Source organism: Ictalurus punctatus, chromosome 3 (genome assembly GCF_001660625.3).
Source record: "Ictalurus punctatus breed USDA103 chromosome 3, Coco_2.0, whole genome shotgun sequence".
In the NCBI taxonomy this organism is placed as follows: Eukaryota; Metazoa; Chordata; class Actinopteri; order Siluriformes; family Ictaluridae; genus Ictalurus; species Ictalurus punctatus.
The window spans coordinates 18,257,450-18,401,628 of NC_030418.2; the positions used below are offsets into that span (position 1 = coordinate 18,257,450).

General features: G+C 38.5%; 7 protein-coding genes across 19 annotated transcripts in view; 2 read left to right on the top strand and 5 right to left on the bottom strand.

Annotated features, from left to right (window-relative positions):
* The window catches only part of dkk1a (dickkopf WNT signaling pathway inhibitor 1a), a 2,425-nt gene extending 1,321 nt beyond the window's left edge, over positions 1–1,104 (bottom strand). Inside the window, exons 1-4 of the mRNA XM_017463192.3 lie at positions 683–1,104; positions 414–549; positions 124–306; positions 1–29 (exon numbers count right to left, since the gene is read on the bottom strand). The exon at positions 1–29 is cut by the window's left edge and continues 1,321 nt beyond it. Coding sequence (XP_017318681.1) covers positions 1–29; positions 124–306; positions 414–549; positions 683–874 — 540 coding nt within the window. The 5' untranslated portion in view covers positions 875–1,104. The remainder of the gene's footprint in view (positions 30–123; positions 307–413; positions 550–682) is intronic.
* Positions 1,105–3,367: 2,263 nt separating this feature from the next.
* Positions 3,368–91,469, bottom strand: prkg1a (protein kinase cGMP-dependent 1a). Of its 6 annotated transcripts, none has more exons than XM_017465002.2 (18): positions 90,764–91,469; positions 77,192–77,358; positions 63,101–63,214; positions 45,852–45,957; positions 40,023–40,086; positions 29,748–29,825; positions 29,537–29,631; positions 25,260–25,325; positions 22,808–22,882; positions 16,610–16,706; positions 16,186–16,325; positions 14,329–14,418; positions 14,006–14,147; positions 9,192–9,355; positions 8,954–9,076; positions 8,792–8,854; positions 7,981–8,047; positions 3,368–6,375 (listed from the first exon to the last, which is right to left on the bottom strand). In XM_017465002.2, the coding sequence occupies exons 1-18, from the start codon at positions 91,018–91,020 to the stop codon at positions 6,277–6,279; spliced, it is 2,007 nt and encodes a 668-aa protein (XP_017320491.1). In that variant the 5' UTR covers positions 91,021–91,469; the 3' UTR covers positions 3,368–6,276. The 6 variants fall into 6 exon arrangements, with proteins under 6 accessions (XP_017320491.1, XP_017320490.1, XP_017320494.1 ...); XM_017465001.3 differs by lacking the exon at positions 90,764–91,469 and adding an exon at positions 84,132–85,260; XM_017465005.3 differs by lacking the exon at positions 90,764–91,469 and adding an exon at positions 83,827–84,107.
* Positions 91,470–109,376: 17,907 nt separating this feature from the next.
* nkx1.2la (NK1 transcription factor related 2-like,a) lies at positions 109,377–112,577 on the bottom strand. Its single transcript, XM_017463230.3, has 2 exons — positions 111,770–112,577; positions 109,377–110,445 (listed from the first exon to the last, which is right to left on the bottom strand). The coding sequence occupies exons 1-2, from the start codon at positions 111,999–112,001 to the stop codon at positions 109,814–109,816; spliced, it is 864 nt and encodes a 287-aa protein (XP_017318719.3). The 5' UTR covers positions 112,002–112,577; the 3' UTR covers positions 109,377–109,813.
* Positions 112,578–124,695: 12,118 nt separating this feature from the next.
* Positions 124,696–130,152, top strand: morn4 (MORN repeat containing 4). 4 transcript variants are annotated; one of them, XM_053679715.1, is made up of 5 exons: positions 124,696–124,800; positions 125,321–125,403; positions 125,979–126,089; positions 126,254–126,390; positions 128,582–130,152. In XM_053679715.1, exons 2-5 carry the CDS (start codon positions 125,333–125,335, stop codon positions 128,728–128,730), a joined length of 468 nt encoding a protein of 155 aa, XP_053535690.1. In that variant the 5' UTR covers positions 124,696–124,800; positions 125,321–125,332; the 3' UTR covers positions 128,731–130,152. The 4 variants fall into 4 exon arrangements, with proteins under 4 accessions (XP_053535690.1, XP_053535689.1, XP_053535692.1 ...); XM_053679714.1 differs by having other exon boundaries at positions 124,703–124,918; XM_053679717.1 differs by having other exon boundaries at positions 124,706–124,918; positions 126,281–126,390.
* A 474-nt stretch (positions 130,153–130,626) lies between these two features.
* On the bottom strand, positions 130,627–135,429 carry ankrd2 (ankyrin repeat domain 2 (stretch responsive muscle)). Its single transcript, XM_047154168.2, has 8 exons — positions 135,087–135,429; positions 134,382–134,489; positions 133,438–133,542; positions 133,268–133,366; positions 133,084–133,182; positions 132,787–132,885; positions 132,579–132,677; positions 130,627–131,946 (listed from the first exon to the last, which is right to left on the bottom strand). The coding sequence occupies exons 1-8, from the start codon at positions 135,153–135,155 to the stop codon at positions 131,863–131,865; spliced, it is 762 nt and encodes a 253-aa protein (XP_047010124.1). The 5' UTR covers positions 135,156–135,429; the 3' UTR covers positions 130,627–131,862.
* A 949-nt stretch (positions 135,430–136,378) lies between these two features.
* On the top strand, positions 136,379–140,251 carry st3gal7 (ST3 beta-galactoside alpha-2,3-sialyltransferase 7). 2 transcript variants are annotated; one of them, XM_017464629.3, is made up of 7 exons: positions 136,379–136,534; positions 136,700–136,878; positions 136,985–137,108; positions 137,572–137,897; positions 138,644–138,830; positions 138,931–139,071; positions 139,284–140,251. In XM_017464629.3, exons 2-7 carry the CDS (start codon positions 136,748–136,750, stop codon positions 139,518–139,520), a joined length of 1,146 nt encoding a protein of 381 aa, XP_017320118.1. In that variant the 5' UTR covers positions 136,379–136,534; positions 136,700–136,747; the 3' UTR covers positions 139,521–140,251. The 2 variants fall into 2 exon arrangements, with proteins under 2 accessions (XP_017320118.1, XP_017320120.1); XM_017464631.3 differs by having other exon boundaries at positions 136,988–137,108.
* hps1 (HPS1 biogenesis of lysosomal organelles complex 3 subunit 1) overlaps positions 139,532–144,179 on the bottom strand; it is a 13,330-nt gene continuing 8,682 nt past the window's right edge. For 2 of the 4 annotated variants that reach the window (XM_053679719.1, XM_053679718.1), the window contains exons 15-18: positions 143,908–144,049; positions 143,641–143,754; positions 143,377–143,459; positions 139,532–141,779 (exon numbers count right to left, since the gene is read on the bottom strand). In XM_053679719.1, the coding sequence (XP_053535694.1) occupies positions 141,617–141,779; positions 143,377–143,459; positions 143,641–143,754; positions 143,908–144,049 (502 nt within the window). In that variant the 3' untranslated portion in view covers positions 139,532–141,616. Of the gene's footprint in view, positions 141,780–143,376; positions 143,460–143,640; positions 143,755–143,907 lie in introns of those variants that run through there. The other 2 variants (XM_053679720.1, XM_053679721.1) reach the window with 2 other exon arrangements.

Below are 144,179 nucleotides of genomic sequence, written 5' to 3' on the forward strand. Positions count from 1 at the left end.
GGACCTCAGACACGTCTGGCCTTCAACACCTACAAGACACGAGATAGAAATGATGTGCTTGTGAGATGAAAAGAACTTACGTGTCAATTCTTCAGCAGTATTCTAGAAAAGGGAAGTGGGTACCTTTCAGTGGTTCGGCCGGCCTCGGAGAAACGACAGTTGCATTTTTAGCCTGCTCTAGCACCGCTGTCTTGTTTTGGTCACCTAATGCACTTGTAGGATTGCCATGAACTTTGGTTGCTTGCTTAGTGCTAACTGTAGTGCTGACAGACTGAGTGGTGTTCACTTCACCTGCTTCACAATTACCTGCAAGAGAGGGCATGTCAGTTACCACCAACACTAACAGTTATTATTGTTATTTGTGTATTGGCATGTGTTAGGGATGCAGGGGCAGTTCGTAGGTCGATTCACACCATTAATGCAGCGGTTTCCCGCGCAGCACATGGCGTCTCGAGCGCATCTCTTCTTGCGTTTGCGGCACGGCTGACAAATCCCGCGAGAACAGAACTCAGCAACACCGCACTGAGAAACACCGGCGCAGCTCTGAGGCTGAAGGAGGGGAGAAATAAATACAAGTGCCTATTTACTCCCAGATCCCATCATGGTGATCAAATGACATTGATTTGAATATAATGTCAGATTTATGACAGAGTAAAGTTTGAGAGTGGAATTACTGACGTACCGTTGTGCGCTCTTTGGCTCCCGGCTCTGTCTTTGGCGCGTGCGGGCTCGCGCTCACCGGCTCGGTCGGACTTCCCGCTGCTCCAGGCTGCAGGTTCTTGATGGAGTTCCGGGAAGCAGATCCGGCGTCAGATATGCATACAGCAAGATACACAGCTACGACTGCAGACAACCAGAGCGGCCTCATGGTCATATCCTGAAGGCAGTTAAATCAATCCGCCGGTGTGTTCAAAGTAGCCGCGGGAAAAAAATCAAGGCGTGTGAGTGGATGATCAGTGTCCGGGAGGAGGATGCATCCGAGTGTCCGACAAAACGTGTGTGCAGAGCGGCACAGGGGCATGGGCTTTATACACGTGCACTTTTTGGACACCCGCCCCTCCTCACTGTGGAACTGTGTCTGGTAATGAGGGCAGAGAATTGACAATTCAAAAGATACGATCTCTCTCTCTCTCTCTCTCTCTCTCTCTCTCTCTCACACACACACACACACACACACTCGCGCGCGCGCGCGCTTTGTTCTGTCGCAATAACGCGCACCTCCCAAACAAACGCGCAGACTAGGATGCATTTCCTAAGCGGGGTTTAAAGGCTGTCATTAAACTCCACTTTACCTGCCCCGAAACAGCTACAAGGTATTAACTTGACAGCTTGTATGTCTGTGTACAGTGTGTTTTGGCGCTGATCTGGACATGCAGTACAGCAAGCCATGGGAAAAAAAAGTACTTTTGCAGAGTGTTGTCAATCTGCTTGAGCACCAATAGCAAGATTTTGTACAGTGATGCTTCCCACCATATTTACACAAAAGGTTATAAGAGGTATCTTTACTAACCATGTCTAGGTGGAGCAATGAATACCTGTGTGAAGAGGAAGCATACTTAAGTGCTTTAACAGTAGTAGTAGATTTAAAGTTCCGTAAAGAATGCTAAAAGTTTTTTTCAATTTTTTTGTTTGTGTGTGTGTGTGTGTGTGTGTGTGTGTGTGTGTGTGTGTGTGTGTGTATATATATATATATATATATATATATATATATATATATATATATATATATATATATACATATATAACATTTTAAGTAATACAGTGTCATTTCAAATTAAGTGTATTATATAAAAAGTATATTTTAAAGTAATACATTTCAAATTCTAATTTAGTATGCTGTAATGGAATACATTTTAATAAGTGTATTTCTAAACATATTAAAACATGCATAAAACATAAGTATACTAACTAAAATTAAAAAGTTTATTGTTTAAACAATACAGTTTTAGTCACATTTTAAAAAGCCCTTAATTCAAACTTTAGGTCACTACACAATCACAGTTACTTTCTTGTGCATTTCTTAATGCATTTTTTGTCTGCATTTTAATGCCTGCATTGTTAGAGTAAATTGTTTTGTTGAGTTGAGTCCCGACTGCAGAAGACCAACCAAGATCTGGTCACCTGTAAATTGACAGGAAGAACATATCTGGGAAATTATTTCAGATATAACATTGATACTGCGGCTTCCAGCAGACATGCTTAGTGAGTTGAATGTACAGTGATGCTTCCTTGGCTGAGAGCAGTGTCACTTCTAGAGAATATCAAGATCAGAAGATGATTAAACGTTCTGCATGCTATCAGCCAGCAATGGTTTCATGCTCTTCTCCTGGAGATCCCATAAAATGCAGGGACAAAAGAGCATCTGTAGATGAGAATCAGAAGAGGTGTTAATAAGTGATGGCTGCAAGAACGACTTTGTTAATGTTCACAGTAGTTCACCTTGACAAGGTAGTTCACCTTTTATATTACTTGACAAGTTACACTGGCTACCTTCAATTCTATCTGGTATTATTATAGCAATATATATTATTTTATTATATTAGTATCTATCTATCTATCTAACTATCTATCTATCTATCTATCTATCTATTCTATCTATATTTTATTCTGAAATCCAAATTTGCTTTTGCTCATCTCTAACCTGCACACACACTCACAATTAGACTGCATTGTGCAAAAAATAAATAATTACAATAAAATGCAGGGACAAAAGAGCATCTGTAGATGAGAATCACAAGAAGTGTTAATAAATGGTGGCTGCAAGAACGACTTTGTTAATGTTCACAGTAGTTCACCTTTTCCTGTATTACTGTTATTAATTTATTTTTATATTACTTGACAAGTTACACAAGTTGTATCTCTAACCTGCATAAACCAACAATTAGACTGCATTGTGCAAAAAAATAAAAATAAAAATAAAATAAAATAAAATGCAGGGACAAAAGGGCATCTGTAGATGAGAACCACAGACACCTTTTCAAGACAGTTTGAATCAGGACTATGGCATGGTGAGAAATTTTGCTGCATTTTTTTGCTTGGGTACAGGGAATGCAGGGAACTTTTGATTTCTAATTTACCAGAAGTTTTCATAATTCAAGTAATGTGTACTGCAAATTTTGTTTCCCCTGCTTTGAACACATTTGATCCAACACACCAGCTTATTAACAAGCTTTACAGCAATAATAATAATAATAATAATAATAATAATAATAATAATAATAATAATAATAATTCCACACTGTGCAGAACTGTGAAATTCCAAGAACAGGTAATGAAAGCACTAATTTTTAATAGTCTGGCTCCCTCTGTTGGTGTTAAATGAAAACCTACAGTAGATCAAAGAATGAGAGACTGGGCTACATAACACTTAAAAGTAATTGATCTTTATTTCAGCTTTATAAAGTTAATAACAGGCACTCTGCAGGTGACATTGCACAACAAGGACCTCAGAATACAGTCATATAAAATAAATATCTTGGCAAAAATCATGCCACTCAGGACAAAAATAAAATAAAATAAAATAAATGCAACGCAGACTTGGCGAGTAAAGGCAGAGTTAAGACAGTTAAGACGAGGTCTTATACTACTGTACATGAAGAAATGACATTTAATTATCTAAGGCATTATATATTAATGGTTTTCAGTAAAATTGTTAATGCCTGCTAGGGCTGAACAGCCTTATACAATTTACGTGATAAACATGTACAGTATTACAACAAATCTGTGTAGGCAATTCAAGAACTGTTCATTATCCTCATACAGGGTTAGATCATTTTCAAGTAGGTAGAAATCATACTGTTGGACAACAGATGAAACATGTCCTTGCCAAACACTGGCAGTTAAAGCAACCAAATGTAAAAAAAAAAAAAAGAAAAGAAAAAGAAAAAAAGAAAAGAAAAAAAAAAACACGAAAAAAGAGTGGTTATTTATAAATAATGCCCCAGATTTATATTGTGTCCATTGTGGGCTATATAGTAAGCATTAGATGCAAGTTACTGCAAATCATGGTTGCCTTCTCCTCTTTGTTTAGTTGCAGTGACTATGTCAGATCAATAAGTAGTTAAGGGAGGACTCAGCTGAGGAGGGCACCTCAATGCAGTTTAGTAAGACATATGCTATATGTTATAATATTCAGCATTGGGTACTGTAGCACAGTACAAATTCACAAATGAAACAGTCAGATAATGCAGTGCTATTTGTTTTCATCTATGCTGCAAGTCAAGCCACATAAAAATACAGAGGCAACATAATGCCTTAAGGACACATAGTTCCGTGTCTCTGTCAAATTTCACAGTGTCTAGCTGTGTGCAGATTTAGAAAAAAAAGGAAAGTGACTTTTCACTGTAGATTGTCTAAAACAGATTTGACCATGTTTGCAATACTAGAGGAAATGGATGTGTTGTGATGGTGAGCATTTAGGCTTTGGTGCAGCACAGAGATGATCAATAGAGAGGATTAGGATGCCATTAACTTAAGGCACTGTGTCTTTTCACGATCAGCTAATTTTTAATGTAATCTGTGAAATGTTGTATCTGTGAAACACCTGAATTCATCTATAGCTATTTGATCATATCTTATGAGGCTGTTACAACCTCAGTTCCTCAAGACTCACTTCATAGGCCTGTTAGAAACCTGACTGATCACAGTGGTTACTGGTTACAAACAATTATTTCTCATTCCAGCCTTGCTGTACAGCTATGTTCACATTACAAGCCTTATTACTCAATTCCATCAATTCCATTATTTTCCTTAGCTCAGGTCTGATCTGCTTTGATAGCTCACATTCATAAGTTAGTGACCCATATCTGCTATTAATGTGAATAAACTTGTGCCTTCCACATGAGCAATCCACATGCATACCATATTGTAAACTGATAATGATTCGCATGTGCCCTAAACATAAACAAATTCACCATATATTTTTGACAATCCATCATTGCTCAGGCAATAAAATCAGCACAAAGGTTATTTGCTCTAGAGGTCAGCAGGCAGCTTGTGGGCTGTTCATGATAAGTGTGAGGTGAAACAAGTCCTGCTGCATAGCCTTTGCTCTTTTTCTGGTTATTACTGAAACGTCTATGTGGAGAGGTGTGTGGGTGTGGGAGCAGAGCCAGCAGTGATATGTGCATGAATATGAACAAAGAAAAAAATAACTGACAGTTTTCGAAATGGTTGATTTAGGGTCACATATGAAAGTGATCTGTGTGAAGATTTCAGTGTTCACAAAGAATAAGAATAAGGTCTGTGCCACATTTAAATAAATAATAAAAAAAGGTCCAGCTTCAACCTTGTAATGTGAACGTAGCCTAATAGGCTGTATCTTACTATATAAAAAGCTGACTATTCTAAATTCAATGTGCTCATTGGGCATATAATATTAATAACGTTATGAATCTGAGGCACACCCGGAGCTGTGAGAAACCAAACAAACTCTGGGCTGGTCACATCCCAAGCCATATCAGCCAAATTCAGTTACACCCAACAATAATGTAATTATTAAATTATTATACAAATATCTGCATCGGGCACTTCTGAGACGTATTAACAGGCATTATTAGAAATCCAACACCAAATTGTGCTTTTTAATAATCGTCAGCTAAAGCATAACATTTTTTTGGGTAATATATTACTATGTACATGTTCTGTAATAACCTAATTAGCTATAATAGTAACATTAGGACATTAGTAGCCTGGACACCCAGAATCCTGGCTTTGATGTGTAGTGTTTGAGTCCAATTTTGTGTAGCACACTTTACTGAGTAGTCTGCACAAGAGTTAGAAAAGACTTTGCAGCCAATCATGGACAAAAGGTAATCAAGTGAGGTCACAACCTGCTACAACATATCCACAATATCCTGTGTTATGAAGGGCTTGTGGCAGGTATGCATATACACGCATACACACACACACACACACACACACACACACACACACACACACACACACACACACACACACGCATACATGCATACACATACGTACATACACACACACACAATATGAATATATTATTCCCCCCTTGTTATTAGGAGTGGTGTATAAGAAGTCCCGAGTATTGTAAGTCCACAAGGATTTTAATTCCTCTCTTGCAACAGTCGACACTAAACCAAAAAGAAGTGTTTTGTTTTTCTCTCCTTCGACCGGTCTGCGCTCTCTCTCTCTCTCTCTCTCCTCAAGCAGTTTTAAATGCAGCCTGTTCCAAAAGAAGCAGCTCTGTTCCAGGCAACAGTGGAACAGGTCTTTAGTTTGGTGTGTATACGCTTTTATTGTACAGATTTAGAAATCTATATCCCAGCCAGAGTTATCGTCAGGAGGAGGGTCCTCATTATCCTCAGGAAAGCTGTCAAAGTTGCTTGTGTCTGTTGCTGATGTGACCTGGGAGCATATCATAAAACAGGTCATGTAATCCCATCCTACCAAAATATACATACACTACAGAATGGTAATTTAATATCATCCAGCACCTTACTTTTAGTAGCATGCATGCTTTTTATAGAAACTTTACTTTAGTTTCCATCTATATATTGTAGCATCACTGCGTCTTAGTATAACATGTGCTCATGTGCGTACTTGTGAGTCTCCCCAGTTACATGTTATAATGTATGTCTTTCTTTAATAAAAACGTATACTGTTTCAAAGGAAATGTGTTTATGGGTTTATCCATGCCAGATCATGTAACACAGGCGCATTAGTATGCGACGTTTGTTTACTGTTCAACAGAAGCCCAGTGGGTTTTGTTACTACCTGCTGGTTTTCCCTCTTCGAGCAGTTCTGCGGCTAACCACCAAGTCTGTTGTTGTGCTGTAAATGTGTGTGTGTTAGGCAATAAAAACGCAAGTACACTGTGTTAATAATGCTTGCTGGTCCAGCTTCTTTCTCGCCGACGCTACAATATAGTTAAAGTTAAAGCTGTATAAAAAGCATGGTCAGCAGGCTAGCTGCTCATAATTTAAGCACTTTAGTCCCACTTTATATTAAGTGTCTGTAATAACTGTGTAGTTACACACAGTTATTATGGAACTATTACCCCTGTCTGTACTGTTACAGATGGTTTTCAGTAGCACATCTTATGTAAATATTAGCTTCAGTCTTGGCATATGTAAGAACTAAAGTGTATCTTCACATTTTAAATTCTAACTTTTGCATATTTCCTATAAAATATTTAAGTTACAACATGCTAACCCAGCAAAATCCAGTGGAGTAATAGAAAGCTGTAGTTATACAGTACCTCGTGCTAACTACACATTGACTACACAACCTCCTACCTATTTTAGTTTAACATCTATAAAAGTTTGCAGTTCACAGTTTCTATGGAGTTAGTATGCGGATATTTCCACGACCAAAAATAAAATGTTATTGAAAGCCAGCAGTTGATAGTGACGTCCTTTTTTAACCGTAAATCTACAGAAGATCCATCTGTAACAGTGCCACTATCCAGAGTAATCACTACACTGTTATTAGAGACATTTAATATAAAGTAGGACCACATTGAGAAAAATGTATTAAAGGTGGCATTTTAAGCATTCCACATCTATGGCTGCAACCGAATATCATATTACCCTACTACGAAGTAGGCGAAAGGCAGTAAGCCAAAAGGAGTAGTATATCCGAATTCTTAGTATTCATAAAACAGTAGGTGAGAAACACCCAGATGACCTACTGCTTCCACTGAGATTCTGCAGTAGGATACCAATGGACAATGTCCTGTCCCATAAGGCAACAGGACTGGTGCAGAAGAGTTGTCCGAACCAAAAATCGCGTAAGGCAGTGCGTCGGTTCTTTTTAAGTTGTAGATCACATAACAATGCCAGCATGGTGGATGTAATATGTCCGGATTGTATTCAAACTGCACACATATACTGATCATTACGTACTGCGTCAACAGCCGAGCAGTAGGTACTGAATCGAATGCAGTAGGTACTGTCACAGTACACAATTTCAGACACAGCCTATCTGTATGTACAGTAGCTGTGTACTTACACTAGGGATGATGGGAGGCGTCAGCGTTCCCTTCCGTAAGCCGTCCCAGTTAAAGCCTTCAAACCACCTGTACAAAGCACAGTAATGAGCACGGATGGGACTGGGACAAATGTAATGTTTAATTCAGAAGATGATCTGGTACAAAAAAAATCACTGTAAATTTTACAGTAATTTAATAACTATCAACAGGATTGTCAATAAGTACTGTAATTTTTTTTTTTTTTTTTTTACAATAAACAACTAAGCAGAAGGTTAAGGGTCTTGCTAAATGACCCTACCATAGCAGACTGACAGTGCAGGGATTTGAACACACACCCTTCTGCTCTGTAACTCAAAGCCTCAACTACTGAGCCACTGCAACTAGCTCAACTAGTTTGCATTAATTCAGCCTCTTCTACCACTGAATTAACTCACACTAAAATATTGCAGTTCAGAATCAATACAAACTGGTTGCACTCATTGCATTAAGACTTTGAGTTACAATACATACATTCAAATCTCAGCACTGCCAAACTGCTACAGTTGGGCCCTTGAGCAAAAGCCTCAACCTTCTGCTCAGATATATCCTGCAACAATTGTTGGAAATGGATTATGTGTTATTTTATACTATGTAAGCTATTACAGTACTTTACTGTAAATGTGTTTACAGTTGTTTATTGTAATTATTTGTACTTTGTTGCTAGTAAATTACTATAATATTTATTATTTTTTTTAATAATGTGAGTAAAGCTAATTATATAAGGTAACATAAATAATTAGCTATATACACACAGCAGTTAGCTATACAACACAAAACCATATACACACTCACTTGTGCTTTTGAATATCCTTGACGCCATTCTTCAAATTTCCTAATCTTTCAGAAGGAGTGTCTCTGGAACAAACAAACAAACAAAAAAACAAACAAAAAACACTGTCATTGAGTGCCATTTTAACAGCAGCAGGCGTTATTTGCATGTCAACTTGAACACACCTGCATAACTTTTTAATGAGATTGGCAGCATTTTTTGTAATCTTCTTTGGAAATTCAATCATGTCAATGCCTCTTAGAATAATGTTGTATGTCTTCATGGGGTCAGGGCCTGAAAAAGGAGGGCTAAAATATATTCGGGATTAGAGATTCAAACATTGTTTTTTTTTTTTCAGATATCTATAAATGTGACTACTAAATGTAGTGTTATTTATTTACTGTACACTACACTTTTTCTTACCTGCCTGTTAGTAGTTCATACATGAGGATGCCCAAGGACCAGTAGTCTGCTGAGATATCATGACCTTTGTTAAGAATGATCTCAGGGGCTACGTACTCTGGTGTACCACAGAATGTCCATGTCTTCTTCCCAAATCCAATCTTCTTAGCAAAGCCAAAGTCCACCTTCGAGAAGGTAAAAGAAGTATTTTACAGTTCCTGCTATTTTAACATACACTTCTGGGCAAAACTGGGCCAAGCCCAAAATGGCAAAATATTGAGCTTTTAATGGTCTTAACAACATCATGGTCAGGAAATTAGCAAAAATTAAAGATAAATTAACTTAGTATGGGATAGCTTTTGATTTATTTAAATGTTTAAGCCTTATGGCTCAACTTCCAGACAGCGTTTCATTTATTTATTTATTTATTTTTGTACACCTAGAGATGTGTTCTTTTGAATTTTACATCAAACATATTAATCATTATCATGATTATATTTTTGTAAAACTGTACAAACATTACATCACATTTATGGTATTTGGCAGATGCCCTTGTCCAGGGGAGCAACTGAGCTGAGCAGCTGAGCTATTGAGGGTTAAAGGACTTGCTAAAGGACCCAGCAGTGGCAGCTTGGAGGTGCTGGGATTTAAACTCACAACCTTTGGATCAGAAGTCCAACTCTTCCTTCCAAAAAGACTATATAATTTAATTTCCCTGTTTCTACCTTTTCCCCAAACAGCAAAAGTAAATGAGCAAATCGTGGCACAGGAGATCTCAGGAGTGCATTTGTTTAATTCTTGCTAATTTTCTGACCAGTGATTTGTTGTTAAGACCATTAAAAGCTTAATATTGTTGTAGTGTTAATTACAGTTGTTGAGTTACAGTTATTTTATATGTCTTAATAATGAGTCCGGTATTAGCCAATCAGATGTGGCTACGTCATTATACCGGAACTAGTTGACTATGTTATGTTTTCTAAGGCAGTATGCTCGTAGGCTCTGGTGCGGATGTTTGACAGATCCATCAGCACTGGGCAAGAGCATAACTCCGTTGTTGTAAGTTTGTGCTTAATAAGTAAGTGAAATTCCTGCAGCAGATTCTCTTCGTTGTGTGTTTCTCTTCACGCCTCCACGGACACTTATAAGCCAAGACGAAAGCACAACAAGTGGTGTGAGAAGGTGAGCTTGAAAGAAATTCATTGATTTGATTGATGTTATAATCACTGAAAAATGCGATGTGAAGCAGTATTAAAGACCGATGGGGCCACGTCTATTTATTTTTTTTGCGCTATCTGTAAATCCACGGCGAAAAAAGAGGCATGGGGTCTCCCTTCTCCCAGCGGACGGGATGGCGCAGGCAGTCTACCACGTTCCACAGCCATTACTACAAAGCCCTGTGATTCTATATTGAATCTCACAGTTCACCAAATGTATTTCGGTATCTAAAGACTACTAGAAGAAAAAGGACATTAATTAAATATATAAAATAAAATAAAAAGAAAATTCAAGAGGAAGAGAAGTTTCAAGTTAAATTTTAATACAACTTAGATATGAGTGAGCAAGAAGGCGAACTTGGAGCATCAGCCGCTCCAGACCCTCCACACTGGCTACAGGCTATGCTGTCACAACAAAATTAACAGCTCCAACATGCCATTTCACCTCTACTCCAAAGATTGGAAGCAACAGAGGCTAGTTTGCTTGCTCTCACACGGCAGCCCCTTGCCAGCACGGTAACACGTGGTCCCCATCCACATGAAGACACTACCACACTTTTAGCTGTCCCTGATAGAACCCACATGACAGATGGTGATGCTACAGGGCCTTCAGAGGCTGACCAGCTTTTGATAGACGTGTACAGAGCCCTGCTAGTCCAACTTCCTCCACACCTGGCCCGAATGTGAGACCCAGAAGCCGTGTGCAGGGACCCAGCCATTATAATGGCTCTTTCAATTTGGGTTCAAACACGCACATGACTTCAACTACTTCAGCATCCACCAATCACCTCACAGCCCCTCGTGGTAGAGCTCCAGATGGACCTAAAGCTAAACTTAACACGTATGATGCTAAAGATGACTGGGACTCCTTCACCATTCCTTTTGAACGAAGTGCTGTCATGTACAGATGGAGCACAGTGGAGAGAGTGGATAAGATCCATGAATGTCTACGGGGAGCTGCTGTCAGATATCTGTGTTCATTACCTGAACACATACGTGAAGATTACTTTCTGATGAAAGAACAACTGGCTTTCCTATTTGGCCAAAAAGAGCCTCCCACCACAGCACGGAGGAGACTGGGTGAACTGCGCCAGACTAAAGAAACTGTTTCTGAATTTGCTGAGGAGGTTCACAGACTGGTCATTTCAGCTTATCCTGGAGTTGATACTGAGCTCAGGGAGCAAATTGCTGCTGATGCTTTTCTCAAAGGGTTGCGCAACCAGAAAGTGGCATATGAGGTTATGAACCGTGACCCTGTATCACTGGATAAGGCACATCGGTTAGTTTCATCTTATGAACACAACTTCAAAGCCACACTCGGACGTGACTTTGATCAGAAGGGGAGGACACGTAGAGTATCCTGGGCTGATCAAAATATGGACTCTGATGAGGAGCCACAGGTCTTGCAATCACGTAAATTTTCATGAGCTCAGAACTCATCCCATCCTATATATCTGAAGGCAAGGGGCCAGACTATGCCATTTCAAGAGTGCTGTTAGAGAGTGATTTCACTGTGCCGCCAGAGTGTGAATGTCTAGTTTGGGGTGTGTTAGACGACCCAAAATCAGAATTCCCTGCTGTTCTAGAGCCTGTTATCCTGGGTGATGGATTGTCGTCAGGTAGCATCATGATTAATATGGAACAGAGAATCCCAGTTAGGCTATGCAACATCGCAGCTTCCAGTAGACCCTTATCATGGGGAGTCTGTTTAGGTGTAATCATCAAAGCATATCCTGATATTAAAAAGGACAGCGATGGTGCCTGTTCAGTTCCAGTTCACGCTCAGTTGTATGAAAAAGGGGGGGGGACTCAATGTTAAAAGATCCTGACAGTGAGTCTCAAGATAAGCACAACACAAGAAGGGTGTCGTCACAAAATTCTCTTGACCTTCCAGAGCATCCCAGGCAGTTGTTCACCTCTGCAAGTGAAACGCTCACTGAGGAGCAACAAGATGTGTTAGTAGCCCTGCTGAGTAAACATAAAGCAGTCCTCGCAACAACGGACGATCATCTTGGGACGTTCTCTGCTCTTGAGCACAGCACTGACACAGGAATGTCTAAGCCTGTTCGACAGCCAGTGCGACGCACCCCTTTAGGGTTTTGGAATGAGGAAGAAACGCATCTCAAGAAAATGCTCAATTCAGGCATCGTTGTCCCCTCAAGCTCAGAATGGGCATCTCCTATTGTCCTTGCAAGAAAGAAGGATGGGGGGGGGGTTTCGCTGGTGTGTAGACTATCGCCAGCTTAATGATATTACCATTAAGGACGCATACCCCCTACCAAAAATAGAGGGATGCCTTGATGTGCTGGGTGGTGCAAAGACATTCTCAACACTTGACCTTCAGTCAGTTTACTGACAGATCGAAATGAATAAAAAAGACAGATCCAAGACTGCTTTCGTGATGAGTTATGGACTATTCGAGTACACCAGAATGCAATTTGGTCTGTGCAATGCACCCAGCACATTCCAGAGAGCCATGGAGTTGGTTCTACGAGGATTGAAGTGGGACACTTTGCTGATATACCTGGACGACATAATAATCTTTGGGGAAGATGTGGAACAGTGTACACTCGGTACACTGCAGAGGTCTTTCTGAGGTTGCAGGAATATGGTCTAAAGTTAAAGGCCTCAAAATGCGAAGGGATTAAGACCAATCCAGCCCTCATTAATGACGTTAGGGACTGAAAGCCACCAACCAGCATCCAGGAACTGCAGTCTTTCCTGGGTCTTTGCAATTATTACAGGAGGTTCGTCGCTAAGTTTGCTGAAATCAATGCACTTTTGACAATGCTGCTCAAGAAAGGGACTCACTACATCTGGAAAGAGGAGCAACAAAGGGCCTACAAACATCTTAAATGGAGTCTCACGACCGCACCAATCTTGGTGTTCCCAATTACATCAGGACAGTTCGTCCTTGACACCAATGCGTCCAGCCTGAGTATTCGAGCGGTGCTCTCACAGTTACAGTTGGAAGAAGAGAAAGTCATCTCATTTGCCAGCTGTCTCCTCACACCAGCTCACCAGAGATACTGTGTCACACATAAGGAACTCCTAGCAGTTGTCAGATTTACTAGACAGTTTCGTCACTATTTGCTGGGGTCTAACTTCATACTGCAGACAGATCACAGCAGACTAACGTGGCTTTAAAGCCTAATATATATATATATATATATATATATATATATATATATATATATATATATATAAAGCGACCAGAAGATCAACTTGCTCGGTGGCTTTTTTACAGTTAATTACAGTTGTTGAGTTACAGTTATTTTATATGTCTTAATAATGAGTCTGGTATTAGCCAATCAGATGTGGCTACATCATTATACCGGAACTAGTTGACTGTGTTGTTATGTTTTCTAAGGCAGTAGGTTCGTAGGCTCCGGTGCGGATGGTTGTTGACAAATCCATCAGCACTAGGCAAGAGCATAACTCCGTTGCTGTAAGTTTGTACTTAATAAGTAAGTAAAGTTCCTGCAGCGGATTCTCTTTGTTGTGTGTTTCTCTTCACGTCTCCACGGACACTTATAAGCCAAGACGAAAGCACAACAATATTTTGCCATTTTTTTTGCCCAGGAGTGTAATACACATCTCAATCTGATAATATAACTTTACCAGTTTGGCGTAGCCCCGGTGGTCCAGTATAAGGTTCTCTGGTTTGAGGTCTCTGTAAATAATGCCTTTGGAATGCAGATAGGCGAAAGCCTCCACTACACATGCAGTGTAAAATCGTGTAGTAGAATCCTCAAACGAACCCCTGGATTAGACAAAAAACAAACAAACAAACAAACAACAACAACAACAACAACAAAACAAGTTACCATACTAGAGTAGTTACCGTAGAGTTCCCATACTAGAGTAGTTGCAATGGCAAATATAAGGTGGAAATGCAGAAATAAACAGTAATTAAGGAATTAATTAAATAAGTGTGTACAGACCTGTCTCTGAGGATAGTCCATAATTCTCCTCCCAGACACGCCTCCATCAGCATATACAGGTATTTACTGTCCTTAAAAGTCCTGTATAGCCTGAATAATAATAATAATAAAATATAACACTAACATTTAGGCTGTGGTATTACGATTTCACAGTGAGTCACAGTGTATCATCAGACGATGAACTCATTGTTCACGTTTTCAAAAAACTTTTTTTTAAAAATCACATTTATTACCATATACCTGTTCACTTTTTTTTAGCCAATCAAGTTTCTTACTGTAGGGTTCTCATATGTTTTTGTATTTGGCTGCAACACCTGAAACCCCTTTGACTGTTTGAAGGTGCAGTAGTTGAGTTTTTTTCCTACTAATAATGCAACTAAGTTGAAAAAACATGTACATGATAAAAAACAAGTAAGCTGGAAAAAAGGGGAAAAAAGTATTACATGTATGAAAAAACCCTTTTGGAAAACTGCATTATGGTCCAGAATGCATGTTTGTTTATACGTGGCCCTCCTGTCAATCATTTTATAGACACTCCCACACACCCCTTCACTCCACCCTCTTCTAATACAACAGTTAACAGCAACATGCTAATACAACAGCTTAGCACTCATAGCAGCTTATTATGAAGAAACAAAAAGGACAGCGACTGCACTCATGACCACTCTCATAAATCATTATAAGCTGGATTTGCATGTTTGTAGTGTTATGTATTGTGCTTGAAAGTGATTTAATGACAGTCCTTGCTAATGCTAACTCTAGTTATCATGCAAATGCTAGTTGAACCACTGTTTTGTGTTCATGGGTGGGAAAAGGGGGTGGGCTCAAATAGTAAAAAAATAATAATTCAAACCTTATTAAGCTCCAGCTACTTAACCGATAACAGAAAAGAAGAAAGAAGAACAATTAGAGGATCATTTTTGTTGTTGTTGTTATTTACACAAGGATGTGCAAAGATACTTTTGTATGTAATGAATCACCATATATGGTAAACAACTTCCCTTTGAAAGGCCAGATAGATCAAGGTACTGCTGTTGTGTACAACATATAGCATATTGGAAGGTCTAAGAAAGTGAACTACACCGACAGTTCAGTACAAACAGGGTACTGTTACGACTGATAAAATGTTACGACTAATAAAAATAAAAAACATGTTTATTAGACTGTATGGTTACAGTATATGTGTTTTGTTCGGCTCATAGTTAGTTAGAAAATATGAGATCTGTCTGCAATTTCTCGTTGAAATGTACCTGTGGTTTAAAAACTCTAGAATGGAGATAAACTAAAACTGCATTGGGATGACGAAATCGACTGATGAGCCACTCATCAATCTCAACAAAGACTTTCCTGTGCTCCTTAAAGACATTGTGCATTGCTGTGCGTGTCAATTCTTAAAGCAAGGCATCATCGTAATCAATCTTTACATGTGCCTTTTATATGATTTTACTGCACACTTCATGTGTCGCCTGTCTGCACCTTGTGTGCGCTGAAATCAGTAATCACTCTACCAGTTATGCTGATGATGCATATTGAGAGGGATGAGATATTCTCACAATGAGTTTATCTGCAGTTACACTTTTCTCTTATTAGGGGTTTCTACATACAGTGCCCTCCACAATATTGGCACCCTTGGTAAAAATGAGCAAAGAAGGCTGTGAAAAATTGTCTTTATTGTTCAACCTTTTGATCTTTTATTTTAAAAAGTCACAATTTTTTTTTCTCATGGATATCAAACATTTGCAAACAACACAGGATTATAAAAAAAAAAACTTTGTTAAATATAGGTGTTCAACAATTATTGGCAACCCTATGAATTAATGAGAAAAATATATTTGAGGTATATGCCACTTTGAGTACCTGACGATGAAGTCCGAGTGAGCTTCCTGCATTATGAGTTTCTCTGAGCGGATGTGCTCCTGTTGTCTGGTGTCTACAATGTGGCGCTTTTTCAGGATCTTCATAGCAAATGTCTTATACTCATCACTCTTCAGCTGTACCTGGGATTACAAATTAGGCAACAAAGATCAACGTAACCCCTTGTGCAATAAAAGCTTTTAGTTTAATCCAAATAGTAAAAGTTTACACTGGGTGCTACCTCAGATACACAGAATTCTAAATTCTTAGTTCATTGAGCACATCAGCCATGCTCCTTAACTTAAGCTCAAAGACACGAGCATTGTATACCATGCTTAATTTGCATCATCCACCCAAAAATACACAGTTAGATAGACATCCTTTCCTTTGAAAGTGTTTTGCAAGCAAGATCAAATGTTGTATTTACCAGCTCAACACGTCCAAATCCTCCAACTCCAAGGGTGTCTATGATGTTGAAGTCTGACAGGTGCAGGTTGAAGAAGAATGCATTCTCTGCCTCGTACCTGCATGACACCAAGCGGAGAAGTGGGAAGCGTTTAGAGGAATTTAGCCGAATGGGAAAGATAGCTGAAGTTGATGGGTGGAACATTTTCAATCCGCAAAGACCATGAACCAAACATTCATTTCGTCTCATTTCTGCACAAAGATTAATCGAGTTAAAATCTAGATAAAGTCTGAAGTCTGTTTTAATCAATTGAGCTAACACAGTTGTCTTCACTGACATTGTATCCATTTGGTCTGTGTATTTTTATTAAGACAACCCACTTGATGCTATAAAAAGTGTTCACACTACATGTTCTTTTAACATCGAACTTTCAGCAAGACAAAGTTTATACTGACGTGATATTGGTTACTTACTGATGATATTGGTATCAATTATTGAAAGGAAATTCTCTTATATCATGTATTTTCTTATATTATGAACTGCTGTCAAATACCTATGATGAATGTATTCATTTAATTACCTCTTTGAATAAGCTGATCAACTGCCATCCTTTATTATAGCTGACACATGTACTTTCTATATCTTGAAAAGACTTATTTCTGTAGTGTGCTGTGTCTTTTGTCTAAATCTGTCTAGCACCTGCACAAGTAGAAACCCGCCTACGCAATGCTGTTATCTATGTGTATAAATATTCCTGTTCTAGACAAAATAAACTGGATGTCTCTGTGAACAGCATGTTTGTCAGTGTGTGTGTTCATTTAGAATCCCCAGGCCTGAAACGCTCTGCGGTCAACCACACATAGCACAGAATTAAACGTTAAGAGAAATAAAAGGCTGAAAAAAGGCTGATGGAGGACTGAAGGACATAATCTGAGATTCCTTTGTCTTTAACAATTATCTTATCATAAGATGGCTGATCTGCTCTGACCAGCTTTTGTCGTTTCGATTTTTATGGGAAGGAATAGACTGAAAATAGTCTCAGAAGTCACCCTGAAACATCGCTCTTCCCGAGCCATAAGCATGTCTTTTAACCTTTTAGAAAGGATTAAGAAAATCTCAATACATTCCTTCGCATACAGGGAAAATGAGTACACACTGACAAAATGTATTCATTTAAAATCGTTTCAGAACATATGCAGGTCTTCCTAGAATACTGTTTCATTCTTTGTGTCTGATTACAGTCTTTGACTTATCGCTTTCAGCCAGTGAAGTTCTATAAGCAGAGAGTGAGAGAGAGAGAGACAGAGAGAGAGATGGCAGATCCTCCAGCTGGGTCTTTTTAAAACAACAGTCACGTGAGCATGTGGGTAATAACACATCCGTGCCTGTGTTTGGCTGCCTGATGTCAAACAGAGGTTATTATTTTCCACGTACCCTGCCAAGGACCCTGACACACACATGATAGTTATACTGCCCTTGTGAGGACCTTACATGCAGCTAATTAATACTCTGCCTACACCTAAATCTCACCCTGAGCTTATCTTCATTAACTACAATGAAAGATTTTGCTTCGTATAGTTTTCTTGTGAATGACTGTCAGATATTCCTATCTTTGTATGGATGTTTAGTCCTTACCAAGATAGAAAAACATGCACCCAGCGCAAGACACACACATATACAAAATGTCCTCTGGATAGATTTTAATCTTCTCCTCATAATAATTTCAATTATTAGTCTGACTAGATGCCTGTCTTGTAAAGGATTTCCCTGCATCAGACATAAATATAAGTTTTGACATACTGGAGGACGGCCTGAGCTCCAGGAATAGCACACGGCTCACAGCTCAGCCTGTAGATGGCAGACGGCACTCAGTGCAGTGAGAGAAAGGTAGTCTGGGAAAGTGCACAGTACACAGCCCATCCCAAGCACAGGGCTGTTGTTAATCCCAAGGATTAGTCACAACTCAGCTGGTGGAATATTGTCCCAAAACTCTGGAATTAGGAGTGTCAGCTCGAGATTAAAAGCATACTTGCTTAACTTGGCCTGTTCAAGTTTTTGGGTCTCTTTTCTTGTTAAAATGTACTTTTCATGATAGTCCTCCTCATGAATTTATACTTAATTCATTGGTGATTTACACTGATTCTTTTGTGTGCTTTATTAGATATACTTTTTAAAACATGTATTTAAAGCTCTTTTAGATTTTCTAAACGAAGAATGAAATTATATTTAAACAAAGCTTATTATTATTAGTACTATTATTATTACATGGTCCTCAAGACAGATAAAAGAGTTTGAAGAATCAAAAAATTCAGAACAAGATACAAAATTAATGACCTTATTACTTTTGCAATGAGCTGATGTGTTTGTGTAATGCAAACTTGCTGCTCTGTGCATATTCAGAGAGGTCAGCCACACGGGACATGTGAGCACGAGATATATCTATTCAATAATTGGCTGTGATTGGCACCATGACGACAAGGTGGGATAATGCTTATCATGCACAGATGTCGGGAACAGTACATAAATAGAGCATAAGATAGGGCTCTAAACCTCATAATCTCCATATTCATTGCAGTGTTCTGTGGCCTTTAGTGAGGAACACAATCCGTTTATTTAAATGTCTGAGAACAAATTTTTTCATAAAAAGAGTAAACAGATATTTTGAACTCAAATCCAGACACTATATATGGGGCAATGGTAGCTCAATGGTTAAGACATTGGACTACTGATCAGAAAATTGTGAGCTCAAATCCCAGCACTGCCAAGCTGTCACTGTTGGGCCCTCATGCAAGGCCCTTAACCCTCAACTGCTCAGATGTAGAAATAAGATAAATATAAGTCGCTCTGGATAAGGACATCTGCCAAATGGTATAAAATGTAAATATCTAAGACTTTTTCTTAGTAGTTGCTTTTTCTTAAAGTTGTAAAATTTTATTTCACCACATGGTGGAGACACTGAACTGACTATATGGTTTGATGTTTGAAAAGCACACTTTTACTCTAAATGACAATTTTGCACCAGAGACTTTCTTCGTTAAGCCATAGTAAGCCATTAATTATGTCTTTGTTGTTCTACCTCGTCCCATGAGAACATTACAGAACAAATTACCTACTGCTCGTGCTCATATGATAATTTGAGGTTTGTCTGGTTAGACTCCTCTGAGATTTTGCCAGCAGATGCTTCCAACTAGACTTGCAAAGGTTGTTTTGTCTGCTGCTATTCACTGTATTGAGTTCCCAAGCCTGCGTATTCATATGAAACTCTTTGGAAGAGTCTCTCAACAATTTACTTGGTATGGGTCATATAATTTCCATATTGTCTACATAGTATGTTGGCATGAGAAATAAAACAACCTGACAGGATTATAATACTATTATAATGCCAGCTACAGGTATAAAATAATTCTATATTTTCATATGTCACAATATCATGCTGTATTTCATTTTCTAGAAATCTTTAATTGTATGCCTACTTGATACATGATCTAGTGGAGAGCCAGCACAAGTGTAACACTCTTCAAACACACACATGTAACTGTGATTTCATTAGATCCATACAGAAGTTCATCACTTCTCTATGTACATTTGAACAAGAAAAACATTCTTCCACTGTTGCTGGAGATAATTCTAAAAAAATAAATAAATAAATAAATAAAAACCCACAAAAAAACACAAAACAACAACAAAAAAACTGGAAGTAATTTTTTTGTGTGCTCTCCTCCATTTATTCATAATGAATGAATGTAATGAATGTACAATAGTTTAATTAGATTGTTCCTGTACATGTAAGTTTATGGTAGTGTTCCAACTGACCTATGTGCTTTGCCGGTATAACTGTAACACATGACTCCATTTGGTTTCAGTGAAAATGTACAGAACTTGCTGATATGAGTAAACCTGCACTTGATTAAAGAATCAAACGTGCATGATGTTATGCAGAAAATATGAAGTTTGTAATTTAAACCGTCGCTGAATAATTTAACTCAACCCCCAAAATTATACAGTTGTGCCGGCTTTCCCTTACATTATAAAATGACTAATTTACGTATAAATGACATACACCTATAAACTGCATGTATACCATATTTATATATAATAAACAATACTGTATAAGTCTTAGGCACCATTTTTTAGTACAAACTTTGTTAGAGATTTTTTATTTTATGACTTCTACATTATTGAGTCAGTACAAAAACATTTTAGATTCCCAAACATTAGTTTTCCAGCACAAAATTAATTGTTGCAGAAAAATGTTTTTATGTTATTGAAGAAAGCAGCATATTAAGTGGTAAGAGACAGTCAAAGTCTCCAGAAGAACTGCACTAATTCTACCTGAGACTACTTTTCTTTTTTTTTTTTAAAGCAAAGGGTCGTCACACCAAATATTGCCTTTGTTTCATTTATTAATGTTTACTGATCTTTATAGTATTTTTTTAAATGGAGAAACGTTTAATTTAATTATTTCTGAAGGCAACTTTGTTCTACATCATTTCTTTACATGTGCCTAAGACTTTTGCACAGTACTGTATATACATTTGGATAAAAGCTGAGATCAAATTAACTTAATTAGCCTTAAATGATTAACAGTTGTACAGTTATTAATGTAGAATAATCGAAAAGAATGAGGGTTTAAATGAATGTATGCACGTTTCTAAGGAGATCTTATGAGATCATGGTGTATGATGTAATGCCTCTGGGTGTGTGTTTCCGGTAGATGAACTGTTAAGGAGTTTTGATCCCTCTCTCAGGACTGAGCGCTAGTATTATTGGCTGCTATATCTGAGTGCATGGCTGAAAGTGCTCCCTAATGTCCCAGGCTTTAGTCTTTCTGCTGTATCATAGCTGCCCAACTAGAGCTCTTTAGCCACTGGAGACCAGATCAGTGGTCTATCCGTGCAGCTGGTATGTCAGCTGTCGAATATAACTGCCTTTCAAAAAAGAAAAAGAAATACATTGCTCAGCTAATTAAGTATGTACACTCCAATGTAGCTGATACAATAATGCCCCATTTGGTTTTCAGAAAATTAAATCAAATTAAAATTTATTATGATAATAATTAATATATTATTTATGATATTCATGATATGCTTTCTGGAAGAATGATTGCTTTAGGGTTTAAAAAAAAAAGATTTTTATCTCTAGGATAGAAAAAATTGGCAGATTAGTGCAAAGGACCAATCACAAAATTAAACAAAAAAGACTGTTTGTGAATAATTCTCAAAGCCAGACTGAAAACTGAAACAGTGTTATAATCTTGATAAGAAAAATATGTCGGATGTAACAACACTTCATTAATGTATCAGCTCAGGTAATTTACAATGCAGATGAGAAAGAGAAAGTCAAAGGTTTCTACTGCTGCTGCTTTGATCTAAGAGAAGGAAGTTCTGCAGACAGCAAAGGAGCTGAGACTTTCTCACAGCATCATTTGCAAGCATTGACTGAGTAAGTAATGTAGGGACAATCATTTCTCTTTGTGTGTATGTGTGCTGGCTGATGATGTTTCTGAGAGTTCATATTACTCTCGCCTTTGCAGTTCTTTGGTTTCACATCACCTCAAACTGCCTGAGAGGTCACTGTCTCTAACTCTCCTCTCATGTTACTGTTCATTAAAAACAATGTGTCATTGGTAGTTGGCTGTAACACAGCTGTGAGGATGCTGACCTTTTGTCTCTCACTCTCTCAGACACAGCAGAATAGCTATGTGTATATAGCACATTCTATAAAAGAAAATATGATTGTATGAATAAGTAATTATCAAAGAAAGACACTGAGTAAGCACAGTTTAAAACATACAAATATTCACACAATTCCTGTAATGGCACTGGAAAGATATTACTTGAAGGAGACAACAACCCTACTGGAAAACAAAAACAACAACAACAAAAAAACCAATAGCAACCCTCATAGAATTTGTAATGGTTTTATTGGTTATAAAGGGGATTGTATTGGTTTTACTGGAAACTGTAATGTCCCTTTGGGTCTCTACAGGTAATTTGCCACCTTCTATTGGTGGCATGTTATGTCTAGTGGATACCATTAAGGACCAATAATGGCAATAGTTTTAATGGTTAGTTGATGGTTTGTAATGGTATTTTTAGTGGAAACCATTAGAAATTGTCTGATTGTTTCTATTGTTTTATTTTCAGCAGGGATTGGAAACCTATATTAATACTAATAACACTAATAATACTAATAAAATAAGAGGTAAGACAGTCTTACTTTGCTTTGGCCTCTGCATCTTCTGATCCTTTGCTGGACACATCCTCCAAACCTCCAATAAGGTGCTTATAAGATCTAACACACAATGATAAGGTTCAAATGTTTTTCAGAAAGTACTTCAACAGCCAAAATGACACACATTCCAAGCGTAAGTTACAATATAAGACTATAGTTTGTAGAATGAAAAATAAAAAAGGATCACTTATACTATGGAAAAACCTTTTAACAGGATTTTACTGATTGCAACTAAAAAGTAAATTCTCTTGTAAGGGGCAAAGAAGATATTAATTACATTTGAAAGACTAACCTAATTAAAATCAGTGTTTCCTGTTGCTCTGAGAAGAAGAATATTCAATTATGTATGACCTCTGCTGCTATGAATATTAGCGATAATGATGAAAGCCCCTCTGCAATTTCAGAAGTGTGATCAGAGAGAAGGAGGGAAAGGGAAAGTGTGTGTGTGTGTGTGTGTGTGTGTGTGTGTGTGCGTACATGTGTGTGTGTGCGCGCGTGCGTGCATGCGTGTGTGTGTGTGTGTCTGTCTGTCTCCTGGTGATAAATATCACAGGGAGAGATGGCAGTAATGCTGGGGATGAGCTTCTGTTGATGTGTTTATACCAAAAACGGCAGCTCTGGCACTGCAGTTTAATCAATCCATGTAAATATTTAAATTCCACCTCCCTCTACCACTACCCCTACACTTCTTCATCCCCAAAGAGGGACATGCTTAACAGGAATTACTTCTGAAATGTACTAAAAGAAGACAGTGGCATTATATCATTCTGAACTTGATTCAAGGGTGACCTTAAATTGCATTTTTATGGCTTTTCAACGTAATTCAATGTAATTTAATGCCTGTTTTTTCATGGATGATTTACCATATAGCAAAATTTTCTACAAAGGAGAAAAAAAATTAAAAAGGTCATTATGACTTTATATCTCAGAATTGAGACTTTATTCTGACATGTTTCTTACAGTTGAGAGTTCATAATCGCACAAATTTGACTCTATTTCTTACAATTACAAATTTAGATATCCACTTGACGCAGTACCTGAAATGTACCAAACCATGTCTACATGGACCTTACGCTCAAACAGGTTTGGGCCTCTATTCATATTTTTACATTTTAATGCCACAGCATATGATGATATTCTATATAATTGTGTGCTTCCAACTTTGTGGCAACAGTTTGGGGAAGAACCAGATATGGGTGTGGTGATCAGGTGTCCTCAAACGTTTAGATATATACTGTAGCTTGTATTATTGTGTGATTATTGAGTGATGTGGTCAAAACAGATTTGCGTACCAAGCATTAAAAAAAATAAAATAAAAACTAACAATAATCATGATAAAGTTGTTACGGATGATGAATGCATCATTTAAATGCCAATTTACAACAATATAGTTAAGTATTTACATATACATAAAGTCTTTGTTCATAAAATGTAATTTCAGACAAATTAGGATTTTTTAAAGTACCCACATTGGTTGTGTGCATTCAGATAATATGAAGAAATGTAACAACCCATCAGTATATACCGCCTCAGTGTAAAAGAACTGCACACAACAGTGTGCTGATGGATGAAGGCCTATTAAGTTATAACAGCCCATAAAGAGCAGAATGAGCGCATTGCCCAGGAGACAACCTGTCTACACTGATCAATGACACACACAGCACTCAAACTATTCAGCATGAGCTAGCTTTATTCAGACAAACACACCTCTGAATAGAGAAACTCACATAGGCACTGAATAAATAAGGCATTCAAACAAACTCAGAGTTAACAGGAAAAATGCGAGATAGGAAACTCCACAACAGCTTTATATGCAACAGTCAGCTAACTCAGATATATTGACCAAATGAATTTTGTTCAGAATTATTATTATTATTATTATTGTTATTATGTACACATTGTTTGTTTACAATAATAATAATAATATACAGCCAGTTCCAGAATTATTGGCAGCCTTTAAGTGAATAGGCAAATTTTGATTGTAAAAAAAACAAACATTACACAACACAATTCAAATATTCCAGTAAACCACTGGAGATACTACCTGAGTCTACTACAACTAAAACTCATAAACAAATATTTATATACATTTTTTAATAGTACTTTCTGTTCTGACAAAATAACACCCCTAAAGAATCATGTAGTGTATAAAAAATTCATACAAATTCAAAATATAATTAAGAACAGTAAAGTTTTAAAAGTCTAGAGCTGGAAAATTATTCAATAATCTTGGAAACGCTGATCATTCTGAAATCACATTTTCTAAATCACAAATAAAAAAAAAGAAATCACTTTACGTATAAGAACGGCTTTATGCTTAAGCTCAAATTATTACTCACTGCATGAGTTACTCTATTTTATTATTTTAGAAACCATGTGAATAATTCCTAGCTGTGTTTAACAAAGCATAATGCATGAGGTAATGAGTAATACTCACTCTCGGTCAATAACAAGGCAGGTAACAGTCTCTGCAGCAATGACACTGGCTGTCCTGATGTCCTCTCTGTGCAAAAAAAAAAAAAAAAAGATGTGAGTGAAAAATTATGTAACACAGAAACTGATCTGTGTCAGCTAAATCAAATTAGACTCAGGACAGAATGTTTAACAGCTGGTCCAGTATAGCTAGATGATCAGTTAAACAAGAAAATTTAAAAGAGATTAAAAGTGTCACCTTACAGAAACAATTTCAACCATGTTCTATATACAGTATACAATTTTAATAATTTATCATAGAAAAAAACAAACACAATCTGCAGAATTGTCTTATCCATCATTACTTGTTAGTTGTATTATAGAACTTGTAGAACTGAAATTTCAAATATGAAATTTGCTCCAAACTCAACAATGCAGTTACAAAAAAAAAAAAAAATCAGCCATTACTCAGAGCCTCTCTGTACGCCATCATTAACCTCCTTTGGCTCGTCGAATTCTGAGGAGTCATCACCCCAATCGCACGAGTCAGAATCCAAGAATAAATCCACTGAATCCATAATGCTCAGCAAGCACACGCGTTAACGTTTTTTACAAGGCTTTTTAGTTCTTATAATAGAAATAAACTACGAACATTTACTCCCAATTTTGCCCCACCAAACCACACTCCTAGCTCAGCAAGATACATCCAACCACACAGAAAGCACACACACACACACAAACCGCCTGATGCCTTGACTGAAAAGAAAGAAGAGTAGATGTTAATGTGTATATGCACACATGCTTCAATCCTAATCAAAGTCTCTTGTACTTGCACTGAGGTGAGAATTCTCCACTGCACAACTCTAAATCCCCCACAACACAAATACACAACACACTTGGAGAAGGTCACAGCTGCTCCACACAACAGCAGAGAAGAGACAGCAGAAAAACACAGGAGAGATTGTGTCACTATTTTAAAGTGCCATTATAGAGTGTGTGTGAGTACCAGGTTTGATGAGTGTAATTATGGCCTGAGTGCTCTCTATAAGAGAGCTCTCTATAAGAGCTTTATAAGAGACATTAAGTGGACCGCAATGCCATATCTGTAGTGCACAATAGCCCATCTCAAACGATGACACGTGCTCTGTGAAAAATGGCCTTCTCTGCCAAGCTCATGTTCCTGTTTCAAATAGTCACACACATAGTCTACACTGGCATACACACACGCCCATTAATCCAGGCAACAAGAGCTCCTTCATTTACAGTTCATGAGGACAATCTGGATACCTGGAGTCCACACACTGTATACTGTGCCAGACCAGAACCCTCTCAGATCAGATTGCTTACTGGAAGTTCAGCTCAGACATAAACAAGGCGATCTTTTTTAGAAATTGATTGCAAAAGTCCACAGTACAGCCAAGTACACACTGTAGCCTTTCTGCAATAGTATGTACAGAGTGTGTACACTAGAATGGAAGCTGTTTGTATAGATTAGGGTTTCATAGTTTTTTTATCCCCTTTTCGAGATCAGTACACATTTGTTACGTTCACAGAGCTAGTGTTCTTTTCGGTATTGAAAACTATGACGAAAAATGACCGTCTGCGACCGTTTTTTCCCATGACTAAGACAAGATGATAAGACGACAACCGTTGTCATTAAACACTAACTGTGACTAAATCAACATGCGATATTGTTGACGAAAAAAAATTAGACGTATGCATAATACATAGTTTACATAGTTTTTTCTAAATCAAAAAAATATTCCGTTCATTGTCTGGCATGAGCGTCAGTTTCCCTTCCTGTGCTGTGCTCAGAATATCAGGACTAACCAAGCACAGCGTTCAAGCTAACGTTCGTTAAATAATGACAGCAACAGTTGGACTTGGAAGAAAGAGAAAATCTGACATTAGGGCTTATTTTCTCTATAAGGAGGCTGAGAAAAAAAAACAAATGCCTTGTTATATTAGAAGTGAGGCAATGTGGAAACACAATATCTGGAAAGAATACAACAAACCTCAAGTGGCATCTGAAGGCTAACCACTAAGAAATTGAGGTAGATTAACGTCTTGGTGGTAGTGTTAGGTTGTTTTTTTTAAGCCATATTAAGACAAAAAAATGGAGCATGGTGGCTTAGTGGTTAGCATGTTGGTCTCGCACCTCCAGGGTTGGTGGTTCGATTCCTGCCTCCACCCTGTGTGTGCGGAGCTTGCGTGGTCTCCTCCAGGTACTCTAGTTTCCTCCCCCAGTAGGGTGATTGTCATCCCTAAAAATTGTTCGTAGTGTGTGTGTGTGTGTGTGTGATTGTGCCCTGCAATGGGTTGGCACACCATTCAGTCTATGCCCCGAGTTCCCTGGGATAGACTTCAGTCTCCCCATAACCCTGTGTAGGATAAGCGCGACAGAAAATGAATGGATGGATGGATAAAAATATCTACAGTTTTCAGTAACTAAAACTAGACTAAAATACTTATGATTTTCTTTGACTAAGATAAGACTAAAATACCCAGGCTTTTAGTCAATTAAAACCTGACTAAAAAACAGTGTAAGGTTGACTAAATATGATAAAAACTATCAAGGACATTTGACACAGGACACAGAGTACAGTCAGACTAAATAAAAAAAATAGCTGACAAAATGAACATTGTATAGAGCACAAGGAGACTGCAGAGGAATTTATTTTTATGAGCACTGCTTTTCTGCATTCCAGTCATTAGGAAGACATTAATATCAAACACCTTAACAAAGCCTTTCCCCCCCGAGAACAGCTTGAATTCTTCCTGGAATGCTGTCATACATGTTCTGAATGGTTTTTGGATGTTGGACCATTTTTCAAGTTATAATCTTCCAGTTATTTAATGGACAGAGAAGGTCGAGATCTATTTTGTAGTCTGTGCTCCAGGACTCCATAAAGGTTGATTGATGTTTAAATCTAGTAATTAGAGAGACCAAGGACGACACTTGAATTCATCATAGTGTTAATCGAATCACCCTTGAGGAATTTTAGCAGCATGCATAGGAGCATCAGGGAAGAGTGTTTGCACCTTAGGCTACGTCCACATTAATCGAGATAAACCCGAAAACACATCTTTTTCTCTATGATTTGACCTTCCGTCCACAGCGAGACAGCGTTTTTGCACTGTTTTGGAAAAAAAACGTTCCCAAGTGGATAAATTTAAAAACAATAATTTTTTTATCCAACGATGATAAAAAAAGATTCCCTATGTGTTTTTATGACGTGAGTAAACATTTTACATCATTAAAATCAGCTCACTTTGTATTAATAATCAGTTTGTTGTAGCATACTTCGTGGCTTCATATCCTCGCCAAGGGCTCGTCACGTGCAGTCATAGGTCACCAGACTAATTTGTCTAATCTTCACGGTACTTTAGACTGTGATGGAAATGCAGACAAGGTAGGTCCGTAGGAACCAAATGGTCTCTTGAAAAAGTTCCTGGGACTTTTTTTCCGGATAATTTCAGTGGAAACGTGGCTTATGCTGTAGTGTTCATCTATCCCTGTCAGGGAGCTTCAAATCTGTGACTGTTCCTCCTTGCTTATGCTGTTTGTTGATGTTTAAAATAATCTGCCATGACTTCTGAGACTGTTCCCTAATACTACATTAAATAACTTTCCATTTTTTATTTTTTATTATTATTATTATGTTTTGCCTCAGGCTGTTTTGAAATCCCGCATAACAAAGTGCTAGTTGACAGACCTCTTTTTTTGAATGTGATGCATGCTGTTAATTGACAGCCATCCTACTATAACACCTGTGTTACAGTCCATGTTCTAATTGTGATTGTTACTTCAAAGTAAATGTCCTTTTTCATGTGGTGGATTTGTTATTTTGTTCAAACCCTGTACTAATCTTACATGTCTTATATACAGAAACAGTCACAGAAAATTATATGGCCTGCTCCACGTCTAGAAAATATAAATATCATAATATCACACCATCTAATTGTTATTCATGCAATTTCAGGATAATCCACAAATTATGTATTCTTAATTAATTTATAATTATTGTGTCCTTGGTCTCAAATACAGACTAACCTTTATCTCTAATTTCCTTTGAAACAGTTTCCGTTATCTCCACTTAAATCTTGTGCTACTATGGTATATAGAGAAAAGTGTTAATGTGTAGACACCACTAGGTGGCACACTACTACAGCTCTTATTGTATATACAGGATTTAGGTCAAAGCAGCAGTTTATGATGGAGCTCAGTGTGCTACAGCTGCATGAGGTCAGCACTGATGCACTTGATGACTTATCTGATGGTTAAAATGAGGACAATCCTACCCTTGCAAGGCTTTTTCTCCGAACCAATCACCCTTCCCCAGAGAGCGCAGGTACATTGTATCCTGACTGGCAGAGTCCTCTCGGGTCACGGTTACCTAAAACACAGGGCCAGGTCACCAAATAATGCTGATAAAATAGCAAAATAGATAAGAGCTCTGAGGCATTTTAACATTTAAACATCATACCACTGTTGTGTGAAAAATTTACTTACCTTTCCTTTACTAATGATGAAAAAGGTGTCTCCCCTGGCTCCCTGCCTGATTATATAATCTCCATCCTCATAATGCGTCTGAAAACAGCATAGGATAGGATGAGAGTAAAGGACAAGAAAAAGAGGGGAGTTAGAGAATAAAAAAAACCCACAAAGCTACTAAAACTTTAAGTCTGTTGCTGCAAAAGGGACCTTTTGAGAACTATTAATGGCTATGTTTATATTACTACTGCAAGAGTGAATACCATTTGCATGTATAACACAACATAACTAATTTAAGCCTCTGTGTGAATATGTGAAGCATGATCAGTGTTGTTAGTTCTGGTTATTCAGTTTTGAATGGCCAATGCATCATTTGTACAGCCACCTATAGAATAAGTGTAGACAAAAAAAGCCACTGAAACACTACTCCTAATTCCCCCTACACCATATCACCGAGACTCTAAGCCCTGACATGCTGCCATAGGGAGGAAGCAGTTTTTTTGGACACATGCCATCCTGCTATTCTGTGTGCCGTTACTGTCCTCTAGACAGATGTAATGAGAGATGTAAAGGCGCACAGACAGCATAGACGAAACAGTACTCCCAATCTGACTGAAGCCAAAAATCTCCCTTTGTGACCTAGAACATGACCTTTAAGGCATCACAAAATTAAATTAAAATAAATTCATAAACCTGACAAAAGCACATTTAGCAAAACTAGTACAATATATGGTGATATATGTGTGTTGTGTTCTGCAAATTATACTGCAAAGTTTGCTTTTAATTAATATTTCTATTTCAACATCAAAAAAAAGTCTTTTGTTAATTGGGATAAATGAAAATTCAAAAAAGTCTAGATGCAGAATTTTGTGTTATCCACTTGGGCACCAAATTCTCATACCAATGCATTTTGAAGTATATATCTGTACTATCTGTACTCCCTCAGGTAAAAATAGTCTAAACTCGATTTTATCTTATAACTAAGTGTAGCTACAAACTACATGTCTGAATGACAATATGACAGTAATTCTTAGGGGGAAAATACTGATATTCTCCACAGGGCAGGGGTGAGGGTATCACAATCCACGATTCAAAGAAGACTTCAAGAGCAGAAATATAGAGGCCATACCACAAGATGCAAGCTACACCTCAGCAGTAAGAATCGGAAAGCCAGATTGGAATTCGCAAAGAAATACAGAGACGAGTCTCAGAAGTTCTGGAACCAAGATTAACCTCTACCAAAATGATCAAAATCCAAAGTGTAGATAAAGAAAGAATCTGTTCATGATCCAAAACATACAAGCTCATCTGTGAAACATGGTGGAGGTAGTTGGGCTTGCATGGCTGCTCCTGGAATAGGCTCACTAATCTTTATTTGATGATGTAACTCGTGATGGTAGCAGCAGAATGAATTCAGAAGTTTACAGAAACATTCTGTCTGCCAATTTACAAAGAAATGCTTCCAAATTAATCTGGAGGAACTTTATAATGCAGCAAGACAATAATCAAAAACACACTGCCAACTCAACAAGGACTTTATCAGGGGGAAAAAGTGGAAAGTTTTACACTTTCCAAGTCAATCACCAGACCTTAACGTAGTTGAGCATGCATTTCACCTCCTGAAGAGGAAAGTGATGGGAGAAACCACCCAAAACAAACGTCTGAGTTACGCATGTAACCCTGTTCCCTGAGAAGGGAACGAGATGTTGCGCTTAGCATAACACTATGGGAATGCCTCTCGCACGTGACTGACATCTGAAACTTGTGTAAAATCATGCCTATTTATAGGCCTGCCATGATCAGGTGATGTGGCAATTAAGCGCGTCGCGTGATATAAATATGGCACCTGTGAACCGCGCCATCAGCTTCTATTATCTGAAGCGAAGATGCAACTCACAGGCCTGCCCTGGTATGACAAAGCTATGAAAGTTCCCTTTCAAAGGGAACTTCGACGTTGCGTTTAGCATAACACTATGTGAATGAGAATACCCACTCCTTCATACCGAGGATACGGCCTGTTCAAAAAGACCCAAGCCCGAGGGTCACTGCAAGACACTCGAGCCCGGAATGGAATGAATATCCAGGCTGTAATAACGAATGAATGTGTGTGGCGCAGACCACCCTGCAGCAGCATACACATCCTGTAAGGATACCCCTTTGGACAAAGCCTTCGCAGAGGTGACCGCCCAATGGAATGAGCCCTTATGCCCAGAGGCGTAGTGAGATCGCGTGCCTCATAAGCAACATAGATTGCTTCTACTATCCAATTAGAGATGCGGTGCTTTGACATAGCATCACCTCTACTGTCGCCGCCAAAGCAGACCAGCAGATGCTTCAACTTACGCCACTGGCCGGAGCGGTGGATGTAAGTACAGAGAGCCCTTACTGGACACAGCAAGTGCATTCTCTCTTGTTCTGGTGTGGGGAATGGAGAAGGGCAGAAAGCCTGCAACACCACAGGGTGGACAGCCGATGTAGGCACCTTAGGAATATAACCCAGCATAGGATACAGGAAGGCCTTGGCTAATCCAGGGGCAAAGTCAAGGCAGGAAGGGGCAACAGAGCTTGTAGATCTTCTACTGGCTTGACAGATGTCAGGGCCTACAGAAGAGCTACCTTTAGAGTCAGAAGCTTCTCAGAGGCTGACTCTAAGGGCTCAAATGGGGTCCCTGACAGACCTTCCAGGACCACAGATAGGTCCCAGGAAGGTATGCGCAGCGTGCATATGGGCCTCAGCCACCTGACAGCATGCATGAACCTCGAAGTTAGAGGATGTTGCCCCACAGAGGCTCCATCAACAGGGGCATGGCTGGCCGAAATGGCGGCCACGTAAACCCTGATTGTAGAAGGAGCCCACCCCACAGAGAAACGTTGTTGTAAGAACTCCAGGACTGTAGCTATTGTGCAGTTCACTGGGTCTAGCTGACGTTCCTTTCACCACAAGACAAAAAGCTGCCACTTGAGTTCATACAATTTCCTTGTGGATGATGCTCTAGCATTTAACATGGTCTCTACACTCTCAGTTGTGAGACCAGAATCTATGAGCTGGTGCCCTTCAGGGGCCAGACCCACAGTTTCCATAGTTCTGGCCGAGAGTGATAAATCAGCCCTCCAGCTTGAGACAGCAGATCCACTCTAAGGGTTCAAATGGGGCACCTGACAGACCTTTCAGGACCACAGAAAGGTCCCAGGAAAGTATGCGCGGCCTGCAGATGGGCCTCAGCCACCTGACAACACGCATAAACCTCGAAGTTAGAGGATGTTGCCCCACAGAGGCTCCATCAACAGGGGCGTGGCTGGCTGAAATGGTGGCCATGTAAACCCTGATTGTAGAAGGAGCCCACCCTGCTGAGAAATGTTCTTGTAAGAACTCCAGGACTGTAACTATTGCGCAGTTCACTGGGTCTACAGTGGATCCCTGGGATGGGAATCTCCCAAGGAGTGCCATCTAGCAGGGATATTATCTCTGAGAACCATATTCCAGCTGGCCAATAAGGTGCTACTAGCAGCAGACATAGACTGTCTTGGGGAACTCTCGCTAGAACTTGTGGAAGCAGAGAGATGGGGGAACAGCGTACAGATGTGACCTCGGCCACATGTGCACCATGGCGTCCAGCTCTAATTGTGCAGGAGGAGTGAGGGGCGAACCACAGCAGGCCGTGTGTTGTCTCCTCGGCGGCGAACACATGCAGTTCCCCTTGGCCAAACCTCGCCATATGGACTCCACCACTTGTGGATGGAGCCACCAATTCATGGGCCTCAGACCCTGCCTCAACAGGATGTCTGACTCCATATACCCAGATTGTACATTGCACTCACTGACAAACTTTCCTTCTGCCCAGAGAAGAATTAGTTTCGCCTACCTGAACAGGGGGCACAGACATAATCCTCCCTGGTGGTCAAAATATGAGACCACCGGTGTGTTGTCTGTAAACACATGGTGACCTCTATTGAGGAAGAAGGAATTTCAGTGCTAGAAATATGGCCCACATTTCTAGGCAATTTATATGCCGCTCCAGATGAGGGCCGCACCAGAGACCGTGAGCTGGACAGCTGTCTAAGACCGTGCTCCAGCCCGTGAGGGAGGTGTCTGTCATTACCGTCTTGCGTTAAGGAGACACCCCTAGAGTCTGACCCAAGGCTAGAAACCGGGGACACTCAAATTCCCAGAGCACGTAGGCATCGCCGCGTGACAATGATTATTCTCAGAGGTTTCGTCCTTGGACACCTCTCACAAGGGGTTCCTTGGACGAAACCCCCAGCTTCTCAGCCACCACTGAACGGTCTCCTGTGCAATAGGCCCATAAGCGCCAATAGTCTCCCAAGATCCAGCTTTATCTTGCTCACTGCTGATAGGATTGACCCTACGCATGTTGGGGACAGAAACGCCGTAATCGTAGTAGAATGTTTATAAACCCTAGACAAGTTGTCCACTGGACTGGGGAAAGCATACTTTTCTGAGGTTCAACCTGAGCCACAAGCTCTTCATGTGGGCGAGAACAACATCTTGATGTTGAACTGCCAGTTCCCTGAATTGTGCTAGAATTAACCAGTCGTCCAGGTAGTTTAGTACACGGATGCCCTGGAGTCACAATGGAGCCAGAGTGACATCTATGCACTTTGTGAAGGTGCGAGGGGATAAAGCTTGTAATATTTCTACGTGGAAATATGCACCTTTTAGATCTATCATCACAAACCTGTCCTCAAACTGAATCTGTGGAACAATATGTTTGGGTGTCAGCATCTTGAACCTGTATGTCCGAAGAGTACAGTTCAGATGACCCAGATCTAAAATTGGCCGCATATTCCTATTTTTTGTGGACCAGGAAATAACAGCTGTAAAAACCTCCCTCCCTCAGGGAATGGGGTACATGGCCCCTTTGTCCAAGAGGGAGCTTACTTCCTGCGCTAACATCGGGCTCTGGTCTGTGCTGACAACTGTGGTGAGCACACCTTTGAACCTGGGGGGGGGGGGGGGGGGGGGGCTATAAACTGGACCCGATAACCCTTTTCTACGGTAGACATAACCCACGGAGACACATTTGGCAGCAGTTTCCACGCTGCCAGATGGTCTTTTAGTGACGATAACTATTCCACATTCTATTGGAGGGAATGCATCAGATTTTTGTTGCCCTGTGACAGCTTGCTGACCAGAGAATGCTAAAAACTTGGGACTGCCTTGGCCAGGGGAGGCCCTACAGTAGCACTGGGGGCTAACTGCCCTAACAACCTCATGTCCCCTGATTCGTCCCTCCACGGCCCCTCAGGACCGCTCTTCTTTGCCTGCTTGGCCTTTATGACCATTCTTAGATCAGGCCTAGTAGCAGGCCGCGACTATGGCTGCCTGGTTCCCCTGGCTGTCTGGGGGGTTGGCGGGCTGCCATACTCGCCTTCTGGGTCTCCCTCGCGCTAGTGCTGGCCCGGGCTCCACTCGTGGATGCTTGGGTGAGCTTGAAACAACAGGGAAGGAACTGGCTGAATGCCACCATATGTCGAGCTCACTCAGCAGGTCTGCTTGGTAGGCCTGCAACACTGTCATTGTCTGCAGTGACCCACAAGCAAGACTACTAACGCATAGGCCTTGCCCACCAATACCACGGTGGCCTTACATGGTGGCTTGGATGGCAAAAAATGGTAGCTCGCAAGCGCCTCCTCCACCTTCAGCATAGCTAAATAGCCATGCCGTTCATTCCCCACAATGGCCGAATAATCCAACATCGTGGGGTTATAAATACGGCTTATACATGGTTTTCCCCCAGAAGCCTGATATTTTGTCATGCACTTCTGGAAGAAAGGGGAGTTTCTGCAGTGTGAGGGATTTACTTTCACTGGGGGAAAAAAGGCTCATCCAGCCTTAGTAATCACTTCAAGCAGCTCTTTATATGCTGCTCTCAGTTTTTTGCACATCCTTCTGGCTCCTTGGAGTCAGAGAGGAATTATTACTATTATTTTTGTGCGTGTTTTTTCTCCCCCCTTTTTGGCTTTCCACAGCGGAAGGAGGAGTCGCGACGCAAGCTCCAAAATCCAGCGGAGAGCCCAACCCAGAAGACAGAGCAAGAGATAGAGCAGCGCTCGTCTCCGGCTCCTCTTCCGGATCCATAAGAGATCCCCTGAACCTGATACAGCTAGCTGCCTCGGGAGTGGCCGGCCTAAATCGGTGAGGCTCTGAAACCCAACTCGCTTCGGCTTCCGAGAAGAGCGCGAGTCGCGAGCCGAGCTGCTTAATGTAGGCATTACCATGCGCAGCCTCTCGAGGCTGCCATCGCATGCTACAGCCCTAGACACTTCACCCAGAAAGTGTGCACTATTCCCCGTGATTAAACGGGAGCAAGCCGTAACACACTTCCTGAATTTTCTCACTCATATTTTTCTCTCTCACTCATTCCTTTTTTTCTTCTCTTTTTTTTAAAGGGATAGAAAAGTTCTGAGATTTTGAGAAAAGATAGAGAGGAAATTAAGAGTCTTTTTCTTCTTTTCTGTTTCTTTACACAAACAACTGACATGCAGTCTTTCGCTGAAGATAATAAAGGCTTATGGCGCGGTTCACAGGTGCTATATTTATATCACGTGACATGCTTAATTGCCACCTGATCATGGCAGGCCTATAAATAGGCATGATTTTACACAAGCTTCAGATGCCGGTCACGCGCAAGAGGCGTTCCCATAGCGTTATGCTAAATGCAATGTCGAAGTTCCCTTTGAGAGGGAACAACAACTGAAAGAAGTTATTTGAATTTCCCCTATGGGGGATCAATAAAGGTATATCTTATCATATCTTATGTAAGCTACAGTACAAGCCTGGAAAGCACAACAAATGAAGAAACCAACAATTTCCTGATGTCAATGAGTCACAGGCTTAATGCAGTTATTGTAAGCAAGGGATATGCAATGAAATATTAAGTGTTATTTAATTTAATTTACTTCAAGTCTTTTGCTGTACTTTTGCTCTTGTGGTCTGATATAAAATGTTCTATGTTTTGTGTTGTTTAACACATGTAAATACCAGGAAAAAAAAGCTGAAATCCAAACTCTTGTCTGATATCCATCTTGGGATCTCAAACCCAAATGTGTTCAGTCTACAGCAAAAACAATTAATTGGCCTTGCCGTTCCAACAGGTTCAGAGGGGACTGTATATCTGTAATCCTATATACGATATTTTCCATGCATGTGACTAATATAAAATCTTTTCAAATATAAAATATTAACACCACAATGATAAAATGTAACAGCTTAAAAAACAACAACAACATGGTTGTAGTTTTACACTGGTTTTGCAAAATTCACTTAAACAATATAATAGTCACAATTTATAACTATAGGCATCTGGAAAAGAGTTTTAAAACAAACATACCGGTACTTGGAATTCTAAGAGGTAAATAGCTTGCTTTTGGTTCTTATTGTATGTGTTCTGACTGGTTGTGGAAGTGAAAATGTAACCTTCATGTAGGTCTGCTGTTACACAGATATGCTCTAAATCCAAAGCTTTATATTTGCTTATTGCCAACAATCGGGAGTGTATAATTAGGGTGGTTCCATGTTGGTCAACTAATGAACAATTCCAATCAGATTACACTATGTCATGACATACATAATAGGCAGAAAATGAAAAACAGGTGGAGATAGAGCAGAGAGATCAGTGTAAATGCTGAGGGGAAATTACTGCTATTCATTTCCTTTCATTCTTAAGTGGATTTCAATGAGCTGAGGTTGGTTTAACAGCCCCATTTTCACATGATTGCTGCTGGAGTCTGCCCTTTCTAATTCAGGGAAATTCAGCTCAATTGACTAAGATACATAGAATTTTTAAGTTTGTCTAATCTATATCAACAGTCAAGTTATGCACTGAATGACAGAAACAGATTGTGCCATGGGGAAATAAGGAGGAATGATTGTAAGAGGGGCATTTTCCCACTATTGCCAGAGCCTAGTTGCTCAAGGCAAAAATAACTTGTGCCTAAAGTTAAACTTTTTATTCAAGGTCAATTATTAACTGTATAGAATTTCATTCTTCACTACAGATTGAGTCATGTAATTAGTGGGAGAAGGAAAAAAAACTACAGGACATTTAGTACTGTTAGTTACTTGTGGAATGATTGAATCATTGCATCACATTCAGAAGGGGAGAATTTTTAATTGATATTTTGAGAATTTTCACATATACTATTTGACCCTTTTTGAAGGAACAGCTGTTAAACTGTGACTCTATGTTCATACCAGCACAAGTGGAATTTGCTGGTGAATGCCGGAATTTTGGTTGACTGCAAGCCAATATTTTTTTCAAATTTGCATGCTGTTGCTATTTTGGTGGTCATAAACTATCACAGTGCACTAATTTTGGGCCTGTGTTGGTACTGTCACATTACAGAGGCAAATATGGAGGTCAGTGCAGATATTTATTGTGTAAAGTGCAAAACAAACCACTAAAATTGTGAAAACCAGAACCATAAACATAAACACAAGATACAAGGCAGACTATAAGCAAGGCTGTGACACATACAACGACACATATGCTTGACAATGACAAACGCTTGACACAAACACACAGAAGCTAGACTAAAATAAGGGAGTATTCACCACAAAACAGGTGAATGCTTGGTGAGACATGTGACAGAGTCATGTGATGTGCTAGGGCTGATGGGTGATGTAGTCCACCTCAGATTTCGGCATAACCATGACACCATGAAAAATGGATGTATGTCCCCAGTGCCTGTGCATTTAAGAGCACAAACTCCATAGAAATCCATTTAAATTCATTAAACAACAGGAGTATTAATGTTGTTGAGACACTATTGTTGAGATAGCATTATCAACTACAGTGGTGCTTGAAAGTTTGTGAACTTTCTACCTATCTTCATAAATATGACCTAAAACAGCATTAGATTTTCACACAAGTCCTAAAAGTAGATAAAGAGAACCCAATTAAACAAATGAGAAAACAAATATATACTTATTATATTTGTAATTTGTATTATATTGGTCATTTATTTATTGAGGAAAATTATATTACATATCTGTGAGTGGCAAAAGTATGTGAACTTTTGCTTCAGTATCTGGTGTGACCCTCTTGTGCAGCAATAACTGCAACTAAACCTTTCCGGTAACTGTTGATCAGTTCTGCACATCAACTTGGAGGAATTTTATCCCATTCCTCAGTACAGAACTCTGGGATGTTGGTGGGTTTCCTCATATGAACTGCTTGCTTCTTCCTTCCACAACATTTTCTATTGGATTAAGGTCAGGACATTGACTTGGCCATTCCAAAACTTTAACTTTATTTCTCTTTAACCATTCTTGGTAGAACGACTTCGGTGCTTAGGGTCATTGTCTTGTTGAATGACCCACTTTCTCTTGAGATTCAGTTCATGGACAGATGTCTTTAGAATTTTTTGGTATAATTCAGAATTCATTGTTCCATCAAAGATGGCAAGTTGTCCTGACCCAGATTCAGCAAAACAGGCTCAAACCATTACACTACCACCACCATATTTCACAGATGGGATAAGGTTCTTATGCTGGAATGCAGTATTTTCTTTTCTCCAAACATAACCCTTCTCATTTAAATCAAAACTTTGGTCTCATCCATCCACAAAACATTTTTCCAATAGCCTTCTGACTTGACCACATGATCTTTACCAAACTGTAGACAGGCAGCAATGTTCTTTTTGGAGAACAATTACTTTCTCCTTGCAACCCTGACATGCACACCATTGTTGTTCAGTGTTCTCCTGATGGTGGACTCATGAACATTAATATTAGCCAATGTGAGAGAGACCTTTAGCTGCTTAGAAGTTGGTTTTGTGACCTCATGGACTATTACACATCTTGATCTTGGAGTTATCTTTGCTGGTCCTCACTCCTGGGAAGGGTAACAATGGTCTTGAATTTCCACCATTTGTACACAATCTGTTTGACTGTGGTTTGGTGAAGTCCAAACATTTTAGAGATGGTTTTGTAACCTTTTCCAGCCCCATGAGCATCAACAACTTTTTCTGAGGTCATGAGGCCATGATGCACTTCCACAAACGTGTTGTGAAGATAAGACTTTGATAGATCCCTGTTCTTTAAATAACACAGGTCGCTCACTCACACCTGATTGCCATCCCATTGATTGAAATCACATGACTCTAATTAAACCTTCAAATTAACTGCTACCCCTAAAGGTTCACATACTTTTGCCAACTCACAGATATGAAATGTTGTATTATTTTAAATGAACAATTAGCATAGTCAAGAATGGCTGAAATGTAATTCATAAACTTCTGCTCTGAAGGATTAGCTAAATAAATGTTTACCTCCTCAAGGACATCGGCCAACTTGCTTAGTATTTCTTCTGGATGACTATGGAATGTTGGAACGCTGCAAAAGAAATGGTTTACAAAATTAATTTCAAGTCAACATCACAGTTATTGTATTATTATTAGCTGTGGATAAACAGAATCTTAATCTTGAGATGATGTCATTTTTTTGACAGCTCCCAATAGTTTTATATTTATTACATTCATCAAATTTGGACAGTAAAGGACATAAGTATACAAGTTACAGAACATGGGGGTTAGAATGGATGAAAATGAAGATAAGAGCTTTATTAAAGAGAGGCAGGCAGACAAATCCAAATCTTGAAACAAAAGCATGGTCAAAAACAGGCAATAGGTCAGGCGATCGGCAAACGGGCATAAACAAGGCTAAATAGAATCGAGAAACATGGACAAGAACAGGATCAAAACTATGACACAAAACACGATAAGCAACGGCTTGGTACATGGAAAACTCACGTAATACTTCGCATTGAACAAAGAGACAGGAGGGGTTTAAATATTAAACATAATCAAGGTGAACACAAAATAGCTGAGACTAATGATGACACATACGGGAAACATTCAATGACAATACAGGGACAAAGACAGGACAGAAAAAAGTCAGTGTCACTGACAAACCCAGAAGCGCGTTCACACGTTGAGCTCGCACTTCGGGTTTCAGAGCGCGCCGCATGTTCCAGCGCTAGCGCGAGGGGAAATCGTGACACAGGTTATCTGCTATAATGTAAATGATTACTGAAACTAACCTGTTTCACAGAATTTCCACAACATTTTAATTGCAACTATATACAAAAAAATATTGTAGGTTGTTCTGTAATAAATAATGGTGCTGTTGATTATTTAAGCATGTCCTGTATGTTTTTTCTTTCTTGCATAAAGAGTAAACATTATTTTAAAACAAAAAAAGGGCATACTGCAATTTTCAGTATATATGGTATGTGTAATTATATGCCAGTATATGTATGTGGAAAAAAAAATTGGACAAATTAGGAAAATTAGAGAGAGAGAGAGAGAGAGAGAGAGAGAGAGAGAGAGAGAGAGAGAGAGAGACACTGGTGAGGGAATGACTGTTTTTTTGCTGCTATAACATAATTGATAACAAGAATTAATGTCTCACAGGCATTCTACAACATTAAATCTAACTATTTACGGGTAAAACTTACATAGTCTTGTTCATTAATAAATTAAACATCACTGAAATTACTGTGGTATAAATAGAGAAACATACTTTGGACTGTGCTGTTATACAAAAACAATATACGTTTGGGAAGGTGAATCCAACCGTGTCACCCTCACCTGTATTATTTTTGTATAACAGCACTCTGTCATGTGTTATTCTTTACATAATGGATATTTTGTTTGGAGTTTGTACTCCAGAATCCTAAGTGCCTCAACAAACTATGTGAGATCTCAATTATTTTGTTGACAGTGGGTGATGGTGTCTTGAGAAAGTCAAGACACCAGTGATAAAAAGTATCAGCATATATCTCATGTAAAATTTTATATGATCAAAAAAGTTTGAAAAGCACATGCCTTGCCATTACGGTACCTTGCTAACAATACTATATGAAGTAAGCTACTCCAAATCTTAGCTTTTTAGTTTGTCAATTGTAACTATTGCTTCTGGCTACACACATATATTATTCATTGTAGATACTTGGCTTATTTTAACTTGGACAGTCTTGTTTATTATCCTGTGCTTTCCTGCCAGATTTCAGTCTGATAAAGCTTGTATTTTAGTTCTCTTTGCCTTTCATGGCTCTCCTCAGTGCCACAGTTGTTCTTCTTTGTGTTCTAGCTTAAATATGCATGTGTAGATATCGCTGTGCAATAGCACAGTGAATAATTTTCATCTTATGATTTTCATCTGTTGGTCAAATAATTAATGCTGAGCTATTAAAAAAAAAAATAGCACAATGTTACTATCTGTACCATTAATCTACCATTAACTGCTCTGGCTAATGAGCCAGCTGGTGACAGGGAAAAAAACATTCACACATACAGACCGCCCACAGATAGCTTCTCCAAAGCAAGAGTCCTTTGGCACCTATAAGAAGCACTATTAGAAGAGAGTTTTCCTGGTATACAAACCAGGTTACCGCACTATAAAGACATAATTTACAGCAGAATTCTTTATGGTTGCAATTTTATTTTTGTCAGCGTGTCCCTTTGGGGTCAAATGACTAGCTAGACTCTTCCTTTACAGACATCACTGCTTATTTCCTCTTATCTTTTGCACAGCTTTGAGATGGATTTGGAGTTCTTAAAAAAAAAATGTATTCAGAAAATAAAAAAGACTGTGTCCTGAAGCTCTATAAACGTCCTAACAAACACAATGCTGCATCACTGACTTAATTAGTAACAACTAAAAAAAGCTGTAACTGCAGAACTGTGATTTAGAGGCAGATTATGATAACTGTGGCATGATTAAAAGTTTGTGATGATTAAACTGAAAGAAAATGTATATTTACAAACCTACAGACATTGAAGATATATACCAGAGGTCGATAGAGAGCGAGAAAGAGAGAAGAGGAAGGACAGATTAGGAGCCATTAACAGAAAGAAATAGAAAAAAGCTTTGTGCACAAAGGTTTTGTGCCAGTGGAGCAGTGAAGCTTCCAAAGAACTGTTCTATTACACAACCATATTTCAGTGAAGATTTCTTTCATGTAACATTTCACTTCTAAACTAATCCATGCAGAATTCTGTCTTTAATATGTAAAATATTTCCCATGCTTTCTTTTCAGTGTGCTATTATGCAAATAGAGCCTTCAGATGAAAGATAAAAAGAAAGGAGACGAGAAAGACGGAAGGAGGGGCTTTTGGCTGGATGCAGAGAAGACTCCCTCATAGACATACACAAGACTAACATGACAGCTGCAGTGCCAATGTACATTCTAACACACATACAGTGCCCTCCAGGAATATTGGCACCCTTGGTAAATTTGAGCAAAGAAGGCTGTGAAAAATTGTCTTTATTGTTCAAACTTTTGATATTTTGTTAAAAAAACTTCATAAAAAGTACTCTGCTCTCATGGATATCAAATAGGGATGCACCGAATGTTCAGCACCAGAAATTATTCGGCCGAAAATAGCAAAAAAAGCTTTTTCGTTGTTTGGCCGAATAAGTGAAAATGCCGAATAAATTTGACCGAACAATGACGTGTTAGATGATGCGCTCAAACAGCCTAGCAACCAGAGTGAGACGCGCGAATGTCACGACCTCCACTTCCGGCCGCGCGCTCTGAGAGATGAGAGGGCGCACGTGTGCATGAGTGCTCAGTGAGCGCATGCTCTTCGGTTGTTGACAACCGTGACATTGTTTACTGTGGACACGTGCACGTTTGTTTTGTTTCTGTTCCGGAGTATTCTGTCACATCGCGAGACGTAAGGGAGTAGAATACGGAAGCAGGTAAAGATGTATTTATTTAAGGGCAGGCAGACAAGTCCTATATCTACTATAATACTCCGTGAGGTGTACAGGGACGCGAGCGGTATATATCCCAAATATAATCAGCCGTATAGAACCGAATAGAACCATTTTTGCACACTTGTCAATGCACTTTTTAATGCACTTTTTGTTGTAGGCTACAGAGTGTTCCATTCTTTCAGCAGTCAGTTATAAGCCTAACATAGGCTATTCAAGGGGGCTCAAAGATGACCACATCAAAATATTTTTATTTTACTCATTTATTTAGTTAAAGTTATATTGTGCCTTGTTGGTAGCCTATGCCTGCTGGAATGAAAAAAAAATGTTCCGTGTCAAATAAATATTTTGAAATGGTAGTTTTTTCCTTGAAAAGCAAGACAAAATAGTAAAAAGCACATTTTGACTATTTAATTTATGCAATGGTGAAAAAAATGGCAAAATAAATGGAAAAAATGTGAAAAAAAAAAAAAAAAAGGGTTTCATTATATTCGGTTTTGGCTTTGGCCAAGAATTTCAATTTTGGTGCATCCCTAATATCAAACGATTGCAAATGCAACACAGGTTTATAAAAAAATATATATTTGTTAAATATAGGTGTGCAACAATTATTGGCACCTCTATGAATTCATATGAGAAAAATATATTTGAACTATATTCCCATTGATATTTTACTTATTTTTTTCAAATACATTTTTTGAGTACACCTGGGTGACTAGGAACAGGAAATTGTTCAACCATGACTTCCTGTTTCACAAGGGTATAAATATGAAGTACCACATAGGCCAAGTTCCATTAATCATTCATAACAATAGTTTAGACCAAGGAATATAGCTGTGATGTGTGGCAAAAGGTTGTTGAGCTTCACAAAATGGGAAATGGCTACAATAATATAGCACAAGCATCGAAAATGCCCATTCCCACTATCAGGGAAATAATTAAGAAGTTCCAGTAAACTGGAAATGTTATGAATCAACCTGGAATTGGACGCATGTCTATATTGTCTTGACGCACTGTGAAGAGGATGATTTGAGAATCACAGCTGGAGAATCGCAGAAGGTAGTTGCTTCTTGGGGTCAGAAAGTCCCCAAAACTACAATCTGAAGTCACCTACATCACCACTAGTTGTTTGGAAGGTTTTCAAAACGCCTCTACTTTCATCTAAAAACAAACTCAAGCATCTTCAGTTTGCCAGACACTACTGGAACTTCAAATGGGATTGGGTTCTATGGTTAGATGAAACCAAAATAGAGCTTTTTGGCAATAATCATGGACTTTATCAAATATCAACAGATATTGAGATATAAGAACGGACAGAGCATGATGTTCTTTCTGAGGAGGCTCAGGTCCTTTAACGTGTGCACTAGGCTACTGCGGATGTCTTATAAGTCAATGTTGGCCAGTGTTATCTTCTTTGCTGTGGTGTGCTCCCAGTTCACTGACCACAAAATCGAGGTCCTGACATGGCCATCCCAGTCCCCTGACTTGAAACCCATAGAAACCCGGTGAAGTGAAGAGGAGAGTCCACCAGTGTGGCCCTTGAAATTGGAAGGATCTGTACAGATTCTGTATGGAGGAAAGGTCTCAGATCCCTTGCCATGTATTCTCCAACCTCATCGGATGCCCTACCTCTGGCTGGAGCTCTCATCGACTCCAATTCCAGACTGCTGGGACTACGGTTGCTTCTAAGGCCAAACAGACTTCATATAAAACCATAATTAACTTTTTTACACTATCTGTTGTTACCCAGATGAAGATGGGTTCCCTTCTGAGTCTGGTTCCTCTCAAGGTTTCTTCCTCTTAACATCTTAGGGAGTTTCATTGCCACCGTCGCTTGCTCAATTGGGATAAATTCGCACATTTAAAATCAGTATACCGTGTTTATATGTTTCTGTAAAGCTGCTTTGAGACAATGTCTATTGTAAAAAGCGCTATACAAATAAAATTTAATTGAATTGAAAATTGAATCAGTCATTATAGGAGAAGACTCAGAGCTGTTATCTTGGCAAAGGGAGGTAGCACAAATTATTGACAAAAATGGCGCCAATAATTGTTGCACACCTATATTTAAAAAAGATTTTTTTTGACAACCTGTGTTTTGTTTTCAATTGTTTGATATCCATGAGAGCAGAGTATTTTTGTGAATTTTTTAAATAAAAGATCAAAAGGATAAACAATGAAAACAATTTTTCACAGCCTTCTTTGCTCATATTTACCACGGGTGCCAATATTAGGGCACTGTACAGTACACGCACACAAACAGAGTTACAGACATACAAACAGTACAGAATTCACTCTAATTACTCAGATACATTTGGAGTATTATTCAAACACACACACACACACACACACACACACACACACACTCAATTTCTAACCTTTTGAGAAACTCCATGTACTCTGCATGCTTTATCAGTCCGGTCCTCATCATGATGGTCTGAAAGCACTGCCTGTCAATGGCCCATAACTTCACGTTGGTTAGAGCTATAAGAGAATCGAAAGGAGGATAGAAATATTTACTCAATATCTCTGATAAAAAAGTCAATTAAAATCTGTAAAATTTAGTATTGAATAATAAATAATTCTGTCTTTCAGTATCATACAGTGCACTCATTGTTATAGACTCACTTAAAAGAGGATTTATCTGTTGAGGAAAGTTAGAAAATAATGGCTGTTGTGTGATGAGGTGATAAAAATAACGCAGTTTAAACAAAAGCCTGAGTGGTGAGAGTGAGGGATTATCAGAGCTAGACTGCGCACTAAAAAACAAACCACACAGATATGAGCAGATATGACTCACATACACTGCATTGTATCAGAAGTTGCATTTATCATCTTCTGAGAACAATTCAAGACTGAATTAAACAATGAAACACTTTCAAACACTTATTGCATGTAATGTTTATTTTCGACAATGATTTTTGCCCATTTTTATATTAAGTGTACCAATAGATCTAGAGTACACTATAAATGTCTTGACAAAATAGGAGACAATAGTGGAAAGACACCTGAATGTGCAAGTAACTAAAATATGCTACTGTGTGTACTAGGATTTGAGAAATGCTTTGAGGTATTTTAGCATAGGGAAATGTATGATGTTTCCGGAAAAGTTTCTGAAAATATACAAAAAAACGATCAAATATGTCATACAGAGTACCCACAATGCCATGACACTGGATTTCTATGCAGCATGTAAAAACACATCTTTCTTTATGCATACATGATTACCCCAATTTTAAAAGAGTGTGGACTATTTTAGTGTGGACTGAGAAAACTGAGACATTAAAAAACGATGACATTTTTTAGGAAGACATTTTAGTCTTGTGACCCATCAACTCGAAGCAAATAAGATGGTGGACGATTCTTGTACTGCAGATGTTGTGCCTGCTATCCAGTTTGATAGCTTTGTTAAAGATTAATGTCACTTTGTACAAATTTCAGATTGCATTTTTAATTAAATGCCTGACAGGAATGATGCAGGTCAAAGCTTCTTATGTTTTTATGCATGCATGGTATAGAGATGTAAGCATTTTCAGACGTTTCAGTGTGGACAAGCAACTTTTGGAAAATGTTTACAAACGCCATTGTAAATGGAGAGCATTTTAAAATCTAAGATCTATTCGGATTAATGTGGATGCAGCCTAAAATGTATTGTGTAATGGCATTATCTTTACATCTACAGCTATTCAAACAATACTAAGCATATAATAAAATCACCAACATGACAGTTTTTTTGAGGGGAGAAAATTGTTAAAACTATTACATGCTGGCAAATACACTGATATCCAATATTAAGCATGTTAACCATTTTATTCTGATAAGGGTCTTGGAGGATCTGGAGCCTATTCCAGGAACACTGGGAATGCACCCTGAATGGGATGCCACACCTAGGGGCAATTTACTGTAGCTAATACACCTACCATCATATTTTTGGGAGGAACCTGGAGAACCCACAGGAAACCAACACAGACACAAGGAGAACATGCAAAACTCCACGGAAACAGTAACCCAAGCTCAGGAACCAGGGACTCTGGAGCTGTGAGGTGCCAATGCTACATGCAGCACTACCTTGCAGCCCATTAAACTAGTATGAAACTAAAGCTGTTTTGAACTAAACATGTTTAAAACTAAGTCAACATGTGACATAGATGCCAGCCTGATGAGTCTTGGTTGGACTAAGTCTCTGCCACACTTCACATACTCGCATTCTGTTTTACGATGTGTGTCTTTGTGATACGGGGATTTGAATATTTCTGGGCAGCAAATGGAGACGGATCAATATCACCTCACAATGAAGCAAATACCTTTGAATTTAAACTGTAAGCAGATGATTAATTGTAGTATCAGAATAATAAGAAGCAGCAGCTAGAACATGAGTGTAAGGCTGCAAGCTCCCTAACTCAAGATGGCTTTGATTCTGCTATATACTGTGTATGACATCATACTGAGCTTTCTGAAATCTATGATCATGCTTATTCTTTCCCTCTGTTGCTCCTGGGAGCTGCTCGCAGGATATCAGAAATGAGAGCAAGACACAAAGGTGACTAATTATTCTGTAAGCTACTGGGTGAGACGAGCCACAGTAAAGTTTAATCCTTCATTGCTACAGTCTTATATAATGATGGAAAGAGCATTAGGGCTGGTGTAGGCTTCAGATCAATGTGAAGGGTATAGGTTTTCATCAGTTTATTAATGGTCTAATTTAAATGACTTAGAGCTATTAAATCCTCTGTTCTGGTTTACCTATTTTCCCAAGTAATCAAAGAAATTGTCAACCCTAGCACATGATGTATATGTACAATGATAATATAACTGGATGGCGAGAAAGGGTTTTGCAGAAATTTTGTACTTAAAGCAGGAAAATTGGCATTTGTTCTGATCTGGAAAATAATATGTTTGCCTCAACCCAAATTTCAATCTGCTATAAGATTAATTCAGTGTAATTCAATATTAAAATAAAAAATATTTAAAAATAAACTTTTGCACAGTACTATACACAGTACTATACATAGTACTATATGCATACATTCATTTAGTGACCTTGAGCTAAATCTGTTTTGTCTGTGTATCAGAAATATTATTTGCTACATTCATTACAATTCTTTGCAAAGCATTTAGTCCAACACAAAACATTCAATCTAACTGGGATATTTATGGATGCTGAGAATTAAAATAAAGATGTTAGTGGTGTATTGAGAGTGAATTCAGGCCTCAGCATGCTTCCTGATTGAGCCTGTCTTAATGTTATTCATGAGGGAGATGAAACACATCACTTGAGAACCTGCCTTGGCACGATTCATTTTGCTCAGCCTGTTCACTGCTGCTGTACAGACAGCTCCAGACAAGGCAGTGAATAGCATCACTGTATAATAAATATTCCACAGAGTCAACCAGCTCCTTAGTGTAGGCAAAAGAAGGTAAGTCCATTTCAGGATTACTAAATCGTATAGAAAATAAGGGCACAACGATCCTACTCTTACCCCCTGAAGTCTAAAACCCATCATTTATAAAAGCTTCTACTCCTGCTGCCCTGAAATATAAAATCTCCTGGGAACAAAAAGCTATTGTTCTTGTTTAGAGGACTACAAACCCTATAAACTCCTGTTCAATTTCCTGCTCCTGTCCAGAGGGCTAAAATTTCCTGCTCCTAAGAGCCCCTGGTCTTATCTAAAGGACTACAAACTCCTGATCCTGTCCAGAGGACTTCAATTTCCTGCTCCAATCTAGAGTACCTCAAGTTGCTGATTGTATCCAGAAAACCCCCATGGAAAGTCCCTTCTTCCAGAGGACTTCAAATTTATGCACATGGTCAGAAGACAAGTTTTAACTCCTGTAAAAAAAAAATGCAATATTCCTGATCCCGTCCACTGGACTACAAGTTTCTGTTCTAGTCAAGAGGACAGCAGATGAGGAAATACCTGCTCCTGTGAAGAGAATTCCAGGCTCCTGCTCCATCTTCACCGATATACTGTTGACTGTGATCTGGTAATCCATCTCCTTTACATCTAACTTACACTTAAGACATACTGAATCCAGTCATAAATACTATATTAGTACATGTAATTGATGATTATTAACCAATATTCCATATCAACTATAATTACAAGACTATTTAATACAAACTCATTATTGATAGTTCCAGCAAGAAGTGAATTGGCTCCTCCACTGAATCTTCTTTTCTTCAAACTTCTTCACTGAATTGGTTCGGCCCAAGGATTTCTTTCCTCCATAGCCCAATCTTAGAATTGTTTGCTTGCAACTGCTACCATTGGCTCTCTCACTGGGTATTATATCCCTGATGTCTGTAAATCTGCTTGTAAACTGTACTAAAAAATAAAATTAGATTCTATAATGTGTGGTGGCAAAATAATCCAGTAGAAAGAAGAAGGCCAGAGAGTATCTGTGGATGATGGCTATGATATGGGAGCATTTACCTATACAGGTGTAAAGTGTGTCAAAACTGTTCCCGTCCAGTGAGCATGTACGTTTCATTTCACAAACATTTTTGTTTGTAGGATTGCTCATTGTACTCCACAGTATGTAAGCAACATTTACAATGCCATCTACAGATAAATACACAGTATAACCTACAGTTCTGCCAGGATTATTGTGAGACTGACTTTATTTCTAAAAATACAGTATAAGTCACTCCTTTAAAAGCAAACCAGGTCTTCCCCATGACGCATGAGCAGTTGTGACATCGAGCACAATCATTTGGATTATCACACACAATCATTTTTTTAACTTTTTTTTTTCTCAAATGTTAGCTGGAGATTCAGGAAACATAGCTAAAATGAAAGAAAGCAGAAACATCCTGGGACAGACAGATAAATATAAAGAAAGCATGAATGGCCCCAAAATGGCCCTCGTCCAAATAGGGTCAAGTGGTGATCCAGATAAACGCATGCACCCAGGATACAGAGATATTATTTACATTTCTGCTCTTTCTTCCAAAAAAGCCTCTGTCAAACATTCACTCAGGATTTTGATAGTTTTTCTATTGTTTCATATGAGAGAATAGTCAGTGCAGCTCTTCACTCTGCAGAGGTCACAAACAGGCTGAGGTGTGCTGAAAGGGAAAGTGACAAACAATGCAACAAGAGGTTTTTAAGCACATCATACGAGCACACCAGGCCAACAGAGTGAGACATAAAAGAAAAGTGGAAGAGAAAGAGGGCTAGCTTTGAGTAATGGGTGTTTTGTGATGGACAGATGGGATTGTACTCTCTTCAAGCTGTTATCAACAAAATGATCTTCCAATGAGCTAAATCTTTTGTGCTCAGATTTGCTCATCAGAACAGGAGCTGTTCTCCGCAGCATGCTATTTCTGAGTGCGACAACACTAACAACAAAGGCATGATGATGGAGTCCCCTTACAAATATTTGCAGAAAGCTGGGCTCACATGAAAACACATTAAACACCAAAGCGGAAATAACCTAAATTTGTCCATTGTCAGTGAGCAGCCTGGGTGGCTGTATAGACCAGGGTTGCAGAAGTGTTCTATGAAAACAGCTGTTATCTCCACAGTACGAGATCCACAGCCTATTTAGTTATCATAGATTGCAACATGTCTCTGTGGAGATCTGCTTAAATAAATCCATAGAGCTCACATGAAGTCAACAAAAAGCACTGAACAAAATTAAAGCTATTTACATTTTTAGAAGAAAAGTCCATTTGCTTATGACTCTGGGTTAATAGCATTGGATTGATTGATTTTTTTTTTTACTTAGTAAAGTAGTTCATGGTGGGAGAAGCCAAGATTCACAGGGGGATACACCATTTCCTACTGCTACGCTTAATGAGAAAGGCCACACTTCTAGTTGAGAATATATATTTTGTTTGACCAGTGCTGGATGTAGTCTCCAGCTGGCTAGGAGAAATGGACATGACTTATTTTTTCAATTAAAAAAGGCATGTACATGTTAACTCTGTACTATTTTATGATGATAACTGACTGAAAAGAGTATGGAGTCTATATTTGACTGACTAAATAATCAGACCCGCCTGATTATAAGCTATCGGTGAGTGAAACTATACTGAGACTGAAGATGAGATGATCACTGCAGGAATCTCCAATTCCTTTCCACATTTCAAAACTGGCCCCAAACATGTAACAATTAAAATCCAATTAGCAGAGTAATACAAGAAAACAGTTTTCATTACACAAACTCCCACAACATTTACCTTCTCTTTGTTCCTTTAAGTTTTAGACTATGCGATTTCTACGATTCTCTAAGACTACTACTTGTTACACTTGTAAAATCTTGGCTGAATTCTCAAACAGACTATGCAATAACATGCTCTCCTTGTCATTATATGATGAAGATCCTCTAATGACAGACCTGTGATTAAAGAAAATTACTATGTTCTGCATGACATCAACCAGTGTGATCCTGTCTTTTGCGGAAAATGGGCTCACATAAACAGAAACATTCCTCAGAGTGAGATTTGATGGTATAAGGATTTTTTTCTGGCTATTAGAATGTATTGTTTATGTTCCACTATTACCACTCCCATATTTATAGCTGTCCCGCTGTAATGTGTAATTAGTGAAGGCAGGATGCAAGTGTGTGATTTGTTCAAGAAAATCTGAAAATCAAAAATAGGCTATGGCTGGGGTCAAAACACAGACATACAGAATTAAATGAGGATGATCCATATTCACGATCATGGAAAACATGCAAGGACCAAAACCAGGAAGTAAAACTGGAAGAAAAAAAAAAAAAAAGGAAAGGGAAAACAAGAAAATTAGGCTTAGATGAAATAAATGCATGATAAGACTTAAAACAAGAAGCAGCAAGTTATATACTGTAGAAACAAACTAATTAAGGACCTGACACAGAACAGGTAAACACATTAGGGTAATCAACCAATATCAGAACAGCGTTGAAGACAGGACTAGGGCAGAAACAAAAGCACATGGAGTGAACACCAAACATAACTACTGCATCATGCTGAGAGGTGAAATCCTTGACACCTGTGAGTTTCTCATCCTATGAAATCCTTCAGCTTTTGGACAAGTATCAAAGCAGCAGTCACATTCTGAGATTTCAGTCACAATGGCACTAAATCAGCTGCCGGGAGGCATGTCATATTTTGAATTCTAAGACTCATGACCGAAAAAATTCTTTTATGATTTGCAATTTTCACTATGACATTAAAATCGACCTGAAAATAATGTAGACTTGCTTCATGTTTTAGACACTAGTATGAAAATACACTGGTCTTAAAACACATTTTCAGTGCCTACGTCTGTGAGGTTCCATTTTGTGCCTATTCATAAAAGTTCATATTACACATGTCTTACTAGTCATATCTTGCATTGAAAACAGTACTTTCTAATGTCAAGGGGCTCAATAACACAGTCACACAACATACAAACACATCCAGCAGTCAGAAAATGACAAAAGCACACATGCAAAGACACACATGTGCACATGCACACACACACTCACACACAATCAAAAAGGTCTGAGTGACTTTGACCTCTATAAGTCACTAACTAGATGAGTCAGCTACTTCTTGCACTGAATTGTACTGTGCAAAAACTCTCTTAAAATCACTCTGTAAGACACACACACACACACACGCACACAAACACATACACACACACACACACACACACACACACACACGTTACCATGGAAGCAGATAGGAGGATGATCATTTTTGCATTCAGTCTCACTAATAAACACCACCATCAGACCACCAGCCTCTTTTCATCCCACTCTCGTCTTTCTTTTCATTCTGTCATATTCCTTTGGCCCATCCTCCTCGTCCCAGTGCTCTAACCCCCTCTTCTCCCACTCAGTGAAAAGTGAATCAAGATAAAAACCCATTTTATGCCACCCCATATGTCTAGCAACAAGATGAAGTAGCAAAACTGAAATATAACTTTTTTCAACACTGATAACATCAGCATCTATAAATAGACACAAACATGTTCATGTGCATATACTCTTAGAAACTCATACAAACTTGTTCCCAGATGTGGAATATCTACCTCAGGTATAGTAAAGACTAATTTAGCCTTAGTAATACAGTTCAAACCTTTTTTGTAACAATACATGTGCTCTGGGTTACTGGCTGCCACTGTTGGGCCCTTGAGCAAGGCCCTTACCCCCCTCTGCTATTGGCTGCCATATCATGGCTGACCCTGCGTTCTGACCTCAAACTTCTAACAATCCGGGATATGCGAAGAAAAGAATTTCAGAGTGCTGTAATGTATATATGACCAATAAAGGCTTCTTCTTCTCCTCCTACATACAAAATACACTAATTATTTACATTTACCTAGAGTAAATGGATTAAGTGAGTCAAACTGAACAGTATGACTGTACATTTAATTATTTAACAAGTCATATTACCCATTACTTTGAAAATCATAAACAACTGGATACACAGGTTTAGCTCAAGACATCCAATATTATCTTCAAAAGGACAGTGTACCTGTGTCTTTTCATTTGAGGCAAACAGCATCAAACCTGCAATGACTCATCTGTCATTTGAAGAGTGAAACCAATTGATTAAACAAGTGGAATTACCATGAGCCTTCTTTGTTAGAGAGAAAACCTGCAGAAGCACTTGACAAGACTGTCATGGTTTAACCCAAAGGGACATTAAAACACCTGCAAAACTGGTCTATTGTTCATCCAAAACAGAAAAATAAATCTTCTGCCATTCTCGCATAGTCTATGGTGTCAAATTAGATTCATTCAAAAGTGCATACACATTCACTGGATTAAGTGAAGGATGTTAATTTAACAGCACAGTGGTTAAAATGTTCTTATTCAGGATATAAAATAGCCTTATCAGGATAATACTGGCTTTGTGATTCATAGCCCTCCAAGTGGAAAATAGGACAACCACATTTACAACTATCTACTTTTTTGTCTGAATTTTTTTACTGACCTTGCATAGGCAAGAGGCCATTTGAGCAACAGTAGAGTCATAATGTCTCGGCTGGCCAGAATAACAACCATGCTCTGATAAGCAGCTCAAATCAGATTTTCAGCAGTTCCAATTTGAGCCGGAAAAGCTTTTCTGCAGCTTTTTTCCAGATTCAAGTCCCATTTGCTCGTGATTTCAAAATCAAAATCAAGTCAAAGTTTGTATGTGTTTTTTTCTTCTTTTTTCTCATTATGCATCAGTTTTTGATGTCAGAAAATATATACGCAAATGCATACAACTCAACCAGTACAATACATCTAAAGCACATCTACTGTCACCACACACCTGTTTAAGTAAGGCTGTTCACTGCCTCAAGATATGTAAACATTACATTTGTAAAACATTGTGTGTAACTCCACAACCATATTTTTTAATCATGAAGCTGTAAGGGCTGCACAAACATTCTTCAGTGCTGATGTATGCAGTATATATACCTGTACATCAACCAATCATATGTCAGCAGCACAACACAGAAAATCATGCAGATATAGCTCAAGAGTACACATCAAATATCAGAATGGTGGAAAAAGTGTGATATCTGTGACTTTAACAGTGGCATGATTGTTGGTGCAAGATGGGCTGGTTTGAGTATTTCATAAACTGTTGATCTCCTGGGATTTTCACACACAACAGTCTCTAGAGTTTACACAGAATGGTACAAAAAACAAAAAACATTGAGTGAGCGACAATTCTGTGGGTGGAAACACTTTGTTGATATGAAAGGTCAGAGGAAAATGGCCAAATTGGTTCGAGCTGCCAGGAAGGATTAACTCATATAATCACTCTTTATAACCATGGTGAGCAGAAAACATTTTCTGCACACACAAAACATTGAAGCTTGAGGTGAATGGACTACAACAGCAGAAAACCACATCAGGTTCTACGCCTCTCAGACAAGAGCATCATGGGCACTGCTATCATCTGCAAATATCCAACTGTGATCCTTAGTGAACTGTTTGCTTCTCTACCCATCCTCCTCATTATATATGGGGGCAAAATACACTTTTCTGTTTTCTCTTCCTGGTCTTGTCTCCACCCCTTGTTTTCAGTTTAGGATTTCATTAGTGCATCTGTTTATACTCTGCTGTGTGATTATGTCTTTGCAAAGTCTTGTTTTGTGTGTTTTACTAAGCCTGTTTTCGCGTGTTTCATGTTTTCCATTTCAATTCTGATTGTTCTTTGATTGTCATATTATGAATATCCCCTTTTTGACGCTGCCAGCTTGTGTTTTGACCAGACAATGACTATAACTGGATTATTGGATTACCCCAAATAAAGTCACTGAGTGTATGCACTTGCGTGCTGACTTATACTGCATCAACACACACTTGTCTCATTTCATTTGTGTATTCTCCAATCTTCCCAATGATGAATGACAAAGGGAATTTAACCTCTGTGTCACCTCATATGTATGAAGCATTAAGGCCTCTTAAAAGTTCTTAAATACTGAGGAAATATTGGAAATACTTCACTTACATTTTGTTCATAAAGATTTTTAGGGATGCCAATAATTGGGACACAATTATTTTAAAAAAAAATCAATCTATTTTGATAAGCGTACTTTTACTTTCTTAGTATAAATTCAACTATGCCAAATTTCCAGAAATGATGAGGGTGAAAGTAATTGAAATACACCAGTCTGGGAAGGGTTACAAAGCTATTTCAAAGGCTTTGGGACTGAAAAGAACCGTGAGAGCCATTAGCTCCAAATGGAAAAACTCGGCACAGTAGTGAACCTTCTTAGAAGTGGCTGACCTTCCAAAATTCCTCCAAGAGCACAGCAATTACTCATCCAGCAAGTCACAAAAGACCCAAGGACAACATCAATGAACCCACAGGCCTCTCTTGCATTAATAAAGGTCATTGTTCATGACTCCACTATCAGAAAATCATTGGGAAAAACTGGCATCCATGGAAGAGTGGCGAGGTCAAAACCACTGCTAACCCAAAAGAACATCAAGGCTCATCTGAACACACCTTTATGATCCTCAAACCTTTTGGGAGAATCATCTGTGGACTGATGAGTCAAAAGTCAAAAGGTGTCCCGTTACATCTGTCGTAAACCAAACACAGAATTCCACAAAAAGAACACCATACCTACGGTCAAGCCTGGTGGTGGAAATGTGATGGTGTGGGGATGCTATGCAGCTTCAGGACCTGGGCAACTTGCAATAACTGAGGGAAACATGAATTCTGCTCTCTACCATAAATTCCTAAAGGAGAATGTCTGGTCTTCAGTTCATAAGTTAAAACTCAAGCACAACTGGATTATGCAAGACAATGATCCAAAGCATAGGAGTAAGTCCCAGTCCTAGACATAAGTGGACGACTGATATCTGAACTAACTTATTTGTCCAGCACATCCCACATCCCATTCCTGAATAATTTTTGCAGTGTGGCTTTCTGCTGAAAGAGGCCACTGCCATGAGGGAATACTGTTGCAATAAAGGGGTGTACTCTGCAACACTGTTTACGTCGGTGGTATGTGTCAAAGTAACATCCACATGAATGCCAGGACCCAAGGTTTCCCAGCATCACATTTGCCTTTTTCCCATGGTGCATCCTGATGCCTTCATTTCCTTTTGCCAACCACCTACAATATTTCCTGCAGTGGGTGTGTGTGTGTGTGTGTGTGTGTGTGTGTGTGTGTGTGTGTGTGCGTGATCTGTGAATTGTATAACTTTTACTTTGATGTCCTTAAAAAAACAATAGCACGGTCTTGTTCACCAGGTACAATGAATGGGTTGATAGGGTGTTTATATCCAATGATTGGTATGTGCTGGCAGTATGCAGGGGTCATGCTCACATCTGCCTGTGTGAAAGGAGAGATTACATGCTCAAACACAAAGCTGAGTGTGCTGTGCCGACTTGGCCAATCCATACCCCACTTCCTGCCTCAGACACTAAGCAGAGGACCAGAGCCAGCGAGCGGAGGAGCTCAGACACCGGCAAACGATAAACAGAGCCCAGGGGAGAGAGCAGGGGCCACAGCTGGGGCTTGTGATTGTGAGAGCCAGAGACAGAGGAAGAGACAAGAGTAGGGGAATAAACAGAGCTGACAGGGCAAAGAAGTGGCTGGAGGACATAATATGTGAGGGGGAAGAGGCATGTAGAATGAGAAAATAATAAAAATAAATGGAGGGAGAAGGTGAAGTGGAAATGAACAGATGAGAATCAGCCAAACATTGGGGAACCTAGGAAAGTATGAAAAGGATGGGTAAAGCAGACATGGTGGCGAATAAACCAGATACAAACCAGAAGGCAAGTGAGACAGTGATCCATCAAGAATAATTCAGTTGCATAAACATAAACACTGAGGAACAAAACATGCTCCTTCAGTCAGCTTAGTTTAAAAGGACTGTCTGGTAATGCTTAAGATCAATTACACAAGGACAGAAACAAAATTACAGATTTAAAGTCACTTAATGGATTAAGATAGGAGAGCGCATTTACAGTAATAATAATCCCCTCTCTGTCTCTGGTCATATTCTCTCAATAAATAGCTGGATAGATTGGTGGATGTGATAGCCTATTACTTAGCTGAGCAGTGGGGCATAGACAGTGCTCCTTTACTTTAAAGACCAAACAAGCTACTCTATAACTGTGATGCCTATTCAAAGACTGTCTTGCACTTTTCTTTTTCGCCATTTTTCTCTCCTCCATGTGACTCCTCCACATCTACATTTTCCCACTTTGCACCATCTCTCTTTAACATCTCTCCATCCGTTTGCTGTTAGATAAAACATGCTCTATTTCAAAACACCCTGCAGGACAGCAATTTCTAGAGCTCTCTTGAGTGCTGTAAAATTACTAATGTAACAATAAACTCAGAACAGATGCAGTTACACGGCTTTCAGACCCCTGGCTCACAGATACTGCTACATCTCCCAGGAGAAAAGCGCCTGCATGTGCTTCCTTCAGTAAACGTGTGTCAGGATAACTGAATATGAACACTGGATCAACCTACAACTACCTTTTCAAAAGATATGAAATATAATTAGATATGAGATCATTTTAAACATCAACCTCCTTTACATTTATGCAATCATGCAAATAATAAGCCCTTAAACCGATCAGCCATAACATTAAAACCAATGACAGATGACGTGAATAGCATTGATTATCTCGTGGCACCTGTCAAGGGGAGATATATTAGGCAAGTGAACAGTCAGTTCTCGAAGTTGTTGGAAGCAGGCACTATGGCCACTCATAAGGATCTGAGCAACTTTGACACGGGCAAAAGTGTGATGGCTAGATGACTGAGTCAGAGCACCTCCAAAATGGCAGGTCTCATGGGGTGTTCCCGGTAGTGTGGTAGTGGTAGTGTACCACTACCTAAGGTGGTCCAAGGAAGGACAATGGCTGAACTGGTGACAGGGTTATGGGTGCCCAAGGACCAAAGATATGCATGGGGAGCGAAGTCTGGTCTGATCCCAAAGAAGACATCAGGATTCCCTAGTGGCAGTGGCGTTTTTCAGCAGCATAATGCGCCCTGACACACTGAAAAAATTGTTCAGGAACAGTTTGAGGAACATGACAAGGAGTTCAAGTTGGCTTGGTCTTCTAAGTTCCCAGATCTCAATCCAATGAAACATCTGTGGGATGTGCTGAACAAACAAGTCAGCTCCATAGAGGCCCCACCTCACAACTTGGTGCCAGATGCCACAGGACACATTCAGAGGTCTTGTGGAGTCCATGCCTTGACGGATCAGAGCTGTTTTGGCAGCACAAGGGGACCTACATTATATTCGGCAGGTGGTTTTAATGTTATGGCTGGTCAGTGTACACACTAAGGATGCGTAATATGTTGCTTGTTAATATTATTATTATAGTTTTTGCATTTCTGATATCACCAAAGCATGCAGTAGCTCTGTGATATGTGAGCATTCCAGATAAATTGTCTGTGGGTGTAATAATCCAATTTTAAGAGGAAGAGAGAAATCAAATTGACATAATTTACTCCTTCTACCAAGTGTCAATCGGCCGTGACATTACTTCTTTGGTTTTGGACTGGCTCTATGAGCATAATGAAGCTACAGTACCAAGTACATTTTGGGCAACACAGACTCCGATAGCAACATGAGCCTAATTACTGCAGTGCCAATATTAAAGAAGAAATTATCACACATTAAACATGTCTAATTGACTACAATTAGAGTAAATATGTCATTTGTAATTTGTTGTTTTACTTAACTATTGCATTAACTGTGTCACATCACAGGTTTATTGCTTTACCAGTTTGGATTAGGGCACTTAATGAAGAAAATAATAATGAAATATTGTAGCAATATTATTGCTTCATGCTGTTCGGCAGTACTAACACACACATCAGCCTGCAAGTGTTCACACAGGCTCTATGGGGTTCTTAGACAGAGAACAAGTAATGTCTGTAAAGAGAAACTGAGCAGTGGCTTGTGACCATAGATTTTGGTCAGACAAGATGACATTAATAATCACATAAAAAAAAATTAAGTTGAGAGTTGATAACACTTGATGTGCTTAGGCTACTATCTAGTGAGTTTTTAGAGTAACCCCATAATAGGCAGTTAAGAGTCAACAGTCACCCAGCATACATCTAGCAGTTTGTTATGAGCAGTTTTATACATACATTTATTCAACTGTGATACAGCAGATGTATTTCCCACGTATGAGACGAAAACATTAGAGTTAAGTGATTAACCAGGGTTGCCAGATTTCAGCAAAATTTCCATTCCAACTTCGTCTCAAATACCCCAAAAATTACCCCAAAAAGTCAGCATGGAAAAGACATTTATTCTCTTTTTTAAAAGCTTTTTTCCACAATCCTTGCATGGCAAACAAGGTCACTGTAGTGCACAGACATTTCTGATGTACAGGATTTATTCACTCGATTTTCCCCCTTTCCCTTCATAATCTGTGTAACATATCAACAGAAATTATGCTGTATATCATAGACACACTGTCTGCACTTTATTAGATTTCAATCCGATAATTTTTTTTAACTAGCCCAGTTTGATAACCCTGTTAACTCTTCGGTTTGCTGCTCCTTCCCTGAATACGGGGAAGTATGATTCCTCCGCAAGTGGACTTCTATTAACACTTGTTGTAGTTCCCATTTTTGACCACTAAGAGCAATAATAATGCTTCATTAGACTAGAGGTCACAACTCTTAACTTGAAATCCCCTTAACTTGAAACTTCTACTTGTCAACTTGGGGTAGCCTTTCTAGTTATGAGTTCCTTCCCAGATTATGGAGTGATGTCAAATCAACATGACTGCGCACAGCATCAGAAGTAAACAAAGTAGGATTTCTTACCCTTAAATAAGTTATGCTGTATATACAAATATTTGCTCTGCATCGATCAACATACAGACATATTCACTTATTAAATCTGTAACACTGACTATACAGTTCATGGTTTTGATGAGGTAAATATACATCATTCATCAGAGTTAGCTGGCTAGCTTGTTGCTAACAAAAGACGAACATGGAGATTCCTGTGAGCACCAACTTCCCACATCTGAGGTAAGTCAAAGGCAGCGTATAATAGAAAAGCAACATCAATCAACAAAATATCAGCTGTCAAATAGCAACATTTTAAAAATTGTTGGTCACTCAAAGGGGTAATTATTATTTCGATGGAATTTAAAATGTATGAAGTTGTGAATGAGGATTGTATGAAAATTAGGGCTGCAACTAACAATTATTTTCATAATCGATTAGTTGGCTGATTATTATTATTATTGTTATTATTATTATTATTATTATTATTATTATTTTGATTAATTGGATAGGTGTGGCAAAATTTCAGTGCCTTTTTTTTTGGTTTATTTAAAATAAAATCCACAAACTTAGTGTTACAAATATAAATTCAGATTAAAAATTTATACAACTGTTTCTCCAAAACAGAAAAGAACCAAACACACACACACACACACACACACACACACACACACACACACACACACGAATATATATTATAATTTAGGACTGTAGTTTAATCCGGTGCTTTTTGTGAATCCATAAAAAAATCATGCATAAGTACTTATATATAATATGAATATAATCTAACCAAATTAGATAAATATAAATAATAATTTTTTATGGATACACAAAAAGCACTGAATTAAACTACAGTCCTAAATTAATAATAAAAACTCACTTTCACTGCACCTTGTGGTTTCTCTTACTCGCTGCCTTTAGACATATTATTTTACTTTTGATCATAGTGTTTTAATTAGACATTACAGATCTTACTTGCGCTACACTCTGTATCACCGCGTCTGCATCACGCGTGAGGAGCAACGCGGCCTCGTTACTAACACATCACTTCTGTTATAATAAACAACAGAATTTACACTGCAAGCGCGCAAATACAACATATAACGACAATAAACTGGAATTAAATGAAACCTTTTAAGCAACTTGCGACCGCATCACTGTCATGCTTCCGTGCTGCAGAAACTCCGCTTTATAAAGTTTATACATCTTCTCGGCAGAGTTTAATATAGAATGCTCCCTGCCTTAGAGGACACACACTTTCTTCCTCAGTCACGTTATGATTTCGCCTCCATCTGATGAGGACTGAGGTCATGTTGGGAATAAAAGGTAACACTGACAGAAAGTAAACTGAAGAACGTCAGTGTCGGTGACTCTGAGGCTAAAGCTAGCGGTGTCGCATTACGTGCGTGTGACATCAAGCGGCGTCGACTAGGAAGTGGCTTATAGCTCCGGTTAGTAAAATCCCGCTAGTGTTATATTTGAGATGATATTACCTTTCTGAAATTCACATACTAGATGGTAGAGTACTTCGACCACAGTGTAAGTGTATAGTACGTTATTTGGGACACAACTTTAGTATTTATTCTCCGAAGCGTGTTTTTGGAACCAAAGTAATGTAATGAGTAAATCTCCCTCGTGCCACGCGCAGACCAACCAATTGATAATGAGATTCGTTGACAACGATTTTCATAATGGATTATTATCGATTTTATCGATTAGTTGTTGCAGCTCTAATGAAAATTAACATTTGTTGAATGGCTGATATACTGTACATGTTGGGCCTTTTCCCCACCTGACCCTATGGATGAGCTGCCACTGGAGAAACTTGAAGGGAGGAAACTGCACCGAATAACTGAAAATCAAGTTATTTGTCTTTCCCACCATTATATCAGTCACCTCTCTCAGTCAGACCTGCACTTATCTATCAAAAGTCACATTTTTAGCAATTAACAGAACCTTTCACTCAGACCCACTGTGTGGTTACAATCTGCAAATTGTGCTTTTACTTACATGATATTAAACTTCTATCTAAAGCTTAGAAATATAATTAGTGTATGAAATTTGTACAAGTCAGTTTCACTTGAACCTTTTCAACTTGGTGCAAATATTAAAGAGCAGAGAGAGCTGAAATAATACCTGTGCCAATCCAAAGATAGGTTTGAGCATAGAGCTTTCATTTGTGAAGGTAATAATGAGTATCCTCTGCATCACAGTGACTGGGGTCGTTTTAATCTCGCCAAAAGAACAATACTGTCAAAGAACTCATTTACATGCACCTCATTACATGATAACAGGCAAATGGCCACAAGTCTCAACACAGAACTGTTACTGGTTCACAGAATGGTTGTGCATGTGTGTCTGTGTGTGTGTGTGTGTGTGCATGTGTGTGTGTGTGCGTGTGTGTGTGTACTCACTCTTCACTGTGGCCGTTCGTGTGCAATTATAAAGGATGGCAAGCTCTCCAAACACTTTCCCAGGCCCCATAGTGCATAGCTTCAAGCCTTCTTTTGTTACCTCCACTTTACCATCTGCAAGAAATCAAGTTCAGGTTAAAGAGGAAAATGTTGTTTAGGTCAAACACAGACAAACACAAAAGCTATCACCCTGTGCTATTTATTAGGCAATTTATTTCGCTGAATGAAAACACATTATCATCAAGCATGAAATATCATTTAAGCACTGAAGATAAAATGTTATAAATGCCTTGGTCCATGTTTCTTATTGTAACCTCTTTAACAGTTCTTCCTCTTACTTCTTTCATGGTGTCTCAGGTTATAAGATTTGATTTGACTCAAGCCTTTATTTAAAAAAAAAAAAAAAAAAAAAAAAAACATTGTACAAACACAAAAGAATAACATGACTAAACATTGTGAATAGGAATAAGATGGGTTTGTTGTACTGAGGAAGCTCACAATGGGATAATGATTGCATGTTTGTGATGTGTGATCACATTTCATGGCTAAGCCTCCGCACATGCATGTGAACAGTGGCAGATGTGTTTGCACTGTGCTCCTTTTCAGTGCCGAAAACACTTTCGTTTAGATAACTTTCACTTCAAATTCATCTCTCTCTCTAATTCTCTCTCACCTTCTGACAGAGATGCTATCAACTGCCAAACAGATAAAAGCAACCTTTCAGTACTATTACATAAACACAAATACTGTTCTTATGTCACTGTTTAATTTTGATGAACTGTCAAAATGAAACATGTATGGGTTATTTGAAATATAACACAAAGCACACTATGACACAGTAAAAATATTATGAGACATAAATGTGTAAATGAGGGTGTTTTTTTTTCCTTTTTCAAATTATGAACAGTCAGTGAACACAAGTGAATGACAGCCTGCTAGTCAAGAACATTCTAAAAGTAAAGAAGGTATGAAGGACATCTCTGACTGCTAAAGGACAGCGGTACCAAAGAGGAAATAGAAGAAAATCCAAAAGGGAGAGAAGAAAAGATTTACGATAGTTCTTTCTATTGGCTATATAAAAGAATCATTAAAAGAATCATAAAACACAAAGGGAATGAGCACATAATCCTTGGTTAAGTGAGCAGATAGGGAGATATCCATCTGGCTTTAACTTGAAGTAGCCTTCATCTGTCATGAGAGAGTGGACACTGACTTCACTCTTAGTTTAAACCTGACTCTAATATTGGTTAAAACCAGGGCTGCACCGGTCCAATTATATCATTTTCAATGTGATATTGAAACCTGAGAACTGTTCAATACCCAATACTGCTATCCTTACAGCTGCACAACCTTTACTGTGCAAGATATTCCAAAGTAGTTTTAAGAAGCATCACAGACATAATGGAGGCCGATATCAGTCAAAATTCCACGAAATTTTATGACATAAAATATGTCTTTTATAGTTATTTTGGAAAAAATGTAAAACCTGAATTAATACCAGATCAACATTTCAGAGCCGAATCAAACCAACACTGTTATTCAGGATTACACTAGTGTAGGGCTGCACAATTAATCGGATATCGATCACGATCACGATTTTGACTGCCCACGATTAAATGAACATGATCGACTGCGATATTAAAGTTTAAATTTCGTCCTTTGTTCATAGAAAAGTCCACTGCAGATCAAATATAAGCGCTTCCTAAACTTACAGCCAATCACCATATAGTGGCGCAGGGATGACATCATTTTGTAGCGCCAAAACCCGGAAATGGGGTTAGCATTTTTGTGCTCCAGCGGCCAGCTTCGCTGCGTGCTCCAGCGCTTTGCTTGAGGGGAAATCATGAAACTAACATGATGCTAAATTGCACTACAGGGGTTGTCGGGGACATTAAACGTCATCACGCCGAACAGGAAAAAGCTTTGCAGATAAACTCAGGGCTCTATAGTGCCACCCTTTCACTCGCATTTGCAATTGAAAAGTATTTTGTGCGACTGTGAATAAATAGTTAGGCGCACCGGTGCAAGTGAAGTGTTCGGAGTTGTATAATACAATCGGAATAAAAACTACAGGAAGTCCAAAATGCATCTACACCGCGCAACACTTACTTTCACACTGCTTTTCATCTCCTCAGTCAATCGAATAATTGTGTAAATACTGCAGAGAATCCATTATGATGAAGAGAGTAATTCTGTACATCATCTGCTTCTCTCAACTCTCCGATCTCAAAACCGCCATCTTTTATTGATCCCGCAAAATGGCCTAAACTTGCACATACTCGTGTAGACACAGCGGCTTCGCGCGGAGTAATTAATAATAATGCTAATGCTACAAGGTGGGTTTACTTCTTAAATAATTCCTCACCAATCATAATCAAGAGTGGCAACTCTTCAGTCTGTAAACATACAGCACGCCGCCGATCTCCTTCACTAACTCTAATTCACTTCATTTAAACTCACGGTTGCCAGATATCACTAGAAAAGTCAACTCGAGGTTCCATGTTTTGATTTAATCCCCCCAAAACACAATATTAGCAGCAGACATGGACAATGTACTGGGGTACTGATCTAAAACTGATAAACAAACAAACAGAAAACTAATAAAATGTAAAGACCGAAAATGTGCTTAGTTATAAATAAATAAATTAATATAAAAAACAGATATTATAATAACTTCATTAAATACAAATAAAATGAGAAATTAAATGATGTTTAATTACTATTAGTTGTATTTAATATCAATTTGACATTAAGCTTAGTACACTATTTCCTTAGAAAGCTATTAGCCTTTTTTCTAATGTGGATCATGCTTGTGTTAGTTTGCTTTTAATTAGGACACTTTTATTGTTTAAGACATTTAAAATATATATTTTATGCTTGTTTATTTATCAATTAAATAATAGTATTTCTCATTGCTATTATTTTAATTCAATTAACAGTGACCATGAGCAGAGAGCTTAAATTTAACTGTTTATGACCTCTTGATTAAAGTTTAAACCAAAAAAAAGATTGGTATCTGGATCGGTATAGGTCGTAAAAATCCTGATCGGAGCATCTGTAATGAACACGATTAAACTAAAGCACTTTGCATCTGATGAGTAAATGAACTCACCCAATCACATCCTATATGAGATTATTCAGATATATATACACTATATATACAGAGCGGTTCCAGAACTGACTCCAGCCCAGAACCATGACAGTGGAAAATGTCTAATAGTGTAGCTTTAAATATATTTAAAAGGAGCTGACTTCAAAGACTGAACATTGATGTTTATTGTATTTGTTTACAAGGTGGAACAGGTTAATGGTTGGTTTTTGCATACAGTCTGTAAAATTAACTGAAAATATTAAATTTAGTTTATCAGAAGGCAAATTAATGTGTCTTGGCTCACACTATGTTCCTAAATTCTGTCATAATTGCTCAAGTTTTCTCATGCCTATTTATATTTACTTATATTGTGGCACATTAACGTTACCATCTCTAAAATAAATTTTAAAAATGTAAAAATAAATAAATACATAAATAAATAAATAAACTTCAACTGTGCTCCTAAATTTTTGTAATTAGGAGCACAAGTGCTCCTAAAAGAAATTGTCTTGCGTCTCTCCTCCTGTAAACACTGTGAAAGATTTGTACAATAGCAGGAATGTAGCACAACATGGAGGTGAAAGCAGTGGTCTGTTCATTTAAATGTGAAAATGCAATAAAAATATGTTGTCCCTAAAATAAATGAATAATCGTGATAAATAATCGAGATCTCAATATTGATCAAAATAATCAGGATTATCATTTTGGCCATAATCGTTCAGCCCTACACCAGTGTATAACTAGTTACAACACTCAACTGCCTGTTTGAGCAAGTCACAAAATCTCATTACTGAATATCCACCGGAGCAGACTGAAGAGCAGTGGCGACTCATAGGGCAGGTGGGGTAGAGGCCAACCATTTATATCAACTGTTCAACAAATGTTCCATACATGCAACCTCCATACTTTTTACATTCTTTTACAATACTAACTACCTCTTTTGAATGACCAATGATTTAAAATGATACGCCCCATGATACACAATCATGGGGCAACATGTTCACTGCCCCCTTTAGCTCCATATAGGTATTATTGCACATAGTGGTCAAATATTGGGGCAGGAATAAAGCTGAACCATGTTCAGTGGAAGAGAGGCAGACAGGACAGTTAATGACGGGGTTCCCTAGGTGGGCTTATTTAAACATAGCCCACAATCGCCAAGATTGTTTTATAGCAAATCATCGGAATTAAATCTAATTCATGTCCACAAAAATCAAAGGGTAAGTGCAGACTCTGTGCGTAAGATGTACATAACTATTACTATTGTAAATACATTGCAAAGATTGAGAGAAGATAATGTCTTTACAGCAGCAATATGTATGCAAGAAGAAAATGTCTTCCCAATTTTTTCCCAATCTAGTTTCAGGTCGTTTGCATGGTTTTTGAGATGTAGTTAGGCAGGAAATTTTGCTGAAACCAGTCAGCCCTGGTTAATGATAATACCTTGAACACAGTTAAACAAGTGTATCTAAAACTCTTCAAAACAAGTTGTCCGACTGTACACTAGATGACTATTGTCAACTCTCAACTGCTTATTAAGGGGTAACTTGCAATAGGAAAAAAAATCATTTTAAAAAATCACTAGATAGTAGCCTATAGCATTAGTCAAGTGTGATAGCCTCTTGACATAATTTTGTTTGAGGCTATGTTGCTATTAATGTAGTCCTGTCCAACGAAAAACTATGATCATGAGCCGTGCTGCTGAACACACACGCTTATGTGATGGGCTACACCCACTCATACACAAGCTATCCACACACAACTCCCCATGTGTTCTCACCAGACAGCAGTGTCATAACAAAAGCTGCCACATGATGATAAAACCATTATAATGTCAGGCATAGAAAGATACTAAATCATAGAAAGAGAGAAAGAGAGAGAGAATGAGAGTAAGTAAGATCTCTCTTGTATAAAGGGGCCATAGAGCATGTACCTCTTTCTTTGAGGGAGGGAGGTTTTTAGAGCCGTCATTTTCTGGTCTGGAAAAAAAAAGACAGCAGTAAGCGGCCAATTTTAGACCTGCGTCATCTGAACCGTACTCTTCGGACATACAGGTTCAGGATGTTGATGCTCAAACTTATCGTTCCACAGATTCAGTCCGAGGACTGGTTTGTGACGATAGATCTAAAAGACGCATATTTCCACATAGCAATATTGCCCAGTCACAGGAAGTTCCTGAGGTGTGCGTTTGGAGGCAACGCATACCAATATTGAGCTCTTCCCTTTGGTTTAGCTTTATCCTCTCACACCTTCACAAAGTGCATCATAGAGATGTAACAGTATGAAAATTTCATATCATGATTATTGTGACCAAAACTATCACGGTTATCAGTATTATCACGGTATTGTTAAAATGTGCTGAAAATGTACAAAAAGTACTGATACACACACTGAAATCATTTAAACAGGGTTTATATTTGACTATAAAGTGATGGATGATTGTCATTAGGCTTGCTGTGATCATTTAGTTCAGGTAAGAGGGCATGGCTGAAGGAGGACCAAATCCAAAGTGTGGTCATATTTTGGATTTTATAAAAATGCTGAGGGATACTTAATAGAAGATGGTAACCCTGTCTGCAGAGCTTGCCAGCAGAAAACTGCTGTGAAAGGGAGCTTTAGCGCTTTGTTGGTGCTTCATTGGCGCTTTTACCGCTTTTCCCCACGTTTTTAAATCGATTATGAATTCCCATGTGTCTGTGCGCATTTCACTTTCGCTTTCAAATTAGAGGGAATTCGGGGCGCAATTGCTTTAATGGTGGATTCATTATTATTCTTAATGAAAAACACAGCAACAACAAAATAGTACAATGATAGACTCGCTTATATTAAATCAAAGCTTCCGTCATCAGCTCGCCTCACTTTCGTCACGTGATAAATGAAATCTGACTGTTGCTGATCTGTGCAGTGACTCTGACTCATTCGGCTCATGCTGAATTGAGCAGACGTGTAAAGTTTTTAATTGTAATGTCCGTTTTCACGCTCAAAAAACAATATTGCATTCTGCGTCTGCGTCAGACTCATGCTGGGTTTTAATGATAATGAAATGTGACACGGTAATACTAACCGATTGTGAATTTTATTGTGAAACTGGTAACCGTTTCATCCTTAGTACATGGATGCTGCTCTGGCTCCATTGCGAGACCAGAGCATCCGTGTACTAAACTACCTGGACTGGTTAATTCTAGCGTGGTCCAGGAAGGTGGTCCATAGAGATGTTGTTCTCGCCCACATAAGGAACTTGGGACTTGGGTTTAACCTCAAGACAAGTATGCTTTCTCCAGTTCAGAGGATGACTTTTCTAGGGTTATATGGGATTCGAATATGATGAGAGCATGTCTATCCCCAACGTGCGTAGGGTCAATCCTATAAACATTGAGCAAGAATAAGTTAGGTCTGGGCATCCCCTCCAGTCTCTTACGAGAGACTGTTAGGGGCTTATGGCAGCAGCAGCCAACATCATACCATTGGGCCTATTGCACATAAGACCATTTCAGTGGTGATTGAAAAGTTGGGGATTTCATCCGAGGACAAAACCCCTATGAGTACTCAGTGTCATGCGGCGATGTATATGTGCTCTGAGAACTTGGAGGTATCCCCAGTTTCTAGCCTCGGGTCACACTCTAGGGGTGTCTCTTTATCGCAAGACAGTAATGATAGACGCCAACCTTACAGGTTGCAGTGCGATCTTAAATGGCTGTCCAGCTCACAGTTTCTGGAGCGGTCCTCATCTAGATCTAGAGTGGCAAATAAATTGCATAGAAATGTGTGCCCTATTCCTAGCACTGAAATTCTTTCTTCCTCAGTTAATAGGTCACCATATGTTAGTTATGAGAAACAATACAGCAGTGATCTCATATATCAACCACCAGGAAGGGTTACGTTCATGTCCCCTGTTCAGGCAGGCTCAACTAATTCTTCTCTAGACAGAGGGAAAGATTTTGTCAGTGAGTGCAATGTACATTCCGGGCAACCAGAATATGGTGGCAGACATCTTGTCGAGGCAGGGGCTGAGGCCCGGGGATTGAGGGCTCCACCCACAAGTGGTGGAGTCCATATGGCGGAGGTTCAGCTGAGTGGTCGTGGATGTGTTTGCCTCTGTGGAGAAAACACACTACCCGCTGTGGTTCATCTTCACTCCTTCCACACCATTAGGGCTGGATGCCATGGTACACATGGCCGAGGTCACAACTGTACGCCTTTCACCCGATTGCTCTGCTCCCACAAGTTCTAACAAGAGACTGCCAAGACCGTCTAAATCTGCTGCTAACAGCACCTTATTGGCCAGCTTGAATATGGTTCTCGGAGAAATATCTATGCTGGACGGCACTCCCTGGGAGATTCCCGTATACAGGGATCTATTGTCTCAAGCCAGAGATTTGATTTGTCACCCTTGTCCGGATCTATGGAAACTGTGGGTCTGGCCCCTGAGTGACACCAGCTCATAGATTCCGGTCTCTCAACTGAGGTTGTAGAGACCATGTTAAACGCTAGAGCACCATCCATGAGAAAATTGTATCGTTCGAGTGGCAACTTTTTGTATCATGGTGTAAGAAATGTCAGTTAGACCCAGTAAACTACGCAATAGCTACAGTCCTAGAGTTCTTACAGGAACGTTTCTCAGCAGGGTTGGCTCCTTCTACAATTAAGGTCTACATGGCCGCCATTTCGGCCAGCCACGCCCCGTTGATGGAGCCTCTGTGGGGCAACATCCCCTAACACTGAGGTTTATGCATGGTGTCATACGGCTAAGGCCAATCTGCAGACCACACATACCTTCCTGGGACCTTTCTGTGGTCCTGGAAGTTGTGTCAGGCGTCCCATTTGAGCCCTTAGGGTCAGCTTCAGAGAAGCTTCAGACTCTAAAGCTAGCTCTTCTGACATCTCTCAAGCGAGTAGGAGATCTACAAGCTCTCTCTGTTGCCCCTCCCTGCCTCGACTTTGCCCCTGGATTAGCCAAGGCCTTCCTATATCCTAAGGCAGACTATATTCCTAAAGTTCCCTACATCTGCTGCCCAGCCGGTAGTGTTGCAGTGGTGCAGAAAAACTGCACCTACTGTGTCCAGTAAGTGTTCTTTATACTTCCATCCACTGTTCTGGCCAGTGGCATAAGTCACAGCTGGTTTGCTTTGGCAGTGACAGTAGGGATGATGCTGTGTCAAAGCAGCACATCTCTAATTGGACAGTGGAAGCAATCTCTATTGCTTATGAGGTGCCGCACACATTCATTCAATATTACAGTCTGGACATGGATTTCACACCAGGCTCAAGGGTCTATTAGTGACCCTCAGACACAGACCTTTTTGGACAGACCACATCCTCAGTATGTCGGAGTGGGTATACTTGTTCCTACAGTGTTAAGCTCATGCAATGTTGAGTTGACATTGAAAGGGAATGTCTGGGGTATGCATGTGACCCTGTTGCCTGAGAAGGGAACGAGACATTGCGTAGCTTTGTCATACTGGGGTATGCGTGTAAATTGCGTTTTCACTACAGACAAAGAAAAGATGACGTAGTTTACAGGCACCGTTTATAGTTACGCAATGCGTTAAATGCCACGTCACCTGGCCATGGCAAACCTATAAAAATTGGCATGATTTTTCAGACTTCACGCACGAAGGCTCTCCCACAGCGTTGAGCTCATGCAACGTCTCGTTCCCTTCTCAGGGACCAGGGTTACATGCGTAACCCAGACTTTTAGTTTATGTGAGGTAAGTAGTAGGAAAAACTTATCCCTTAGGACCCTAGCCAGTTTTTCAGCATTTTCACTTCCTATTTACTACAGGCGCAGCATGGTGGTGCAGTGATAGTGGTGCCACTTCAAACTTTCTTTCACTGTCTGTGTTCAGTTTCTGTACATGTTCTCCCCATGTGCATGTTCATGCCAGTTCTCCAGTTTCCTCCCATACCCACTTAAACCCTCAGTTAAGGTCACCACAAAGACAGAATTCAAATCTAGAATATAGCTATATATAACAGTTGCTTCTCCCCTTAGATGAAAAAAAAGGATTAAACTTCTTTGGTCATAAGCATCATTCATGAACTCATGCATACACAATGTTGCTAACAGGATGTGTTCCAGCTGTTGCCAACAGGATATGTTCGTGCTCACACTCTTTTCCCCCAATAGGGCCTGCAGAATTGGCAATAGGAAGTTCAGAGTCAGCCTTTAGGTCAAACAATGTGTTCTTTTTTTCTCAACACATGCTGTCCCACAACACTAATGATCCAAAAGAGCAGGAAGTCATGTACAAGCAACATGACCTCTGCCCACTCTTTGAGCTGTGCACAGGAAGTTATGACTCTTGTAGTCAAGAAACAAAACATTCTGCTTTACAGAGCTTGTCACGTTTTCTCTCATACTCCAATCCACTACTACTAAAAAGTAAATAAAACATCATGCTTATAATTTCTAAATGGGGTTAAATGATCAGCCAGAAAGCAAGATAACTCCTTTATGAGAGCACTTTTTTTATTTACAGTGATAATATACAATAGGTGAAAGTTAACTACAAAAATATACATTTAATGAATTATTTGGGACTCATGATAATTACATTTGTGCTTGCTGATCATTTTCTATGTGCACACAAATAATACTTTTGAAGTGATATCTGATCAGAAAATACAGAAATTAATTTATTTTAATCAAGAGCAGTATAGATATGTACAGCAATAATGGTTCAATATTTAGTATTCAAATTAAATATTCACTATATCTATAAATTCAGTCTTGCATTAGAACATCATGTACTTCATCTACACAGATTATGTCTTATTCAGCTGAGTGACCAGTGAAGCAAGAAAGACGAATATTACTTAATTCCCAGTGAATATTGTCATGTTTGTTCTGTCTCACTCATAACGAGAAATGTTTAAAAGCAATTAAGTCATTTCTTCTAGTCCTAATTCAGTGCAAATCACAAAGAATTCAGCACCTGATCAATGGGCTCTAAATACCACAAGAAATATAATGACATAAAGGACACAGGTTCACTGAACGGCATAAACTTTGCAATGGAATAAAACAACATGACAGAAAAATATATTAAATGAGAGGAAATTATTTTTTGTTTATATTTCATACTGCACATGAAATGAATGAAATACAGCATATACGCTATAGAGTCAAAAGGTGGTGTTGGGTTTTTTTTCGGACTCCTGATCATTACATCCATATATGGGCATTCCCCTAACTTGGTCTTGGTATGCTGTAGCTCTGTGGATAAGACATTTGCTTTGGGATTCTCTGGATAAGGGCATCTGCCAAATGCCATAAATGTAAATTTCCCTTCACTAGAGCTAAGTGTCCCAAACCTTTTCCAGCATGACAATGCCCCAGTGCACAAAGCGAAGTCCATGAAGACACGGTTTGCCAAAGTTGGAATGGAAGAACTCAAGTGGCCTTGCACAGAGCCTTGACCTCAACCCCACTGAACAAGAGCACTGACATGCCCCAGGTCTTGTAGCACAACATCGGTTCTTGACCTCACAAATGATTTTGTGGCTGAATGGGCAAATCCCCACAGCCATGCTCCAAAATCAAATGGAAAGCCTTCCCGGAAAAGTGGAGATTATTATAACAGCAAAGGGGGACTAAATCTGGAATGGGATGCTCAAATAGCACATATGTGATGTGATGGTCAGGTGTCCACAAACTTTTGACCACAAAGTGTATGTGCAGCCTTGCAGATCTAGTCATGAATGGGTGTCACTAACGAAGCTATAAAGGCTGGAACACTGTCTCTCTGACGTATGCCTCCACCCAGATAACTAGACAGGTTTAATGGCCAACAGCATCTGATTCACAGGCCACTGTCTCATCTGGCATTTATTCCGATTAGACCTCATTAAAACGGCAGCATTAGTACAGATTAATATGACATTTGACGCTCATTAATAGGGCAGAATTTCATGCTTGGTCTCTCCTTTCGTAAGGCCACTATAATTATCTGTAATATCTCTTCTCATGTGACTCAGTTTACAGAACTGCATATACTCTCTAATTAATCTGAGGGTGATTTTAAAAAGTCACCCATGGGCTTTCCAATACAGTCACTCACTCTCAGCAGCTGTGCTGGTCAGGATTGCAGTGGATCCAGAGCCTATACTGTGAACGTTAGGCCTGAGGCTGATATACATCCTGGGTGGGACACCTGTCCATCACAGGGCACCAAGCACACACATTCACATGCACATTAGCACACTTATTCACAGCAAGGGGCAATTTATCTTATCTAATCCACTTACTGGCAAGTTTTTGGTAGATGGGAGAAAACCGGAAAACACTGTGGAAACCCCTTTGCACACTGAGAACATGCTCAGAAACTCTACACAGACAGTAACCCGGGCTCAAAATCAAACTAGGGAACCCTGGTTCTCCATTACATTTATAACTAAATAGAAGACTCCAATTCATGTCCAAAAGACAGCACAAAACTCTGAAGAGTGATCATGAAAATCCCTTAAATGTGACCAAGTACACTCACTTTCCCATAATAGAGAGGGAACAAAGAATCCACTCACCCTTAGAATAAACAACTTCTGCTTGTAATAAAATTCACCCTCATCTCAGGAAAGTACACACATGAACTGGAGAGATCTTATACAAAAGTGTCCTTATTCTAAACTTAAAACCTGAGTACACTGTTATCAAGAAAAAGAGTGGAGTACAAGATGGAACAGTGTTGATCTATGAGAGAGCAGTTCCTTCTTTGCTGAAAAACTCACAATCTCTGATTTGCTGGATTAAACGCCCCAGCTCTCAATCCTATCAACTGATAAGGATCGATGGCCTCAAGTCAAACTTACACAAAAGCAGGGAGTAAGAGAGCATCTGAGTGAGTGCTACAACAATAATAAATCTAAACAACATTTCTTTTACAAAGACTGTGCCTCAAGGCATCAGTCAAATACCCACTCACCCACTCACACACACACATACATTTGTCCTGTTATCCTTGTAAGGACCTTCTGTTGACATAATTATTAATGCAGCTAATTACTGTTATGCCTGCACAAAAATCTAACCTTAACCTCACTAACCAAAAGGAAATCTGCCTTTTGTTCCTTGAAGGGACCAGCCAAATACCTTATATGATCTCCACATGCCCATACATACTGTACGTCTGTGTTCAATGTTTGTTATTTATTTGTACTGGTTATAAGTTGATTTATTATTTTGCACTGTTTTTGTAGGAGTGTGCAACTGTAGCACAAGAATTTCATTGTATATAGATGTGTACAGCACTCTTTATGCACATGTAGGGCTGCACAATTAATCGAATATTGATCTCGATTACGATTTTGACTGCCCATGATTACATGAACATGATCGACTGCAATACTGATGTTTAAAGTTTGTCCTCCGCTCATAGAAAACTCCACTGCAGATCAAATCAAGCGCTTCCTAAACTTACAGCCAGTCACCACAGAGTGGCTGGCTGTTAGCATTTTAGAGTTAGACCGTGGTGTAGTTCGTTTATAGCATATGGTTAGCTGTTTATTTCTTGTGATTGTATTTGGACTTCAAACTTCATAAAAGTTGTGTTCGTTTGTGAAAATTAACTTGATGGACAAAGCGTGTTAGTATTGTAAGCTGTTGTTGATTACAGAGTTTATTTTTTGCAATAATCCAAAAGCCTATGGAAAAATACTATTGGGTTTTTGTTGAGGGAACCAGTGTTATGCTAACTTCTGGGTTTCGGTACAAAATGACATCATCCCTGCACCTCTCTATTGCGTGATTTGTCTGCATCTCTCCTCCTGTAAACACTGTTATTGCCTTTTCTGCATACGCCTGAATTGTTTTCATTTGGTTGCATGTTGTTATATTTGATTGCATATTTTCATTTGGTTGATGGCATTTTTATTTTTTACTTATCCTATATTTTGGGTACAATTTTATTTATATTTTACTTATATTTTGCTTCTATGAGATGATGCACTTTAAGGATCAGTCTAATTTGATGCAAATGTAGCACAACATGGAGGTGAAAGCAGTGGTCTGTTTATTTAAATGTGAAAGTGCAATAAAAATATGTTGTCCCTAAAATAAATGAATAATCGTGATCTCAATATTGATCAAAATAATAGTGATTATCATTTTGGACATAATCGTGCAGCCCTATGCACATGGCAATAAAACTTGAAACTTTTACGTTTTCAAAAGTAGTTTTGCTCTTACTCTTTCTCTCGCTTTAGTTCACATTCAGTACAAGAGAAAGACACACAAAAAAATGAACAAATATTTGAGAGAAAAACTACAATAGAGAATAGACAGAGTGTGAGTTTCCACACACTTTCACCCCTTTTTGTTCACTTAATATAGCCTAGCTAATGTGAAAACTACTGTGCTGTGTTAACATGAATCATATTAGCTTCACATCTATATTTCTAGCATTTCTGAAATGTGACACATTTGATATCATTATTATTTCCAAAATGATAAACAGTATTTCTTTAGCGGGGAAATCATACAGTAGTTCAAAATTAATCTTAAAGTAAATCTTTCCATAACTACTGTTATTTCAGCAATAGTAAAAGTCATGTAATTAGAAGGGTGAGTTAGGGTTAGTTGTGTGAGTGTGTACCTACTGACCGGTCCTGGAAGTTTAAGGGGTAAATTGGGAAAAAGACAAGCAGCAAGTGTAACTGCTGTAATATGTATGTAATGTGGACAGATTGTTTGGTGTGTGTGTGTGTGTGTGTGTGTGTGTGTGTGTGTGTGTGAGAGAGAGACATGTAAGGATGCTGAAAGTTTAATGTTGAATATGCTAAAGCATGTTGGTGCTTTTTAAGCAGAACAAGAGAAAGTGAAAACAACTCTACGCAATGAAGTCTGTGCAGGTCTAAGCATGACTGAACAGACAAATATGTGGTTCAAAATTGAGTATTGCAAGAACATTTACAACACTTTACTAAGATGATACGTGTTTGCATCTATTTCGGAATCAAAACACCTTTATTCATCATCATCGTCATCATCATACACGATCTCTTACCTTCCATTACATAGACGAGCGACCCTACGTCACCCTCTTTAATGATGCAGCTGTCCTTGCCATACTCTACTGGATACATGCAGTCCACTATCTCCTGGATCTGGGACAGCTCCAGATTCTTCATGAAGTCATTGTCTAAGATGGCTTCTTTGATCAAGTCCTTGGACCTGTTTAAAACAATATTAAAATGAGGCAACGCAGGAAAATAACACACAAATCAGTACATCATTATGACCAGTGATGATTTGTCACTCAGCTCATCTCTGGTCATGCTCTTTTGGATCAAACAGCATTTGCATAAAAAAAATGCCATTTCAAGGGGAAACATGTAATTAGATAAGGTCCTTATCCAGAATTGTACCATATCAAAACACCTCAGAGGACATTTAGTAAATGGGGATTGATTAGATTTCAATCATATTTCAAGTAAAAAGCTGCACACAGATACACTCAGTCTTTTTCACAGTACAGTCATCCACACAACAGCTCATGTTTAGAAAAAAAAAAATCTCAGATAATGAATATGCAATGTAACCTTTCTCTCCAGGAAAAACAAATAAAATATTATCATCATCAGAGATATGACTTTAGTTTGAATTGCATATCACCTCACAGCAAAGTACCCTCTCTCTAAAGGAGTAAAAGCAGAACATCCCAGTCATTTTCATTTGAACCGGAATGCTGGTTGCATGAACACATATTCAAAATGATTAACTGCAAAATATCTCACAAAAAGAAATGTGAAAGAACTAAAAATACAAATGATAAATGTTTGCTGATATGTCAAATGTTCACTCATAGCATGATTACATTTACTTGTACTTATATTACAGGCAGAATAAGCAGTGACAACTGGCCATGATATTGGGCTAAAATATAATATCAATTAATAGCTCAACATTGAAACTAGTAGGGTTGAGCATGAGGGCATAATAAGAATGATCTCTCTTTCTCTCTCTCTCTCTCTCTCTCTCTCTCTCTCTCTCTCTCTCTCTCTCACACACACACACACACACACACACACACACACACACATATACATACAGCATTCATGATTTCTGTTGAAGTCTGCAATGCATTCCTCCAAATACCAAAGATAGCAAACATAAAAGTTGTAACACCCTCATTCAAACCAGACAATTTGTATTTTGATGTGATAATATGTGCTTAGTCTGTGTGCTTTTTCTAAACTTTTACTTTCTCTTCTAAAGGCAGATTAGGGTGAAAATGATGGGCTAATAATCCACTTCATTCAGATTGATTGCACCTGAAACTGTATTTCACATGCACCTTCTCAATCACTGCTGATGATATGTTATCGAGGCATCAACAACATGGGCTGAAAAATATTAGCCCAATAAAGTTCACCACATACTGTTTACAATCCACAGGTATGCCGCACCAATGACAAAAAACAGTGCCCATTTCAAGTTCTGCATGATTCATATAGTTGGTACTTTCCCTCTACACCGACACGTGCGGACATCCTCATGCTCTGACAACCTTTATTCAGTATGCTGTGACCCAAACATAAATAAACACAGCTAAAGTAAAAAATCATGCTCAAAAGATCATTATACTTTCATTAGTGTTGAAGATGCTTTAAAAGAAACTTTGAAGCAATTGATTGTTAATTGATTGATTCCTTATTCAAGAATCTAACAGTGGCTCTTTATCTTTCAAATGCATCCTAGACAACCAGAAAAATGTCCAAATTCAATGTTCAGTGACACACAAAACAATATACTGGCATCTATATCTATTCATCTATTCATCTATTTCACTTCCTGGAACACTAACAGTGTGTGCTTTCAGTGTATTTTTAATATATGTTTTTGTTATTCTTGTTCTCTGGTATGATTTGAATTTTTTTTTCAGTGCAAACAACTTTGGATATGTACTGTATGACCAGTTTTTATTCTTATTCTTGATTTTTTTTTTCAGTTTATGCCAATAAAAATCAGTATGGATGACTTCTTATCATAAGACTATCATTATTTGATATAGTTTTTGGTGTAATTTTGTTTTTAAGGATCTGATATTTTGTGTTTGTAGTTTAAGGCAAGCATGAGTATGTTTTATTTCCAAGTTTAACTGGGAAAACTGGAGTGTGAGGATAGTACTTCACTCTTGGCTTTTGGGCCTTTAAGGAGTAAGTGTTATAATTAGAGAGTGAGCTGCTGAGAAGGCATAGTCAGGGAGGCAGTCAGATTTATACCCAAAGGAGGAGAATGATACTGGCCTCATTTACAGCAAATGAGCCCTGTAGTTTCCAGTGGATTGCAATTCTTAACACACTCTACACTTCTTTTTCTCTTTGACTTGTGGTTTTTACTTCTTTCCTTTGCTAAGAAGAGATTCATATCCTACAGGTCTGCAGGAACAAACACAGACTACTTCCCTTAAAAGGATAAAACTGAGAGTCATAGAGATGGGAAAACAGAGACGGTGACAAGAAAGACAAAAGAAAGACACTGGCGAAGGAAATAAAGGAATAAATGTGTCAGAGAGCAGATGGACACAGTTTCCCTAAATGATTGATTCGGGTTCAAGTAAAAGCCAAAAGTCAAAGCAATTCAAATAACAGCCTGTGTGACTATGAGCCATTTTTATATGCTTTTACATATACATATATATATATATATATATATATATATATATATATATATATATATATATATATATATATATATATATATATATATTTATTTATTTATTTATTTATTTATCTGCTTATAACAACTATTCAAGGTAATTATATAGATCAGAGTGATGATCAATGAACTAAACAATATTTAAGGTATTTTTGAATGGTATGATGTCCAAAACAGTTAACACAGTCAGGATGATGGTGAAGGAGGGAAAGTATAAAACTGTAGAAGCAATGAATATAGAAGAGCCCAAATATAAAACTGCACAGTTTTCCAAATTAAAACACTATTTCACAATGCTACTGCTTCATATGCCTAAACATATGGCCACACTTTCTGTGTTAGTAATACATGTTTGACTTATTATTGATCATTAAAGTCAGCGGTTGTGATTAGCTCTGAGAGCTTCTGTCATACACCACTTTCATAACAATCTGTTAAGAACAATCACAAAAAGAAGACCATCCAGAGAGAATCTCACATGTACAATCTCAAATGCAGCTCCTGAACCTCACCAAGTATAATTAAAACTACAGGGTGTCCCAAAAGTCTCCATACATAAGGGAAATTAACACTTTTTAGCAAAATGTCTTCCAAAATTTCTCATAGTTTATATTATATCAATTTTTTCAGATAGCCTTTAAGAAGGCCTTTGACAAAAGAAGAACATATTGAAACCATTCTCATGGATGGATCGGGAAGCTGTGGCAAGGTTGCAATGGACTTTAACAGGCAAGCATCTAACACACAACACTGTTGCCAAACTTATTAACAAATTCATAAAGACTGAAAGTGTTGCAGCCCAACCGAGAAGTATTCATCCATGAACATCCACTGAAGAAGGCACAACTGTCATGCTGCTGGCAAACATAGTCCCCTGTGTTTGAAGAATTTTGGGAAACCCTGTATACCTGCCATTCAGTTTTGTGGGTAGATTAGACCATAATCAATTTCTTTTGGTCATGCACACTGTCAAAATGTTTGGCAACAAAAGGAGATTATATACAAGAACAAGTATCTGATACCCCACTGAAAAATATTGCACTGATGTTTTGGATCATGAATCTCAGGATTTTGAATTCTGCTAAGTGCCAGGATTTTTCAGCCAAACACCAGGTTGGCTCTGCCAGGAGTTTCAGACATGGCTATAGATAGCAATTTCAACAAAATGATGAGCAAAACTTCCAAATCAACAAGAAAATGTTGAAAGAAACACAAAATCAATGTTTGGCAATGCCATCTCAATCTCTGGATTTGAACCCTACTGTGGTCTGAATTGAAGACCCATATGCACAAAAGTAAGTGTGTAAAGCAGTTTAAAGTCCTCTGCATGGAGTAGTGGACCAATATCCCTCTACAAACTTCTTAGAAATTACAGGAAGACAAGAATAATGTCATTACTACTGCCTTTATATAATGCTTGCTGAAATAAGACAACATTTACACCTACATATTTTGTCTATTTAAAGTAAGACTTTTAATGATCTTTTATTGAGCATCATTGGATGTTCTATCTCTGTTTCGCAAACTTCCTCTCAGACCTCCAACTCCTACACTCCTATATGCATGAAAACATCCCACATTTTTTTGTACAGTCCAATCTATACTATCTCGTAATGTAGTAATCATGATTAGATAGCCTTGTATCTTATACTTTATTTCAGAATAAGGAATTTGTATAAATTCTGTATATGAGAAATGTTACAAAACATTATACGAGAAGTGTGGCAGACTGGAAAGTTACTGAAACGTAAATAAATGCAAATGTTACTGACTCAGTTCTTTAACATTCAAATCAACCACATACAAGAAGTTATCATTTAAAAAAAAACCCTTTGTAATGCTGATGCAAAGAGTTGTAAAATGTAAAAAGTGGCATTAGCTATTTTGAGCCCCTTCCTTCTATATCACTCTTCTGAAAGCAAAGCAAACAAAGGAGACATTTATCTCCTAAAAGCAAAACATGGGAAAATGTGACTAATTAATGCTCCTTTCAAGTATAGCTCAGCAAAGCACAGACAATTAAAATAAAGACCAATGTCTTTTTTGAAAACATTACTGAACACAACATACAGATAAAGCTTATTTGCTTTTAGTGATGTCTATAAACATGCTTATCATTTCTTCATTTTAGGCCCCATTTGGCCATTCAGTATAATTTTAATTCCTTTCTTTTTGCAATACCAAAAGTGAACTGACAATAGTGTCTGGATAAATTGCAAGGAATCAGCAACAGACAATGCCTAGTTGGCTGTTTTCACAACACGTCTAGCATTCAGTCAAAGAATCATTAGTATTAAACATTCAGTTAAACATTTATGTAAAAGAATAAGAGCATAAACAACATGCCACTGAAGAGCATTATGGAAATTATGGGTCTGGGACAAATGTAACATTCACAGTTGCAACATGCATTTTCTCGGTTAAAGTACAAACATGAAAACACATACACATGCCCTTAACTATCCTCTACCTGAATATGATACTTGACCTTAGGCCTGTGTTAAACTCAGTGCACGAAAGCTCTGACTAATCAATTATCTTTCACCAACATAAATAAAACCCTGATTCAGAAGTAACTTTTTGGTTTAGTTCGATGTTTGTATGCATTGAGCCATTGATCATTTATCATCTGGTTCCAGGTTATCACACTAACTTGACTTCTTATCCTGAGATGCTCACAGAATACACCTATGTGAGTTATCATAACAAATTACAATATCTACAGAATGTGACTGTTTTTCAAGTCAAATTATGACCCATATACATTTATCATGGTGCAATGTTACTAAAGATCGGGCTTTAGTAGGTATGCATATATTAGTATATCTTTATATATTTTGGCATGTATTTATTAGTCAGTGGGCTAAAGAGGGCATCATGTCGACAATAAACCAGGACCAGCTAAATTAGGAATCTATACTTTCCCTATTTACAATACAAAATAATGGCAGTTAAAATATAAGCACACTGAAAAAAATAAATTAATAATTCATTGCTGGTTTAGGAAATTATGCCCTTTTAAACAGCTGTGCTTTCTCCTGAAAAATGATGCACATACCCACATGTAATCATTACTTCCTGTTACAACTAGAACATGATTTTACATAATTTAGTTAAACTAAACACAAACATTTCATGATTGTCTTCAATTTAACGGAGAAACGGCAGAATGACAAGATACACAAAATACAGTTAAAAAGTTATTTGGAGTTAATTCACAGCTTCTGAGCTCATTGCCACTGAGTATGAAGTGAAGCATTACAGCCATGTTGCATCTCCTCCACTAGAAGACAAAACATCCTCTGTTTTCTTTGTTCTCTGGATGCAATAGAGAGATCCATTCCACAAGAGCATGTATGCAAATCAACAGGTGACCGAATCCCACAGCTACAACAACAACGAGTTATTAATTCATTACTGATACTTGCTTAATAAAATGTTAACTTTAAATTCTAACTCAGCCAACAATTTTCTATGGGTGATGTCATTTGTGAATGTTGTGCTGGAAAAGCTGGCATGCTTTCGGAATGATGCACATCGTCAATTTTCATACCACTACTTTGATAAGCAAATGATCTCTCCATTAAGCAAAAGAAGCACTAGTATATTCAAGCCCTTTGGCAATCGGGAATTGGTAGCCCACTGTGCTGAACAGTTCTGATACACAGGCTTTTTGTTTTTGAGCTCCCAGCTGTGAAAATGTCTTTCACATGGAAATGTCTTCCATATACAGCATGCTGTGTTAATGTGCAAGATTCTGAGTTAACAGCTTAAAGGAACAGGGTTTTTTTTTTTTTTCTTGTTTTTTTTTTCATTCAGTTCTCTGATTAATTTTGAGTTTAGATGAATCGAGGCAGCGTTTTTAACTGGGGTTCTCTGCTGACAATCCTTCCCATTTCTTAAATGCATTTGCTATAGCATGCAACTATATTGAACAAAAAAAAGACTCAAAAGTTCTTTACATTAGTTCTGATTTCTTACACAGCTGGGATTAATAGAATAGTCAGCAGCCTTGCTTCCCAAACCTGGTCCCCCTGTCCTGCACATTTCAGTGTTGTCCCTTCTCCAAACACACCTGACTGAACTAATCAGCTAATTAACATCCCTTCACGAGTTGAAGTGGGTGTGTTAAAGCAGGGGAAAGTCTATGTGCAAGACATGGGGTATTCCAGGACCAGCCTTAGGAGCCTGTGCGCTATACTATACTGTGCTTGTTAGACTTGTGATATGACGAATGATAAAGCACAGAAACTCGACGGAAGAAATTCGCTTTAGAGTAAACCTACTTTGAACTCTTGGAGTAGAAGGGTAGAGTTACATGGTTCAGGTCCTGGATGTTGAAGGCGGTGGGCTCGGCGGAGATCGCCTGCCTCTTGGTGCGCTGCTGCTCCTGCTCGTTGTCTTTGTGCACGCGCTGAGTGGCTGGCCGGATCACGGAGCGATATTTATCCAGCTCGTTCTGTAGTTTCTGAATGAGCTCGTCCTTCTGGTCCAGTTCAAGCTCAAGTTCATCAATGAGCGCATCTCTCTGCCTCAGCTCTTCGATCTTCTCCTGTAACGCGTACTGCAGGTCCCTCAAAGTGCCCATGGCTCTCTCTCTCTCTCTCTCTCTCTCTCACTCACTCACTCACCCACCCGCGCGACAATTTTCCAACTTTCTCACTGATGCTTCAGTATATTAACTCACAGAAAACAACGCGCTTTTATTTATTGCAACCTAAAGGAACAGCGAAGTGGGCTGTTCAAGAAAAGCAGCGCAGTCCGCGCGCATCTGTGCAGGAGAATGTGGAGTGTCCTCGCGCTGCTGTGACAGTTCCCGCTCTTTCGCGCGTGCGTCATACAGCGCGGGACTCCTCACGCCAAAGATTCCTCTACTTCGAGCAAAAAGCCAAACTACATATGCTACTACCTTGCTAACTAGTACTTAAACGAGTACGTCATCAGGTTACCATAGGAACCATAACAGCACGCGCGTCTTTACGACGTACGATCAATAGTAAAATTATGTCGGTTTGGAGGTTTTTGACAACTGGGGCATGCTAAATACATCACTGGCCGAATTTCCGTATTTCTCCCAGTTGGTTCTAATAATGGCATTATCACATGGCAACTAAATCATGACACTGATACAGTTAAAGAAAGAAAAAAAGGTGCCGGGTGAATCTGGTTTCTGCAACCCGCTGATTGCTGATATTCTTAAAAGTATTCTTCGCATTGGAACATTTTTTTTTTAAATTACATTTATCTAGGCAAATGAAGGCTTGGATCTATGCATACATTTGCATATTTATAATAAAACCAAACATCCAGTCTTTGGGTGAAATTATTAATTGTGAAAGTGCTCCCAAGGCTTTTAAGCACAGTTCATTTGAATATCGCTGGTTTATGGATTTTTAAAAAGTGACAAAGTGGGCGGAGCATAAAGACTTAAAAATTCAGAAAATATGGTGGTGCAACTGCACAAAAGTTGTGAAAAAGATTTTTTTTTAAATCGCTACAGTTTAAGATATATATATATATATATATATATATATATATATATATATATATATATATATATATATATCTTGCAGTATATGTAATGATGTCCCAGAACCCATCACACAGCTTGGATGAATAGAGTAGTCTGTGTGAGAATGAATCATTAACAGTAAGCCCTATATGCTTATGGTCCTCATTGTGGGGACTCTTGAAAATGTTTCTATATTGAAAGAACTGGTCTGGGTTTTGTGGTTAGAAAGTTCAGGTTCCGAAAACACACTTGCTTAATAGCCTAATGTTTGAATGGTTTGATTATTATTATTATTGTAAAATAAAGCTTTGCTGTGATTATAAGGGGGTCTGTGGAAATGTTTTAACACTAGAAGGGATCCCTGTAGGCAAAAGTTTGAGAACCACTGCTGTATGCATTTTGAAGTGAATATTGCTCTATAAAATGGATGAAACAAGAGACAGGCTTAAGCACTTTTAAAGCTGGAACACCATAGGTTCCATAAACTGGCTTCAAGTGAATCGGGAATTCTGTATAGAGATTAGTGGACAAAGAGATGTGAAAATTATGTCTGTGTGACAAAGGTCCAAAGGCACCCTCTGGTGTACAAACTACTTGAACGTCAATTTTCTATTTGGATGTCTTCTATCTCTTCACAAAAGTGGGTTATTAGAGAGGTTTTTAATTCAATCCTGGGACACCATGCGTTGCACAATTTTGGATTTTATTCACACTAAACTATCTGATTGAGCTCATGGTGGGCTTTGACAGTGTCAAAATGACAAACTGCATGAAGTTTTGTGACAGTAGGGAAAACATAAATATGCACAAATAACATATATAACACAAATATGGAAAACACAAATATAGGAACATATAGTTGTGCTCACAAATTTACCTAAACCTTGCAGAATCTGCAAAATGTTAATAATTAAAATAAAGAGGAATCATTAAAAATGGTGTTTATTTATTTATTTATTTATTATTCATTTATTCGTACTGCTCTAAATAAGCTATTTCACATAACAGATATTTACATATAGCCTAGTCCACAAGACACAACAATAACTGAATTTACACAAACGAAGCAGTTCGAAAGTTTAATACTGTGTGTTGTTACCTGGATGAACAATGACTGCTTTTGTATTTTGTGATAGTTGTTCATGAGTCCCTTGTTTGTCCTGAGCAGTTAAACTACTCACTGTTCTTCAGAAAAATCCTCTGGTCCTGCACATTCTTTGCTTTTCAAGCATCTTCAGCATCTTTCCAACAGTGGCTATATGATGTTGAGATCCATCTTTTCACACTTAACTTATATGGCTTATCTTATGTAACTGAAGGGCAGTACAAAATGAAAAAATATTAAATCTTTAAACAAAAATAAGATCCACCCATCTTCTACCGCTTACTCCTTCTTCAGGGTCACAGGGAACCTGGAGCCAATCCTAGGGAGCATCGGGCACAAGGTGGGGTACACCTTGGACAGGGTGTCAGTCCATTGCAGGGCACAAACACATACACACTCACACACCCATTCATACACTATGGACACTTTAGACATGCCAATCAGCTTACCATGCATGTCTTTGGACTGGGGGAGGAAACCGGAGTACCCGGAGGAAACCCCCACAGCACGGGGAGAACATGCACACTCCACACACACACAGCCCTGGCAGGAATCAAACCCCGGACCGTGGAGGTGTGAGGCAAACGTGCTAACCACTAACCACCGTGCGCCCCCACAAAAATAAGATATTTAAACAAAATAATAAATTACACCAATAATCCTGTTCAAAAGTTTACATCTCCCTGGCTCACACATGTGTTACCTTCTTGAACATCAGTGAATGTTTGCACCTTTTGTAATAATTTTGTATGAGTCCCTCAATTGTCCTAAGTGTGAAAAGATCAACATCATAGGCACTGTAGAAAAGGGGTCAAATATGCAGTAGAAGCTGGAAAAGCAAAGAACGTGCAGGACCTGGAGGATTTTTAACTGCTCAGGACAAACAAAGGACTCATGAACAACAATCACAAAACATAAATACTGTTGTTGATCATTCAGGTAACAACACATAGTATTAAGAATCAAGGGTATGTACTTTTGAACTGGTTCATTTGTATAAATTAACTTTATGCAAACATCTGTTATGTGAAATAGCTTATTCAGGGCAGTACGAAATAAAAAAACAAAATGCAATTTTAATGATCCCTCTTAGGTTTTTTAAATTATTAACATTTTGAAGATTCTGCAAGGGGTATGTAAACTGTATATATACGTGTGTGTGTGTGTGTGTGTGTGTGTGTGTGTGTGTGTGTGTGTGTGTGTGTGTGTGTGTGTGTGTACGCGTGCAGAGGTTCAGGGATAGCTGGTATATGTTCTACAAGCTATAGAAGCTTCATGTTGAAAGATTTCCATGGCAGATGAAAATACCCAGATGCCATGAAAAACTTATCAGGGAGGTACAATAAAAAACAATAAAAATAAAAAAATAAACCAAAAATAGCAGAACATGACTGGTTCCATCTGGAATATTCTGTGTGTGTTTGTGTGTGCGTGGGTCGGTGGGTGTGTGTATATATATATATATATATATATATATATATATATATATATATATATATATGTGGGACAGCTGTGGCTCAGGTTGGCGGTTTGATTCCCGGCCCACATGACTCCACATACCGTAGTGTCCTTGGGCAAGGCACTAAACCCCAAGTTGCTCCCGATGGCAAGTTAGCACCTTGCATGGCAGCTCTGCTACCATTAGTGTGTGAGTGTGTGTGAATGGGTGAATGAGACACAGTGTACAGAGCTTGGGATAAAAGTGCTATATAAGTGCAGACCAGTTATGTACAGACACACATACATACATATATATAAATTAGTATAGTTTTCTATCTGTCCTTCAGAAAATCTCTCTCAGGCTTTAAATTTCACCTCTACAAACTCTTCTTGCATGGCTCTTCCTCTGTAAATCGATGGTAAGGGAATATGTTGTAATATGATGATTGCTGCTGTTCACTGGTGCCACAGACCCACAACAGCCAGTGTTCTGTCTCTGACCTCTGAATCTCTGACAACTGAACAAACAGCAAGGCCTGGATTGGATGGCACCTTGGGATATCGGGGGATATAACTGGGGACAAATTATAGTTTTTTTTTTAAACATTGCTAAGCAACTAATCACCCAACTGCTTAATCTAAATGGTCATTTGATACAGATAAGCCCATCTGAGTGTGGTGAACTGGTATGCAATTCTGAACAGATACTGTGGACATGAAAGGTTCAAATGAATAATAAAAGCCATCTGTAGCTTCCATAATGCTGCTTGACTTGGCATAAAGAAATAAAGCATGGAGTATTTATTGGCTAGGACGGTGGTGACCAATCTCCGCACTCTCTAAGAGACCACCATGTAACATAGCCTCTGCATTCTGCATTTTGTCTGTAGTATCACACATGTCACAGCACATAGTCATCCAATAAAAACAATCAGGTCATGTCCTCTCATGTCCCAAACTCTCTCTTTAGGGACCTGTTCATCAAAGATACGATACTTTTATTGCTTTTTTGACTAATTATCGTTCTGTAAATTTTAGTTAAATGCTCTGAAAATAAACATTTGGAATACAGCTGTTTCTCAAACATCTTGTGACCTCCTCTTTTTTTTTTTTTGTTTTGTTTTTGTTTTATAACTGTTGATTCTCAAAATTCTTTCAGAGTTTGGACAAAGTTTGGCTGGCCTGGTCAAGACTAAAGATGTTTTCTGTCTCCATATTTGTGTGCCTCGAATAGGTTCCAAAAAAGATGTTGCTCTCTTGTTTACAAGAAGATATGACTGGGGGGGCGGACACTGATGCAGAACTAGTTAGCATGTTGTGACTTAAACGAAGAAGGAACACATACAATATGACTATTTGACTCAATATAAGGGGCATAAATGTTTTTTTAAAGTCCTTATGTAAATGAACAATCCAATTTTTTTCGTGTGGCAGTAAAATTGTTTACATTCTCTGAATTTTACCTGCTTCACGCACTTCCAGCCTGAAAACTGCTTTGTTCATCTGAAAGATCAAAACCAATACAATATGGGGTTGCTGCCCTCTTGTGGTATTTTTTATTAAGCAAGAAAATAATGATAATAATAATAATAATAATAATAATAATAATAATAATAATAATAATAATAATAATAATAATAATAACGAGCCCAGGGATATTCTGCATAATTAAATCACTAGTATGCCACTCTCAGGTGTAAAAACCGCCTGCGTGTCAGAAGGATAAGTGTAATCTAACAAAAGTATTTTATTTTATGGCTTGAGTTTATTTGAACTGCTTCAATACTTTCTTTAATAGCCTATGCGGACAGATCTTATCTGACATTAGCAACTAACTTCTCTAATAGCTTATGGCGCTTGGCTGAGAACCTAAATCTCACCAAAAAAAATGGCTTAGGTTTTATTGGGATCCAAGAACTTAACGTCATCTATATTTTAACAAGCATTAGATCCCATTAGAAATGAAAGTGTAATTTTCCTTGGCACTGCGTACATCTGGGTATATCTCTGTTATATGGGAAGGTGTGTGGTCTTTAAGGTGCAATCATGTGCAGTATATTAGGTTATTATTTTAATTATAAAGATATATACTAAACGTAGGCCTACAACAGATGTAACATTTATGGTAGCACACCAGCAACTAGGAAAAGTGCACACTGGCACTCTTATTTCTGAGACTGCAGCATTGTTTTTGACATAGCTGGACATGCCTGTGTAATATTATGAAGTATTTTAGTTCCAGCAGTTCTCTTATTATTATTTTTTTTTTTATAGCAACAATGTCATGCAATGACATCTAATACCTAAACTGGTGCATTTCCGTCAGATTGTTATTCGTGCACATTTAATGTAAAGATGTGTGGTTTAAAAAAAAAAAAAAAAAAAAAAAAGGCAGGCCAGAAACTGGAGGAAGGGGGTTGAACATATGGTCAAACAGAGCACTTTCTAATGGCGTATTAAATATCCTCAGACAGGCTCTTGGGCGCTGCGCGTTTAGACCCTAAAAGCCGATAATGTACGAAGCTTCCTGTGCTCGCCGCCCGCTGGGAACACGATGATGGTTTGGATCAATTATAGACTCTCATTCTTCCTCTCACTCCCCCCTTTCCCTGCTATACAAAGATGCGCGGTCATCATCAGCGCATGAGAATGAAAGAGCTGCACCATTCATGCCCATCATTTACAATAGAAAAGAAACTCAGCACTGATTTAGTTGCACGGTGTCAATGAAACATACAGAAAGATCAGCAATTTAAAAAAAACAAAAAGTTCCAAAACACTAAAGACATCACAGAAGTTAGCATAACTGCGTGTAAACAGCACGCTGTAATAAGTGCATTATGACAGCTCTGAAGGCTCACCTATCAGATTTGGCGAATTTGCGGAAGCTTTGCCTCGTTAAATCCTGGTGCGTTTGCGGCTCGGCTGAAATGCCCTGCGCGCGCCGCGTCCTCGGTTCGATCACTTGCGCGCTCGGTAACACGGACTGACACTTGTGCAGTTTCCGCTTCAGCTCGTGCATCTCATCCTCTCGCTCTGTCAGGCGCCTCTCCAACTCCCGAATTCTCTCCTCCTTCAGAATCAAGATCTTGGCAAAGTCTTCCTCCAGGTCGCTCATCTTTAAGGCGCGCCAAAAGTTTAATCTCGCAAGCGACAACGAGAGTGAACAAAATTACACCACAAGAAAAGAGGTCGCTTTTGAAGGCAGGAGTCTGGTGTGGAACAAGGGAGCGGCGTCGATGGTCCACGTGTTTGCGCTAGATCGAGCTCACCGGGAGAAGAATGAGACAGCGGCGGAGACGCAGGGCGCTGATGGGGATGATGATCACCTCTCATCCAGAGAGCAATTCTGTCACTTTACACACACACACACACACACACATACACATACACACACGCACGCAAGGAGAGAAGGATCGCTGCCGTTTCTGATTAGTCATTCATTTCCGGGATGAAGCAAATCCGGAGTTACTGAAACCCTCACTCAAAATCTCAACGTCGAGCTAAACTCAGAGCTCGGCGCCTCGGACGGGTCACGTGGTGTAAAGGATGACGTAGCTGAGTGTAACTCGACTCGACTGTTATGAATTGTGTTGTGTGGGCTAATATTCATTTGGACTCGACGGCAGAATTTTGTCTTATGAGTAGGACAAAATGGTCATCGCGAGCTGCCTGCGGATAAACGGTGTAATCTGTGCATGAGCTACTTTTCCTTTCCTTTCACCTAAAGTGAAGAGACTAGGCTGTCTGTTTCAAAAGTCTACAGAAGACACTCAGGAAACTGTGTAGACTGTGTAATGACCGGGGTCAGAAAAAGTGCTCATCAACGCTTGGGTCACTTAAAACTCCTAACAAACACGAGGTCTATTTATTCACAATTCCTGAAAGTGTCATTAAAACCCAGAGAGAGAGAGAGAGAGAGAGAGAGAGAGAAAGAGAGAGAGAGAGAGAGAGAGAGAGAGAGAGAGAGAGACTGTAAGTGGGAATGTCTGTAACTTTAATAATAAGCTTAATAAATAAAACGTTAAACTTCTCATAATAAGGTGTGCAAAGCATTTTCCAGACATAATTTTAGAATTACTTCATGGCTGAAAGCATCATCATTAAATAGGAATGATGAGAAACAATGGATGGATTAATTTAATTTAGAATATGTAAGGATCTCACTAATTAATTGAAAATATAAATATACAACTGTGGTTATTACATACAGCATCTTGATTATTTTAAAAGAATGTTGGCCATATTGACTTGACCTATTTGGTTACAAACAAAAGCCATATGCCTGTTTATTAAACAATAGTTTAGGTACAGTAGATTGGATTTATAATACAGAGTGTCCCAGATAGCCTTTAAGAAAGCCTTTGACAAAAGAACATATTGAAATCATTCTCATGGCTGGATCGGGAAGCTGTTGCAAGTTTGTGATGGACTTTAACAGGAAACATGGCAAGCACATCACACACGACACTGTTGCCAAACTTATTAACAAATCCAAAAAGACTGGAAATGTTGCGGACCAACCGAGAAGTGGACGCCCACCAACATCCACTGATGAAGGCACAACCAATGTGGTGCTGGTGTACATAGTACCCTAACAGTATATGGATATTTTTTGGGACACCCTGCATTAATAAACACAGTAGTTTAGGCTTTGTTGTGTATTACATTATAATCAAAAGTACCCCCCCCCCCCCCCCTCTCTCTCTCTCTCTCTCTCTCTCTCTCTCTCTCTCTCTCTCTCTCTCTCTCTCTCTCTCGCTCTCTCTCTCTGTTTGTATCACCCTAGTGCCCTAGTGGTACTATGCAGTAATGCAGTGTTCCCCTGTTCACCTGAGGGACAGATAAGATTACAGGTGTTTGAGGGTGAACTCCAGGGTAAGAGCGGGGGCAGACATTACTCATCTCTTTCTTGTTACACTATCCAAAGCCAATATTTAATGGACCAGGTGACACCGGTGTCACCTCTCAATCAGTCCTGCCACTTGAATGAGATGCAGGATAGTGGAGATATAATGTCTTTGATATTGCACTTATATGGCTGACATCAATATGTGTGCTAATATATATTGTACAACACTTAGTTCCTGTCTATGAATCTGATTCAGTTTTGAGTGCTGATATTTAGTATAACCACTCTGGGATGTTTCACTGTTTGTATCACTCCACCCATATGTGTTCGCCACATAAAATTCCACATCCTACTTTTAAACAGTTACAACAGTAGTGTTAGTGACATCATCAGCGGACATGGTAAATTATGCTTTTCAGGAATATAACTTTTCAAATATGAAAGCTCATCAGATTAAGATGAAAAGGATGAAGGGACACCAATGTCAGCAGAAGCACCTTTAACAGGAATTTACAAATCAATGTGAGCTAGCTAGCCAGCTAGCTGACATGCTTGGGATCTGTTTTAAGTAGTGGAGTAAAAATAAACAGAACATTTGTCCATATTGTGTCTGAAATATCTACTCAATATTATTTTTTTTCTTTATAGAAATGTTGTATAAAAGCACAGATTAGCTAGGCAAGTCACCCTGTGGGCTCGTGCTCACGCCAACTCACAGCTGTGCAGTGTATCAGTGTAGCCACACTCTTGCATGTGTGACATTGCTTCAATATGTACACTGCCTGGCCAAAAAAAAAGTGACACACTCTAAAATTTCACTCCACCATCTTTAGCTTTGATTACAGAACGCATTCACCGTGGCATTGTTTCTACAACCTTGTGCTACATGTTAACTTTTGGTAGTTAACATCCCAAAGACTTACAATGGGGTCAAGTTCAGGACTCTGTAGTAGCCAATTCATGTGTGAAAATGATTTCTCATGCTCCCTGAACCACTCTTTCACAATTTGAGCCTAATGAATCTTGGCATTGTCATCATGGAATATGCCTGTGCTGTCAGGGAAGAAAAAAATCCGTTGATGGGATAACCTGGTCATTCAGTACATTCAGGTACTCAGCTGACTTCATTTTATTGCTGCATAACGTTGCTGAACCTGGACCTGACCAACTGAAGCAACCCCAGATCACAACACTTCCTCCAGAGTCTTGTACTGTAGGCACTATGCATGATGGGTGCATCGCTTTTTGCTATTCCCTTCTTACCCTGATGCTCCCATTGCTTTGGAATAGGGTAAATCTGGACTCATCAGACCAGATACCCTTTTTCCATTGCTCCACAGTCCAATCTTTATGCTCCCTAGCAAACTGAAGTCATTTTTATCTGATTAGCCTTACACTGATTAGACCACACAGCTGTTTAGTCCCAGTCCTGTACATTCTCATCGCATTGTACATGTGGAAGTGCCCTTACTTTCACTATTAAACATAGCCATGAGTTCGATTGTCGATTTTTTTTTTTACGATGTGACTTCACCATGCATTTTAAGGATTTCAAATCATGATCATTCAAGATTTTGAATATTCGTTTTTCCAGCCACATTTCTGCCTCAAAGTTTTCAGTTCACCCCTCTCCTTCCAGGTTTTAATAATATGTTGGACAGTTCTTAACCCAATTCCAGGGATTTCAGCAATGTCCTTAGTTTTTTTCACTTTAACATCTTTTCCACGACCATGGGACACAATATGTCTTCCCACATGGTTGTTTAAGAATTGAGAAGCTACACAATGCATCAGTTAGGGTAAAAAGAATTGTTGCCAGCTAAAACATATTAGTCACTGCAATAACGATCCAATCATATCTTAAGTATTTGCTTATTTAATTACAAACAGCAACGTTTTTTGGCCAGGCAGTGTAGGTACTGGTTCAATTAACTCACTCCAAATAAAATAAGCATCTTCCTGTTTGGGTGGTGTAGCTATTCTAAATTTCCACAAGTTGTGAAGGAGTGTGGGTTTGAGTGTGTGCATGGTGATCTGGTGGACTGGGATAGATAGACTGCTATCCCCAGGGTACCTGGGATATGCTCCAGTTTCACCATGACCCTGACCTGGATAAAGTGGTTACTGAAGATGAATGACTAAATTGTCCTTTTTCACTCACTGCAAGTGATCCTCTCTGAAGCCCACGAAACAATGAGACCTTTCACATTTTGTCATCAGGTAAGATTCCATAATTACAAACATTACTAAAGTCTGCTTACAGATCGCATTGTTATTTCATTTCATGAACACAAATCTGTATTTGTTACTAATGAAAAATGTGCATATTTCCCATTGCTTATGTTTAAAAAATTATCATTCTGCACTATAGAGAAAATTGGCAGATGTACCTGTCTTAAGGGGCAGAAATGCCCTTCATTGTCCTTTTCAAGTATGTGCTTATGAAATATTGAGATTGTCTGTAAGCTGAAGCAGTCAGTTTGGAATCCCCAGGTCAGAGGAAAGCCTGTCTTTTTTCTTCTAACACCCTAACATTTACTGTCTGCTTAGATTCTGGCAGCTGGCAATTCTCACCATGCTGCTTTTCCTGCTCTATATCTATCTTGATTTTCCCATCACCATCTGTCTCTCTTTCCTTCTCTCTTTCTCTCTAATCTCACTTATTGTCTCACATTGTATCACTTTCTCACTTCCCTAGACTTGACATGCCAGGTGTATTTTTAGATGACTGCTTTGACACTTTTTTTTGCAGAGCCCATTGATTTATTTCTATCAGATGTGTGCTTCCTTTTAAATCAAGCATGAGAAATTCCACTGTGAGCATTCCTCATCGCACAGCCTCACTCATTATTACACAAGGTCAGAACACTCACATAACATATTATATTATCTCCTTGGGATAGAATGTTTTAGCACCCTATATTATTGTTAGTGATCTACAAAGCTTCCCCCAGCCTCTAATGAGACATAGTTAATATGAACCTTGTGGTATCATGCATCGCTTCTGCAGCATGTATGACATCCCTTAGTCTTAATATAGTTTACTAATGTGTTATTTGTGTATCCATCTGTTTGAATGGCTTCACATGCTTTCCTTTTGCAGCCTCATATTCTGATGGTGCTAAACTGTTCTGTAGGCACTGGTTATAACATATCATAAAGCATAAAGACCCATCCGTCAGCTATGCAGTGTCGAGTGATATTAATTGCAAAGAGTGCAGCATACCGCATGCCTTAAAAGGAGCGGATCTTTTGAGGTAAGCTGGGCTGTAGACAGCAGACAGAGCTCTACATCTTATGTACAGAACAGTTCAGAGGGTAAACACTGAGCTGTTTCTTCTCAACTCACAGCACAACTGTCTTATGCACTAGCTTTCTGCATACCACCTGTCCTAATTATAACTGCAGTTCAAAAACAACATACACGTGCTGTGTCCTCTATATTTAGTGTTCATTTTTAGTGATCAATTATGCAGTGAGCTGTATGCTGACACAGCTGTTATTATATGTTTGGTTTTGTGTACAGCCTCAGTAAATGTGTGCATGTAGTGTGTGTGTGAATATGTGCATGTTTCATTAAAAAAAAAAAAGTTCTAGTTGTAGGGCTTAGTTACAAAAAGTTGCCAAAAATAATAATGTAATATAAGAGCAGGAACCAAATGGGAAAAAGTAATAGCCCATTGATGACTCTAAAGGATATACTATCTCGGCTCTATAGTGGAATAGGCCCAATTCCAGAGGGATACATCATTTCCATTTGAGCTGAACTTAAGATAACAGATTACTATACTACTGCATGCCACTTTTACTTAAATACACTGGAAATATATAGGCCTGTTTGCTTCAAAATGGATCTGTTGAAAACCATTTAATAGGGCATGGTGGCTTAGTGGTTAGCATGTTTGTTTCACACTTCCAGAGTTGGGGGTTTGAATCCTGCCTCTGCCTCTCTCTGGTTTCCTCCCCTAGTCCAAAGACATGATTGGCATTCTTAAATTGTTTTAGTGTGTGCAGTTGTGTCCTGCGATGGATCAGTGCCCCATCCAGAGTGTTCCCTGCCTCATGCCCTCATAACCACTGGCTGCTCTTGATTGCTATACAGAGACAATGGATATATTTATTTTGTAGAAAACATCTTCCTGTTGCAATCACAGTTTTCAGTTCTCATTGGATAGTGAGATTATACACAAATGCAAAATACTTGTATCATGGGAGCAGAAGAGAACCAACACCAAGCTTCCAGGGAAGACAGAAAAAGGGCAGATGATTTACAACCCACCCACTACAGGTCAGGACATGAGTTCAGCTAGAGGACAGTTTACATGCCAGTTGAAAAAATTTGCTACTGTAATTTGTGCTAAATATATAATACAATTTTATTTCGACAGTGATTTACAATAGTTTGTTTCAGGAAAGCTTTGCAGCCATAACTGCTTTAACTCCACTCATGAGCAAGGTAAAAGATTCAGTAGCAAGGAATGATGCAACCAGAAAGGAGTAAGTATGTTTCTGTTAGCTGGTGTGTGAGTCATGGACGCAGGTATGCTGGTTATGTTTATTTACACAAAGCAGTGTCTGTGCTGTATGGTCATCAGCTCAGGCTCATAAAAGTCCAGGAGGCTAAAGATAGCTATAAGTGACTCCAGGAGCAGATGTAAATCACCACCATAAGAGCTCCATTAAAACTAGCGCTGTACGTCCTGCATACTTCAGTTGTGGATTTAAACCTATGCCCATATGTTTTTGCAGCTTCCTTAATGACATCACTAATCCCACCCAAACAAAAAAAAACATCAAGCTATCTAGTGCCTTCTTAAGAAAACAAGTCTGCATGTTTTACTGTTCTCTTGTCAGTAGCAGTGAAGGGCTGACCCCTGTGTTGAAAAGCATTGATCATGCCTTTCTCTGTGAACTGCACACCAGGTGGTTTAGTGCCCAAAACAGTCCTATGACCTGCAGAGACCTCAGACCTCAGCTCTGCCCCCTCCAGCCATGCATTCCATAGGCTCACCACCTGCAAAACTCACCAAAAACATATAATTAAGGGGTGGTGGGATGATAAAAATGTCTGCAAAGCAGACATCTTAAATGTGGAGGGGGACTTTTCACATTCAGGTAGAAATAAGTGAGTAGTAAAGTTGACCATGTGTTGAATAATTCAAAGACACTTTGTAAGACGGGGCATGCAACTGTGCTCAGAATTAACCAATAATATTCCAATTCATGTTCAAAAGTAATTATTATACATATTCCTGTCATCAAGGAAGTGATTGTGATTAACCCCAAAAAAAGACTGGCTGTTTCTTTTGGATTTTCTTTTGGTAGGATTTTCTTGGTTTCATCCGACTGCTGAAGCCATGGTGCACAAAGACCTTACAAAGCATGTACGCGATCTAATTTTTGAAAGGAATAGATCAGACGGTTTTCAAAAAAATTCCAAAACAATAGATGTACCATGGAACACCATCAAAGCCATCATTAATGAGTGGAGAAAATGGGGCACCACAGTAACATTACAAAGAACAGGACGTCGGTCCAAAATTTATGAAGACTTATCAGGGAGGCTGCCAAGGATTCTCGGCAACATTAAAGGAACTGCAGGAATATCAGGAAAGTATTGGTCACTCCCTGCATGTGAAAATTTCTCGTATTCATCATGCTATGGTGCTGTTTCTCTTCAGCTGGAACTGGTGCTCTAGTTAAGATAAAGGGAATCATGGACAGCGCCATGCACCAATCTATTTTGACACAAGCACTGCAGGCATCTGTTAGACAGCTAAAGGTGAAGAAAAATTTGACCTTCCAGCACAATAATGACCCAATGCACAAATCCTGGTCAACAAAGAAATTGTTGACCAGGCCGAGTCAGAGCCCAGATGTAAATCCTATCGAAAGCCTGTAGAATGATTTAAAGAGAGCTGGAGCTTTTTTTTTCAAGGGAGAGTGTGCTGTGTGTTATGTGCTTTGTTGGCAGACTTTTACCCAAAAACGTCAGTCTGAGTGCTGTATTACAAGCAAAAGGTGTTTTAACAAATTATTAGTTAAGGGGTGTGCACACTTATGCAACCAGGTTATTATAAGTTATTTATTTTTCTTGTTTTACATTTTCTCCTTTTTTGTACTTTATAATCATTTATGGTTTCATTTTTATGTCACAAAAATATACTATTTTAACAGGAGTGTCTAGACTTTCTACATCAACTATATATGTAGGATACTTTTCTGATGATAATATCAATACTTAAAACTTTATATGCATCTTTAAAAAAAATTCTAAGCTTTAAAATTATATTTAACAAATATGTTTAAGAAGCACTTCACAAAAATGCCAGGAAAAAATAAAACAGATAAGAACAAAAACAAAACAAAACAAAACAAAACAAAAAAACAACCCTAAGCTTTTTATTCAGTTAACCTCTTTAATGTAGTATACATGTAATATGCAAATAAGAATATATGTAAACATTTCCAGTTCCAAAAGATCCAAATTCAATCTTTTCCAATTTACAGGCTCTGAGATAATTCATTCTTTTTTCTCCAATATTTGAACCACAATTTTTTAGCCGGATACCAATCCTGGGTATTGAATCAGTAGATCAACACCATCTCTAGGGTGTTATCTTTCTCAGACTTCTTTTTTTTCATTTTTTTTTATTTTTTTAATCTATCAGTTTGGGCAATAATTTCAAACCCATTTTCACTTTACTACTGCCATGTTTTCTTCTGCCTGTACATCCACGATTGTGAATACATACTTTCTGTCTGTGTGTGTCTGTGTGTGGTGTGTGGTGTGTGTCTGTGTGTGTGTGTGTGTGTGTGTGTGTGTGTGTGTGTGTGTGTGTGTGTGTGTGTGTGTGTGTGTGTGTGAACGCGCGTGTGTGTGTCCTTATCTGTATGTCTGTAATAGTCCCCAGAGAGGCAATCAATGGAGCCATGATCTCACCAGGCCTCTCAAATCCTATATTTCCCCGGTGGCTTCCACAGCATGAAACTAGAAACTAAGTGACAGCAGCAGTGATCAACAAAGAGACACAATCACACATGTCCTCTTTATCTTGTGCTGTCTTTAGTAACCAGTTCATGGTTGAGGTGCAGGGAAGAGAAAAGTAATATTATAATCACTCCAATTAATGGTTTGGGAAAAGATGGGAAAGAGAATATGATCTTCTGTCAACTTAAACTAATCTAAGTACAAAATTAATCTTCCAGCAAAACAACGTGATCCAGTGCTTCCCTGCTAATCAAGTGAGGGAGTCATTTCCTCATATGCAGCTGAGTTCAGGTCTCTGACAGATGATAATGGAAGAGGCAGTCCATTTGTTTTTAATTTCTGGTTTGTACATTACCATTTATTTTGTTTGCCAGTGGTTGCCTGGTAGATGTTGGTAACACCATTGCATGTTGGCTTAACATAAATGGAAAAGCAGCCACCTGTCCAAATTAATGTGCAAGACACAAGTGTGGGTGTATGTTCCACATTGTAAAGCTTGTTTATATGAGGAGAGTGTAGAATATACAGAAGGTGGTGTATCTGCACATAGATTTCTGAGTTTGCAAGCCCATAAAGACCTAACAGCATAAAGTTCAATCTTTCTTGAAACAGCCTAAACATACTCATACTTCTTGTTGAGTTGTGTCTCAGGTCTCTCAGGACCCTGGCTTTATTCGAAAGTTTTGCATGGTTTTCATGTCCAAGGACCAGCCTATTAATCAGACAAACCTTTATGAAAAACAAAGGGCTCGCATAAACTTGGCTCTTTTTCATTCAGTCCTTTCTATCTTCTTATTATGGTAACATAATGTGCAACATCAAATATTCAGGTCATGCTCCAAAACAATAGATCAGTTCTACTGATATGAATAGCTCTGAGTCTGAAATTCACAAGCAGCTGCCAAGCCCAAAATAATGATCGGTATTCAAGTTCTGAATTCAAAAGACTTAGTTTTTAGTGACACATAATGAAGCTATATGAGAATGTGATCAAGCAGCTAATAAAGCAAGGTACATTATAGCATAGTCGAGCAGTCTACCTCTCAACCTGTTGACCTCTAGTATACCGAAAAGTACAGAGCTACTCAGAGTTTATTCTGTAAGGTCACTGACCAGGCCCAGGCCGGAATTCAATTCTCACTGAAAGTCAGTTCTCATTGATTACATTAGACTGGACTTAAAGCATGGACAACAGCTGTAGCAGAGACATTATGTGTTTGTGCTATTGATGTAGCACAGATAAAATGATGATTAAAAAATTAGCAAGATATTGAAAACACAGTTAAAGGATACTTGAAAGGTTTTCTTGATGATCTGTTACTCGATTTTACAATGCATACCATTTAGCAAGTATAAAAATAAACAATGAGATATCATCAAAAGAACAACAATGGAAGAAGACAACAGGTCACTTGTTGGGATTGTGAAAGGGCGGGAGCAAGACACAGTACAAGAAAAAGAGGAAAAGATAGTGGTATGATTTACAATAAATATATAATGACCAACTGTACATCCTGCTATCTATTGGCAATAAAGAATAAGCTAGAGCTAGTGCTAAATGACCCCAGATTACACACAATTGTACATTAAATATACACTTTACTCTGATATTTTGCCCATAGGCTGCAATTGTCAGAATCCTCAAGACTGCAATTTTGGTAGAGTGGTTAAGATGTTGGACTACTGATTGGAAGGTTATGAGTTCAAATCCCAGCCCTGCCAAGCTCAACTGCTCAGATGTATAAAATAGATCATTGAAACTTGCTCCAAATGCCCTAAATGTAAATGATTATCTCTGTGCACTTCCATGTACAGTATATGCACTTCTGTAAAGATTCCAAGAGGAAACTTGTGAACATTTCAACAATGAGTATGTCAGTGGTCACCAAAGATAGGGTCACAGTTGAGATTTATTTGTTATTCATGATCTATGGAATTTTTAAAATTAAGATTGAAATGATCAGACAATTATTAGTAAAATTTCATAAACCCTCTTTTATATTGGAGCCATTCTTACTTACACCAGGCCACAGCAGCCTCATGTTAATTGTACAATAAAGTGCCATTTACACAAGGCAATATTAAAATGTATTTTTCTGCACAGCACATTCATGGGATCAAGCTAGAAAAACTACAGAAATACAAAATTAACACTATCTTTTGCAGTGTATAATGACAAACCCAACTGTTGGTAACAATAGCACTGTCAGTGTAGGCTATAACAATTAAATGTGATGTGCAATATACATGTGTAAGTGTATATTGCACTGTTTTTATGTGCAAACAGCAGCATTGGTTTTAACTGGAGTTATCTGGAATTAATTTGATAAGAGCAGTTTTCATCTTAAATTTGACTCACTGACCAAAAAAATGTTGAGAACCCCTGCTCTAGTAAATGCTGGCTTGTGAGACTGGGGCATGAGTATTCCCTAGAGGCAATACCAAAATAAAAACATGCTGATTTATAAAAATGTAGGTCTTAAATAAACTAATAAAAATAGATAGTATTTCCCCAGTGGTCTTCCTTACATTCATTGTGTTTTAACTGGGTAAAATATTCTGTAGTCATAGAGTAAAGATGTCCTGTAGAGAATGCGTGTAAGGCATGAATGCTCTTCGCATGGTGAAAGTTTGTTATTTTCCATTATGAAGTTCTGAAAACTACAGGTTTAACTGCCCTGCAACATATTCCTCCTTTGTATGAATCTCAAACAGAAGTAAAGTTATAGCATATTAAAACGTGCTTATGCCCCAAAAAAGGGAGTAGAAATTTTCATCAAAATATTCCATTCTGACTCCACTAAGAGATGCCAACACACTGATTGTCTAAAAGCAACTGCTCTTTATTTTAATTTGTAGATCATTTAAAATGTAATAAAATGTTTAAATAATAAATATGACCATTAAAATGAAAATGGACTATCTTTATACAAGCTTTTATTCTTAACCTACAGACTAATAGACTATTCAGAAATCACACTCAGAAATATATTGAATGGTTGTTGAAAAGGCTACTAACCTTTATAGATTATTAGAATTTATTATATCTAATGAAAAGATTTGGTGTCCTCAATTACCTAGTTACTCTGCTGTCATCTCTATATTACCTCAATTAAAAATGATCTTATCCTGATTTAATACATGTATTATCCTCAGAAAACAGGCTATTTCCTGTAAACTCCCTGCCTACCTCTACATTTGCATCCTAAGGTATTTATTGGAAAAATAACTTTCACACGATATAACATTATATGAAACATCTGTTATGGAACAAAAGTAATCGCTTTAGTACTTAGCATCATCCTTACCATAATACTTATGTACATGTGCTTTTTAAAAATTTTTTTTTTTTAAATAAATTTGCAAAGATTTCAAACAAACTTCTTTCACGTTGTCATTATGGGGTATTGTTTGTAGAATTTTGAGGAAAATAATGAATTTAATCCATTTTGGAATAAGGATGTAACATAACAAAATGTGGAAAAAGTGAAGCGCTGTGAATAGTTTCCGAATGCACTGCAAGTACTACTTACCATCAATGCAACTTCCAAATACAGAAATTTGTCTGTTCGTTCGGATACTCGATACGCGTCATCTTTTTTTTCTTTTAGCCATTTCACCTTTATTTTTAAAAAAAAAAACCCTAAAAACAGACTGGCTATGTAGTTTTCAACCGATTTATGAATTAGATCAGGAAATTACTGCACTGCTCCACAATGTCCAATGAAATTTGAGCTTGTTGTGCCACATCACAATTGGTTGGTGTACACATGAAAAACAGGCATCGATTATGAATTATTTAATGTTTTAAAATATGTAATATGTAGAGTTTTATTTGAATTGACACACTAGATTTTGTGATTCGTGATTATTTGTATTTATTATTTCTTGCCATCAAGCCATAGGCAATCACTGAAAGCGCCATATATGGCTTGCGAGCCATAGGTTCCAGACCACTGCTTTAAGGGCTGTAACTATAGAGTGAGTGTGTGACTACACCACACTGGGACTTTCACCCAGGGAAATGTTAAGCAATTAGTACACTAATTCAGTTAAGATGCTTAGGTTTGTTATATCAAGAAGCAGGAGACATGGCTTCCATTAAAAGGGGACCATGACTTATTGAAAATAACCACCAGGCATCAGAAGAGATATAAACATACCATACACAGTAATCAGGTTAAAGCAGAATCAACCACAAGCAGTGGAATACATAAAAAATAAATTCAATAATTACACAAACAAAACAGATCACAAAAGAACAAAGCAAAAAGAACAAATCACATGCAAAGAGCTAAGAGAAACTACCATGCAGGTTTGTGGACCACCACTGGGATGCTGGCTGTTTGGGGCATACCCCACAGACCACTCCACAACACACAAGTGTGCACAAGCCAGTGACAACCAAAATCAACACAATGAGTGCTACATGCAATAGACTAGACTATGCAATAGGGGGCACTCAAACTCCATACATGTGAGTAATATATAGCTTAGCCAATAAAGAAAAGGGTAGCTAGAGACAAATAATAAAAAGAAAATAAAAAAGATTGTATTCAGCACATACTCTACAATGTGCAAAGCAAGTAGGAAACAAAAACCACAAAAATTACAGAAAATAAACCAAACGAAATCAACACAGAAACAAATAAAACAAACAACAGATCCAGCTAAATGACAAAGGAAAATAATAAACACAGATTATGCAAAAGAATTAACAAAATGGTAAACACAAATAAATCAGATCAGGGAATGCACTACACCACTGCTCGCTCCAAACCACGCACTGGGGACACTGGGCTGCTGATTGCAGCACAATGATAAAGAGAGGCTAAATAGCAGTGAAGCACTAGTGGATACTTTATGCAAACCACTGGAGGACCATGGCTTAATAATACCTGTAAACAACGAATCAATCTAAATTACTAGTGAATTAAACCTCAATGTAATTTAACATTAAAACAACAATGACATCCCGGCACAGCAAGTGGTCCCAACAAACAATGAGACGAGACAGGTGCTATTCTAATGTGGGGAATTAAAAAATCGCTGCCATCCTAAACACACCAGATAGAGACAGCACAGCAAGAGAAACGAACATCCCTGGGAACCATAGTTATGACACATACTGTTACCAACATGCCTGCAATCATGTCACATTGAAAAACAATGTACCAAAGAGACAAAAACAGACATGTTTCCCCTACTACAATGGACAGTCAGTAACAAATTGATGAGTACTCTTGTAGGGTGCAGAGCGTTTACCTGTCCTGATATTGTGTTGTCTACTACTCGTTGTCCTCTACTAGATGTCCTCTACGACACTCAAGCCAATTATCCAAAATCCACAATTAATGTGAGGATACTGAGTGCAGAAAACTCTGTGAGTGGAAATCCGTTTCACTACACAGTCAGAAGGCAAGAAAGCATATACATGAACAATTTCTACACTGTTTTGGTATATATATATATATATATATATATATATATATATGAATGGATTTGTTGTTATTGTTAAAAGCCTTTTTTTTGTTGTTATTTTTGGCAGTTTGACAGAATTCAGCCACACCAAACCCATGTAATAGGTTTTTCCACACCAGAAAACATTGTGTATAGAGCTGTGATTTTACCACTGACAACTTTGCATTCATGATGTCCCCATACATGTGTAAATGACAATACATATTTCAAAGAAGAGAGCTGCACATCTTTGTATGTGAGGCATGTGGGAGGACACTGAGAGACAGGAGCAAAAGCTATTCATCTTTATGCATTAGCAAACAAGAGTATGTGGTGATCTACAGCATAGAACATCACTCCTGTTTCTGCAATGTGCAAAAAATAGATATACTATTGATCAGATATTGTGCAGCCTTTTAGTGTACCCTCTTCCCACCAATCCATGAAAATGTGAGGGAGAGCACAGTGTGAGTGCTGAGGCATGATGAAATTCTCAAATCCTCAAACTCAAATAGTACTTTATGCATTTATCTTTTCCCAGTTGCCCCAATATGGAGCTGACAGCATTCCCCTAGGCTCTGTCTAAATTTCTCTCTCTCTCTCTCTCTCTCTCTCTCTCTCTCTCTCTCTCTCTCTCTCTCTCTCTCTCTCTCTCTCTCTCTCTCTCTCTCTCTCTCTCTCTCTCTCTCTCTCACACACACACACACACAGACACACACACACACACACACACACACACACACACACACACACTCAAATACATCATCTACTACTGCTAAAGCTCAGAATTAAATGATTCTGTGATTAAGTGTATAATTGTTGTGCAAGAACGTGTAGAAAAAGAGAGAGAGAGAGAGAGATACATTTAAACTATAATCTCTCTTATATAATCTCTTTTACTCCTCTGATCATGTGGTGGTTTTAAAGACAGGATGAAACAGCTTGAGGTGGGCTGAGTGAAAAAAAATCGTCCAGACTGAGGAACAGACTGGATAAGAAGAATAGAATCAAACTGTACTCAGAAACTCTCTCTCTCTCTCTCTCTCTCTCTCTCTCTCTCTCTCTCTCTCTCTCTCTCTGCGCATGCGCGCTTCAGAGCTGTTTGCTGTCTTGCCAGGTTTTCTGCGAGGCTGTTTTCTTTGTTTTCTTTCACTTAAATATTAAGTTATGAGTGAGTTATCAGTGGCCGGTAAAAGTTGAGAGCGGTTGAGAGAGAGAGCGGGACGCTATAGCCTCTGAGGCCGGCGGAGAGACGCTGTCTCTCCCTCATGGCGTCAGGTGTGTGCCGGAGAATGGAGCACAGGTGGAGGAGGTGCTGCTAACGGTGGGAGAGCAGGTCGGGTGTGAGAACATCTACTCTGCCTCCCGAATGAATAAAGCTGTAGTTGTGTTACTAAAAAAGGAAAGACTTGCCAGTGCTTTGATTGAAAGAGGAATATGATTAAAAGGTGTCATGATAGACGTTGCCCCTCTATCTGCCCCGGCATCGCGAATCGTCGTCATCCCCAACGTGCCCCCGTGAATCAAAAAAGAGCTGATCATGAAGGAACTGGCCCGATTCGGAAATTTCGCCAGCCCCATGATAACCACTGTAAGAACTCTGCAGTTAAACACGTCCTGTCATTCCACAGACAAGTTTACGTGTTTCTAAATAATGAAGTTTCACCATGAAGACTGCATTAGCGCCAAACCCAATGCTGCTACAGGCGATAGCACTAGGCCTAGCAGTGCCCCCGTCCCTAATGTCTGCACTGAGGATGGTCCTGACCCCGTACAACAGCAGCAGGAGAACCCACAGGCACTGAGTAACAGGCCTACTGATAATGCACAGGACACTACAGCAAAGCTGACAACCGAAAGCAAGGAGACGATGAACATCCATCAGTAACACCAAAGAACTGCAGTAAATCAGGGAATGTTGTTATGAAGGAGCAGGTACTTCAGGAGGAAATCTCACACATAGCCTACTGTACGGAGGATGGAGAGCTTGAATCAGATGAACCAGCATTATCTGACAGTTCAGAAACCCCACCCCAACAGCCTGGAGATCTGTACATCACAGCACAAATGAACCTCTTTTTAGAACAAACAAAAGGGAAAAAAAAAGGAACATCTCACTTTCCAGCTACTTTCCTCGATAAGGTGAAATTTGTTAAATCAACACAAAATGCCGCAAGAAATGACCATACTCTCACTACGCAGAAGATACAGACTCAGAAAATGGACATCAGCGGAAAGGAAGACTCTTTAAACCGGACTGTGGGCTTTTCTTATGTACTTATTTAAAGTGAAATGAGTATAAGACTGAATGGGCTTTTGGATATATTTTTGGTTGGGGTGGGGGTCTGACAGTGTTTTAAAAACATGTAAATATATAAAAATGATACATTAAACACACACACACACACACGCACACACACACACACACACACACACACACACACACACACACACACACACACACACACAAACACACTAATGAATAGAGTTTGAAAACATACATTGTGTTATTTCGTTATATAGCACGTTCACCTCACACCTCCAGGGCTGGAGGATCGATTCCGACCGGGGCCCTGTGTGTGCGGAATGTGTGGGGGTTTCCTCTGGGTACTCCGGTTTCCTCCCCCAGTCCAAAGACATGCATGGTAGGCTGATTGGCATGTCAAAATTATCCATAGTGTATGAATGGGTGTGTGAATGTGTATGTGAGTGTGCCCTGCGATGGATTGGCACCCTGTCCAGGGTGTACCCCTCCTTGTGCCCCAGGCTCCCTGGGATAGGCTGCAGGTTTCCCCGTGACCCTGAAGGAAGGATAAGCAGTATAGAAGATGGATGGATGGATGGATGGATGGATGGATGGATATTTCGTTATATGTTTTGTTTGTTGCTTTAATTTGTTATTTTTGTTTTAATCTTTAGCACAGTTGAATTTTTGAATATGACAGATGTTCTACCACATTAAATATAATGGATAAGAAGAATTATGATACCTCATTCTTTAATGAATTTGAAACATTGCTACAAGAGGTATAAACCTCAGGGTGGTAAACTCCACACCACATCATGATTGATTATTTTCCTATGACCTCACTGCCCATTATGTTTTATTCCTTATATTAAGGCCTTCCCTCTCAATGACCTGAATTGAATGCGTCATTATTGTATGATTATCAGGAATTACAATATTCATAGTTATAATGTACAGTAAGGCCTGCAACTCAAATATTTGGATCAAATGTCTGGGTATATGTAGGTTGTGTTACAGTAAATGAAATGTTCTCTTGTAGAATATCCTAAATATAAATGAGTCTGTACTACCACCCAGTGGGAACACTGTGTAATGGACCCACCACTGTTTTGGATCACAGTAGATTTGTAGAGTCTCCGTGCTACTTTTAAGGGTTTTATTATTGTTATTCATGCTAATATTGAAGCGTAGTCTATTTATTCATATTACTAAAACTGACTGTGTAATACTTTACAGTGTATACACTCTTAAAAATAAAGCCTCCAATTAGACCCCAAAAAGGGTTTTTCAGCCTGATGCCGTAGGAGAACCCTTTTAAGTTGTACAAAGAACATTTTATTCAAGTTCTTTAGAGAATAGTTTATTTGCGGTGCTTTAAAGAATCCAGAAATGGTTCTTTACAGCAGTGCCACAGGGAACTATGTTATCATAAGTTCTCTAAAAAAAAAACCTTAGTGCTTTATGGAACCACAGTAAGGTTCTTAAGAGTGATGCCAAGAAACCCTTTTCCAGTGCCACAAAGAATCTTATATATAAGTGTTCACTTTACCTTGAAGAACTAGTACAGTACTCTGATGAACCTATAATGAAACATAAAAAAAAACATATTTAATCTCCAAAGAACCATATAGCTCAACTCAACAACCCTATACAAGGAAAATAGTTCTTGACAAGAAAAAGATTCCTTACAGATCCTGTGGTGCTGTAAAGAACCATTGAAGAACCTTTATTTTTAAGAGTGTACACTACATTTTCACCTTAGCGATATTGTTTCATTGTTACATTAAATACCCATATTGTGTGTGTGTGTGTGTGTGTGTGTGTGTGTGTGTGTGTGTGTGTGTGTGTGTGTGTGTGTGTGTATTAATATATCTTGCTGTTAGACCAAACATTTCTGAATGAAATTAAGTATTCACACCACTTTATTCAGTCTGGTTATATTGTTATACATTTCCTTTCTACACAGTTTCCACATAATGTTCTGTTTAAATAGTTGGATTTAATGACATTTATGGCACATACATGATGTAAATCACTGAAATGTACACTTCCAATAATGCATCTTATAACAACATAAATATGTTGTTGCAGCTGTATCAAGTATTAGCAAGGTTTGATCTAAATTCATAAAATGTGACTCATGGCTGAGTTACAGTATGGGCTGTAGTTAACCTCTCAGTCCTAAAATAGGTTAACTAATTTAGATCTTGCCCGTTTATATTGTGAGTCAGGTGTGCTGGATTTACCAGAATCGCACAAGAAAGACCTATGAAATCCTGTGATTATGGATTGTTAGATTTACTTCATAACTTTTAAGTTCTTCATTCCACTTCCCTTCATTTAGCAGGTCACATTGCCTTTTATAAATGAGGCTGGAAGAAGGTGGGTTGCAGGTAGCCAGTAGAAAAAAACGGACGCAGGAGCGCACCAGTTGATGATAATGCTACGGCGCTGGAAGAGTGGAAAACACGATTTCCTTCGCTGAAAGGCGGGTAAGAGTGAAATCCCGCCACGGCGGACCCGCACAGTCCCGCACCCGGACTCACGCTCGCGCTCGGCGGTTGCAGGATGCTGTCTGCAGCCCCAGGGTTTTGTTTCTTCCATTTCGTTCTGCGGTTCTGAAACCAGATCTTCACCTGGGTCTCTGTCAGGCTGAGTGCCAGCGCCAGGTTCAGTCTCTCGCACACGGACAGGTAGCGCGTTGAGCGGAACTTGTTCTCCAGCGCCACCAGCTGCTCGTAGGTGAACGCGGTTCTGGCTCGTCGGGGGCGCGCGCTCCCGTGATCGGACCGGGACCGACGGCGGCGGCGCGCTGGATCCTCCGTGTTGGATACGTCTGCAACACAGTTAACGCTACTGCTTTTTTCATCGCCATCCACCTCATCCGGGTCTTTGGGACATGAGAGCCGAGAGTGTGTGTCACGGAGGGCGAGGGTTGTCTCCACATCAGGTGTGAGCGGCGAGCTACACTGCTCTTCCTCTGTGCACTCACCTGTTAATATCCAAACACTTACTATTAGAACAACTCGATCTCTCTCCAACAACTCGTAACTTTTACACAAGGAATTTTTCAAACGTGATGCCATGTTGAATCCAAACCCTTCCAAAGGGGATTACACCCAATGATTGAGTTGTTAAGCCATTTAAGCATATTGTAGAGTTATCCTGATTTTAAGCGTAATGTTGAACATTTTTTTGAGCATTTAATTTCTTTTACTGATCTTCAAAGTTAAACCTTTTACTTTATATGACCTTAAACTGCATTTCAATGCTTCACAATTAACTGCAAATGCACAAAGTGCTGGAGATGGAGAAAATTATATTAAAACAATTCCTTAACAAATATGGAGTATTCTGCTAATAAAGCACAAATGTAAAAAAAAATGTTCGATCAAAATACATCGATATTTACAAACAAACCAACAAATAATCAGAGAGCTAAAAATGAGACATATCTCCCTATTAAATCAGTCTAGTTGTAATGAAACGCTCTCCTCGTAGTGCAGGACCAGCACCAGGACCATGGGCCAGTGGGGTAAAGATATAGATCGAGAGTTATGTGCGAGCAACGAAGCGAAGGTTAAGAAGGGGACTTGGGTGGATTGGGCTATAATCCCTTAATAATTTATAAATCACACATCGTCTCAAATGTCATGTCGCGGAGAGAAATCCCGGTTAAATCCAGCCCTACCATCTACCCGTGACGTGCTAATAGAGTTTCATATTTGTCGGCAAATCGATAAATGTCATCTATTTAAAGGGAAGTTTTAATCGAGCGATATTTGGGATCAGACATGGAAGGGGGTTTAAAGTTTGCAGCTACCTGCAAGGTGCTGGAGGGAGATATGCAGGATCCAGTAATGGAATATCGATCAAAGTGAGCGCAGGCATCCTCAATGGGACGTTTTAAACAATTATCTGCCCTCCCTGCCCCTATGCCAATCACACACTCAGCTGCAGCAGGGCGCCTTTTTGTGACTGAGGAAGGTCATATACAAACGAGTGAAGATCCTGTAATGTCTAAAATAGTAGTAGGCCCAATGAAAAATAAATAAATAAATAATAATAATTTTAAAATAATAAAGCACGCCTGCACACTCGGCTGTTTCTCGTGCAACAACTGTGCAGTACTTTGGGGGTACCTTTTAACATTTTACTAAAATAAAAATGAAACAAAAAGAAAGAAAGACATTTTAGAATAGTAAAACTGTCCTGACAGAGCATATTAATCTTTAATGCAATTCCACCGGCACATAGTTTAACAGTCTGAATTTTAAAGCGTGCATCAACTAAGAAAGTGGAGTATGTGCTTTTACCTGGATTGTTGTTTATAAGTAATGACTCAGCTGGAGATGGAGAATCTCTGCTACAGGGTGAACTGGACATGTTTCCAAACTCTGTGCTCCGGAAAGGCGTCTCGCTGTAGGCTGTGGAAAGTCCGTCTAGCTTTTTACGTGTGAATTTGTGAGGGTCCAAAATGTCCATAATTGAAAAGGAAATTCTATGACCGGTCGTTGTTTTCAGCGCGGGGTCCTGGTGTTCAAACATCTTGAGTCGGGCGCGTTGCCCACAAGACACCAGGGCACTTTGGCACTTTAGAGTTTTTGCCTCCTTTAACCTCGCGCTCCTATAAACCTTTTCCTGTTTAACGTCGGAAATACACTGGTGCGCAGATGCGGCTCTTGCCTGTGAATGGACGTGTGTGTGTGTGTGTGTGTGTAGGTGCTTGTAGTTGGAGAGGTGTGTACACTCTTCTCGGTGCGTCTGTGGATCGTGAAGTGCGTGCGTGTGTGTGTTGGTGTGTGAGCTACTCCCAGTACGTTTGTGGATGGTAAAGTGTGTGTGAATAGAGTGGTGTGTGAGCTCTTTCCGGTGCGCGCGTGGATGGAGAGGTGTGTGCACTCCGCGGAATGTATAGACGGAGAGGCGCGCGCTCTTTACTGTGAGCCGCTTTCGAACAGGCGCGCGCACATACTCTCAACCCACGTGACCGTCAAGCTGACAGTTAGTTGCTAAGCCGGTCTGTTAATTGGCTTAAACAAGCCAGCAGTTAAATTCCTGCACATTTAAATCAATAAAATGCTCTGCTCCACAGGGAGGCCGGAGTGGCAGGTGGCAAGACGAGAGCACTGGACCATTTAAGCTCAGCAATAGAAATTAAGTCAAATTCACAAACTGTCCTCAATGCAAGTAAATCAAAGCATTGGATAAAATTATTTTTCATTATGCCCAAATTTAGCTGAGCCATGTGTTTTGTTAATTCTGTGAACAAAAAGTATTGTTCACAGTTAATTGCCACAGACTAGTCTATATATGAACAAAAAAGGATAAATAAAAAAGTACACTCTTAGAAAATGGTGAACTCTAAAGGGTTCTATATTTGTCCCTCTGGAGGAACCCCACAACAGTAGCATATTTCCCTATCAGAAAAGGTTCCAAGTAGAACCTTTTTTTTGGAACATAAGAACCCAATGAGGAACCACTGAAGACCCCTTTTTCTAAGACTCTTCTACAATTTGGTGTCTAATTAGCTTATTCTACAATCAGATGTGAAAATAATAACCATCCAGTTCCATTGATTTCGCTTTCCTTTTCACGTATTAACATTGTGAACACCAAAATATTTAAATATAAAAAGTTCAAGAATTTTTTTCTAGAAAAACTACAGCTCCCATGAAATTACCCTAATGGAATGTTTTCACATGGGACTTTTTGAGTATTATCTGAGAAACATGAAAAAACATTTCAACCTGTTTTGCACCGAAACTGCACCATGTGAACTCAAGAACACAATGTGTTATCACATGTAAAAACTGTGAAAAACATGTATAGATAAATTAATTAGTAAAAAAAAAAAAAAATCACAGTACACTGCATATCAATGATGAACATGTGACAAATGTGTGAAACATGACATGGAAAATCTCTGAAAGCCACATGTATAAATTTTGTTCATGTGACTTTTCTGTGAGGGTATTATGCCTCAGTCAGGGTATATGAAAGAGAACACACTCCTTTTTATTATTCACGGTGATTGAATCTACTACATCTAGCACTGTGTGCAGGTTTATTATGATCACTTTGCATTGTCAGGTAATAGTCCATCTGCACTATCTGACTAGTTTTAATCATATTTATAATGTAACTGCTGCTAGGACTTGGGTCACCTACATTGTGGATCAATGTGCTCAGCAGGTGTCCAACACTGATAAAAAGAGCCCAATAATGCTTGGTCTCACTAAAGAGGGGTTTACCATTGAACCATCAAATCGTGTGACTGTCCGATTAGGTAGTTCACTTACCACACTTACTAAATACAATGTCTAAAATGTTGTACCATATAGCTTTTCATATGGCTGCTTTCACTCAATCAGATTTCAACATGATCAGAAATTAAAGGTTAGTATCTGATTGGTGTGATGGTTAACATCCTGAACTTGTCTCAGTACAGATCATTGAAAAGTATTGGATGTTTCTAATGTTTTATAAATCCTTATAAAACAGAAAATTGAAGTACTGAAATATTTTAAATATGGATCTCAAAAATGTAAAAATCTACCAGGCAAGCCAACAGTATAATAAACATATTGTAGATATACAATTCTATGGTTCTATGTGCTAGTGCTAGTGAAGGTTGTGAGTTTAAAATCCCAAAACTGCCAAATAGCCACTCTAGGCCATTTTGGGCAAAAACTTTCAAATCTTCATTTTATAATTGTGTTTTTCCTTAAGTCAATTTGGATGAAATGTCTGTAAATAATGATCAAATTAAATAGTAAAGACTAAAATTCAGTTTGCAGGCCATCCTGCACACTTCACTGAGCTTGATATTTCCTCAATTCACTTGTGATTTGTTATAGACAGATTTAAGCTCCTGTCCCATGGGGTTTTGTTCTGACTTGTTCCCCTGTAGTCAGTTACCAACCATGTTTCTTGATTGCAACCTGGTCAAACATGAGCCAGTCTCTGTCCCCACTGAGTTTGCTGTTTGTATTCATTAGCATATGTAAGACTAGTAACTGAGAAACCATATGAATGAGCTCTTATTGTTGGTTTACAACTTCCTCTCTGTGGCCCACACCACACACACATTTGTTTACATAGGGCTAGGAAACAAAAGTGTGTCTCAGTAACAATGCAGATACAGGTATTGTTAGCACAAAAGTTGCAAGGGGAAAAGGAGGCTGCCTAAAAAGAGCAGCAGCTGCTGGGAGCAGTTATGTCCACACAGTGATGCTCCAGGCAGCAGAGATCAGAAGAGCTCACAGCCAGGGAGCAAGGGAGCCTGTGGAGAGGGCACACTTAACCCACCCACTGTTTCTGCATTCCCACTTCCATAAAATCAGTGGCACACCAGGAAGATTGGAGCAGTGTGCTAAACAGTGGATAATTTGTATAATGGTGGGATATACATCATTGGGTGGGGTCACAGACAGAGCTATTCCCTTTGTCAGCCCATGTACCTTCTGTTCATGTCCAAAGTATGTCTGGACAAAAGAACAGAAGGTCCACCATGTCTATATTTTGAAGTCTGAAATGTCAGAACAGGAAATCCTGAATGAACTCTCCTGCTTTCTTTGGTTGGAATAAAAAGGCATGTAGACATGCTTTTGAAATTAAATTAAATGAGCAATGGAAGAAGGTGGCCTGATCTGATGAATCATGTTTTCTCTTACATTATGTGGACAGCTGGGCGTGTGTGTGCATCGCTTACCTGGGGAAGAGATGGCACCAGGATGCATTATGGGTCAAGTCAGCAGAGGCAGTGTGATGCTCTGGGCAATGTTCTGCTGGGAAACCTTGGATCCCAGTATTTATGTGATGTTACTTTGACATGTACCACCTACCTAATCATTGTTGCAGACCAAGTATACCCCTTCATGGCAACGGTATTCTCTAATTGCACTGGCCTCTTTCAGCAGGATAATGTGCTCTGCCATGCTGCAAAAATTGTTTAGGAATGGAATGATGAACGTGACAAAGAGTTCAAGGTGTTGACTTGGCCTCTGAAAGGAAATACTCTTATATCATGTACTCTCTTATATTATGAACTGCTATCAAATACCTATGATGAATGTATTCATTTAATTACCCTGTATTCATTTAATTACCTCTTTAAATAAACTTATCAACTGCCATCTTTCTTATAGCTGGCACATGTATTTTCTGTCTCTTGAAAAGACTTATTTTCAGAGTGTGCTGTGTGTTTTGTTTTGTCTATCTGGCTGGCACCTGCACCAGTAAAAACCGTCCATGATCTGCTGTTATCAAGGTGTACAATGTGTATAAATAGTCCTGTTTTGAGTGAATAAACCAGAAGTCTTTGTGAACATTCATATGTGTCAGTTTATGTTTTCATTCGGACTCTCCAGGCCTGAACTCTGCGGTAAACCACACTTTCTAGCTCATAGCAGCACAGAACTAAAAGTTAATAGAAGTAATGGTAGAACAGGCTGAAAGGGCTGACAGAGGTCTGAAAGACATAATCTGAGATTTGGAGATTCCTGAGATACATGGAAATCTAACAGCCTCCAAATTTCCCAGATCTCAATCCGATCAAGCATCTGTGGGACGTGCTGGACAAACAAGTCCAATCCATAGAGGACCCACCTCACAACCTGCAGGATTTAAAGGATCTGCTGCTAATGTCTTATGACACATGACCATAGCACACCTTCAGAAGTCTTGTCCATACTTTGAGTCCATACCTTGATGGGTCAGAGCTGTTTTGGGAGCACAAGGGGGACATACACAAGCAGGTGGGTTTAATGTTATTTCTGATCGGTGTATGTCATCAAAACAATAAGAACTAATTGTGTAGAAGCATCAATAAATTCATTTGCATTGAGTGTTAGGTTATAGTCTAGTTTTCATGAATGTGGAGATCAGTAGAGACTCTCTTGCAGCCCTCTACTACAAATGAAAAAAAATTTTTTAGGGTGTTGAGGTGGGTACAAGGACGGCTTCATTGCCCCATAATTGTCCTAGCACTTCTAGTTGTTCAGCAGTGGCTCTAATGATGGCTTTCCACTGCGTTCGGGATGGCTGAGTGCCTCTGCCAGATGCTGACATGGAGCAGATGTGGAAAGTCGCTGAGCGATTTGTTAAAGGGCTGCATCATTGAAAGAGAGGGTAATTACATCAAGGGACTCTGTCATTCCCTCACTAACAGACCACCATCCCTGCCTGCACCCACACATACACAAACAGAATCACAGGTAAAGGTCAGTTCACCTACTCCAGTAACTACCGTAAAAAGGTTTACAATAATTCTACAACCTTCAGTGGTAAATTTAATATTATTAACAAAATGGAGAAAGAGTGAGGAAACTATATTTTCAGTTTTTAGAACAAGGGGAATGTATTAAACCGATAAAAATGTTATTCACAAAAAAAGGGAAACTCATTGTTCTTAAAAGGGAAGACTCTGTCCTTCACTATATCTCTCCAAGACTTCATGTGTCACTTGACGTGTCAGTGCTTTGAAGACACTGTAAAGTACTATTACACTACCCTATAAAGGATCATGAGATAGAGGCCTTAGACAGATGTGAGGTTCTGTCTGTCACTTGCTGCATTAATTCCTCAATGTTCTCAGAAGGTCGTATCTTAATTTATTAATGCCTAATGAGTCCCCTGTTGCCACCTGCATGCCTTCCCTCGATTGCCCGTTAAATTAGGAGTGACTCTCACACCCGCTGGACTCAACAATGAAGATGTATTCTCCATGTAAAGGATAGGGTTATTAGTTACATTGTTTAAATAGCCTACTTTAAAGCCAGGGGGAAGCTAACTTTATGAAGGGCAATTAAACACTAACGATAATTGATCATTCATCCTCTTTACAATTAGACAATATAAATAATATCTCTGGAATTAATGGTTATGGGTGTTTAGAGGGAGCGAGGCATGGCAAAACTGGCCAGGCATGGCTGATTGAGCGAAAGATAGCAGAGCTGGATTCATCTCTATTTAGGCACGAAACAGATTGTGTTTGTCCCTTTAACACACGCCGCTTCACTCTCTACTAACCTCCCCGTGCATCCTACTGTCCTTGGTGTTCATGTTTCTAGTTCTGAAAGTTCTGTACTCATAGCTATTCTGTTTATTCACTTATGAACAGTGATGAGTTCATGTGTAAATATTAAAGCCCATGCATATTATCCATACATATTATTATATAAACCCCATGCATCTTAAGGAGGTTATTCATCTTAAAACATATTTATCAGGACCTACTTTTACTTAATAACTGCAGTGTTGCTAATAGAGAACATACATTATATGGCCCAAACTATGTGGACACCTGCGTATTGAGCATCCCATTCAAAACCATGGGTATTAATATTGTTTTTTGCCGCCTTTGCTGCTGTAACATCCTCCAATCTTCTGAGAAGACTTTCCGCTAGATTCTGGAACATGGCTTTGGGGATTTTCCCATTCAGCCACAAGCACTGATGTCAGGCAGGACGGCCTGATACACAGCAGTCATTCCAAATCATCTCAAAGGTGTTCAGTGGGTTTGAAGTCAGGGCTCTGTGCAAACCACTCAAGTTTTTCCTTACCAGCATTGTCTTTATGGACCTCACGTTGTGCACAGGGGTATTATCACGCTGCAGGTTTGGGCGTCTTAGTTCTAGTGAAAAGAAATCTTAGTGCTATGGCATACAAAGACATTCTAGACCAGAGGTGCCCAAACTAGGGCACGTGGGCCAAAGTTGGCCCGTGGTGACTTTTGATTTGGCCCACCATGCCATACATGAGAAGAGGGAAAGTGTTGAAAAGAATTAATTAAACTGGGAGAATATTGCTGGTATTACAACTGATGGAGTCCCGGCAATGGTAGGGAGGAAATCTAGCCATGACACCTTGGTGTCTCAAAGTCAGTGAATGTGGGAGGAAAGTGGTAAAGTACTACTGTATTTTACATCAAGTACAGCGATGTGCCAACTCCATCAGGCTTGTGGATGTGATGCATGACTTTGTGTTGTTTGCTCAACCCTTCACCATCAGTGCGGACACAATCAGTGATCTTCAGATGGAACTAATTGAGCATCAGTGTGATTAAGAACTCAAACACAAGTTCAGGTCCCTTCCCTAAAGATGTGCAAACAGGCACAAGTGATGCTGTCTCTGTTTGGCATACCTACCTCTGTGAGCAGACTTTCAGACTGATGAACTTAAACAAGTGTAAACAGAAGCAAACTAACTCACTCTCACCTAAATAATACTCTAACTTTGTCAGTAAGTTAGCTGCAGCACAATTTGGAAAAAAAAACTTTTGAAAAATAAGGACCAGCTTCATGTCTATCATTATATGTCACTGATATTGCAGGAATATGGCTGTATTGCTTATAGCTTGAATTATTGGGCATTGAACTCTACTGTACTATACATGGGATTGTTTCTATGTTTTCATTGTACTTTAAGTTTCATTGAACTATAAAACTGGAAAATAAACCTGCCTTAATTAAGCAGATTACAGAGTAATGTTTTCTATTTATTTATATATTTTTAAATATTGTAAATGAGGGGAACCATGGCAACTTTAATTTTAATATAAATCAGTTTGGTATAATGCAGCGTTTACTTTCGGCCTATGTCCCTCAATTAAGTTGGGTTTTTGGGCACCGTTTGGGCACCTCTGTTCTAAACAATTGGGTGCTTCCAACTTTGTGGCAACAGTTTGGGGAAGACCTACATACTAATGTATTTGCCCATTTTGACCACAATATGTCTTGTATTTGAAAAGCTAAAGAAAGGATACTCCAGGGCGATACACCCCTTGGGATAAAGCCAATAGAAAACAATACAGTATATACCTTCTGTGTGATGCAGAAACCTTCACAAACAGAACTTTGCTAAGTGTTTGTATTATATTTTTGTGTCATAAAGTATTTTTATTGATCTCAGTAACTTATTACTAACCAGATTATTACTTATTACTAGTTACTACTTAGTAAGACAACAAAATTATTTTGCTTAAGGTGGGACTTTAGCCCTGTGGTACTCTATGTTGAATTTTCATTATGCTCAACAAATTAAGATCAAGACAGAGATAAGCATCAAGACATTAGCATAGAAAAAAGAAAAAGAAAATAGTGCATCACTTTATAATATAATAGCCAAATAAACTCCGATGTAAAATATAATAATTTGAGTTTCCATTATTGTATTTTTGTATTATAGTTTTATTATAGTTTTCTCTACATTAGTATTCTTGCAGCTTGGCTCTTTTAAATATAATGATCATATTTATAGGATAGACATGTACATTCCATGCATACTGTTTGCAGAGTATGTTATTATTATTATTTTTTTTTGCTCACCATGGTCACATGCATATTCCTTGCATCTAAAATTAGCTAGCTTAGAAACCTACATCTAATTGGCTTATAATAGCTCCACAGTCTACATGTTAGCCAGTTATGCTTCAGTGTGCATTCTATGTGAAAACTGCATATTACACACTACACTACACATCACATATCATCAGAGATGTCTGTAATGACATTAATGCCAAAGTGGCATCCATCCTATTCCTCCTCAAACTTTCACATTTCTTTTTTGAGGTCTCTGACACACAGAAGAGCATGTCAGACATACACTGGGATCAAAAATATTGATTTCAAAAAGCTTCCATTTAACTTCAATTCATTTTTTAACTTGTATAAAAACTGCTCATTAATCGGTTTTTAGAGAAGACTAACTATGCTAACTTTGCTATCATTTTCTGTTTAGACAATCATTTTTGCTACTTCTCTAGCACTGGTCTCTAATGACTTCAGTGTAATTGCTACAGTGAAAGCTGGATCTGTCAAATCTCACTAATCAATAAAGTCTTCATCGTCCGCTTCCCCTGTGATTTCCCTTCATTTCTATCCTAATTGCTCTTTTTCATCCGACAAGGTTCTGTGCCGTGAGCAAGGTGTGTGTGTGTCCCTGTGTGATATGTTCCATTTTAACTCTATATCCCTCTTTGGCCTTAGGACTGCAAAGTACTCTACCAACACATTATTGACATATGGTATTCAATTTATGGTAGCACTGCATACCATGTCAGACTATCCCATTTGTCAAGAACCATTTTGCTCTTAATCTTTAGTTACGAATTGCCCACATAAGACTATTCCACACAGGCTGTTCTGAATCTCATATACCTGAACGAATGTGCTTATGTTAATGAATAGGTATACTACATATTTTAAAATGTTCCACTGAAATGGACAGGACAGGCCAAAGATGCTTGATTCTGCTGTGCGTTTTTTCAAAATTTGAGGTGTAACTTGTGGAGATTGTTGTGCTTTTTTCATAAAACTACTTGCATTGGTGAAATTGCAATTGCAGAAAATTGTCTTTCGCAGTGATGTTTTTTTGTAAATAAGACCTTTTACCTGTACTCACTTCTCACTTTCAAACGCATGTGAATCGAAAAGGGCTTTGGCTGAATGCGTGTTGTAATAACATCACATGATGTGTCTTGGCCCAAATCTGTGGTAATTTTGAAAAATTGCAGGCTCCTCCAAATATTGTGGAGTTTGTTTGATTTTGCATTAATTTCTGAGATCACAAAATTCTGAGAGACTGCTATATAGTCATGCAAACCATATTAATATTACTTTTATTAAACCCTAACCCTAACCTAATGATCTAAATCACAAGGCAAATCATATGGTATTATTTGAAATAAGTACAATACTATTTGCCAATAGTAATATTTTTTACTTATAAATAATTAACCTGCATCAGATTATTATCATTGATGATTTCAGGATAAATAAAAATCCTGAAAGATATCTGAATTTTTCAGGGAAAAAAGCTTTTGTTAAAGTGTGTCACAGTGGTGTAGTGGGTAGCAGTGCTGCCTCACAGCTCCAGGGTTAGATTCTGAGCTCAAGCTATTGCCTGTATGGAGTTCTGCATGTTCTTCATGTGTCCGTGCAGGTTTCCAGTGGGTTCTCTGGCTTCCTCCAACTGTCCAAAAACATGCAGGTAGGCGGACTACAATTCTACAATAAATTTCCCCTAAGCCTGTGTGTGTGTGTGTGTGTGTGTGTGTGTGTGTGTGTGTGTGTGTTTGTTTGTGTGTGAGGTGTGTGATGGACTGGCATCACATCCGAGGGGTGAACTCTCTTGCCTTGTGCCAAGCGTTACTGGGATAGTCTCTGGATCCACTGAGACCCTGAAGTGGACAAAGCGTGTACTGAAGATGAATAATTGAATGAATGCCATGTTAAAACATTTTCACATAGAATAATTAGTAGGTAATGCCCCACAGTTATTTGATTTGCGCTTATATAATGTCATAGTTTACAGCACTCTAGACTAGAACATTTAGCAGTGGTGAGTATGACAATGAGACACTATAACCCTGCTCACCTTGGTTTTGAACGTACAGTTCATACAACTCTCATCATATGATCTGGCATACAGAGAATTATGGGTCAATTAAACCACAGAGAGAGATGACCATCAACAACTTGTGTTCCACCCCCATCTACTAGAAGTTGACCTTTGGGATTTTTCTTGCAAGGAGAGCACACTCACCTCATTGTGTAGTCTGTGTGTGTGTGTGTGTGTGTGTGTGTGTGTGTGTGTTTGTGTGTGTGTGTGTGTGTGTGTGTGTGTATGTGTGTGTGTGTGTGTGTTATGTGGTGCTAAATGGGCGCTTATGTGTAGTGGTGCTTGCACAACCCATCCTGTCACTATAGGGCATATGGGATTGACCGTCCATTTCCCTTGAGAATGAACACAATGCTGATTTATTACCAGTAAAGGGCAATGATCTCTAAAGGAGGCCAAATTAGTCCCTAGTTTTGTGTGTGTGTGTGTGTGTGTGTGTGTGTGTGTGTGTGTGTGTGTGTGTGTGTGTGTGTGCGTGTGTACTTGTACTTATGGGCTTGATGACTAAGGACTGAAGGTCAAAGCGAGAGAAATTCTCTCTCTCCCCTGCTGTCTCTCACACGCTCTCCCTCTGTGTGTATGTGTTTGAAATAAATTGATCAAGCTTAATTTAACCAGGTGGTGGTAGTCAAAGAGCAAATTATTAGGCTGCATTAGGGTATTTAATAGCCCAAATCTTTGCAAAATATAACGCCACTTCTTTGGAAAATTAGCTCCTGTGATGGCGGGTCATTTTTCTGACAATGTTGATGCTGTTTGACTTACGGCCCCATATAATTCATGGCCATTCTACAGCGAGAACAACTCATCCTCAGTATTACAAGCAATACATCTCAAGGGAGCGATTTTTATCGACATTTCCCATTACCAACTCTTCAGGTTTATAGAGACGGTCATAAATATCCTCTCCAGTTCAAAATCAGGATGGGTCTGTGTAGGATGAAGAGATCAATTGTCAGATGTGTTCAGTTGAGTGTCACACAAGCCAGTGGGTCAGACAGACTGTAAAATAGGCTCACCAACTTTCTGAAGGAGACTTACATGGCACTGGATTAAGATGGAGGTCTGGATGCTCTGGAGCTTAACAGACATTTTCAGTGCAAAACAAAATGGTCCTAATAAAAGAAAATATATTTCTTTAATGGAAATAAAACCACTTCATTTACAAGGTACCATACACTGTAAGAAAAGAGAAAGGGAAAAAGAAAAAGAAAAGACTGACCTATCTATCTGTCTCTCTGTCTATCTATCTATCTATCTATATATCTGTAGATAGATAGATAGATAGATAGATAGATAGATAGATAGAAAGAAATTTCAGTTAATACATTTGAAAAATTTACAAACAAAATTCCCTGATATTCCCTAACTTCAACCCCAAAATGATCAAATTCCCTGACTTTCCATGACTGGAATAGACTTTATTAAATTTCCATGACATTACAGAAATTCCATGACCTGTTAGAACCCTGTGAGATGCAACTTGCAGAGATTTTTGTGCTTTTTTTTTTTTGCAGAAAACTATGTGAACTGGTGAAATTGCAATTGCACAAAATTGTTTTGCACGGTCTTTCGCAATGATGTTTGTTGGTAAATGAGACCTTTTAGCTGTACTCATGATCGACGCACATGAATCAAAGAGGACTTTGACTGAATATGCGTTTGTGATGACATCACACGGCACATCTTGGCCCAAATCTGCAGAATATCTGTGGTAATTTGGAAAAATCGCAAGCTCCTCAGATTATAGCGGAGTCTGCTTGATTTTGTGTTCATTTCCATGACTGCAAATCCTGGATGGACTGACTAATTGCACACTAGTTCAGAAAGTTATTATTTTTTTACAGTAAGGCAATAAGAAAACCTCAAACATTTATTGATCAATTTGGTCAAGTAACAAGGAAGCTGGAAAGTAATTTGCCAGCTGGCAAACACGGTCTACCAGTTTGAGTGTGTTAGATAGATGGTCAGACTAAAGCCGAGTCCACACTGCGATTTTTAATAGTCCTTTGCGACTGTTTTTTGTCAGACTGTACGAACACGATCCCCACTGTAAGCCGTGTCACACTGTTAGGATCTCAGATGTCATTAACGTCAGACTGTACAACAGTCAAGATGCGGAAAACAGATGCACGCAAGAAGACTCGTACGGTGTAGGAGAAGCCACACTACAGGACTGTTCTCAAATCTTCTAACATGGGCAGATTTTAATCAGAGGAAATTTCTGATCGCACGGGTGATTAATCGGCTGTCGGGGAACATGTCAAACTAGCGATCAAAGACTACAGATTTTGACCTAGGATTAAAGGAATCTTTTAGGATTCTAAAAATTTCTCAGACAATCAAATCGTGGCCAAAAGTGTACAGTGTGACCTGGCTTTAGCTGGATTTTTTCTGGTTGTGGTGTGTGCATGTCCACCTGATAAACGTACGACACAACATAACCTGGGGTTTTCACTCAAATCTGTAATGACTGAATGTTGGAACACTGAATAAAACAAGATAGAGCGGGACACATGTTTACGTGTAGTATCAGTCACATTAGGCTAATTTTCTGTCAGCATTTCTCACCGTTTCATTGTTCACATCAGGGTCAATGTTCAGGTTTTTAGGCTGCATGAGTCACAGCAGTATCTTTTTTTGTTTGTTTGTTTTTTTGAGGAATATCTTACCTCACGCGTTATCGGTTTAAACACCTTCCCAGAAATGAATCTACACTCAGATTTCCAGACAGACGAGCACTCCACTGAGTAACGGTTAACGGCGTTCCAGTCGTTTCCACAGCCAGCCAATCAGCACGCGGTTTGAATGCATAGCTAAGAAAAGCGTCCAATAAAACACGCCGTTCTTCAGGAAATGCACTGTGCAGGTTGCGTTGCCAGGAGAGCAGTGCGCGAGAGGAGAAGCGCGCTAGAGACTACCGCAGAGAGCTTGATAGCTCTGGGTTTGTTTGTTTGTTTGTTTGTTTGTTTTGTTTTTTTTGCTCCTCCTCAGGAAACCGATAAAATCACAAATTTTCAAAGGTGTTTTCATGCTTTTGCGACAACAAGGACATTATACAGGTAAACGCGTTTTTATTTCGACTCGTCCCCCGGAGCAGAGCGGCGGCGGGGTATCAGGGCTAGCCTGAAGTCTTCTGCTCAAGCCTGCTGTGTGTGCGCTACAAACACAGGCGACACTGCGATTACTTGCTAATTCATTCTAAATGATTTAGGCGACGACAGTATTTCCTGTCTAGTCTCTCCACGTAAAAAATTCAAGACTGAAAACAGTGCCACGGTTAACCTCACCGTCAAGACAGCTTTGAGTGTCTTCATTCAAGCATATTCTCCAGTCTACAGTAATATGTCTAAACATTCTCTCCTCCCCTTGTAGAGTACAAGCCGCCCCATTTAGAGTGTGAAAGACTCATGAACGTGTAAGTTATAATAATAATTTTATGTTGGTTAATGTTGTTTTGGCAGGGTGGTCGAGGTATGACACTGACCAGAGGCTCCTTCACGTACTCAACTGGAGAAGAGTACAGTGGTGAATGGAAGGAAGGCAAGTCATTCTTCCTCTATAGCTCCTGCTTCATTATTAAACTCAACTCATGCTGCTTTTCCAGACTACCGACACTGACATTTTGTTTCGACTCTAATCTCTTGACAGGTTAGGTATGCTCTGTACCGCATTCAGGTTAATATCAGCATTAGCATGTGTAGTGTATATCTTTGTTTTATATACAGTACTACAACTTACATTTTCATGAAATGCATTTCTTGAGCGTTCATAACTCATGGGTGATGTTTTATGTATTTTCTGCTGTGTGTATCTTTTACAAAGACAACTTGCTAAGAAGCTCAATCTTAGATGCCACCCTCTGACTCAATCCCTGAAGATATTTCTCTGACAGCTTTTAAAAGTTTACAGTGGATTGTAGTCTTGAGCTGCAGTAAGAAATCTAGTGACAGAACTAGCTTGGGAAATGAGCCGAAAGGAAATCCTGAATTATTCACACCACACCTTTTCAAACAGGAAAAAGCCACTGGCCAACATCTAAAACATTTGATTACAATTTGTGTTACCACAGATATCCAAATTAGAAGCCAAAGATTTGCATTATGTGTCCTATACAGGAAGGAGACATGGTGTGGGGCAACTGAAGTTCTCTGATGGTACTTGTTACAAGGGTCACTTTGAGAATGGCCTGTTCCATGGCTCCGGGGTGTTAATGTTCCCTGATGGATCCAGGTGAGAGATTAAGTAATCAAACTGCAATCGTTGGGCAACATAGTGATATTTAAACATTTATCTATCTCTTAATTTGTTGTTAAGGTAGAGAGAGATCTTATAATTATTGAACAGGCATGTTTTATGATTAGTTTTATGGATTATTGTCTGTTACATGTGTACAGTGAAAATCAATCACTGTTCAATTCAAGGTATGAAGGTGAATTTGCCCAAGGAAAATTCCAAGGTGTTGGAGTTTTTAGCAGATCTGATGGGATGAAGTTTGAAGGAGAATTCAAAAATGGTCGTGTGGAAGGACATGGTAAAAAAAAAAAAATACCATATGAATGAATTATTTACATATTTACTCATTTATATTATGTTATCAAATTCAAATAATATTGGAGTAGTTATAAAACTGTTAGATGTAGTATTTATGTGAATTTTGTATAAGGTTTTGTTAATTTCATACAGAAAATGATGAAAGATGTGCCACTGCTTAATTTGGATTTAGTTGGTATACTGTGCCCTTCACTAATATTGGCACCCTTGGGAAATATGAGCAAAGAAGGCTGTGAAAAATTGTCTTCATTGTTTAACCTTTTGATCTTTTGTTTAAAAAATAAAATCACAAAAATACTCTGCCCTCATGAATACCAAACAATTGCAAACAAAACATAGGTTTATAAAATATATATATCTTTGTTAAATATAGGTGTGCAACAATTATTGGCACCCTTTTAGTCAATACTTTGTGCTACCTCCTTTTGCCAAGATAACAGCTCTGAGTCCTCTCCTATAATGCCTGATGAAGTTGGAGAATGCATGGCAAGGGATCTGAGACCATTCCTCCATACAGAATCTCTCCAGATCCTTCAAATTTTGAGGTCCATGATGGTAGACTCTTCTCTTCAGGTCACTCCACAGGTTTTCTCTGGGTTTCACGTTAGGGGACTGGGATGACCATGGCAGGACCTTGATTTTGTGGTCAGTAAACCATTTGTGTATTGATTTTGATGTATGTTTTGGATCATTGTCCTGCTGGAAGATCCTACCATGGCCCATTTTAAGCTTTCTAGCAGAGGCAGTCAGGTTTTCATTTAATAGCTGTTAATATTTGATAGGGCCCAAGATGCCATGTATTCTAATAAAATGGCCAGGTTCTCTGGCAGAAAACCAGCCCCAAAACATTAAAGAGCCACCGCCATATTTAACCGTGGACATGAGATACTGTTCCATATGGTTACCTCTCTGCATGCGCCAAAACCACCTCTGGTGTTTATTGCCAAAAAGCTCTATTTTGGTTTCATCTGATCATAGAACCCGATCCCATTTGAAGTTCCAGTAGTGTCTGGTGAACTGAAGACCCTTGAGATTGTTTTTGTATAAGAGTAGAGGCTTTTTTTTCTTGAAACTTTTCCAAAAAACTTGTGGTGCTTTGGATTGTAGTTTTGGAGACTTTCTGACCTCAAGATATAACTAACTTGTGCAGTTCTCCAGCTGTGATCCTTGTAGATTTTTTTTGTCCATTCGAACCATCCTCTTCACAGTGCATTGATACAATATAGATACACATCCAATTCCAGGTTGATTCATTTCCAGTTGACTGGAATTTCTTAATTATTGCCCTGATAGTGGAAAAGGGCATTTTCAATGCTTGTGCTATTTTCTTATAGCCACTTCCCATTTTGTTAAGCTCAACAACCTTTTGCCACACACACAGCTATATTTTTTGGTCTTAACCATTGGTATGAATGACTAAGGGAATTAGGCCTATGTGTTACCTTGTATTGCCCTGCGATGGACTGGCACCCTGTCCAGGGTGTACCCCGCCTTGTACCCGTTGCTCCCTGGGATAGGCTCCAGGTTCCCCGTGACCCTGAAAAGGAGTAAGCGGTTGAAGATGGATGGATGGATGGATGTTACCTTGTATTTATACCCCTGTGCAACAGGAAGTCATGGTTGAACAATTTCCTGTTTCTAGTCACCCAGGTGTACTAAAAAAAAATTAAAAATATCAATGGGAATATAATTCAAGTATATTTTTTTCATATGATTTCATAGGGGTGCCAATAATTGTTGCACACATATTTAACAAATATATTTGTTTTGTTTACAATAGTTTGATATCCATGAGAGCAGAGTATTTTTGTGAACAAAAGATCAAAAGTTTATAAAGACAATTTTTCACAGCCTTCTTTACTCATATTTACCAAGGGTGCCAATATTAGTGGAGGGCACTGCATATGAGGGCATTGTAATTTTGTCATCAATGGAGTTAGCATTATAGTCACCGTATAAATTTAACACATTGTAATTGCAGCTCAATAATAACTTAGCATGTCCTACTCAGAATTTTCAGTCATTAAAATATTATAACGCCGTGTTTTTCTATAATTTACATAACCTTTAATGTCTCCATTTACTGTTTCGAGAGTAATGGTCTATTTTGCCGAAATTTCCTAATTGAGAATGAATAAGGATATTGTCCGTTGTTTTGGCTTCCCCTGCAGGCTTGCTGACATTTCCGGATGGTTCCCATGGTATTCCACGGAACGAGGGGGTCTTTTCTGACAACAAGCTGCTGAAGCGCGAGAAGAGCCAGGCGGTGGTGCAGAGGGCCAGGAGCTCAGCCTGCATGGCACGCAGCCTCTCTGTATGATCAACACAATGATGATCTCATAATCACCATGCTGCTGCTCTCAGATCAGCTTCCCAAACTCCACTCCTACTGCAGAGGAAAACATCGAGAGTGAAACTGATTCAGGAGCTCTCTTTCACGTAGGCGTTGCAGCAGACCCTCAGGAATGGATAACAGGGTTTCCTTTCCCTCTATCTCTCTTTCTCAGTGCTGGTCTGCGTCTGATGCCTCTAGCGTAAAAAATATATATATTTAAAAAAAAAAAAAAAACTGGGCAAGGTTATTATTGCTGCATCAATATGAACTACTTCGTCTTAGATATGGAAAAACCAAAGTCACCATCAACAACGTGGGGCTACTGAGTGTTCTATATGCGGAGTCTGTGTGCAACAGTGAGTTTATTTGCCTTTTGTGAGACCGTGATTGTGTACCTTTCATTATTATTTATCTATTTATTTAACATGTTTATTTAAATGTTATTTCAAGCACTTTTTCCATTTTGGTAAAAACAATCTGAGTTAAAGTTAAATTCTCTTAAATGCATATCACAATGTAATGTCTGGATTTGTATATACCTCATGGAAAACATCATTGTATATTCAGTATTGATGTTCGAGATAATCAGAAGCCTATACATGTGGTGGACTTATTTTGACTACAAAGCCCATAATGTGCTTTTAATTGAAATCGGGCAGTCTGGACAATGAATAGTTCACGCAGGTGATCCAATTGAATGTGTGTATTCAAACCAGTGTGTATCATTTATCTTCATGCACTTTGTGTAGTATTTTCTTGATACATGTAAGGACAGAAAGGTGTAGTCAGGCTTTGCTGACTTTAATTAGTGTAACTGCACTGTAAAAGCATGTATCTGATTTGTTTTTTATTAAGAATGGTGTGAGAGGGACTAGAAAGTTTGCCTCTTTATCTTCACCGTAATAGCATTCATCCAGTAATTGTGGGTATCTTCTAAGAACTAACATAACCATGGGTTTGGCTGTAGTCCATAAATCCATCTGTCAGTGGTGTATTCTTCTTAACATGCAGTTCATGTAATAATTATGTTTTTATCATCCAGTTAATGGCAGTCTATTGGAAAGCTGGGAGGGGGAGGAACAAAAACAAAAAATATTAAAAAGTGTGTGTGTGTGTGTGTGTGTACAAAAAAAATAATTTAAGATATTATAACTGATACACAATTACAACTAATTTTTTTTTTTTAAATTTCTTTTTGTTTGTTGTGCTAACTGTAGTTACACTGTTTTACGATGTGCAATGTCCAGAAGAGTAGTTGTACTCATTACTCATTTCTATACTGACACCAAATGTGTATTAACTTCAATATTTACTTGAAAAGTTTGGAAAGACAAAATGCAGAAAATCTGTTTTCCTGTTCAGGAAAAAAAAACCCAACAGGAATAAAAAATAAATAAATAAAAATTATGAGGCGCTAATCGAGTGTTTTATTTGCCGAATCACTGTGTGTCAAGAGAAATATCAATGCCTGACTTTCAGCTCATCCACAAAATTACCTGCCCTACAATAATGCATGGAGAAATCACAATTTTATGTAACACTGGAGGCAGGATAGGATTTATTTTACAAAACGGCGCTCTCTACTGGTCATACTGGCAATTAGCATACAGAGTCATGGAAAATTTACAGTAGGCCTAAATTTCTAAAAGACATTACTGCTATAATTTGATTATTATTTTTTAAAAAGTGTATCAGCAAGACGATATCTAATTTATTTATTTATTTATTTTAGAGAATGTGTTTTATTGATCTATTCTTTTATGGCCCGTTGTATTTGTAACGGAGATAGTGACTGTGCAAGGGTCAAAGGAATGACACTGGTAATCACTCTTCTTTGCTTCATGATGAGAATCTCAATTAATTTTCTTTATTTTATTTCTTTTTCTTGTTTTTTTTATGTAGATATGTGTTAAGGCACAGCATGTATTTTTACAGTGCAAAAGAAGATTCAAACAATCTTCCAATTTAGACATCATTTATCATTCAGAAACACGCACATATTGGCAATAAAATTAGCAAAAAGCAAATGAATGCTACTCTAGAATCCTAAAGCTTGCCTAAATGCTTGAACAAATGGCGGTGGAAATCAATCTCTCACCGTAGACAAAGTGCCAGAAACTTAGAGGTCACATGTAAGCAGAGCCACATACAGAATTTTCCACTCTCCGGAAACCTCAACAGTGTGTGGGTGTGTATGCGTGTTTTTGTATGTAATGTTTACAAAACCATCCCACATATTGATTTACACACTTAGTCTCTGGTTAATGGGCACTCTTGGCATATGATATGATGGAGCAACGGGTATCTTTCGCTAAGGTTTAATTACAACATTACAAAGCATGATTTTGCTGATCCATGTGACTGGCAAGGGTACAGTATATCCATATCACTTGTGCAAAAGGGTAACCCCTGATAGTAACCGGAAACTATGCACTAATGCCTCTTCACAAAGCCTACGTTAAGTCAGGGAAAAAACAGAAATCCTAACCCTGCTTCTCCTGTGTCCCTGGAACATGGCATGTATTTATAAAAGAAGGCCGGCACATTTGTGCTTTAATGCAGTTAACATTAATGTGGGTAAACATGACTTTGCATGCATAAGACACCATTTCAATCACAATGTCAAAAGAAGATGAATTGCACACGAGTTAATAATATCAGTTACTGTTTTACCTGAGCATGCCAATGTTCTACTCAATAATGTGGACTTGCTTAAAATGCTTGAAACTGTGTAATGTATTGTAAAATATGTTGATTATTAACCAAATTGATTTTAATGAAAACAATCCTGAGAGATTTTATTCAAGCAAGTACTCAGTAATCTGCTGTAATAGAAGTGTTTATTTATTTATTTATTTAATCAATCTTATATCCACATCTGTGTTATACACCTGTGGCTCAGATATGAAAAAAATGACCATTTTAATGGAATTTAAATGTTACCAGTTTTACTGTAAAGCATATTGATGCAGCGATTTCTAAACACACCCATGTGTAATCTGCAGATAAATATCTGTCAGTAATTCTATTCCAGTGAAATAGCATAAATTTTGCCATGTGAGGACACCAGTGTCATCAACTGTACTTTACAAAATGTGACCTTCAAGCCAGGTCATGCTATTTCATTTGCTCCAGTTTCTTCAGCATCTCCTTAGTGTCACACTGCCACATTTTCACCTGCTCCGTTGCTGTAACACCCTCCTGAGAAACAAGGATTTGCACTCTAGTACAGTATATATTATATGGCCAAAAGTATTTAGACACCTGACCATCACACCCATATGTGCTTGTTGAACATCCCATTTCAGTGCCCAGTTTGCTGTTACAATAACCTCCACACTTCTGGGATGGCTTTCCACTAGATTTTGGAATGTGATTGTGGGGATTTGCCCATTCAGTCACAAGAACATTAATGAGGTCAGGCAAGAAAGCCTGGGGAGGAGTCGGTGGTCCAGTTCATCTCACAGGTGTTCAGTGGAGTTCAGGTCAGGGCTCTGTGCAGGTCTCTTGAGTTCTTACACACCAACCTTGGCAAACAATGTCTTCATGAAACTTGCTTTTTGCACAGGGGCATTATTACGGTGGTCAAGTTTTCCCCCTTCATTCCAGTGAAGGAAAATTTCAATGCTACAGCATACAAAGACATCCTAGACAATTGAGTGGTTCCAACTTTGTGGCAGCATTTTGGGGAAGACCCACATATGGGTGTGATGGTCAGGTGTCCACAAACGTTTGTCCATATAGTGTATCTAAAATTCATTTGACCTTTTTCGACTAATATACAACAAGAACAAATTTGTTTCCCTGCACTTCAAAAGCTCTGCAATACTTACAGCATTCTTAATCTTCATGTCCACTCCTGCCAATATTAGCGACTTGACTATTTTGTATCGGTTTAGTCTCACAGCATCGTGCAGCGCAGTATCACCTTCCTTAAAACAAAGTGAGTAATGTTAATGGTATAATAGAATACATGACATTTACACACTGATTAATGTTATAAAAAAACATTCGATTTGCTGAAAACCTCATAGTTCTTACCCAATCTTTGGCATTAATCCGGACACCACTGGACACAAGATGCTCCACAACTTCCCAGTGGCCTGTTCTGGTAGCCACATGTAATGGCGTGCTCAGAAGCTGTGAGCATCAGAAACCATGCACTGACATATAAGAATTTACTTTCATTTATACAGTCATTTATTTATACACAATATATCCAAAAGTTTGTGGACATCTGACCATCACACCTATGTGTTTTTTGAGGAAAACCATATGGGCATGTGTCCACAAACTTTTGGTCATACAGTATATCTCAATTTTGTAAAGGTCTTTTACTTTATCTTTGACATTTAAATCAGCTCCTCTGCTCTGCAAGAGTTTAAGAGCAGCTAGACTTCCACCCCTGCAGGCCCAGTGCACAGCCGTACATGACAACTGAGAAAAAACCCAAAACATAGCATTTAAGACTGTGCCATAAATGAAAGAAAAATCTGGTGAACATTGACTCAAATTTTCTCACCCGGTCTTGGAAGTCGATGCTTGCTCCCTTATCCAGTAATCTCTCCACAATTTTAACGTGACCCTCAAAGGCAGCCCTATGAAGTCCTGATTTTCTGAACTAAAAAAAAAAAGTTATTTTGGGGGGAAATATCATCATTGCAATGTAAGTGTAAAGGACATCAGAAATACCTCATCAGCAGTGTTTGGGTCTCCTCCATCTTCTAAGAATTTATCAACCACTTTGAGGTTTCCATTTGTGGCTGCCTTTAAGAAGTTTTCACAATCCAGAGGACCCTATATGATAAAAGCAGTGATAATAAATTTAACTGTAACTGAAATAAATGTAAATAACTAATGAAAAGTATTATTAAATGGTTATGGAACACTAATCATACGTTTAAGAAATAGGTATTAATGAATGGTTTACCATGAACTTTATTTAAATAAACATGCTTGAATGACCTTACCACATGAATATTGGTTAGGTTATGCAATTTTACTGCTTTATTCTTCATCTTTTTTCTCAAACGTAGCTCAGTAATATTTTCAGCACCACCTAGCTCCACTATCTCATGCCTAAGATCAGACGAGGTCTTCCTCACCCGCTCCTCCACCTAATGACATCATCACTCATATCTATAACAAACTATATTGTAGGTATACATAAAGTGCTGCTGTAATGTACAAAGTCATGTACATTCATGTATAAATAAACAATCAAAATGTTGATGAATTTTACTATGAGTTTTACATTCTCCTCTCCTGTTTACGATCACACTACAAGTTAACGGTGAAGGATCTTTGCTGGAGTCCATTCATTTATGATGTCTAATAATGCTGGTTCCAAGCTCTAAGCTTGTAATACGATGAGATGAGATGCCATGGTGTTGAGTTTGGATTAAGGTGGTGACTAAAACTGACCATCTGAGAGTTCTCTAACCACATGAGACAACTCTATTATAATCCAAAAAAAGCCAATGATATCATTCTACTCCTATGATCAATTAGAATTTGAATGTAGATTATATTTCTTAGCTTTCTAATGTTTTTATTTCCCTCCCTGCAGAAATAGGAGAATGTTATTTTTAATTTCTTTAAATGGATATGCATGGTAATTCATGGCAAACACTCACCTGAATATTTTCAAAATTCTGATTTAGTGATTCATTGCTCATATCTCTTCCATCTTTAGTGTCATCCATAATCAAAATTCCCAGCTTCCGTGCACGCGTTTTGCATTTCTGAAAACAATTATTTCCGTTGAAATAAGTCAAAAGATCACATTTGAGGCATGTAGCTTTTAATAAACTGATATGATTGTGTAACAAATTAATTGCTAATTTGGCAACAGAAATAGAACAGAGGATTACAAAATTCAATATTAACCTCATAAACATTTAAATATAAACAAATGTCTTCTGGGATAATTAAATAATATTTTGATCAGCCAGTGTATCAACTCAAGTTTGAAATAAATAAAACAATATGAATTATATAAACAATTTTAATCTATAGAGTCTGAACAATCCCACAGGCAAACTGAATCTGCTAGTAAGAGTAAATGTAATATGTTAATAGTGCTGATTTTGCTTTATTTATAATGAGGACATTTTATCTGTGAGGAAAATTTGAGGAAAATTGATGTACATCAAAGAGATGTGATCCCCCCCTTTATTTATTTATTTTTACAATTTGTGAATGTGAATTTGAATTTTACCCTAACCTTTTCAGAACCAGCTGAGCCCAAACTAGTTTACTGAAATTTTGTCAATGCATTCATAAAGCTCCATATCTGAAACTTAATTTCAAGTCATAACATCTCAGAAAATATGCCATACCTGCTGTTGTTGTTCCAACTCAGCTTTTCTGTCCACTATCATGGTGGCCCACAGGATATCTTTATCCATACTGATCAAATGAATCAATATAGATAAGCAAAATTATTCCAGTTAGAAACTTCAAGAAACTCTTTCAAGCAAAGTTTCCTCTATATTAATGATATTTAATTATGAATGATAATAAAGATACCTATAAATAAGCAGCCTATTGAGTGCGCTCAGCGAGAAAAGGCTATAAAGAATGGAAGGCGGTATGGGTGCTCTTACACCACATAGCAGGCATGAAAAGCCCACAGCCAGCTTTGTGTGACAGGTGTGATCAGGAGCTGGACTCAACACTGACCTGACACATGACACTCTCCAGTGCCACTCACTTGCGCTGTGCTCATTTTTTATTAGGTTTTTTTTACAAGAGTATCTGCTCAATAAACCCACTGTATTGGGGATTATGTTATTTGTAATAATTTCATTGGTGTCAAGTGTTAGCTTGTAATTATTCACTACTGTCATACCACATAATAACCCATCACTACCAAACATCCAGGGCCATGCTTTGTCTCACACTTACTGTATAAAATGCAAAAGCATGTTTGAGTATCTGGATACTAATAAGCTAATAATAACAATAATAATAATAATAATAACAATAATAATAATGGTTGTTTATTCATCCAGTATATCACCACACAGTCTGTCATTACTCTTCTAATTAATGTGCAGATGTAAATTGTTTAAATGGATGAGAAAAGTCACGGTTCTGTCAGAGACTTTCATCACAATGCTATTTGAATTTATTATCTGTTACATGTGAATATGTCACAATGTTAAACTTTAACAGAAAGATGACATAACCTGGTTTTCTGATTAACAATGATTTATGCTCTGGGTGAGAATCCTTGACAGATGTTAAACTTCTGCTTAAAGGTTACATGGAAATAGTAGCTGTATATAATACTCATATTTAACATATGGAAATTAAATATTAGATATAGCTGAGGTTCAATCTATAAGGGAATTTACCAATACCACAGTTTCTAATGACACGAGATTTTGGTGTTTTTTTTTTTTGTTTTTTTTTGCAGCTTTGCAGTCCATGGAAGTAATTCATAAATGTATTAATATGTGAGACTGTAAATGCAAAATTGGATTTGGGGGACTCTGCAATAAGAATTAGACTTTAAAATCCTCAGTTCATTTAAAACATTAAAGAACAAAATACTAATACCTGTATTTTGAAATGAAGATATGCAACTATGAATCGTATTTTGTATAGGAGGGCCCTCAATGACAGGTGAATCATTAACCCTGACTGTCAAGGATCAGTCAGAGATAAACACTCGCATAACTGCTGTTTAGAGTCACAGAGTTGAACTGTCACCAGTCTCTCTTCTGCTCAACCCTGACTGCTCTTTTAGGCCAAGAATCACAAATAAGATCTGAAAAGCGAAGTAAGTGTGCAACCATTTTTGGAAATGTTATTGCAATGTTATCTAATCCCCTCACTACTCCCCAAATGGAAGGAATGTGACGGGAGCTTTTTTGTGAGTCGGGGATTTGAAATGCTTCCAGACTTCCTGCTTTTACTGTGGAGGCTTCTGTTATGCTAATTACAGGAGGAATGCTCAGGAAGTGTTCATAGAAGCTTGGGATCCTGTGTCTAGATGGAGACTTTAAAGCACCTGAGCGTGAAGAAGCATGAGGGAAACGATGTTCCACTGCTGGCTGACGCAGACAGTGCCAAGAGCCCAGGCATTAAACACTGGAGAGAGTCCAGTCAATTCTTCCTCACACAGTGAGTTTTACATGGATTACATGAACGATATGTATTTTTTTTTTTTTTTTGTAAAATATAGAAGAGTATTAGCTAGTAGAATACAACAATGTCTATTCTCTCCAAGAAGGTGGAAAAACCTTGGCCTGAGCTTCACTCTACTCCTGAGCTGTTATTCAGCAATCCTTGTCCCTGCTTATCTGCCTACTAAACAACTGACCTGGACTGAAAGCTCCACAGAAGACTATTTGGTACAGAGTTAGTGTTTATACTCATTCCATGATATATTCTTATATTTAATACAGGCTCTAGAAGTGGTAAGATGGTGCAGAAAGTATTGTTGTTCTTTACAGTTCCAGGATCTCTATTTCAATCCTGAGCTCGGGTTACTGTCTGTGAGGAGGTTGGCATATTCTCCTTGTGTCTGTGTTGGTTCCCTCTGGTTCTCTGGTTTCCTCCCACTTCCCAAAAACATGCCACTAGGGAAATCAGCTAAGATAAATTACCTCCAGGTGTGAATGAATGTGTGAATGTGTGTGTGCATGGTGGCCTAAGATGGACTGGAATCCCACCCAGGATGTATCCCCAAGACAGACTCTGGATCAACCGCCACCCTGAGCAGGATAAAGCAGAAGATGAATGAATGAATGAATGAATGAAAAAAGATTTTATAAGAACTCTAAAGGTGTTCTGCATGTCACACTTTTCCTCTAGGACATATTGAATCGCTCAGCAGCTCTACTGTCTCGGCCATGTATAAGCGGCTTTACCAAGACAAAGCTGCAGAAAGTGCTGAATTTGGACAGCCTGCTTCAGATTCCTGTGTTCCTGCAGAATGAGACCAGACACTGGGAACTGGCACCTCCACTTGGTCTGCTAGGCAGTGAGGGTACGTTGGCACAGACACTTAGAGTTCTGCCCCACTCTGGACTGCCCTCTGTGCCAGACAGGTGTAGAAGATGTATGGTGGTTGGGAGTGGTGGAATCTTACATGCCAAACATCTTGGAGCCCATATTGATAAATATGACATCATTATAAGGTTAGTTCAGCTAACACCATTTATACTATAAACTGCATACTGTCTCATATTTTAAATCTCATATCAGTGCATGAATAGGAAGTAAAAGCAAAATTTACTATATACATTTATTTGTACTGTCCTGCATAAAGAATGTTAAGCATATGAATATTTGTATGTTTGCTATCAAATTTATAGCATCAAATTAAAGCAAATGATTTATGCTTGCTTTTATTTTACTTTCATTCCATTTTGTTTATAATTATAATAATGTCACAAGTTTCATGTATTCAATCAGTACCTCCAGCGTTTCAGGATTTTGCGATCACAGAAATTAATGTCAAATCAAGCAAACTCTGCAATATTCGAAGGAGCTTGCAATTTTTCAGAATGACCACAGTTTTTCAGCAGATTTGGGCCAAGACACATCATGTGACAGCATCACAATGCACATTCAGCCAAAGCCATCTTTGATTCATGCGTGCCAAACATTAGTACAGCTAAAGAGGTCTCATTTAACAACAAACATAAGACCACGATGTTTGCGAAAGGCCACGCAAAACATTTTTGTGCAATTCAAGTAGTTTTTGGCAAAAGAGCACAAACAAAATCTACAAGTTACATTGCACCTTTTGAAAAAATCTGCAGCAAAATCAAACATTTTTGGCTGTAACAATCACAAAACAACTTGGCGAAATCCTGTACAGACTGTTTAAAGTACATATAGATAATTAATCTAAAACATTTTGTCATTTTAACACTTTTAGAATAAACAATGCACCAGTGTTTGGATTTGAGGAAGATGCAGGCTCAAGAACCACAATTCGATTGACATATCCTGAAGCAGCATCCTTCTTGCAACAAGAATATCAGAACACAGACATAGTAGCTGTAGTTGTATTCAAGAGGCTGGATTTAGAGTGGTTGACCTCTATTGTAACAAAAAAGCCTTTGGTGAGCATCGTAGGTGCTTATTCTTCCAGTCTGTCTTCTAATATATCAAAATGTAATTGAAAGAATACAAAATGAAATGAAAATTGATCCCTGTCTCCAGAGCTGGTGGACTAAACTGTGGTTCTGGAGAGATGTTGTAAGTGATATTCCACTTCAGCCAGGAAACTTTCGCATCTTGAACCCTGAAATACTCAGCCGTACCTGGCACGTGATGCAAAATTATGGAAAACATGAAAGCAAGGTAGGGCTAGTTGCATGCAGATATGTGCTATTAAACCTTAAAAATATTTCCCACCAGAATTCTAAAATAGTTTCCAATGCTTTTCATGTCTGCAAATTGGTTGGAGATCTTTCTCTTATTTTCTTTTTTTGTCACAGAAGTGAGTGAGTATGCTTCATATTTGATCTACAGAAGGGGGTTAACACTTAAGTGTGCTTTGTGTTCTGCTGTAGACGGTGCCTACTCTAGGCTTCACTGGCATTGTGGTGGCACTACAGCTGTGTGATGAAGTCAGCATGGCAGGCTTTGGCTATGACTTTAAACATCCTGGATCACTGCTGCATTACTATGGGACTGTGCGCATGGACCACATGATGGCACAAGTTGTGCACGATGTCAGCGCAGAGCGCAGTTTACTGCGGGGCCTTGTCAAATCTGGAGTCGTGCATGATGTCACAGGTGCACTGTGATTAACAGTGGACCTCATTTATCAAACGGGATATCAATTATTTTATTAATAAAAGGTTCGCAAGAATGTTTGCACAAGAAATTGTGTATTCATAAAAATCCTGTGTGTTAAAATGTTTGCATCCTATGAGAGTTCCCGAGTTTGTGTATAAGGAGACACTAATGTAAACCTCAATTATTCAGCTTCAGAACATGTAATTGGCAATGAGTTACTGCACATTTATATATGGATTACGTTTTCAAGCTTAAATGGCGTTTTTATTTCACTTGCACACATGAATTTAATGAATATTTTGTGACTTGGCTCTTTCATATTAATGACTTGAAAGAAAGTGATCCAAGAGGACAAAAGAAATGACGGCCTATAAAATGAGTTAAAAAGACTGTGCATGTGGTAGCCGACACACTACAATGGCTGAACTGCGTTATTGGACGATTTTGCAGACACTGCACATAGATGATTTATTTTCATAATTTTGTTGTCATTTTGGTGTTTTCAGCTCTGTGAGCTTTTAGCCTTTCTACTGTGGGTGTTACTAAAGGTAATCCAGCTGTGTCATGAACGCATTTGGTACTTTACGGGTGTTTGGCATTTTATCACCATCCGCCTGTGAAGATGAAGAAAATCTGAGTTATCAACACTTCTGGCAAGATTCATTTATTTGATTTTTTACTTTGGTTTGGTCTACAAAACCACTTACACACAACTTTATTAAAAACGATATTAAATGAGGATCAATGTTTGTACATTAAATCTGGCCTGTACTGAATATCATTACTTCCAGTCTGAGGCTATTCTTAGAACATGTGAGAGATTAGATTTCATTGAAAAGGTGTAAAACAAAGTGAACAAATGTGCAAACTTAAACACTCCAGGTATAATATCCAAAAAAAATCAAAAGTAAAAAAATTAACAAGACAGGTTATGAGTATCCTGTATTGCAGTTTCACTAACACTAACCCCAACAGGTATCTCTTACATGTAGAATTGTTCTGGTGATATTACAGCTAACCCACACAGCTGAGACAGGATGGCTGTGAATTGTGATTGGTTGGCACATATTTTAAACATTTTTAATGACATCTACAATTTATAAACTTGTACCATTGTTTATATTTTGACAATATTCAAAATTAAATAGAAAATATTTTTAGGCTGCTCTCTGGGCACAGTATGAGAATCACAGCTGTACTGGATTCTCATTGGGCTAAGTACATCAGTTTTGATGGTGTGTATCTGTTTAAAGCAATATTTTCCAGATTCACTCTTCAAACAAACGGCAAAGGTCTCGTGTATAATACACACGTACACATTACGTAAATCAGTTTAATTAAACAAACACTGATTCTGTTAACCATCCAATATGCAATAAATATACCCCACACTGTTACAATAGCACTGCTTTCTAATAGGAATTTCAAAAACAATATTATGAATCACACATTTTGGAAAAGGTGAACATATTTATATAGCATGATATAATTAAGTACTCAAAGCAGTATAGTCATTTCTTCATTTTCAAAACAAAATACATCATGTTTCTGAAAAGAATGTGAAAATCCTGGACTTTATATATGAGGTCAAAAGTTTTAACCAGTAACCAGATATGAACAGATCGTTATTTAAAGCAATATACACATATTATTAGAAGCTACACAAAGGCTACAGTATGATAGCAGATGTTATTATGAGATGGTTTTTCAATAAACCGTCACAACATTTTTGAGTGCTTACTCGCACAATATTATCCTAAATGACAAATGGTAAAAAAGGGACGCAATGGGTTAAGTATTGTTCCAACACTAACAAAGTAACAACATCATACTACATTTCCTGTTTAGAAAGCTTCAGTGCAATAATCTGGAAAGAGGCTTGATCTTGACCAATCAACATCAAGACACATTTTTCCAAACAACCTAATCCTTATTGTCTCAAAGCAGTGCAGGAACAAGAATCCTTTTTCGGGAATGGACACAGCAGAGAGAGATTATTGCACGGAAGAATGCTCAGTGGCTCAGGGCAGAGCATTCCAGCAGCTGTGGAATAAAGATGGCCTCAATAAGCTCTTGCATGCACACAGGAAGCACTCAGAGGTGTTCATAAGAGCGGAATGCGTGATGGCTCCCACAGCTTGCGGGCCAGCTGGCTGCAATGCTGCAGGATGTACTCAGTGGGGACAACGCCGAGGTGCACGGTCAGCAGCTCATAGCACTTTACCAGCTCATTCTGGTGACTTTTACTGTAGTAGCGCAGCAGCTTCCTGTAGGACAAAAGAGCTGCTTATGATATTGCATGCCAAAAGCCTTAAATTCTTTCTCAATATTTAGGTTTATAAAACAGAATAATTCTGATATACGTAACTATTCTTTTTTTCGAGACAATATTAATTTCCTCATAGAATTCTATCTTTATTTGCTATATAATGCTGTTGAATTAACCACAGATCAGAAGTTGCTTTAATTTCTACAGCACTATTCGGACGGGGCTAATTTTCTAAACATAGTTTGAGTTACAATTCTTATCACCCGACCTCGGTGATTCCATGTACCAATTCGGATGGGACTAACATCTCTGTGTTTATTACAGAGGTGGGAATGTCTGTTTTGTACATCTGGGCGTTACAGAAGATAATGTGCTCTGGATGAGTGTATTGTGTGCATAAGTACTTTTAAATTTACAAAGTAAAATTTCTTAATGTATTGATTTTAATTTATTAAAATTAGTTATTAAAAAAACTTACAAAAATAAACTTGACATGATTTTATAGAACTGGCTGCTTATAATAAACCCAATGAAATAAAGAAGCGATTACTTATATAATTAAAACATTATATAATTGAGTGCAGAAATGATGGTGAGGCATCACCTGACACTGATATTACAGTGGCCAGTCTTAACAATTTATGTGACTTGGATCTTCTTGTTGATTTTATTTTTTATTTCTTCACCAGGTAGCAAAAGCATGTACATCCATACTGAATTGCACGCTGCAAGAGCTTCTACAGTTGTTCACGTGGGCCAAAACACACAAGGAAAAGCGTTGTGAAAAAATATTATTATAGCATTTGCATTCAGACTCGATTAGATTTCTCAGAGGATCACAGAGTTAGCCGAAAAACAGTAGGTAATTTTCTCTATAATGTTTACAGAGGTTGTGTGAGAAAAACACGGGCCTGGCAGATTCGGACGGGATTAAAATCGCAAAGTACATCTCTGAAGCACAAATTTCTTTACCGTCCCCCTGGAAAACTAGTCCCGTCCGAATAGTGATTATGATAGCAGCTCTAACAGTAGTGTTGGCTTACAGGCAAATTACAGCTGACAAAGATTAAAAATACGTAATTTAACAAAGAAAAACATATATAATTGTTTATATGGTGAATCGTTCTATAAGGAGACATTTATTTAACCTTTCTTGAATCTCAAGTGTTAGCGCTTTGTAACAGTGAGTATGTTTTTCACCATGGGAGAGTCTTCAGAACAGAGGACTTTGCTCTTTCCCGTTTCTTGGTAACACAACAGGATTTTACATTAAGTTTTTTTTATCATATTAACTTCAAGAGAGAGAGAAAAAAGACAGCCTGGTAAAAGGTGTGCCATTCATTAATGAATTAAAAATGATAATTACTGGCAAATTGCTGTGGCATAAGAGGAATAAGACACTGCAGGACATGCTGTTTTTAAGCAATAATCAGCTTCGGAGTGATAACGCATCACTCCACCCACTGTTGATTATTTTCCAATAACATTAATATTATATAATGTAATATTACATATGCTTCTGTGTATTTTTTTCCATTCTAGAAGGATTTTTTTCCCCATTCAATTTCTAGAATGATGTTAGCTAAACACATTACCTGTAATAATCCCAGGCAAGCATTCCTATAGGAGCTGAGTCATCAGGAAGATTAGGAATATCTACCACCTCTAGCTTGTAACCCTGCCATGGATCAGGACACAAATTAACTTCATTTGAACAATGATCTCATCTCTTAGTGTCTTGTATTTTGTTTGATTGATTCATTAAAGTGTATGGGTATATCATTTGCAAATTATTCCTCCTCTGCAGTACCTCAGAGAAACACTGATGCTAAAAAAAATATGATGAATCTTACACATACCGTTTCATTCTCAAACCATAAGAAGTAGCAGAAGTAGAAGTCTCCATCTCGTAGAGTCACAGTAGTATAGCCTTTCTGCAAATATTGCCTTGTTTTTGCTACAAGACTCCACAGCTTTCAGGAAACAAAGGATGTAAAGTTATGACAGAGGTTAATGTACAAGACACAGCAAAAAGGGTTCAAAATAAACACAGTCCCATACATGCTTTCTACATACAAATTACACAACAGAACAAGTGTGCAGAGCATGGTAGGTTTCACACAAACCTTGTTTTTAATAAAGTGTGCTATGGGGCCTTTTCCCAGCTCTGAAGCAGAGCCCTCGGTCACACTGAGAGATGGCGCAATCATTTGTCCTGCAGTACGATCCACATAAATGAAATGAACAAGACCAGGGAATTCCTCCAGGTATGTGAGAACATGGTTAAAGTAAATGAATCCAAACACAAGAAACAAGATTACAGATGCATCATTTCTGCATACTTGTTCTATAAGCAGTCCATATGTACTCAATTAATCACATGGAATATTTTTCTTGT

Bases quoted from the DNA above. Each gene is read 5' to 3' on its own strand.
- st3gal7 (XM_017464629.3), top strand. From the start codon at position 136,748: ATGGAGACTTTAAAGCACCTGAGCGTGAAGAAGCATGAGGGAAACGAT. The intron at 138,831-138,930 runs GTGAGCATCGTA...CCCTGTCTCCAG, and splicing joins TTGTAACAAAAAAGCCTTTG to AGCTGGTGGACTAAACTGTG. The intron at 139,072-139,283 runs GTAGGGCTAGTT...GTTCTGCTGTAG, and splicing joins ATGGAAAACATGAAAGCAAG to ACGGTGCCTACTCTAGGCTT.
- morn4 (XM_053679715.1), top strand. From the start codon at position 125,333: ATGACACTGACCAGAGGCTCCTTCACGTACTCAACTGGAGAAGAGTAC. The intron at 125,404-125,978 runs GTCATTCTTCCT...CTATACAGGAAG, and splicing joins GGTGAATGGAAGGAAGGCAA to GAGACATGGTGTGGGGCAAC. The intron at 126,391-128,581 runs GTAAAAAAAAAA...CTTCCCCTGCAG, and splicing joins TGGTCGTGTGGAAGGACATG to GCTTGCTGACATTTCCGGAT.
- prkg1a (XM_017465001.3), bottom strand. From the start codon at position 84,433: ATGGGCACTTTGAGGGACCTGCAGTACGCGTTACAGGAGAAGATCGAA. The intron at 45,958-63,100 runs GTGAGTACACAC...ATTCTCTTATAG, and splicing joins ACGAACGGCCACAGTGAAGA to CTCTAACCAACGTGAAGTTA. The intron at 16,707-22,807 runs GTAAGACTGTCT...GGTGTCATGCAG, and splicing joins GATGCAGAGGCCAAAGCAAA to GTACGAGGCAGAGAATGCAT.
- nkx1.2la (XM_017463230.3), bottom strand. From the start codon at position 112,001: ATGTTTGAACACCAGGACCCCGCGCTGAAAACAACGACCGGTCATAGA. The intron at 110,446-111,769 runs GTAAAAGCACAT...GGATATTAACAG, and splicing joins ACTTATAAACAACAATCCAG to GTGAGTGCACAGAGGAAGAG.
- ankrd2 (XM_047154168.2), bottom strand. From the start codon at position 135,155: ATGGATAAAGATATCCTGTGGGCCACCATGATAGTGGACAGAAAAGCT. The intron at 133,367-133,437 runs GTATTTCTGATG...TTTTTTTTTTAG, and splicing joins ACCCAAACACTGCTGATGAG to TTCAGAAAATCAGGACTTCA. The intron at 133,183-133,267 runs GTGAGAAAATTT...GTTTTTTCTCAG, and splicing joins GCATCGACTTCCAAGACCGG to TTGTCATGTACGGCTGTGCA.